Source organism: Podarcis melisellensis (assembly GCF_964234715.1).
Source record: "Podarcis melisellensis genome assembly, chromosome: W".
NCBI classification, from domain to species: Eukaryota; Metazoa; Chordata; class Lepidosauria; order Squamata; family Lacertidae; genus Podarcis; species Podarcis melisellensis.
The window spans coordinates 21,433,146-21,577,324 of record NC_138535.1 but is presented as its reverse complement, the minus strand read 5'-3'; positions in this window follow the sequence as shown (position 1 = coordinate 21,577,324).

Here is a 144,179-nt window from a genome sequence, read left to right as displayed (position 1 = left end):
CCAAGCTAGATCTCCGGGGGGCCTACAATTTAATTCGGATCCGAGCCGGGGATGAGTGGAAGACAGCATTCGGGACCCGGTACAGGCAGTTCGAATACCTGGTTATGCCCTTTGGATTGTGCAACGCGCCCACTGTGTTCCAACGGTACACAACCACATGTTCCAGGACTTGCTAGACAAGTACGTGGTGGTGTCCTTGGATGACATTCTGGTTTTCTCCCGTGACCCGGCTCGCCATGAGGGTCAAGTCCGGACCGTGCTGCAGCGCTTGCGGGAGCACCGCCTGTATGCGAAGCTCAGCAAGTGCGAGTTCCATCAGCGGTCAGTGGACTTCCTTGCTCACCGACTCTCTCCAGATGGGGTGCAGATGGATCCTGGGAAGGTGGCAGCGGTTCAGGATTGGGCAGCACCTCGGAACCGCAAGGACCTACAGCGTTTCCTGGGGTTCGCCAACTATTACCGGACCTTCATTGCAGATTATGCTCATCGCACCACCCCGTTGACCTGGCTACTGCGCCCCAAGATGCCGTTTTCCTGGGACAAGGAGGCAGAGGAGGCGTTTCAGGGGTTGAAGGCCTGTTTCCAGAGAGCGCCGATCTTGCAACATCCTGATCCCTCTCGACCCTTTGTGGTAGAGACCAACGCCTCCAGTACAGCTCTCGGTGCCGTCTTGTCTCAGCAGTACGGACCTGATTCGCCACTCTTACCCTGTGCCTTCTATTCCCGCCAGCTCCTTCCAGCGGAGCGTAACTATACCGTGTGGGAGCGGGAACTACTGGCCATCAAGGTGGCCTTTGAGGTCTGGTGCCACCATCTTGAGGGGGCACGACACCCGGTGGAGGTGAGAACCGACCACCGGAACCTGGAGTACCTCCAGACCACCCGCAAGCTGAACCAAAGGCAGATCTGGTGGGCGTTCTTTTCCCGTTGCCAGTTCCGGATCCGCTACATCCCTAGCTCCCAAAACCAGAAGGCGGATGCCCTGTCCCGGAAACCTGAAGACAAAGCAGACACGGTACAGCAAGCAGTACCCACCACAATCCTACCACCGGCTGCATTCCTGGCCACCCAGGAGGCTGAGCCACTGCAGGCTCGGGTGCTGGAACAGCAGCGGGTCGACGCTTGGGCCCAGGAACGACTCCGGGAACTGTCCAAAGGGTCATGCCCTCAGTATCCAGGGCTGGTCTTGCATCAGGGCCTTCTGCTGCACCACGGTCGCCTGTACATCCCGCCAGGGCCACTGCGGGCTGAGGTTCTCCGGATGACCCATGATGCCCCAGCAACAGGACACTTTGGGTGGTATCAGACCACCCATCTGGTAAGCCGTGAGTTTTGGTGGCCCCGCCTGAAGGCTGACGTGGCTCGCTACATCGCTGGTTGTGATGTCTGCCGGCGGGCCAAGGGCCCTACCGGGCGACCCCCCGGCCTTCTTCAGCCATTGCCAGTTCCACCACGTCCTTGGCACACGGTTTCTCTGGACTTTGTAGTGGACTTACCCCCGTCTCGTGGCTGTACCTGCCTTCTAGTTTTTTCCGACTATTTCACTAAGATGGTGCACTGTGCCCCCTGCCCATCCGTACCCTCAGCTCAGGAAACCGCTCAGCTGTACCTTCAGCATGTCTTCCGCCTGCATGGCCTACCTGTGCGTGTGGTGTCCGACCGGGGCGTTTAGTTCACATCCCGGTTCTGGCGAGCTTTGCACCAGACCCTCGGGACAGAGGTCTGTCTCTCATCAGCCTACCACCCACAGACCGATGGCCAGACGGAACGGGCGAACGCGGTGCTGGAGCAGTACCTCCAGTGTTACTGCAGCTACCAGCAGGATGACTGGGTCGACCACCTAGCATTGGCGGAGTTCGCCTACAACAACGCGGTGAATGCGTCCACCCAGCAGACCCCATTCCAGGCCAGTTACGGTTATCATCCACAGCTGTTTCCGGATGTGCTGCCGGCATCCGCGGTCCCTGCTGTGACGGAGTGCCTTCAGGAGCTCCAGTCCCAGCAACAGCTATTGATGGAGCAACTGCGCCAGGCCAAGGAGGCGTACAAGGACCAGGCTGACCGCCACCGCCAGGTGGGGCCGGAACTCCACGTCAGTGTCCTGGTATGGCTCTCCACTCGCCACCTCCACCCCTCTCGACCTTCGCGGAAGCTGGACGCCCGTTTCACCGGCCCGTTTCCTATCGTGGACCAGGTCTCGCCTGTGGCATTCCGTCTCCGTTTGACCACTACCCCCCTTAATTTTCATATTAACATTGGAAGTTTTATGTAAACAAATTAGGGAAGAAAAAGAAATAAAAGGGATTATGCTAGGAAATAGAAGTTACAAAATGAGGGCATTTGCTGACGATTTAATTATAACTACGGAGCAACCAAAACAGAGTTTAAGAAAGGCGTTGGAAATAATATATGGCTACAGTAAAGTTGCGGGGTTCAAAATGAATTTAAACAAGACAAAACTATTAGTTAAAAATATGTCGCCAGATGAAAAAGCAGAATTAGAACAAATAATACGCATTAAAATCTACCCCCAAATCAAGTATTTAGGATTATGGATAACACCAAAGAATATTAACTTATATGAAGATAATTATACCAATTGTTGGAAAGATATCAAAAGACAGTTGGAGACATGGACAAGGTTAAATTTATCATTCCTGGGCCGTATTTCGGTAATTAAAATGATAGTTTTACCGAAGCTACTCTTTCTATTCCAAACGATTCCAATTACAGGAAAGACCAGCAGTATCAACAAGTGGCAAAAAGAAATTTCTAAATTTTTGTGGAAGGGTAAAAGACCAAGAGTAAAGCATAAGATATTAATAGATACTGTAGAAAGAGGTGGCTACGGGTTACCGGATTTGAAGCTATATTACGAAGCCTCATGTCTTCTCTGGTTGAAAGATTGGTATTTATTAAAAAATTGGGATATTTTAGATCTAGAAGGTCATGACACCCGTTTTGGGTGGCATGGCTATCTTAATTATGGGAAAATAAAGACGCATAGGAGTTTTTCAAATCATATAATAAGAAATGCTATATATAAGGTATGGGGAAAATACAAAAGATATTTGGAACAGAAAACCCCAAGATGGAACTCTCCACTAGAAGCAATCGCTGTTAAAAAAAGGAACAACATCAAAGAGAACTGGATAATCTATAACACAATATTAAGGGGGGAGGAGGAGGTGAATTACTTCCAGGTTGCTTCCAGGTGAATGAAGTGTTCAGACAGGATAAGCAGATAGGTTTTGAAAAGGAGCCTTCAAGATTTGATAGAGAACTACTGAATAGTAAAACCAAAATAATCGCAAAAATCTATAGACTTCTTTTAGACTACGAAGTAATGGATGAGGAGGTTAAGGCTTCAATGATAAAGTGGGCCCAAGATGTGGGCCGTCCAATTATGCTAAAAGATGGGGAAAACTGATGGAATGGAAATTTGAAATTTACAGCCAGCTATAATATAAGAGAGAACATGATGAAAATGGCTCGTAGGTGGTACCTCACTCCTTCCAGATGATCAAGAATGTATAAAAATTTGGCGAATGCTTGTTGGAGATGTGGAGGAAGTAACGGTGACATGAGTATTTTAGATAAAGAGATCCCAAAAAAATCTAAGAGAGGATTATTGTTTTGTGTACATTGCATTGTAAGAATGGAAACAGAGCCAGAGCCAGAGCCACAGCCTAAGTCTGAAACAGTCCTTGATAGAGTGCCAGAGCCAGAGCCAGAGCGAGACCCTGAATCAGGGCCAGAGCCAAGCCCTCATTCAGAACCAGAGCCTGAGAAAGAGCCAGAGCCAGAACCAGAGCAACAGCCACAGCCTGAAACAGCCCTTGATAGAGAGCAGTCTGAAACAGCCCTTGATAGAGAGCCAGAATCAAAGAATCAGAATCAGAGTCAGAACCAGATCTTCGGTAAAGACGTGGTCTGGTCTTAGCGCAACTGCTCCTCCCACCCGCGATAACAGATTTTGGGTGTTCCAGTACATACCCCCGTAGGGAACCTGCCCCAGCCATTCTGTTGGCTGAGGACCCCTCCCAGGCAGCCCTGACCCTTTCCCCTTGAAAAGCAAAATACAAACTATACAATAACCTAAAAAAATAGTAAAAGAAAAACAAACCAAGAAACAATTATGCTAAACCGCCCCAACTAAACATTTGTCCCACCCCAGAAAGAAACTAACAACAACAACAACAAACCACCGTTTTTGGCGCAACAGAGACACAGCCAGAGACAGAGTGAGACCCTGAATCAGTGCCATAACCAAGCCCTCATTCAGAAACAGAGCCTGAAAAAGAGCCACAGCCCGAACCAGAGCAACAGCCACAGCCTAGAGCCACAGCCTGAGTCTGCAACAGTACTTGATACAGTGCCGGAGCCTGAAACAGAGACACAGCCTCAAACAGAGCCTGAGCCTGAAAAAGAGGCAAAGCCACAGCCACAGCCTGAGTCTGAAACAGTCCTTGATAGAGTGCCAGAGCCAGAGAGAGACCCTGAATCAGAGCGAGACCCTGAATCAGAGCGAGACCCTGAATCAGAGCGAGACCCTGAATCAGAGCGAGACCCTGAATCAGAGCCAGAGCCAGAGCCAGAGCCAGAGCCAGAGCCAGAGCCAGAGCCAGAGCCAGAGCCAGAGCCAGAGCCAGAGCCAGAGCCAGAGCCAGAGCCAGAGCCAGAGGGGGGTCAACCTTGTGTCGGAACCAGTGACCTTCCCAATGCCCAGAAGTGATGACATTTTGAGCAGGGTAAGGAAGGGGAAGGTTTTTACCAAGCTGGACCTTCGGGGGGAGTACAATTTGATAAGGATGAGGGAGGGGGATGAATGGAAAACCACCATGTTCACCCCTCTGGGGGGCCTTTGAGTACTTAGTTATGCCCTTCGGATTACAATCAGGCTCGGCCTGCTTTCAAGCTTTCATGCACCACGTGTTGGGGTCCCTGCGGTACAAGAATTGCGTGGCTTTCCTAGATGACGTGTTAATCTACTCGGAGAACGAGAAGCAGCATATTAAGGACGTCAGGGAAGTGCTGAAAAGGCTGCAGGAGCACCAGCTGTTCCGGGCTCGCCCCTGAATATACAGCTTGGCTTGGGCGAGGAACATGGGAAAGCTGGCCGGGGCCCCATCAAATTTCTCGGGCAAAGCCACTGGGTACTTGCCAGGAGCCGGTGGGGCTTCCAAGCGCTGCTGAAGAGCCGTCACCGCGTCGCTGAGCTGCTGCATGGTGTGGATCAAGGCCTGGTTCTCCTGGGCCAAAGCCTCTAGCGCAGCCGCCTGGTCAGCCATGGCCTCTGGCTCTTCCCGAACGCACCCCAACGAAGGGGGAGTGCGGGTGTGGCGGGAGCAAACTGTGCTGGTCCCGGGGGTAGGTACCGTGGGTGTAAGCAGAGTCCACACAAAGAGGGGCGAGGTCCAAGGCGGAGAGCCGGGCGGGGAACAGGAACGCTGGAACAGGAGGCTGAGCAGGGAACAGGAGCACCGGATAGTCAGGAACAGGAGGCCGAGCAGGGATCAGGAACACCGGATAGTCAGGAACAGGTGGCCGAGCAGGGATCAGGAACACAGGAAGGTCCGAAGCCAACAACGACGTTGCTCCCGCAACCTGGGGCCAGGCTGACTGGGCTTTTATCCTCTTCTAAGGCCGGGGGCGGTCCCGGCCCCCAGAAGCCCCGCCTCCTCTGGCCTTAAGGCGAGCACTCCTCCTGGGGGCAACCAGTTCCCTTCGCCTCTCTGCCCTAAGCCTCTGCAGATCAGGAGAGGCCGAAGGATTACTGGGCCCTGGAGGAGGCTCACCTGTGGCCACTGAGTCGTCAAGCCCCTCTGGGGCCAGAAGGGCTTCACCTGGGGCCAGCTCCTGAAGCTCTGTCACAGGTGCAGGCTCTTCAGCATCTAGGCCTTGCCCCAGTTCAGCCGGCCCTGGAGGCGGGGACTCCAGTGCAGGCTGGGATTCCTCTGGTTCATCCTCTGAATCGGAATCCCAGGCCATCACACCATCCCCCCTCCCAGGCCCCCCCCTCAACCGAGGGTCCGGACGCGGCTTGCCGGGGTATGTCGCATGGAACTCTCGGAGGCAGGCAGGTGCGTGGACATTGGCCGCTGGTTACCAGGAACGGTCCTCCGGTCCGTACCCCTTCCAGTCAATGAGATACTGCAGCTTTCCCCTGCGGTATCGGGAGTCCAGGATGCGTTCCACCTCGTACTCAGGCTCTCCCTGAACCAATACTGGCTGCGGTTGGGGACGGTTCGGGTGGAACTCGTCGGGTGGGGCCACCGGACTCAGAAGGGACCTGTGGAAGACCGGGTGAACCTTCAGGGTTGCGGGTAACCGGAGGCGGAATGCCACAGGAGAGACTTGGTCCACGATAGGGAACGGGCCGGTGAAGCGGGCGTCCAACTTCCGCGAAGGTCGAGAGGGGTGGAGGTGGCGAGTGGAGAGCCCAACCAGGTCACCGACGCGAAGCTCCGGCCCCACCTGGCGGTGGCGGTCAGCCTGGGCTTTGTACGCTTCCTTGGCCTGGTGCAGTTGCTCCACCAAAAGCTGTTGCTGGGACTGGAGCTCTTGAAGCCACTCTGTCACCGCCGGGACCGCGGATGCCGGCAGCACATCTGGAAACAGCCGTGGATGGTAACCGTAACTGGCCTGGAACGGGGTCTGCTGGGTGGACGCATTCACCGCGTTGTTGTAGGCGAACTCCGCCAATGCCAGGTGGTCGACCCAGTCATCCTGCTGGTAGCTGCAGTAACACCGGAGGTACTGCTCCAGCACCGCGTTCGCCCGTTCCGTCTGGCCATCGGTCTGTGGGTGGTAGGCTGACGAGAGGCAGACCTCTGTCCCGAGGGTCTGGTGCAATGCTCGCCAGAACCGGGATGTGAACTGAACGCCCCGGTCGGACACCACGCGCTCAGGTAGGCCATGCAGGCGGAAGACATGCTGAAGGTACAGCTGAGCGGTTTCCTTGGCTGTGGGTACAGATGGGCACGGGGTGCAGTGCACCATCTTGGTGAAATGGTCGGAGAAAACTAGAAGGCAGGTACAGCCACGAGACGGGGGTAAGTCCACTACAAAGTCCAACGAAACCGTGTGCCAAGGGCGCGGTGGAACTGGCAATGGCTGAAGTAGGCCGGGGGGTCACCCGGTAGGGCCCTTGGCGCGCCGGCAGACTTCACAACCAGCAACGTAGCGAGCCACGTCAGCCTTCAGGCGGGGCCACCAAAACTCACGACTGACCAGATGGGTGGTCCGATACCGTCCAAAGTGCCCCGCTGCTGGGGCATCATGGGCCATCTGGAGAACCTCCAGCCGCAGTGGCCCTGGCGGGATGTACAGACGGCCGTGGTGCAGCAGAAGGCCCTGATGCTGGACCAACCCCGGATACTGTGGGCTGGACCCTTCAGCCAGCTCCCAGAGTCGTTCCTGGGCCCAAGCGTCGATCCGCTGCTGTTCCCGCACCCGAGCCTGCAGTGGCTCCGCCTCCTGGGTGGCCAGGAATGCAGCTGGAGGTAGGATCGTGGTGGGTTCTGCTTGCTGTACCGTGTCTGCGTTGTCTTCAGGTTTCCGGGACAGGGCATCCGCCTTCTGGTTCTGAGAGCTAGGAATGTAGCGTATCCGGAACTGGAACCGGGAAAAGAACAACGCCCACCGGATCTGTCTTTGGTTCAGCTTGCGGGTGGTCTGAAGGTACTCCAGGTTCCGGTGGTCGGTTCTCACCTCCACCGGATGTCGTGCCCCCTCAAGATGGTGGCGCCAGACCTCAAAGGCCACCTTGATGGCCAGTAGTTCCTGCTCCCACACAGTATAGTTACGCTCCGCTGGTAGGAGCTGGCGGGAATAGAAGGCACAGGGTAAGAGTGGCGCTTCAGGTCCATTCTGTTGAGACAAGACAGCACCGAGAGCCGTACTGGAGGCGTCAGTCTCCACCACAAAGGGTCGAGAGGGGTCAGGATGTTGTAAGATCGGCGCCCTCTGGAAACAGGCCTTCAACCCCTGAAACGCCTCCTCTGCCTCCTTGTCCCAGGAAAACGGCATCTTGGGGCGCAGTAGCCAGGTCAACGGGGTGGTGCGATGAGCATAATCTGCGATGAAGGTCCGGTAGTAGTTGGCGAGCCCCAGGAAACGCTGTAGGTCCTTGCGGTTCCGGGGTGCCGCCCATTCTCGAACCGCTGCCACCTTCCCAGGGTCCATCTGCACCCCATCTGGAGAGAGCCGGTGACCAAGGAAGTCCACAGTCCGCTGATGGAACTCGCACTTGCTGAGCTTTGCGTACAAACGGTGCTCACGCAAGCGCTGCAGCACGGTCCGAACATGTCCCTCATGGCGAGCCGGGTCACGGCAGTAAACCAGTATGTCGTCCAAGTACACCACCATGTACTTGTCTAACAAATCCTGGAACACGTGGTTGATGTAGCGTTGGAACACAGCAGGCGCGTTGCACAAACCGAAGGGCATAACCAAGTATTCGAACTGCCCGTACCGGGTCCCAAACGCTGTCTTCCACTCATCCCCGGCTCGGATCCGAATCAAGTTGTAGGCCCCCCGGAGGTCCAGCTTGGTGAACACCTGTGCCCCTTGCACCCGCTCCTGCAACTCCGAAATAAGGGGCAAGGGGTACCGGTCTGGGATGGTAATTTTGTTCAGGGCTCGGTAATCATGGCAAGGGCGGAGTTCCCCACATTTCTTCTTAACAAAGAGCACTGGTGCCGCGGTAGGCGAGGTGGAAGGCCTAATGAACCCACGCTCCAGGTTCTTGCGCAAGAAGTCCTGCAAAGCCTCGTGCTCTGGCTCTGTTAGAGAATATAAGCGACTCACTGGTAAAGGCGCTCCGGGTTGGAGGTCTATGCCGCAGTCAAAAGGCCGATGCGGCGGCAGCTGGTCCGCCCCCCGTTCCTCAAACACGTCCTGGTAGTCCTGGTACATGGCTGGGAGCGTGGGTGCTGCCTGCTCCGTGGGCGCGGCCGCCAGCGTCTCGGATTGAGCATGGGAACATGGGTCTGGGAAGTGCACAGTCCGTTTGACCCAGTCAATCTGAACGTTGTGAGCTTCCAACCAGTCCATCCCGAGCACGAGGGGGAACCGGGGCATAGAGGCAATGTCCAAAGTTCGCAACTCCCGGTGCTGCTGGAGACACAGGACCAGGGGCTGGGTCTCCTGAGTAACGGCTCCCGAACGTAGAAGCCGTCCGTCAATTGCTTCCACCTGGACCGGTTCTGGCTTGTTCCGAAGTGGCACCTGATGATGGGCAGCAAAAGCAGCGTCCATATAAGAACGGGTTGCTCCTGAATCCACCAAAGCATGGGTAAGAATCCAGGGCCCACCTGGAGGGTATAAACGTACCGGAACCATAAGATGTTGCAAGTCTATTGGTGCGGGCCCATTCTGCGCTGTTTGGGACCCCCGGTAGCTAGGGCCATCAGCTACTGGGGGTTGGAGGTTTCCCTGCAGCCGGCGTTTCTCAGGGCAGGACCGAGCGTAGTGTCCACTTCCGCCACAGTAGAGACATAGATTCCCCTCCCGACGCCGCTCCTTCTCTACGGGGGAAAGGCGTGGCCGCACTGCCCCGAGCCGCATAGGCTCCTCCGATAACTTAGTTGTGACCGAGGGGCTGCCGGAAGAAACTGGTGCCGAGAACTGGAGGTGTCGGCCACGGGCCTGGCGACGATCCTCCAGCCGGTCGTCTATCTGTAGACTCCGTTGAATGAGAGTGTCTAGCGTGGTGGGGCGTTCCATCGTGGCCAGCTGGTCCAGTATCTCGTCCAAAAGCCCTTCGGGATACTGGTCCCGCAGTGCCGAGTCGTTCCAGGTCAAATCCTGTGCCAACAGCCGAAACTCCGTGGTATATGCGGCTACCGTGGACTTGCCCTGTTCCAACCGCCGAATCGCCCGGTTGGCTTGACTCCCTTTCAGGGGGTTGCCGAACGCGGCCTCCAGGAGATTGCAAAACCCCGTATAGTCTGCCAGCAAGGGGGAGTCTTGCCTGAGTAGCGGCAACGCCCACTTGGCCGCCTGGTCCTTTAACAAACTAATCAAAAAGTGCACCTTGGTGCGGTCATCAGGGAAGTTCCGGGCTCGCCCCTGAATATACAGCTTGGCTTGGGCGAGGAACATGGGAAAGCTGGCCGGGGCCCCATCAAATTTCTCGGGCAAAGCAACTGGGTACTTGCCAGGAGCCGGTGGGGCTTCCAAGCGCTGCTGAAGAGCCGTCACCGCGTCGCTGAGCTGCTGCACGGTGTGGGTCAAGGCCTGGTTCTCCTGGGCCAAAGCCTCCAGCGCAGCCGCCTGGTCAGCCATGGCCTCTGGCTCTTCCCGAATGCACCCCAACGAAGGGGGAGTGCGGGTGTGGCGGGAGCAAACTGTGCTGGTCCCGGGGGTAGGTACCGTGGGTGTAAGCAGAGTCCACACAAAGAGGGGCGAGGTCCAAGGCGGAGAGCCGGGCGGGGAACAGGAACGCTGGAACAGGAGGCTGAGCAGGGAACAGGAGCACCGGATAGTCAGGAACAGGAGGCCGAGCAGGGATCAGGAACACCGGATAGTCAGGAACAGGTGGCCGAGCAGGGATCAGGAACACAGGAAGGTCCGAAGCCAACAACGACGTTGCTCCCGCAACCTGGGGCCAGGCTGACTGGGCTTTTATCCTCTTCTAAGGCCGGGGGCGGTCCCGGCCCCCAGGAGCCCCGCCTCCTCTGGCCTTAAGGCGAGCACTCCTCCTGGGGGCAACCAGTTCCCTTCGCCTCTCTGCCCTAAGCCTCTGCAGATCAGGAGAGGCCGAAGGGTTACTGGGCCCTGGAGGAGGCTCACCTGTGGCCACTGAGTCGTCAAGCCCCTCTGGGGCCAGAAGGGCTTCACCTGGGGCCAGCTCCTGAAGCTCTGTCACAGGTGCAGGCTCTTCAGCATCTAGGCCTTGCCCCAGTTCAGCCGGCCCTGGAGGCGGGGACTCCAGTGCAGGCTGGGATTCCTATGGTTCATCCTCTGAATCGGAATCCCAGGCCATCACACTTACACAGCCAAGAAAAAAGAAAAAAAGAAAAAAAAAGAAAAACGAAACATGTAATACATAAAAACATAGGCAACTCAACTTACATTGACAAACACTCATCGACTTCCCTTTATCTCGATTTCGGAATAAAGTTATCATATTTTTTATCTGCAGTGTCTCATTTTTCAAGCAATTTTTACGTAGTAAGCGTTATCTCATACCTACTGTGAATTTTTCAAATATATATTTGTTTTTTATCAACATTTTTATTTTCCTTTTATTTCTGTTTCCATATATAACTTAAATTTATCCCATTCATTATTAAATTTTGTACTTTTTTTATTTCTTATTTTCTGTGTCAATTTTGCCAGTTCTAAATAGTCAAATAGTTTAGATTGCCACTCTATTATCGTTGGGATTTTAGACGTCTTCCAATACTGTGCTATGAGGGTTCTGGCAGCCACTGCTGCATATTGAAAAAATGTTTTATCTTCCTTTTTAATTTCTTCGCCAATTATCCCCAGGAGGAAAGCTTCAGGTTTTTTGCTAAAGGTGTATTTGAGGACTTTTTAAAATTCATTATAGATAGATTCCCAAAATTTTTAAAGTGTCTCACATGACCACCACATATGTATAAAGTCGCCCTCCTTACTCTTGCATTTCCAACACATTTTATCACCTGTTTTATAAATTTTATCCAATTTTACCGGCGTCATGTACCATCTGTACATCATCTTATACATGTTCTCCTTGAGTGTTGTACATGCCGTGAAGTTCATACCTTTACACCATAAAGCCTTCCATTTGTCAAATTCTATATTATAACCCAAGTCCACTGCCCACTTCACCATCACCTCCTTCACTTCCTCATCTTTGGTGTCCCACTCAAGTAACTGGTTATACATTTTTGATAATAATTTTGTTCTTCCTTCTATTATTTCAATCTGAAATCTAGATTTCTTCGCATTTATCCCAATCTTTTTATCTTCCGTCCACATGGAGTTAATTTGGTGATATTGAATCCAGCCAGTCAACTTGTTTTTTATTTCTTCATATGGTCTGATTCTCCACCCGGATTCATTTCTAACTAATAGATCTTCATATGTCCATCTTTCCCCTTCAGTGTTTATTTTCTTTTTTGTCAGTATATCGATTGGTGATAACCACCAGGGGGTTTTCTGTTCCAATATTTTTTTATTCCTTTCCCACACTTCTAACAGTGGCCCTCTAATAATATGGTTAGAAAAATCTTTATGTTTCTTTCCATTATCCTGCCACAGATAGTCATGCCATCCAAATCTTAAGTTAAAACCCTCTAGATCTAACAAATCTTTATTTTTAATGACAATCCATTCTTTTACCCAACAAAGGCATGCTGCTTCATAATATAACTGTAAATTTGGGACAGCAAATCCCCCCCTGTCTTTTTGGTCTGTGAGCAATTTGAATTTAATCCTTGGTCTTTTTCCTTGCCAAATAAATTTAGAAAGTAGTCTCTGCCAATCTTTAAATAGTGAAACTCCCCTAATTATCGGTAAATTTTGGAATAAAAAGAGTAATTTTGGTAATAGATTCATTTTGATCGCAGCCATTCTCCCCAACCAAGAGAGGTGTATTCTGTTCCAAGTATCCAAGTCCTTTGTTATTTCTTTCCATGTGTTCTTGTAGTTATTTTCAATCAGATTTATGTTCTGCCTCTAGGTCCCAGCTCACAGAGGGCTGCCTCTAGGTCCCAGCTCACAGAGGACCAACGCTAGTCAGTAATAACGTACAAAAGTCTTTATTGACGATTAGTTTCCACTTCCAAACCGCAGCGTGCAGCTCTACGTCTAGAAGCTAGACCGGCGAAGCTCCATCTGAGTCTCCGCCCCCTGTACACCAGTTTAAGACTCTAGCCTTACTCCACCTCTTCCGTTGCTCTTTCCTCCTCTGGGTCCTTCTGCCCCCTGGGGTTTCCTCCTTTCTGGACTCTTCTGACGCTGACCCCCCTGATTCTTGCCCCTCCTTTCGGCGGGCTTTAGGACCTGGCTCCCTATCCGGGCTATCTGCTGTGCCGCTCGCCTGTACATTTGAACTTGGCGCGCGCGCCCAGCCGGCAACCTTCCTCTCGACCGTTTCCCCGCTCTCCGATGGAGGCGTGGTCAATCCTGACTCATCTCCTCTCGCTGGTGGTGGGAACACTGGTCCCGATGCCTGGGATTCCTCCCCCCCACTGCGCTCTGGTGGGGAAGCTGGTCCTGATTTCCAACTGCTGCTCTGGGAGTCCCCGCTGGCCCCTTCCTTCTGGGGTGTCCCCCTTGGCACCCCCCTTGCCCTGGCCATCGGCGCTCCCTTCTGCGAGTCTTCTGATTCGCTGGACAGACTCCAGGAATCCCTCGGGCCACTGTCACCCCCTACACTGCCCTCGGATTCCTCCCCCTCGCTCTCCATTTCCTCCCTCTCCTGTGCCTCTGCTCCTGAGCCCCTGACATCCATCCCCCCTCGAAGCCCCCCCTCCCCCCTCCCCCTCTTCAGGCGCGGGTTCTGGGTGCTCCAGTGTCGTGGGGGTGAGTGCAGGATAGAGTTCGTCCCCCGTGGCGTGCATCCAGCCGGATAAGTCCGGGTAGTCCTCCATGGTCTCGTCGACGGTGATTTCCTCTGCCTCCATCTCCTGGGCGGTGTGTTCGAAACCGGGATCTTCCCCCAACTCGCCCATGACCCCCTCTTCTCCTGTCTCCTGGGGTGACGCTGCGTGCAATGGCCCTCTCGGCATTTCTCTGCGCCACCCCACCTCAGGTTGATCCTCCCACCAATAGGAGCCCCCTGTGCCAAACCCCGAGAGTGATCCCTCTGGAGAGCTAGTCTCTAGCGTCGTGTCCTCAGCTGAAGAGAACCCCTGAAACGTGCTGTCAGAGAGTGTGGGTGTGAAAAGATATTCATCGAAATAATCTGCCGGCATGGGCCTGTGTGGGAAAAGTGCGTGGAACTCGTCCTTGAGGTAGTGCTCCTCCACCGCATAATACGGTACCCAGCTGTTGGCGCTGGCCGGGGTACCTTCCCTGGCGAGGAGATATTCAACCCCCTCTTCCCCCCATCTTGAGTCCAAAATCTCTGTGACCTCGTTGAGCGGCTCCGCCCTCGGCGACCCCCCTTTAGTGGGCGCGTCTCTGAGTGGGCATGGAGCCTTCCCTGGCGCCTGGAACCTGTGAGGTGCCTTGTAGGGCGTGAGCACCGATCTATGAAAGACCGGGTGCATTCTGGATCCCTCCGGGAGTGTCAACCGGAAGGCTACTGGGTTGATCTGTGCCTCGACTTGGTAAGGGCCTAGCTGCTTGTTTCCGAGCTTCTTCTTAGCTAACGATCTGGTTGGCACTGCCTGGGCCGCTAACCAGACCCAGTCCCCCACCTGGATGTCTTCCCTCACTCTTCTGTGTCTGTCTGCCTGCATTTTGTAAGCGTGTTTTGCTAGCTCTAACTGCCTTCGGAGTTGCTCGTGGACTTCCTGTAACTCCGCTGCTAAGGCCTCTGCTCCGTGTGGCTCCCCTTCCCCCGCTTTCTCTAATCCCGGGAAGGTTCTGGGATGCCGCCCATTGTTGGCGAAGAACGGTGTCACCCCCGTGGACACGTGCTTCGTGTTGTTGTAGGCAAACTCGGCCAGCGGTAGGTAGTCCACCCATGTCACAGGCTGCTGATTAGCGTAGCATCTCAGGTACTGCTGCATGATGGCATTGACCCTCTCCGCTTGTCCGTTGGTCTGCGGGTGTCTCGCCGACGCTAGGTTAATCTTGACGTTCAGGATGCCCATCAACTTCTGCCAGAAGTTCGAGATGAACTGGCGCCCCCGGTCGGACAGGATAGACCGCGGTAGACCGTGAACCTTGAACACGTGGTCTATGAACAGCTTGGCGGTCTGCTCCGCTGTGGCCACCTTCGCGCACGGAATGAAGTGGGCCATCTTGGTGAACATGTCCACTACCACGAGAACTGCTGTTTTGTCCCGCGAACTGGGCAGATCCGTGACAAAGTCCAGGGCCACCCTCTCCCACGGTTCGAGCGGGGTCTGTAGCGGTTCCAGCAGTCCTGCCGGCGGTCTGTGTATTGGCTTGGCCCTTTGGCATGTGTCGCACCTCGTGACGTAATCTGTGACTTCCCCCCTCATCTTGGGCCACCAAAAGACTCTGGCTACTAATTCTACAGTCTTCTCTTTGCCGAAGTGTCCAGCGCTGGGCGCGTCGTGCAACTGCTGCAGTACCTTCGCGCGGAGATCGTCTCCCGGCACGTAGAGGGCCCCTTTGCGGATGAGCAGTCCGTCGCGTATCTGGAACTCGTCGTCCTTCGCTGTGCCACTGCGCACCTTCTCCATCTTGGCTCGTGCGAAGGAGTCCGTCTGCAACGCGAGACGTACCGCATCAAGGTCCACCGTGGCTGAGGCGCATGCCCACGCTTGCGGTGCGAAAATGTGCTTGGCCGCCGCCGGTGCCTCTTCCTCGAGATACTGCGGCTTCCTGGATAGCGCATCCGCCATGATGTTGTTGTCCCCCGGGACGTATTCTATCCTGAAGTCGAAATCAGCAAAGAACTCCGCCCAGCAGATGTGTCTCTGGTTCAGGAACCTCGCCGTGCGCCAGTACTCCAGGTTCTTATGGTCCGTGCGGACCTGCACTGTGTGTTTGGCTCCGATGAGGAAGTGCCGCCACGCCTTGAAGACCGCATGAATGGCCAGCAACTCTCTGTCCCAGATGGTGTAGTTCTGCTCTGACTTGCTGAGTTTCCTGGAGTAGAAAGCGCACGGCCTCCAGTCCCCTTGCTGATCTTGCTGCAGTAGGACTGCCCCCACGGCTCTGTCGGAGGCATCCGTCTCAACCCTCATGGGTTTGCTGGGGTTCACATGTAGTAGTTGTTCTTCGGACGCGAAGAGGCGCTTGAGCTTCTGAAAGGACTGCTCCGCCTGTTCCGTCCAGATGAACTTCTTCTTCTTGGAGCTGAGGGTGTCGGTGATGGCCGCCGTCTGCATAGCGAAACCCTTGATAAACTTGCGATAAAAGTTGGCAAAGCCGACAAACTTCTGGACCTCCTTTCGATTGCGTGGGCTTTTCCAGTCCAGCACTGAGCGGACCTTGGCGCTGTCCATGGCGAGCCCCTTGTCGGACAGCTTGTAGCCCAGGAAATCCACCTCTGTCATGTCGAACTGGCACTTCTCCAGTTTGGCGTAAAGCCTGTGCTCCCGTAGCCTCTGCAGGACTTCCTTGACGTCCCTCTCGTGCGCCTCCTGCGATTCTGAAAAGATCAGGATGTCGTCCAGGAAACAGACGCACTTCTTGTAGAGGAGACCCGCTAAGACGTGGTGCATGAAGGCTTGAAAACAGTGGGAACCATTTTGTAATCCAAACGGCATAACTCTGTACTCATAGGTGCCTAGCGGCGTAAACATGGCCGTCTTCCACTCGTCGCCCTCCCGCACGCGTATGAGATTGTACGCTCCGCGTAGATCCAACTTGGTAAAGATGCGACCCTTCCTCACCGTCGCCAGCAGGTCATCGATCTTGGGCATGGGGAAGGCTGTGGGCTTGGTTTTCAAATTTAAAATTCTGTAATCAACTACAAGCCTCTTTTGGGGCGTGTCCCGCTTCTTCACAAAAAACACGGGACTGCCCCCCACTGCCTTGGACTCTCGGATGAATCCCCGCTTCAAGTTGTGATCTATGAACTCCCTGAGTTCCTTTATTTCATCCTCAGACATGGAATACAGCTTCCCCGTCGGCAGCGTCGCCCCCGGCAGGAGGTCAATCTTGCAGTCGTAGGGCCTGTGGGGAGGTAGCTTGTCCGCCTCCTTCTCGCAGAAGACCTCCAAAAACGCATTGTACTTGTCGGGTACCACTTGCAGCATGCCCAGTCGTAATTGTGGGTCATCCTCTTGCCCCTCATCTTCCTGGTTAGTCAGGATGCAGTGCTCTGCGCAGTAGGAGGAGCCGAAGGTCAATTGGCGCTGGTACCATGCTAATGTCGGGCTGTGCCTGTCGAGCCAACTCATGCCCAACACTATGGGGGGTGTCCGACAGTTGGGTGACGTTGAAGCTGATGACTTCGCGGTGATTTCCAATGCGCATCACCATTGGCGGCGTTTGCTGTACCACCTGCCCCCCCAGCAATTCTCTTCCATCGACTGTCACTACTTTCAGGGGCATCGTGGCCGGTAGGAGCGCTACGCCATGTTGATTGATGAAATCCACTCCTATGAAGTCTGCATTGCTACCTGAGTCAATGGTAATAGGGACTTCCATGGTGAGCCCATTGGGTAGCTGGAGGGATGCAGTGAGTTGCACCACTGGTTTGGGTGGGAGGGGGGTCTGTGGGCTGCAAAATTCCTGGGGACTGCTTCACTGACTTGTCTGGCTGGGCCCCAGTGCCTCTGCTTCCAGCCAGACCCTGTCGTTTCCCTGCTGTGGTTCTCTCTGCTGAGTTGCCTCTGTTACTGTTGCGGAGGCTGCAGTGTGCTTGTGGAGCCTCTGGGGACACTCTCTTGCCATGTGCTGAGCACTGTCGCAGATGTAACACTTCCTGTTCCCTCTAGGAGGCTTCGCTTTGACTGCTCCCGGCGTTAGGGCTCTGGCTGCTGACTGAGCCTTAGCACCACCTAACTCCATCGGCTCCTCTCCCCCTCCCAGTGGAGGCGTGGATTGAGCGCGCGCTGTGTCCCTGGGAAAGAAAGAAGGTGCTCTCTCTGGTGTGAATCCCCAACGCGTTCGTCTTTGCTCCAAGGACGTTCCTCCAGCCGCACCCCAATCGTCAGCGCCCTCTGGACCACTTCTTGAGTGTTTTGGGGTCGTTCCCCCCTTGCAATTTCGTCTTTCACAGCCCCATTCAACCCCTCCCAGAACAGGTCTCTGACGGCAGCTGAATCTTTCTCCCATCCCAGCGCGTTGACCAATGCAAAAAAGCGGGAGTGATATTGTCTTACAGTGGCTTTGCCTTGTTTTAATCCATGTATCTGTCTTCTGGCGATATCTACATCTATTTCTGATAAAAAGCACGCATCCATCGCTTTAAGGAAGGCATCCGCACTTTGGAGGGCTGGATCTTTATCTCTCCAGAGATTGCGCAACCACACTTTAGCTTCTCCATGGAGATGACTTATTATAAAGCCCACTCTCTCCTGCTCGTCTCTAAAGTCCTTCTCCAGCAGCTTCAGCGCAAAAACCACGTCTGCTCTGAAGTTAGGGTATTGCTGCAGATTCCCATCGAAATGAGACACAAGGCTACCTCCTCTCTTTCCCAGCCCAATCCCTTCTGGTCTGGCTCCCGGTAGCCCCTGTTTAGTCAGCATGTCTAACCTGGTTCGCAGATCCTGGGAGACAGCGGCTGCGTCTGCTTCCCTCTTCCTGGATGCTAGTATTTCCGAGTTGAGTTGTGTCACTGCTTCTTGCAGGGCAGCTATTTGTTCTTCTGTAGTCATCTTGTTCCGCTTGTGTGAGCTCGCGAAGCACCAATCTTCGCCCCTCGCGGCGTCCACTCACGTTGCGAGGTTTTATTTTTTTAGAGATGGAGCTTACTGTCAGGGCTGCCTCTAGGTCCCAGCTCACAGAGGACCAACGCTAGTCAGTAATAACGTACAAAAGTCTTTATTGACGATTAGTTTCCATTTCCAAACCGCAGCGTGCAGCTCTACGTCTAGAAGCTAGACCGGCGAAGCTCCATCTGAGTCTCCGCCCCCTGTACACCAGTTTAAGACTCTAGCCTTACTCCACCTCTTCCGTTGCTCTTTCCTCCTCTGGGTCCTTCTGCCCCCTGGGGTTTCCTCCTTTCTGGACTCTTCTGACGCTGACCCCCCTGATTCTTGCCCCTCCTTTCGGCGGGCTTTAGGACCTGGCTCCCTATCCGGGCTATCTGCTGTGCCGCTCGCCTGTACATTTGAACTTGGCGCGCGCGCCCAGCCGGCAACCTTCCTCTCGACCGTTTCCCCGCTCTCCGATGGAGGCGTGGTCAATCCTGACTCATCTCCTCTCGCTGGTGGTGGGAACACTGGTCCCGATGCCTGGGATTCCTCCCCCCCACTGCGCTCTGGTGGGGAAGCTGGTCCTGATTTCCAACTGCTGCTCTGGGAGTCCCCGCTGGCCCCTTCCTTCTGGGGTGTCCCCCTTGGCACCCCCCTTGCCCTGGCCATCGACGCTCCCTTCTGCGAGTCTTCTGATTCGCTGGACAGACTCCAGGAATCCCTCGGGCCACTGTCACCCCCTACACTGCCCTCGGATTCCTCCCCCTCGCTCTCCATTTCCTCCCTCTCCTGTGCCTCTGCTCCTGAGCCCCTGACAACCAGATTCCGAGATATTTTACTTTTTTGGCAATTTTAATCCCTGTTTGAGTTTCAAGATCATTTTTTGTCTTTTCTTCCAGATTTTTGGTCATTATTTTGGTTTTTGCTCTGTTCAATTTAAAACCGGATAGTTTTCCAAATTCCTCTAGTAGTTCCACTACTTTACCAACACTCTTTTTTGGGTCTTCCAGCGACAACATAAGATCATCAGCATATGATTTCAATTTGTGTTCTTTCACTCCTATTTTTATACCCCGAATATCTTGAGTTTTCCTTATCTTATTTGTAATTATCTCTAGCACCATAATGAACAGTAACAGGGACAGAGGGCACCCCTGTCGGGTACCTTTCACTATCTTTAACGGATCTGTCAAATTGTTATTTATGATTAGTCTAGCACTTTGTTGTGTATAAATCGCTTTAATTCCTTCCAGGAATGTGCCCTCTATCCCCGACCTTTCCAAACATTTTATCATGAAAACCCAAGACACATTATCAAATGCCTTTTCGGCGTCAACGAACATTAAAACTGCTGGAATTTCATTATGACATTCTAGATATTCAATGATGTCTATTGTATGTCTTATGTTGTCTTTAATTTGTCTATTGGGTAGAAAACCGGCCTGGTCAGTATGGATGAGATTACTCAGACACTTTTTAAGTCGGTGTGCCATTATATCGGCAAAGATCTTATAATCATTATTCAATAATGAGATCGGTCTGTAGTTCTTGATGTTAAGTTTGTCTGAATCTGGTTTCGGAATCAACGTTGTCAGGGGTTCAGGGAGAGAAGAGCAGATGAGGCAGGAGACAGAGAGCGAGGGGGAAGAATCCCAGAGCGACAAGGAAGAGGATGACAATGACCAAAGGTCGTCCATGAGTCTGTCCAGTGAGTCGGAGGATTCCCAAAAGGAAGCCCCCCTGGTCAGGCCAAGGGGAGCCAAAGGGGGAAGCAGTCAGGAGCAGGGGAGCGAAGGGAGAACCCCCAGTGGGAGTTGGAGATCGGGGCCGGCTTCTCCGCTGGAACGGAGTGAAGGGGGTGGAGTTACCAGTGTGTCAGAGGGAGCAGAACAGGAAGCAGAGAGGGGAAGGAGATCGGGGCAAAACGTCCTGCCGGAAGGGGCGGAGAGTAGTACCGGGAGCAGTGTAGCGGTCGAGAGGAAGGTCAGAAGCAACGTACGTGCGCCAAGTTCAAATGTGGAGGCGCGCGGAAGTGAGGGAAGCCCTGGGGAGGAGCCTGGTCCCAAAGCGCGAAGGAGGGGGGAACAGGCGTCAGAGGATTCAGCCTCTGGGGAGTCCCGGCGGGAGGGAACCCAGGGGGGCAGAAAGACCCTGCGGAAAAGGAAGGAGAGGAAGAGGTGGTCCAGCACAAGCCTCTTAAACTGGTGCAGGGGCGGTACTGATTCAGAGGGTACTTCAGCGGTCTAAGCGTAACAGACGTAGAGCCACGGAGCTCGGATGTAAAGCCAACAATGTTCTTCAATAAAGACTTTTGTATATAAACTGGATTGGACTTGGGTCTCTCGTGAGCTGGGACCTCGGGTGGCTCTGACAGTAAGTACCCTCACAAAGAACGCAAATTTTTTTTTTGCAAAGCTCACGAACGGTAGCAGCCATGAGTGCGGAGGAACAGCTGACGGCGCTGCGGAACCAGGTTACCGAACTCACCGCTGCAGTCATTGCATCTCAAAAGAAGAATGACGAAATGGAGAAGCGCTGCCAGGACCTGCAAACAAGGTGGGAGCGTGCAAGCAGGGAAGGGTTCCCAGGGTCCAGATCGGAGGGAATTGGACTTGGAAGGCGGGGGGGCAGTCTAGTCACCCACTTCGATGGGAACCTGAAGCACTACCCTAGTTTCAGAGCAGACGTCTTGTATGCACTGCATTTACTTCGCAATGACTTTAGAGATGAAGAAGAGAAGGTGGGATTTATTGTGTCACATTTGCATGGGGAAGCTAGAGCGTGGTTGCGCAATTTGTGGCGCGAAGATGGCCCTGCCCGCCGCCATTCTGATGAATTTATTAAAGCGATGGATGCTTGTTTCCAGTCAACTGTGGATCTTGATATTGCGCGCAGGGAGATGCATGGACTGCGGCAAGGCAAAGCCACGGTACGTCAGTATCATTCCAGATTCTTCGCATTATTGACTGTGTTAGGCTGGGAAAAGGACTGCAAACCAGTGAGAGATTTGTTCTGGGAAGGTCTCAGCGGCCCCATAAAAGATGAGCTTGCCAGGGGAGACAGACCCCAGACCCTAGAAGACGTGGTGCAGAGGGCTCTTGCGATAGGAGTAAGGCACGAGGGACGCCCTTGGCACGATGAGGAAGGACGCCAGGCGCGTGCTCCAGCAAGGACCCCCCCTTTTATCCCCAGGGACTTCGGCCAGGCACACCCCTCGCCTTTGGTGAGGCAGGGAGAAGAGCCGATGGAAATTGGTGGTGCCAGGGCTCAAACACCAGCCAGAGCCCCTGTTTCCGGTGCAGTAAAGGCGAAGCCTCCTAGAGGAACCAGGAAGTGTTACATCTGTGACAGTGCACAGCATATGGCGAAAGAGTGCCCCCAGAGGCTCCAGAAACATACTGCAGCTTTAGCAACAGTGGCAGCAGAAGTGATGCAAGAAGAGCAACCTCAGGGAAACGACAGTGCCTGGCTGGAAGCAGAACTGCTGGGGCTCAGCCAGGCGAATCTGTAGAGCAGTCCCCAGCGCTTTTGCAACGCACAGACCCTTTACCACCCAAGCCAGCGGTGCAGCTCACTGCAACACTCCAGTTGCCGAATGGAACCACCCTGGAAGTCCCCATCACAATCGACTCTGGCAGCAACGCGGACTTTGTGGGGGTGCAATTCGTCAAGCAGCATCGCATAGCGCTTCTGCCCGCGACAACGCCCCTGAACGTAGTCACGGTTGATGGCAGGAAATTGCTAGGAGGGCAAGTTGTGCAACAGACGCCTCCCATGGTGATGCGGATTGGTGATCATCAAGAAGTCATTAGCTTCAATGTCACCCACCTGTCAGACACTCCTATAGTATTAGGCATGAGTTGGCTGGAGAGGCACAGTCCTGCTGTAGCGTGGTACCAACGGCAGATCTCCTTTTGCTCATCGTACTGTGCTCAACATTGCATCCAGTCCAGCCAGGAGGAGGGGGCTGAGCAGCTGCAACTCGGCATGGTGCAGGCAGTACCTCGCAAGTATGAAGGATTCTTGGAGGTTTTCTGCGAGAAGGAAGCTGACCAGTTGCCACCCCACAGGCCTTACGACTGTGCGATCGACCTGTTGCCGGGGGCGCAGCTGCCGACTGCAAAGCTGTATTCCATGTCTGAAGACGAGATGCAAGAACTCAGAGAGTTCATAGAGCATAATTTGAAGCGCGGATTCATCCGGGAATCCAAAGCAGTGGGGGGCAGTCCTGTGTTTTTTGTGAAGAAGAAGGACACGCCCCAGAAAAGGCTCATTGTGGACTATAGGGCCATAAACAGAATGACTAAGCCCAAGGCCTTTCCCATGCCCAAGATTGACGACCTCCTAGCGACCGTGAGGAAGGGGAAGATCTTCACCAAGTTGGATCTGCGTGGAGCGTACAACCTCATACGTATCCGGGAGGGCGATGAGTGGAAGACGGCCATGTTCACGCCTCTGGGCACGTATGAATACAGAGTTATGCCGTTTGGTCTCCAAAATGGATCTCACGTCTTCCAAGCCTTTATGCATCACGTGCTGGCGGGACTCCTCTACAAGAAGTGTGTGTGTTTTCTCGACGACATCCTGATCTTCTCGGAATCGCCGGAAGCTCATGAGAGAGACGTAAAGGAGGTCCTGCAGAGACTACGGGAACACAGGCTCTACGCCAAGTTGGAGAAGTGCCAGTTTGATGTGACGGAGGTGGATTTCCTCGGCTACAAGCTGTCCGACAAGGGGCTGGCCATGGACAGCGTCAAGGTCCGCGCGGTGTTGGACTGGAAGAGCCCACGCAATCGGAAGGAAGTCCAGAGATTCGTCGGGTTCGCCAATTTCTACCGCAAGTTCATCAGAGGTTTCGCAAAGGAGACGGCAGCAATCATGGACACTCTCAGTTCCAAGAAGAAGAAGTTCGCTTGGACGGAACAGGCAGAGAGCTCTTTTCGGAAGCTTAAAAGCCTCTTCGCTTCCGAGGAGCAGCTGCTGCACGTGAATCCCGGCAGGCCCCTGCGAGTCGAAACTGACGCGTCAGACAGAGCGGTTGGAGCCGTCCTTCTGCAAGAAGATCCGCAAGGGAATTGGAGACCCGGTGCCTTTTACTCCCGGAAGCTCAGCAAGGCGGAGCAAAACTACACTATATGGGACAGGGAGCTGTTGGCCATTCACGCAGCTTTCAAAGCGTGGCGACACTTCCTCATAGGAGCCAAGCACACCGTGCAGGTCCGCACGGACCACAAAAACTTAGAGTATTGGCGCACGGCGAAGCTCCAGAGCCAGAGGCACATGCGCTGGGCGGAATTCTTCGCGGATTTCGACTTCAGGATAGAATACATCCCGGGGGATTCCTACGTTATAGCCGATGCGCTCTCCAGGAAACCGCAATATCTCGAGGAAGCGGCACCAGTAGCAGCCAAGCACATTTTCGCACCGCAGGCGTGGGCGTGCGCTGCCATCGCAGTCGACCTGGACGCGGTGCGACGCGCGTTGCAAATGGATCAGTTTGCACAATCCAAGATGGAGGAGCTGCGCAGGGGTTCACAGAGAGACGATGAGTTCCAGTTACGCGACGGGCTGTTAACTCGCAAGGGTGCCCTCTACGTACCAAGCGACGAGCTCCGCGCAAGGGTTCTGCAGCAGTTGCACGACGCCCCCAGTGCGGGCCACTTCGGCAAGGAGAAGACAATGGAGCTGGTGGCCAGGGACTTTTGGTGGCCCCAGATGCGGGGAGAGGTAGCGGATTACGTCGCCAGGTGTGACACCTGTCAGAGGTCCAAGCCAGTACACCAGAAGCCAGCGGGGCTACTGGAACCGCTGGAGACGCCACAGCAACCGTGGGAGAGGGTAGCACTGGACTTTGTTACTGATCTGCCCAGCTCCAGAGGCAAGACGGCGGTACTGGTGGTTGTGGACCTGTTCACCAAGATGGCGCACTTCATTCCTTGCGCGAAGGTGGCGACAGCGGAACAGACCGCTAAACTCTTCGTCGACCACGTGTTCAGAGTGCATGGGCTGCCGCAGTCCATCCTGTCCGACAGGGGGCGCCAGTTTGTTTCCAATTTTTGGCAGAAGCTTCTAGGTATCCTGCACGTCAAGATCAACCTAGCGTCGGCGAGACATCCACAGACCAACGGCCAAGCAGAGAGGGTCAACGCGATCATGCAGCAGTACCTGAGATGTTACGCCAATCAGCGACCTGCGGCTTGGGTGGACTACCTGCCGATGGCTGAGTTTGCCTACAACAACACGAAGCACGCGTCGACGGGGGTGACGCCGTTCTTCGCGAACAACGGCCGTCATCCCAGAACCTTCCCGGGGTTCGTAGCAACGGGAGAGGGGGTGCCGCAAGAGGCCGACCAGTTCGCAGCAGAACTGCAAGAGGTGCACGAGGAGCTGCGGAGACATTTGGAGCTAGCCAAACAAGCCTATAAGGTGCAGGCGGACAAACACAGGAGGGCGGGAGAAGACATCCAGGTGGGGGACTGGGTATGGTTAGCGGCCCAAGCGATGCCAGCCAAGTCGTTAGCTAAGAAGAAGCTAGGACACAGGCAGTTAGGGCCATACCAAGTTGAGGCTAGGATCAATCCTGTAGCGTTTCGACTGGCCCTCCCCGAAGGCTCCAGAGTGCACCCGGTCTTTCATAGGTCGGTGCTCACTCCCTACAAGGCCCCGCACAGGTTTCAGGAGTCAGAAACAGTACCAGACCCACGCAAAGAGTCACCCGAGAGGGGGGGGTCACCTAGGGCCGAACCACTCAACGAGGTCACAGAGATCCTGGACTCGAGATGGGGGGCAGAGGGAGTTGAATACTTTCTCGCCAGAGAGGGTACCCCAGCCAGTGCCAATAGTTGGGTGCCGGGCTACGCTTTAGACGAAGCTCTTTTGAAAGACGAGTTCCATGCACTTTTCCCACATAGACCCATGCCAGCCGAGTACTTTGATGACTGGCTCTTTACGCCCACATTTTCAGATAGCACTTTCCGGGGCTTTTCTTCCACCGAGGAAGGAACGGCAGAATCGAGCCCGCCCAGAGGATCGTGCTCGGGGGTGGACACACTACCCTCGGATTGGTGGGAGGAGCAACCAGAGGAGGACTGGCGTAAGAGGTGGATGATGGGGCCTTGGCAGGCAGCACCAGACGAAGTAGCAATGGAAGAGGAAACTGAGAACACTTTGGGTGAAGAACCTGAGTTCGAACACACATACACCGAACTGCCAGCAGAGGACATTGAAGTAGACGACCTGTATCCCGAATCTACCTCCGAAGAGCCGCAGCTCCCACAACCTGCACCCGACGGGCGGGAGGGGGGAAGGGGGGGCTTCGAGGGGGGGATGGATGTCAGGGGTTCAGGGAGAGAAGAGCAGATGAGGGAGGAGACAGAGAGCGAGGGGGAAGAATCCCAGAGCGACAAGGAAGAGGATGACAATGACCAAAGGTCGTCCATGAGTCTGTCCAGTGAGTCGGAGGATTCCCAAAAGGAAGCCCCCCTGGTCAGGCCAAGGGGAGCCAAAGGGGGAAGCAGTCAGGAGCAGGGGAGCGAAGGGAGAACCCCCAGTGGGAGTTGGAGATCGGGGCCGGCTTCTCCGCCGGAACGGAGTGAAGGGGGTGGAGTTACCAGTGTGTCAGAGGGAGCAGAACAGGAAGCAGAGAGGGGAAGGAGATCGGGGCAAAACGTCCTGCCGGAAGGGGCGGAGAGTAGTACCGGGAGCAGTGTAGCGGTCGAGAGGAAGGTCAGAAGCAACGTACGCGCGCCAAGTTCAAATGTGGAGGCGCGCGGAAGTGAGGGAAGCCCTGGGGAGGAGCCTGGTCCCAAAGCGCGAAGGAGGGGGGAACAGGCGTCAGAGGATTCAGCCTCTGGGGAGTCCCGGCGGGAGGGAACCCAGGGGGGCAGAAAGACCCTGCGGAAAAGGAAGGAGAGGAAGAGGTGGTCCAGCACAAGCCTCTTAAACTGGTGCAGGGGCGGTACTGATTCAGAGGGTACTTCAGCGGTCTAAGCGTAACAGACGTAGAGCCACGGAGCTCGGATGTAAAGCCAACAATGTTCTTCAATAAAGACTTTTGTATATAAACTGGATTGGACTTGGGTCTCTCGTGAGCTGGGACCTCGGGTGGCTCTGACAAACGTGATGTATGCTTCTTTCCAAGATATTGGTGTTTTTCCTCCTCTTAAAATCTCATTCATTACATCACATAATACCGGTGTTATATATTCTTCTAGGGTCTTGTAATACTTAGCAGATAACCCGTCTGGGCCTGGGGCTTTCCCCAGTTTCATCCTCTTAATTGCCTCTCTAATTTCCTCTACTTTTATAGGTTTATTTAATCGTTTCTTTCCTCTTCCGATATGTTATTTGGGCTGTTTTCTTCTAAATATTTTTCTATACTTGTTAAGTCTTCTTCCTCTATTTTATATAACTTTTCATAGAATTTAAGGAAGTTCTTTTTTATTTCGTTGGGGTCCTCTAGCACTTGCTCTTCCACCTTTATTTTGTTGATAAGACTGAGTTTTCTCCTTTTTCTCAATTGCCACGCCAGGAACTTTCCAGTTTTGTTTGCAGATTCAAAAAACTTTTGTTTCATTAACTTGATTCCCCATTCCACTTCTTGATTCATTAATATTGAGTATTGTGTTTGGAGCATCTTATATTCTTGTTTATAACCATTGTTGTTCGAATTTTTTATCATGTTTTTCTCACATATTCTCATTTTATTAATTACTTCTTCTTTTTTCTGTTCTTTGGCCTTTTTTCTTTGAATATTTTGCTGTATCAGGAGGCCTCTTAACACTGCCTTGCTAGCGTCCCACACTACATCTATGTCTGTCCCTTTATTCATATTTAGGTCAAAATAGTCTTTTATAGTAGTTTTTGCTTTTTCAATCACTTCTTCTGTTTCAAATAAGTAGTCATTCATTCTCCATCTGTATAGCCCCTGGGTGTTCCACTTTAGTTGTAGTGTTATTGGGTTATGGTCCGACAGAGTTCTGGGTTGGATCTCACAATTCACCACTCTTGTTGTTAATTCTCTTGAGATCCAGATCTGATCCAACCTACTCCAGCTCTGGTGTGGTTCAGAGAAGTGGGTGAATTGTTTTGTCGTAGGGTTTTTGTATCTCCATATATCTATTAGATCTAAATTTTCCTCAAGGTCATTGAAGGATTTTGGTAATTTCCCTTGGTTTAACTTCTTTTTTCTTACACTTCTATCTAGTTCTGGTGTCGGTACTCCATTTAAATCTCCAAGTAAGACCAATTTGTTGTTATCTAAGTCTAATAAGATTTGCTCCAATTTTTTAAAAAACTCCAGTCTATTTGAGTTTGGGGCATAAACTGTAACCACATTTATTTTTTCTCCCTGGTATTTAATTTGTACTCCTAGGATTCTTCCTTCCTCATCCTTACATATTTGCTTGGGTTCTAATTTTTCTTTCACATAAATTGCTACCCCTCTTTTCTTTTTTGAGTCTGAGTTGATAAATTCTATTCCGAGCTTCTTATTTATTAAAATATGCTTGTGTTTTTTGGCAACATGAGTTTCTTGGCAACAAATGACATCAATATTTTTTTTCTTTATAATTTTTTCAAATTTATTCCTCTTGGACTTATTGTTAAAGCCATTCACATTCCACAATATAAACTTAATGGTCATTTCAAGTTATGACTAAGTACACTTTATCCTACTTTCTGATTTAAAGTCTGGCGCTTCCCTTTCTGTTGAACTCTCTGTCTTCTCCCTCCTCCTCTTCCTCCGATCTAAAATCCTCCGTTTCCTCCTCTGACTCCCCCCCTCCTCGACTCCACCCCCTCCACTCCCCCCTGTGACCAAGTCGCCTCCTCGCTGTCCTACTTCTTCTTTACCCAGGTCTTTCTCGTATCTTCTCACGAACTTTTCTGCTTCATGAATATCTGTCAGCTTGAATTTTTTATTTTTATGATAGAAGGAAACCCCCTCTGGGAATTCCCATTTGTATTGTATTGCGTTCCTCTTCCAAACACTTGTTAACTGTCTGTATCCTTCCCTTTTGCGCAGGATCCTAATTGGAATTTCTTTAAAGATGGTGATTGGACGGTCTCCAATCATCAACTTTCTTTTAAAACTATTTCTTAATATTATATTTTTCATTTCAATGGAGTTGAATATTACTAAACAGTCTCCGGGGATTCTTTTGGACTTAAATTGTTGTGGTTTTCCTCTTATTCTAAACGCGTTCTCTATTGTATATGCTATTTGTTCTTCTTTCATCTCCAACCATTTTGCAAGTTCCTGAACTATTTTTCCTCTTATGTTTTCATTTGCTTCTTTGGCGATCCCTTTAAATTTTAAATTAAGATTTTTTTGACGCATTTCTGTCATAGCTAAATTGTCCAATAATTGGTCTTGTGTTTTATTTAATTTTTTTATTTCTTCCTTCAGCTTTTCTGTTTCCTTCTTTTGGTCCCTCAAATCTTTTTGTGTTTTTTTTATTGGAGTTTTCAATTATTTTTGATTTAACTGTCAAATCTTGTATCTTTTTCGAGAGTTCGCCTACAGCACTTTCTATTTTCCTATCAATTTGCTCCTGTATTTCTCCTAGTTTGTTTTCCATGTGTGTTTCCCTTTGCTTAAATTCCTCTTTAATCTTAAACCACAAAAAGTCTAAGTCTTTAATTTCCTCTTGTCGAGATGCTTTTCTTTCTCCCGGGGTCCCTCCAGCTTTTTTACCATTTTTCCCCGACATCCTGTGGTTTATATTTCTCTCCCCTAGAGGGCTCACAATCTGTTTTTCCCCCTTTTTTATGTTTTCCAAACCATAAACACCTTAAACTGTATTAGTTTAAAACTCTTGCCCTCCTGACCTCCTATCCTCTTTTGTTTTCTTAATATCAAGGGGGCTTCCAATACCTTATTTCAGTTTACTTACATCAATTATTCACACAATATTAACCAGTCCCACTTATATTTCCAGAAACTTTTTGTTGTTAAATATTTGCTTTGTATTAGTATATTAGTATAATTGTTTCAGAGACAGAGGGGGGATGAGCAAAAAATAAGAAAGCGTAAACAAAAATCGGTGTCTTTCTGTTATATTCCAGGGGGAAAAAAGAAGAAGTTGTATAGTCTCTATATATTCAGTAGTTTCAGCCACTTGTATAATCCTGTAATTTTCAGCCACTTATTTATTTAGTCCAGTTCGCGGGGGCTGTGCAAAGTTTTATTGCACTCTGGGGGCTGTGCGAAGTTTTATTGCACTCTGGAATTTCCAGTTCCAAATTCCAATGCGTCTCTTTGTTCGGTCTTGGTGAGGTGTAGTTATATCCAGGAAACCACACTGGGTGCCTCAGATGTTAGCTGTTATTCCATTGATTGTGTTTTCAGGAGATAAGGGATCATCCTAAATTAAATGTTATGATTCCGATGATTTAGAGTTCCTCCAAAAATTGGTGAGTAGAAAATAGGTTGGATAAGTTGTTAGTTATGTTATTAAAATAAAGAGGAAAGAGAAACAGACAGTAAAACAGAGTTGGAGGGGAGGGAGGAGGGAGAGAGGGGACAGGAGAGGGGAAGGAAAAAAATATAGAGTAACCAATTTATTTTTTGACTTAACGCAAAAATGTAAATGTCATAAATGGTATAACAGAACGTGGGATAGAAGGGGGGGACCAGGGGAGGGGAAAAGAATGATAATCACGAACTTATGAGCATGGTATATGTACAGTTTTGACAGAGGTAGGCTGGAGGAATATATTTTAGCTTCGTATGGTTTTTAGTTTCAGTCGTAGAGGCCTTGAGCAAACCTCCAGCGTGTCCACGAGAGCCAACAAGTTAGGGAGAGTTCTTTTTATTAATATTTCCGACGGTTTTCTCGAGCCGTTTTTTCTGTGCCCTTCTACATAGAGTTCCATAGGCAGCTCTTCTCTCCTGATCTGCAAAGCTCCATTTCAAACTGCTCTGCAGCCTTCCGTTATTTACTCTCTCTTTTTAGATTTTAGATTTAAGCCGCTCCTCTCCAAAGAGGCTGGCTGTCCAGGGTTGTGGAATGTTTCAAATTTTTACGTTCGTTACATTAGAAGTCCAAGACAGTTACTTAGTAACTCACACAGTCGGGCGGAAAGAAAAAAAACTTCCTGTCGACGCTGGAGACATTTTCTAATAGGCGCACAACACAAGATCCAGGTGTGCACGGACCATAAAAACCTGGAATATTGGAGGACTGCACGAGTCCTCAACCAAAGACAGGTGCGATGGGCACAGGAGTTTTCCAAGTTCTTTTTTTGAAATTCGCTACGTGCCGGGGAAGGAAAACGTCAGAGCAGACGCCCTCTCCCGGAAACCGGAGTACTTGGAAGGAGAGGGAGCGCCGGAACTACCACATGTGATACCGGAGGACCGATGAGTAGTGGTAGAGTGACGAGAACTAGCCGGGTTGACAAGGAATGACGAGTACGCCCAAACAAAAATCAGGGAGATCAGAGACGCAGAAGAAAATCAGGGGGGTTTTGAGGAAAAGGAAGGGGCACTGTACTATAGGGGAGCATTGTACATACCAGAAGGGGACTTGAGGAGAAGAGTACTCAAACAACTACATGACAACCCCACGGCGGGGCATTTTGGTCAACACAAAACCATGTTGCTTGTCACCAGGCAGTTCTGGTGGCCAAGGGTGAGGGAAGATGTGCGGGAATACGTACGGGGGTGCGAACGCTGCCAGCGGGCAAAAGGGGAGAAGGCAGCACCCGCAGGGTTACTGGAACCCTTACCCACCCCGGAAAGACCATGGGAGGTGGTATCCATAGATTTTATGACCGATTTACCCAAGTCCAGGGGGAAAACAGCAGTCATGGTGGTAGTTGACTTGTTGACCAAAATGTGCCATTTCATTGCTTGCTCGCATGCAGTGACGGCAGAGGAAACAGCTAGGCTGTTTGTAGATCACATCTTCAGGTTGCATGGCGCCCCCTTGAGGGTTTTGTCCGACAGAGGAAGGCAATTTACTTCCAGATTCTGGAGGAAGCTCGTGAGCCTGCTGGACGTCGAGGTGAGCTGCTCGACGGCCAGACACCCGGAGACCAACGGACAAGCAGAAAGAGCTAATAGCATACTCCAACAGTACCTACGCTGCTACGTCAACAAAAGGGAGAACGATTGGGTGGAAAAACTAGCGCTGGCCGAATTTGCATACAATAACGCTGAACATGTGTCCACGGGGATGAGTCCGTTCATGGCCAATTACGCGTGTCACCCCAGGGCCTTCCCAGGGGAGGGGGAGGGGAGGGGGAGTGTGCCGGCGGCCGAGCAGTTTGTGGAAGAAATGGAGGCTTTACACCAACAACTTAAGGTTAACCTGGAGAGGGCGAAGGAAGCGTACAAGAGGCAGGCAGACAAGCACCGCAGAGAAGGGGAGACAATAAGGGTTGGGGACCGGGTGTGGTTGTCAACCCAAGGGCTACCGTTCAAAGGGGGTTGTAAGAAATTACGGCCAAGGCGACTGGAACCTTTCGAGGTAACACAACAGGTGAATCCTGTGGCCTTTAGACTCAACTTGCCCACCAACATGAAACTGCACCCGGTGTTCCACAGGTCATTACTCTCACCGTACCGGGAAGGGAGGGAATTTCTGGGGCGAGAAAGAGAAATCCCCATGCACCCACAGGTGGAGGAAAGGGAACTCAGTAGTCAAGCCGCGGAAATTCTCGATTCAAGGTGGAGAGGGAGACGGGTGGAATATTTGGTGTCTTGGGAGGGGGAGCCCGAGTCGGAAAACACCTGCAGAAGAGATCAAGGATGAGTATCTGCAGGAGGAGTTTCATCGCAGGTTCCCAAGGAAGCCGAAACCACTAGGGAGGTTCTGGGAGGAGCAATTTGGCACCACGGATGATGAAGAAGAGTTTATGGGATTTCCAGCCTCCGAAGAGGAGGAAGGGGGGGTATCCGAGGGAGAGGAATCCGACTGGGGAGATTGGGCAGCGGAAAGAGACAGCAGCAGGTGGAGAGCGGTGTTTGAATCATCTGAGGAAGGGGATAGTTCCTTCCAGGGATTCCCCGCATCACCGTCCAAGGAACGGACGGGGGGAGAGGAGGGCCCTGGGGGGGAGGTGGATGTCAGGGAACTGCCATCGGAGCCAAGAGGAGAGGTAAGGCTCCCCAATGATGCCGGAGAGGGAACTAGCAAGGAGAGAGGGAGAGCTTCCGCTGGGGAAGGAAATCAAGGTGACACCAGGAAGAAAGGGGAGGCTGAGAGTACTTCGGAGGGAAGGCTCCGAGACTCTTCCAGTGAGATCAGCGGGGAGAGCACAGTGTTGGAATTCTGCCTGGGTCAGAGGAATGTGCCACAGCGTAGGCACCGGCAGATATTCCTTGTCGACCTCCCCGCTGCGCCACTCTGCTGATAAGCAGGCGAGGTCTCGGCGATTCATCTCAGATGTGTGAGAGGAACACACCGTTCTTCCTCTCTCCCCTTTGATGTCTCCCAGGGAGGGGAAAGATTCAGACAGAAATCTATTTACATCCTTTATTTCTGTCTCTTTACATCAGTACAGAGAAACATGTCTGCACTCCACAGCAGTAAGAATAAACTCCACCCATGCACTTCCAGTACGGGTCATCTGACACACACACTGAGCTAACATCCGGTGCTCAGTACAGAATGGACTGCCCCTTTGTTCCCATGGCAACAGTCACAAACATCCTGTTTGGCTTTCCAGCCACAAGCAGCTGACTGAGCGGCTAGAGCCTTTGCTTGCTGCAGCTTTGGTGCTTTATGGTAACACACAGGACCTCCGCTTGGCACGCCTACGCTGCGCAGAAAGCTTCCGCGCAGAGACTAGGCGGACTTGGAGTCAAGGAATTTTTATGTTGGAAGAAATTCAGGAAACGCCCACTAACGGATTCTGCCAGTGACTGAGACAGTCGCGTTGTAAGGGCTGTCAAGCCAGGGAAAGGTTTAGCCATACAACCAGCTTGGAGCAGTTTGTGGCTTACGCACAAGCAACCCCGATTCCCATTACAATAAGGTATGGGGAAAATACAAAAGATATTTGGAACAGAAAACCCCAAGATGGAACTCTCCACTAGAAGCAATCGCTGTTAAAAAAAGGAACAACATCAAAGAGAACTGGATAACGTATAACACAATATTAAGGGGGGAGGAGGAGGGTCAACTAATATTGATAAGTTATGAGAAAATATAAGATCACTTCTCTAGTTGGCTAGATTACGTCCAGGTGAATGAAGTGTTCAGACAGGATAAGCAGATAGGTTTTGAAAAGGAGCCTTCAAGATTTGATAGAGAACTACTGAATAGTAAAACCAAAATAATCGCAAAAATCTATAGACTTCTTTTAGACTACGAAGTAATGGATGAGGAGGTTAAGGCTTCAATGATAAAGTGGGCCCAAGATGTGGGCCGTCCAATTATGCTAAAAGATGGGGAAAACTGATGGAATGTAAATTTCAAATTTACAGCCAGCTATAATATAAGAGAGAACATGATGAAAATGGCTCCTTCCAGATAGAGAGCCAGAATCAGAGAATTAGAATCAGAGTCAGAACCAGATCTTCGGTAAAGATGTGGTCTGGTCTTAGCGCAACTGCTCCTCCCACCCGCGATAACAGAGATTGGGTGTTCCAATACATCCCCCCGTAGGGAACCTGCCCCAGCCATTCTGTTGGCTGAGGCCCCCTCCCAGGCAGCCCTGACCCTTTCCCCTTAAAAAGCAAAATACAAACTATACAATATCCTAAAAAAATAGTAAAAGAAAAACAAAGCAAGAAACAATTATGCTAAACTTAAAATAATCCCCGCCCCAACTAAACATTTGTCCCACCCCAGAAAGAAAATAACAACAACAACAACAAACCACCGTTTGTGGTGCAACAGAGACACAGCCAGAGACAGAGCGAGACCCTGAATCAGTGCCATAACCAAGCCCTCATTCAGAACCAGAGCCTGAAAAAGAGCCACAGCCTGAACCAGAGCAACAGCCACAGCCACAGCCTAGAGCCACAGCCTGAGTCTACAACAGTACTTGATACAGTGCCGGAGCTGGAGCCAGAGCCAGAGACACAGCCAGAGCCAGAGCAAAACCCTAATTCAGAACCAGAGCCTGAAAAAGAGCCAGTCCCTGAAATATAGCTGGGTCAGAGGCAGAGGAAGAGCCATCATGAGACCCTGAATCCGAGTCAGAACCAGATCTTCATTCAGAACCAGACCCTGAAAGAGAGCCAGAGCCACAGCCAGAGCCACAGTCTGAGTCTGAAATAGTGCTTGATAGAGTGCTGGATCCTGAAACAGAGACACTGTCTGAAACTGAGCCTGACGCTTAAACGTAGCCAGGGGCAGAGGTTCAGCAACTTCTACCGGAAGTTCATCAGGAACTTTGCCCACTTGACAGCGCCTATCACAGATTGTCTCAGTAGCAAAAAGAAGTTCGTCTGGACAGAAAGTGCCCAGCAATCCTTCGAAAGGCTGAAGAAGGCGTTCGCTTCGGAAGAGCAGCTCCTGCACGTGGATCTGCAGAAGCCAATGAGGCTGGAGACCGACGCGTCAGACCGGGCCATCGGAGCGGTACTGTTGCAGCCGGGGCCCCAGCAGAGCTGGAGGCCGTGCGCCTTTTTCTCGAGGAAGCTGAGCAAGTCGGAGCAAAACTACACGGTGTATGACCGCGAACTGCTTGCAATTTATGCAGCATTTCGACGATGGAGACATCTGCTAATAGGGGCGCAGCACGAGATCCAGGTGTGTACGGATCACAAGAACTTGGAATACTGGAGGACTGCGCGAGTACTCAACCAGAGACAGATTTGATGGGCACAGGAGTTCTCCAAGTTTTTCTTCGAGATCCGGTACGTGCCGGGGGAGGAGAACGTAAGAGCAGATGCTCTCTCCCGGAAGCCGGAGTACATGGAAGGAGAGAGACCGCCGGAAGTCAGACACGTGTTCCCCGAGAACCGATGGGTGTGGGGGGGGGGAGTGTTGGTTGGGAAACGAGAACTAGCCGGGCTTACTAGAAACGACGAATTCGCTCAAACAAAAATCAGGGAACTCCGGAACGGAAGGGAAAACCAGGGAGGGTTTGAGGAAAAGGAAGGGGTACTGTACTACAAGGGAGCGCTGTACGTACCGGGGGAGACCTTGAGGGGAAGGGTACTCAAACAACTCCACGACAACCCAACAGCGGGACATTTTGGTCAACACAAAACCATGTTGCTTGTCACCAGGCAGTTCTGGTGGCCAAGGGTAAGGGAAGATGTACGGGAATATGTACGGGGGTGCGACCGCTGCCAGAGGGCAAAGGGGGAGAGGGCTGCACCCGCAGGGTTACTGGAACCCTTACCCACGCCGGGAAGACCCTGGGAGGTGGTATCCATAGATTTTATGACAGATTTGCCCAAATCAAGGGGGAAGACAGCAGTCATGGTAGTAGTCGATCTGCTAACAAAAATGTGCCATTTCATAGCTTGCTCGCATGCGGTAACGGCAGAGGAAACAGCCAGGTTGTTTGTAGATCACATCTTCAGGCTGCATGGGGCTCCCTCGAGGGTCATCTCGGATCGCGGGAAACAATTTACTTCCTGGTTCTGGAGGAAGCTCATGGGCTTGCTACAGGTCGAGGTGGGCTTCCACGGGAATGAGCCTGTTCATGGCCAATTATGGGTGTCACCCCAGGGCCTTCCCGGGGAGGGGGGAGGAAGGGGGGAGCGTACCTGCGGCAGAGCAGTTTGTGGAAGAAATGGAGGCCTTGCACCAGCAACTTAAGATGAACTTGGAACGGGCCAAGGAAATTTACAAGAGGCAGGCAGACAAGCACCGTCGGGAAGGGGAGACCATAAGGGTGGGAGACTGGGTGTGGTTGTCAACCCAAGGGTTACCCTTGTAGGGGGGGTGTAAGAAGTTGCAGCCAAGGCGGCTGGGACGTTTTGAGGTAACACAGCAGGTGAACCCCGTGGCATTCAAGCTCAAGTTGCCTGACAGCATGAAAATACACCCGGTGTTCCATAGGTCCCTACTCTCACCGTACAGGGACGGGCGGGAATTCCCGGGGCGAGAGGGAGAAGTCACCACACACCCGCAGGTAGAGGAGAGGGAACACCACAACCAAGCCACGGAAATACTCGATTCAAGATGGTGAGGGCGCCAGGTGGAGTACTTGGTAGCTTGGGAGGGAGAACCCGAGTCAGAAAACACGTGGGTTCCAGCGGAGGCTATCAATGATGGGTATCTTGCGGAGGAGTTCCACAGCCTGTTCCCAGATAAACCTAAACCACTAGCGAGATTCTGGGAGGAGCAATTTGGAACCACAGATGATGAAGAGGATTTTGTGGGTTTTCCTGCCTCCGAAGAGGAGGGAGGAGAGGCGTCAGAGGAATCGGACTGGGAGGGCCACCCGGCGGGAAGAGATCAGAGCGGGTGGGAAGCGGAGTTTGAATCATCAGGGGATGGCGACAGCTCCTTCCGGGGATTCCCCGCAACGTCGGCTGAGGAAAAGGACGTAGTTGGGTCAAAAGGTCCTGCCGGGGGTAGAGGGAGTCCTGGGGAGGGTGGATGTCAGTGAACTGACATCGGAGCCAGAAGTGGAGGCAGGGCTCCCAAGCGCAACCCCATATAACCATTAAACACAATATTAAGGGGGGAGGAGGAGGGTCAACTAATATTGATAAGTTATGAGAAAATAAAAGATAACTTTTCTAGTAGGCTAGATTACTTCCAGGTGAATGAAGTGTTCAGACAGGATAAGCAGATAGGTTTTGAAAAGGAGCCTTCAAGATTTGAAAGAGAACTACTGAATAGTAAAACCAAAATAATCGCAAGAATGTATAGACTTCTTTTAGACTACGAAGTAATCTAAGAGCAGAGTCAGAGTGAGACCATGAGCCTGAGCCAGAGCCAGAGCCAGAGCCAGAGCCAGAGCCAGAGCCAGAAATAGGGCTTGATACAGAATCAGAATCAGAATCAGGGCCAGGGCCAGATACAGGGCTTGATACAGGGCCAGGGCCAGATACAGGGCTTGATACAGGGCCGGAGCGCAAAACATAGCTGCAGCCACAGCCTAGAGCCACAGCCTGAGTCTGCAACAGTACTTGATACAGTGCCGGAGCTGGAGCTGGAGCCAGAGCCAGAGACACAGCCAGAGCCAGAACAAAACCCTAATTCAGAACCAGAGCCTGAAAGAGAGCCAGACCCTGAAACAGTGCTTGATAGAGTGCCAGAGCCTGAAACAGAGGCAGAGGCAGATACAGGGCTTGAAACAGCGTCGGAGACTGAGACAAAGCCTAATAAAGAGCAGAAGCCTGAGCCTGAGCCTGAAACAGTGCTTGATACAGTGCCAGAGCCTGAAACAGAACCAGAGCCACAGCTACAGCCATAGCGCCACAGCCTGAGTCTGCAACAGTGGTTGATACAGCGCCAGAGCCTGAAACAGAGACACAGCCTGAAACAGAACCTGAGCCTGGTTATTAGCATGGCAATTAAAGAAGAGAGAGGCAGAAAGGCTTATAAATAGAGTTAAGTGCGAAGGCAAAATAATAAACAACCCTAAAGAAATAGAGAAACGATTTCTCGAATTCTTTAGAGAAGAAGGAAAGAAATGAAACAACAGAAGAAGTTAAACAACATTTAGAACAGAACTGTCTTCCGAAACTTACTAAAGAACAAAAAGAACTGTTGAATGCCCCTATTCAGTGGCGTAGCGTGGGGGTGCAGGGGGGGCCGGCCGCACCGGGCACAACACCTGGGGGTTAGGGTCAGGGGGCGCAAATCCACGGGTTAGGGGGCGCAAATTACTTGCCTTGCCCCGGGTGCTGACAACTCACGCTACGCCACTGCCCCTATTACATTGTACGAAATTTGAAACCACAGATGATGAAGAGGATTTTGTGGGTTTTCCTGCCTCCGAAGAGGAGGGAGGAGAGGCGTCAGAGGAATCGGACTGGGAGGGCCACCCCGCGGGAAGAGATCAGAGCGGGTGGGAAGCGGAGTTTGATTCCTCAGGGGACGGCGACAGCTCCTTCCGGGGATTCCCCGCATCGTCGGCTGAGGAAAAGGACGTAGTTGGGTCAAAAGGTCGGGCCGGGGGTGGAGGGGGTCCTGGGGGGGTGGATGTCAGTGAACTGACATCGGAGCCAGAAGTGGAGGCAGGGCTCCCAAGCGATGCCGGAGAAGGGACAAGCAGGGAGAGAGGGGACTCAGCAGCTGGGGAAGGAAATCAGTGTAACACCAGGGATAAAGGGGGGCGGATGGGGGAATCGGAGAGAGGGCTCCAGGACTCTTCGCTGGAGACCAGCGGGGAGAGCACAGGTGTAGGAATGAAAATCACGGGAGACGAGTAGCAGGTGTCATGTGAGAGGCGTCTGCCGGGAAGTCCCGGGAACTCTCTTTTATTGAATATCACAAAACATTGCCACAGGTGTACTTGTGGTTGATTGGTTGATACAAACACAAAGAAACTCATTGCCTATTGGTTAATGCAAATGCAAGGTGGGAATTACATGTGGGGGTGGGAATTACATGTGAACATTAATCACTGGTAGATTAAAGGCTGGGAAACAAGGTTGGGACTAGACAAGCATGAAACCTCCTAATTAATTATAACTAAAGATTAATATAGCATAAAACAATTACTAATGATTGATCATAACATATAACAATCGAGTTCCGTAGATGTGGTCAGCTATGCACTGAGAACAGGTCATCATGATCTTAAGATGAACTGGGCAAGGAGGGAATGTCTTGGTGTTTGGAACAGGTTCGTACAGTGTGTGCAGAAACAGAGAAAAGCTTATGAGTGAGACTTCCCAGAATGCAAGAGAAAAGAAGCAATGCTTCCCATAGCAAGACTTCCCATAAGGCCACAGTTATGTATCCCTATAATGCAACAGTTATGTGCAGAGGGAATGATCTTATGTGCAGAAGGAAAACTTCCCATTATCTCCCCCTTTCTTTTTCTTATATGCGAGGCGTTCTGGGTAAATAAGGCAAAAATATTTCGGGATTAGTGGTGTGCCAGCGAATGCCCAAAATAAATTCGCCAGGGAGGATGGGACAAAAAATACTACAAGATACGTGGTTTGCCAACGCATGCTCGAAATAAATCTGCCCATATCTCCCCTTTGGTTTACTGTTGGTGTTGCCATTTCGCAAAATAAGCAGCAAGGATTTTATTGGGTGGCTGAGGGGGAGAGAGAAATCGAGAGAAAAGACTTATGAGGCCAGGAATGCATTGGAGGAAGCAGCATAGTAGAATCAATATACAAATTATGACAATAGCATATTGAAAGAGATTACGAAGCCAAGTAAGGTTTGGCAGCCAAGCAGTAAGCCACTGGGTGAAAGAATCCCAGAAAGCAGGAAAACCAACATCCTGTTTGATGTGATGTGTGAGATTTTGCAAATGAGAGATTTGTTTTTGAATAGCCTTAGAATTGTCAGTGATATTAAAGCAGCACATGTTTTCCACTTGTTCGCATCCGTAATGATGGAGCATCAATAGATAATCGATAGCAGCGCGGTTCTGCAGGACGCCATGCTGGAGTTCACTCTGCTCTTTATTCAAAAGATGAAGGGCTTGTGATGTAAAGTTCAGAGCCTTTGCTGCGGAGCAAGCTAAAGAGTTAATGTTCCTGCTATTCCGGACAGCCAGTCCAGGGACTCCTAGAAGAGATACAGCTAGAGAAATATATTCAGATCTGCTAGGGAGAGAGACAGAATCATCGCAATTATTATTCAATTCTATAGCGCGTCGATATCGAGAGCGGGATAAATGATGCTTCTTGGGTAAAATAATAGACATACGGCTTAAGCAGCAGGGCGTGCCATGACTGATGTTTGCAGGAATGTAATTAAATGTGAAGCCTGGACACGACCAAAACCAGCCGTCAGGCAGCTCTGTGTATTTATATATATATGAAATATTTACATAATCAGAGCAATTGAAATTAGCCTCGCCCATTTTTACACTGTTGGTTTTTGTGCAGTTCACCATACGGGCACAAATAACATTAAAGGAAGCCACGTATGGGGTCATGGAATTGGCTGCGTGGAGAAATGATGCAAAACTTTAACAGCAGCTGCCAGCTCAGAATGCTGGGCAAACTTCTGTGGAAGAATGTAGAGGCTGTGCCATTTATCATTTTGTAGCCATGCAATGACCCCCCTGGAGGGGGCTCCATTAGTAAACACAGTAAGGGCATCCAACGGGACAGAGCTACTGCGCTATGCTTAAATTCACTTTGGTTGGCTGCCAAATTTGGATTGGCTCCGGCAAGCAAGGACATGGCATGGCTCAGATCGTACTTAGGACGGTTAATGATTGACTGCAAAGCCTTCTTACAGTCAGTGTTTGCATTTTCAAAAGCCAATTTTTTCATCAGTTCATTCTGGGCTGTAGTATTATCAACCTGCCTGGTGACTGCTTCTTTCAATCTATCTATAAATTGATGGTAGGGCTCTGAATGTTGTCGTTTAATATTAACAAAAGAGCTAATAGGGAAAGCAGAAGGCAATTCCCCAGCCCACACAGATTCCTCCTCTAAGGACAGAATTCCTTTCTGCCTAGCCAGGGAAAGTGAGGTGCGCACAGCTCCTGTAGGAGAGCACGAAGGGGTTGTGGCAGGCAAAGCAGGCAAAGGAGGAAGGGCAGGGGTGGATGGGTTTGTGGGCTGAGGTGTAGGGAGGGGTTGGCAAGGCTGCAATGGAGGCAAAAGCTTAGGATAAGGGGGGGGGGGATTGTCTGCAACAGCCAGAAGGGCAGGAGCCGAAGGAGACGCCTGGGGTCCTAATTTAGCAACGGCAGCTGCACATTTCTGCCAGGTGAGCAAACAATGAATTGGAGCCCTCGGTTCTGCAAAGAGGGTCTTCCCGATCTTTTGCCAAGCCTCTACCTCCAAGGACCCACTTTCAGGGTAGGAGGGGCATTGGCAAGCAATCTCCAAAAGCAATTGTTCAATTTCTTTTAAAGAAATTTGAACACCCACCACCCGCTGTCTAACTAAAGAAAGCAATTCTCTAGCATGCATTTTCTGGAATTTAGTCAATTCCCCCCCCATACTCACGAAGTAGCGCGCTGAGACTTTTCCAGTCGAGTGAAGTACAGGTGCTAGGCTGCGTAAGGGATCTGGCACGTCGGGGTCACCAGATGTAGGAATGAAAATCACGGGAGACGAGTAGCAGGTGTCATGTGAGAGGCGTCTGCCGGGAAGTCCCGGGAACTCTCTTTTATTGAATATCACAAAACATTGCCACAGGTGTACTTGTGGTTGATTGGTTGATACAAACACAAAGAAACTCATTGCCTATTGGTTAATGCAAATGCAAGGCGGGAATTACATGTGGGGGTGGGAATTACATGTGAACATTAATCACTGGTAGATTAAAGGCTGGGAAACAAGGTTGGGACTAGACAAGCATGAAACCTCCTAATTAATTATAACTAAAGATTAATATAGCATAAAACAATTACTAATGATTGATCATAACATATAACAATCGAGTTCCGTAGATGTGGTCAGCTATGCACTGAGAACAGGTCATCATGATCTTAAGATGAACTGGGCAAGGAGGGAATGTCTTGGTGTTTGGAACAGGTTCGTACAGTGTGTGCAGAAACAGAGAAAAGCTTATGAATGAGACTTCCCAGAATGCAAGAGAAAAGAAGCAATGCTTCCCATAGCAAGACTTCCCATAAGGCCACAGTTATGTATCCCTATAATGCAACAGTTATGTGCAGAGGGAATGATCTTATGTGCAGAAGGAAAACTTCCCTTTACACAGGTCCTCCGCTATCCACACCCACCCTGCGCAGAAGACTTCCGCGCAGGGAAAGTAGGTGGAGACTTGGCGTCAAAGAACTTCTTTGCTGGAAGAAGTTCAAGAAACGCCCACTGACGGATTCTGCTAGCGACTGAACAGCCACGAAGTGAAGGGCTGTACAGCCAGGAAAGGTTTAACCAGGCTACCTAGCCAGGAGTGGTGGCATCTTACGCACGAGCAACCCCATATAACCATTACACACAATATTAAGGGGGGAGGAGGAGGGTCAACTAATATTGATAAGTACATCCCCCCGTAGGGAACCTGCCCCAGCCATTCTGTTGGCTGCGGACCCCTCCCAGGCAGCCCTGACCCTTTCCCCTTAAAAAGCAAAATACAAACTATACAATAACCTAAAGAAATAGTAAAAGAAAAACAAACCAAGAAACAATTATGCTAAACTTAAAATAATCCCCGCCCCAACTAAACATTTGTCCCACCCCAGAAAGAAAATAGCAACAACAACAACAACAACAACAACAAACCACCGTTTGAGGTGCAACTGAGACACAGCCAAAGACAGAGCGAGACCCTGAATCAGTGCCATAACCAAGCCCTCATTCACAACCAGAGCCTGAAAAAGAGCCACAGCCCGAACCAGAGCAACAGCCACAGCCTAGAGCCACAGCCTGAGTCTGCAACAGTACTTGATACAGTGCCAGAGCTGGAGCTGGAGCTGGAGCCAGAGCCAGAGACACAGCCAGAGCCAGAACAAAACCCAAATTCAGAACCAGAGCCTGAAAGAGAGCCAGAGGCAGAAACAGTGCTTGATAGAGTGCCAGAGCCTGAAACAGAGGCAGATACAGGGCTTGACACAGCGTCAGAGCCTGAAACAGAGAAACAGCGTGAAACAGAGACAAAGGCTGAGACACAGGCCGAGCCTGAAATAGAGCTAGAATAAGTGCTAGAGTCAAAGACTGAGACAAAGCCTAATAAAGAGCAGAAGCTTGAGGCTGAGCCTGAGCCTGAAACAGTGTTTGATACAGTGCCAGAGCCTGAAACAGAACCAGAGCCACACCTACAGCCATAGCGCCACAGCCTGAGTCTGCAACAGTGGTTGATACAGCGCCGGAGCCTGAAACAGAGACACAGCCTGAAACAGAACCTGAGCCTGGTTATTAGCATGGCAATTAAAGAAGAGAGAGGCAGAAAGGCTTATAAATAGAGTTAAGTGTGAAGGCAAAATAATAAACAACCCTAGAGAAATAGAGAACTGTCTTCCGAAACTTACTAAAGAACAAAAAGAACTGTTGAATGCCCCTATCACATCGTACGAAATTCAAAGAGCAATTAAGGAAGCAAAGATAGGAAAGCCACCAGGGCCAGACGGCCTACCGGCAATATATTGTAAAAAATTGAGGACTTACTGTCTGACCCATTAAGAAGTATCTTAGAAGACGGAACCATGCCGGATTCTTGGAAAGACAGCCTTATTGCATTAATTCCAAAACAGGGAACGGACAATCTACTTATTAACAACTATAGGCCTATTCTAAATAACGATTATAAATTATATGCTAATATTTTAGCCGAAAGATCAAAAAAAGTCTTCCAGATGATGATACACAATGACCAAGCTGGCTTTTTGCCTGGGAGGCACATTTATAGCTGTGATGGCCTGGGAATCCGATTTAGAGGCTCAACCGGAGGAATCCCAGCCTGCACAGGAGTCCCCGCCTCCAGGGCCGGCTGAACTGGGGCAGGGCCTTGGATCTGAAGAGCCTGCACCTGTGCCGGATCCTCAGGAGCAGGCACCAGGTGATTCCACTCTAGCTCCAGAGGTGATTAAGGACACAGTGCCTACAGGTGCGCCTCTCCCGGCCCTGCCAGAGGAAGGAGAGTCTCCCCCTGGGTCCAGTAACTCCCCAGCCTCTCCTGAACTGCAGAGGCTTAGGGCAGAGAGGCGGAGGGAACTGGTTTCTCCCAGGAGGTGTGCTCGCCTTAAGGCCAAGAGAGGCGGGTCTCCTGGGGGCCGGGGCCGCCCCTGGCCTCAGAGAAGATAAAGGCCAGTCAGCCCGGTCCCAGGTTGTGGGAGCAACGTCGTTGAGTACCTGCTCCTGCCCGGACCCAGACCTGACCCTCCAGTGTTCCTGTCCCCGCCCGGCTTCCTGCTTCGGACTTGCTCCTTGTGAACTGTTTCCAGGCTAGTCACCCAGGACCGGACTTTGACTACGCCAACGGTAACCTTCCCCCGGGACCAGCACAAAAGCAACACTAGAAACATTATAAACCTATTAGCGCATTTAGACTTAAGAATAGAAAAGAAGGCAGTCTTAATGGCTATAGATGCAGAAAAAGCTTTCGACAGGGTATCCTGGAAATTTATGAAAGGTCTATTACACCATATGGATTTTGGTGTACAGTATATAAAAGGGACTGAAGCAATATAATCAAAACAAAAAGCTAAAATCATAATGGAAATTTATCACAGGAGTGTGAAATCAGTAAAGGGGTCAGACAAGGTTGCCCACTATCCCCCTTAATTTTCATATTAACATTGGAAGTTTTAGGTAAACAAATTAGGGAAGAAAAAGAAATAAAAGGGATTATGCTGGGAAATAGAAGTTACAAAATGAGGGCATTTGCTGACGATTTAATTATAACTACGGAGCAACCAAAACAGAGTTTAAGAAAGGCGTTGGAAAGAATATATGGCTACGGTAAAGTTGCGGGGTTCAAAATGAATTTAAACAAGACAAAACTATTAGTTAAAAATATGTTGCTAGATGAAAAAGCAGAATTAGAACAAATAATACGCATTAAAATCTACCCCCAAATCAAGTATTTAGGATTATGGATAACACCAAAGAATATTAACTTATATGAAGATAATTATACCAATTGTTGGAAAGATATCAAAAGACAGTTGGAGACATGGACAAGGTTAAATTTATCATTCCTGGGCCGTATTTCGGTAATTAAAATGATAGTTTTACCGAAGCTACTCTTTCTATTCCAAACGATTCCAATTACAGGAAAGACCAGCAGTATCAACAAGTGGCAAAAAGAAATTTCTAAATTTTTGTGGAAGGGTAAAAGACCAAGAGTAAAGCATAAGATATTAATAGATACTGTAGAAAGAGGTGGCTACGGGTTACCGGATTTGAAGCTATATTACGAAGCCTCATGTCTTCTCTGGTTGAAAGATTGGTATTTATTAAAAAATTGGGATATTTTAGATCTAGAAGGTCATGACACCCGTTTTGGGTGGCATGGCTATCTTAATTATGGGAAAATAAAGACGCATAGGAGTTTTTCAAATCATATAATAAGAAATGCTATATATAAGGTATGGGGGAAAATACAAAAGATATTTGGAACAGAAAACCCCAAGATGGAACTCTCCACTAGAAGCAATCGCTGTTAAAAAAAGGAACAACATCAAAGAGAACTGGATAACGTATAACACAATATTAAGGGGGGAGGAGGAGGGTCAACTAATATTGATAAGTTATGAGAAAATAAAAGATCACTTTTCTAGTTGGCTAGATTACTTCCAGGTGAATGAAGTGTTCAGACACGATAAGCAGATAGGTTTTGAAAAGGAGCCTTCAAGATTTGAAAGGGAACTACTGAATAGTAAAACCAAATTAATTGCAAAAATCTATAGACTTCTTTTAGACTACGAAGTAATGGATGAGGAGGTTAAGGCTTCAATGATAAAGTGGGCCCAAGATGTGGGCCGTCCAATTATGCTAAAAGATGGGGAAAACTGATGGAATGTAAATTTGAAATTTACAGCCAGCTATAATATAAGAGAGAACATGATGAAAATGGCTCATAGGTGGTACCTCACTCCTTCAAGAATGTATAAAAATTTAGCGTATGCTTGTTGGAGATGTGGAGGAAATAACGGTGACATGAGCCACATGTGGTGGACGTGTGAAAAGATTAAGATTTGGGGGGGGGGAATATACGATGAATTAAAAAAGATGTTGGGGATAACATTTACGAAAAAAACGGAGGCATTTCTATGAAGTATATTCCATTGTGTACATTCCATTGTAGGAATGGAAACAGAGCCAGAGCCACAGCCACAGCCGAAGTCTGAAACAGTCCTGGATAGAGTGCCAGAGCCAGAGCCAGAGCCAGAGCCAGAGCGAGACCCTGAATCAGGGCCAGAACCAAGCCCTCATTCAGAACCAGAGCCTGAGAAAGAGCCAGAGCCAGAGCCAGAGCCAGAGCCAGAGCCAGAGCAACAGCCACAGCCACAGCCTGAGTCTGAAACAGCCCTTGATAGAGAGCCAGAATCAGAGAATCAGAATCAGAGTCAGAACCAGATCTTCGGTAAAGACGTGGTCTGGTCTTAGCGCAACTGCTCCTCCCACCCGCAATAACAGAGATTGGGTGTTCCAATACATCCCCCCGTAGGGAACCTACCCCAGCCATTCTGTTGGCTGAGGCCCCCTCCCAGGAAGCCCTGACCCTTTCCCCTTAAAAAGCAAAATACAAACTATACAATAACCTAAAAAAATAGTAAAAGAAAAACAAAGCCAGAAACAGTTATGCTAAACTTAAAATAATCCCCGCCCCAACTAAACATTTGTCTCACCCCAGAAAGAAAATAACAAGAACAACAACCCACCGTTTGTGGTGCAACAGAGACACAGCCAGAGACAGAGCGAGACCCTGAATCAGTGCCATAACCAAGCCCTCATTCAGAACCAGACCCTGAAAAAGAGCCACAGCCCAAACCAGAGCAACAGCCACAGCCTGAGTCTGCAACAGTACTTGATACAGTGCCGGAGCCTGAAACAGAGACACAGCCTCAAACAGAGCCTGAGCCTGAAACAGAGGCAGAGCCACAGCCAGAGACTGAGTCTGAAACAGTCCTTGATAGAGTGCCAGAGCCAGAGCCAGAGAGAGACCCTGAATCAGAGTCAGAGTGAGACCAAGAGCCAGAGCCAGAGCCAGAGCCAGAGCCAGAGCCAGAGCCAGAGCCAGAGCCAGAGCCAGAGCCAGAAATAGGGCTTGATACAGGGCCGGAGCGCAAAACATAGCTGCAGCCACAGCCTAGAGCCACAGCCTGAGTCTGCAACAGTACTTGATACAGTTCCGGAGCTGGAGCCGGAGCCAGAGCCAGAGACACAGCCAGAGCCAGAACAAAACCCTAATTCAGAACCAGAGCCTGAAAGAGAGCCAGACCCTGAAATATAGCTGGGTCAGAGGCAGAGGAGGAGCCATCATGAGACCCTGAATCAGAGTCAGAACCAGATCTTCATTCAGAACCACACCCTGAAAGAGAGCCAGAGCCACAGACGGAGCCTAGAGCCACAGCCTTGATAGAAGACTCCTATGGCTTATAAGTCAGCTCCACGAAGGTAACCTTGCTAGAGTGAGACTTACTCCTGCGGGCGACCTCACTAATCCGATACCAATAAACAAGGGAGTGCGCCAAGGATGTATATTGGCTCCCTGTCTATTCAACCTATTCATCAGTGACATGCGAGCATCCCTAGTTAACTCATCTCCAAGTACACACGCGCCTAGACTTGCGGACTACCGCTGCCCTCTCCTTTTATATGCGGACGACGCGGTAATTCTATCTTATACACGTGTTGGACTAACCAGAGCTTTGAAGATCTTTGCCACGTATTGTCAACTCAACCAATTAACCATCAACCATGCTAAATCCAAGATTCTGATTTTCTCCAGAAGCCGGAGATTATACAAATGGAAGCTTGGCGGAGCAAAAATTGAGCAAGTCCTAAAATTTCAATACCTAGGAGTTATTTTTCAACACAATTTGGGGTGGAAAGCTCAAATTCAACACCTACTTAACAAGGCCAAAACTCTGTCATATGCGCTCCTCCGATTCTTTTTTTCGGATGGAGCTTTGCATGTTCCCTCGGCCCTAAAGGTGTTCAAGGCAAAAGTGGTTGCCGTGCTTGCCTATGCTGCCCCGCTTTGGGCCGTGATGACAGACCCTGCTCCTCTTGAGACACTGCAAAATCAATTCCTGCGTCGGCTCCTAATGCTCCCCCTGTGCGTAAGCAACGCAGCCATGCGACTAGAACTGAAGATCGCATCCTTAGAAACTTGCCTGTGGAAGCAAGTCTTCAATTATTGGTTATCATTGTGGCATAGATTACCAAACCACTACCTTGTCCAATGCTTATGGCGAGATGAATTCTCTAGCCTTTGGACTAGTAGAATTCATGCCAAACTCCTGAGTTACGGAATCTCTCCTTCAGATTCCCTAAAACTAGACCAAATTACTGCTCAAAGACTGATCTGCCAAAGACTGGATGACATCGATCTACAGCGAAACTATATGCTGGGGGGAGGTGTTTGTTCGCCCCAGAACATTGGTATCACTTTAACTTACTGCGTTCCATCATACCTCTCCTCCCTTTCGACTGTTGCCCATAGACTGGCCTTCACCAAAGCGAGGTTCAACGTTTTTCCCTCCAACGTCCTGAGACATAGATTCTCAAAGGGCCAAGCCCCCGCCACGTGCGAATGTGATAAGGAGACGCCGGAGTCACTCCAGCACATCATGTTCACTTGCCCCCTGCTCAATGTGCCACGGGCAAATTTGTTGGGATCAATCATACAGAAACTAGAGGGTACCCCACCAAAATTCCACCTTGCCCAAATCTTGCAGGATAAGGATACTCATACGACCCTGAAAGTGGCAAGGTTCCTGGTCGCTGTCCTTACCCAAAAGCGACGCCAAGGAGCACTACAAGCTAACTAAGGCGTAGTATGCCATTCTATTTTATAGTATTTTAGTGTTATTGTGGTGTTTTAGCGGCTGTTGTTTTTTTTTCTTCCCACGTACACAAGCTGTTATTTATGTGTTGTTTTTACTTGTATGGGCCTATGGCCATAATAAATATTGTTGTTGTTGTTGTTGTTGTTGTTGAGCCACAGCCGAGATCCACAGCCTGAGTCTGAAATAGTGCTTGATAGAGTGCTGGATCCTGAAACAGAGACACTGTCTGAAACTGAGCCTGACGCTTAAACGTAGCCAGCGGCAGAGGGAGAGGCAGAGCCTGATACAGTGCTTGATACAGCGTAGGAGCCTGAAGCAGAGACACAGCCAGATCCAGAGACACAGCCAGAGCCAGAACAAAACCCTAATTCAGAACCAGAGCCTGAAAGAGAGCCAGAGCCAGAAACAGAGGCAGAGGCAGATACAGGGCTTGAAACAACCCCCAAGAAGTGCTTCCTCTGCCAACGGCCAGGACATTTTGCCAGGGTCTGCCCTCAAAGAAAGGCATGGTAAGGGATGGTGGGAGCCGCTGGCTGTGAGGAGGAGGGGGAAAATCCCTCGAGGGTCATCTCGGATCGCGGGAAACAATTTACTTCCCGGTTCTGGAGGAAGCTCATGGGCTTGCTACAGGTCGAGGTGGGCTTCCACGGGAATGAGCCCGTTCATGGCCAATTATGGGTGTCACCCCCATATAGTTTGCAAAATACAAACTATACAATAACCTAAAGAAATAGTAAAAGAAAAACAAAGCAAGAAACAATTATGCTAAACTTAAAATAATCCTGGCCCCAACTAAACATTTGTCCAACCCCAGAAAGAAAATAGCAACAACAACAACAACAACAAACCACCGTTTGAGGTGCAACTGAGACACAGCCAAAGACAGAGCGAGACCCTGAATCAGTGCCATAACCAAGCCCTCATAATAATAATAATAATAATAATAATAATAATAATAATAATAATAATAAATTTTATTTATATCCCGCCCTCCCCAGCCGGAGCTGGGCTCAGGGCGGCTAACAATCAAATAATCCGACATTCTAAAAACATTCAGAGCCTGAAAAAGAGCCACAGCCCAAACCAGAGCAACAGCCACAGCCACAGCCACAGCCTAGAGCCACAGCCTGAGTCTACAACAGTACTTGATACAGTGCCGGAGCTGGAGCTGGAGCCAGAGCCAGAGACACAGCCAGAGCCAGAACAAAACCCTAATTCAGAACCAGAGCCTGAAAGAGAGCCAGACCCTGAAATATAGCTGGGTCAGAGGCAGAGGAAGAGCCATCATGAGACCCTGAATCAGAGTCAGAACCAGATCTTCATTCAGAACCAGATCCTGAAAGAGAGCCAGATCCACAGAGAGAGCCACAGAAGGAGCCTAGAGCCACAGCCGAGATCCACAGCCACAGCCGAGATCCACAGCCTGAGTCTGCAACAGTACTTGATACATTGCCAGAGCCTGAAACAGAGACACAGCCTCAAACAGAGCCTGAGCCTGAAACAGAGGCAGAGCCACAGCCAGAGCCTGAGTCTGAAACAGTCCTTGATAGAGTGCCAGAGCCAGAGCCAGAGAGAGACCCTGAATCAGAGTCAGAGTGAGACCATGAGCCAGAGCCAGAGCCAGAGCCAGAGCCACAGCCTGAGTCTACAACAGTACTTGATACAGTGCCGGAGCTGGAGCTGGAGCCAGAGCCAGAGACACAGCCAGAGCCAGAACAAAACCCTAATTCAGAACCAGAGCCTGAAAGAGAGCCAGACCCTGAAACATAGCTGGGTCAGAGGAAGAGCCATCATGAGACCCTGAATCAGAGTCAGAACCAGATCTTCATTCAGAACTAGACCCTGAAAGAGAGCCAGAGCCACAGCCAGAGCCACAGATGGAGCCTAGAGCCACAGCCGAGATCCACAGCCTGAGTCTGAAATAGTGCTTGATAGAGTGTTGGATCCTGAAACACAGACACTGTCTGAAATTGAGCCTGATGCTTAAACGTAGCCAGGGGCAGAGGGAGAGGCAGAGCCTGATACAGTGCTTGATACAGCCTAGGAGCCTGAAGCAGAGACACAGCCAGAGCCAGAACAAAACCCTAATTCAGAACCAGAGCCTGAAAGAGAGCTAGAGCCAGAGCCAGAGCCAGAAACAGTGCTTGATAGAGTGCCAGAGCCTGAAACAGAGGCAGAGGCAGATACAGGGCTTGATACAGCGTCAGAGCCCGAAACAGAGAAACAGCGTGAAACAGAGACAAAGGCTGAGACACAGGCCGAGCCTGAAATAGAGCCTGAATAAGTGCTAGAGCCAAAGACTGAGACAAAGCCTAATAAAGAGCAGAAGCTTGAGCCTGAGCCTGAGCCTGAAACAGTGCTTGATACAGTGCCAGAGCCTGAAACAGAACCAGAGCCACAGCTACAGCCATAGCGCCACAGCCCGAGTCTGCAACAGTGGTTGATACAGCGGCGGAGCCTGAAACAGTGACACAGCCTGAAACAGAACCTGAGCCTGGTTATTAGCATGGCAATTAAAGAAGAGAGAGGCAGAATGGCTTATTAATAGAGTTAAGTGCGAAGGCAAAATAATAAACAACCCTAAAGAAATAGAGAAACGATTTCTCGAATTCTTTAGAGAAGAAGGAAGGAAATGAAACAACAGAAGAAGTTAACATTTAGAACAGAACTGTCTTCCGAAACTTACTAAAGAACAAAAAGAACTGTTGAATGCCCCTGTCACATCGTACGAAATTCAAAGAGCAGTTAACGAAGCAAAGATAGGAAAGCCACCAGGGCCAGACGGCCTACCGGCAATATATTATAAAAAATTGAGGACTTACTGTCTGGCCCATTAAGAACTATCTTAAAAGGACTTCCTGGCGTGGTGCGCTCAGCGTCGGGTCAGGGAAAGCGCTCTGCTGCAGTAAGAACACTCCCAATCACGGCTACGGGATAAAAAGGCGGGGAAGCGAGGGCGACGCAAACCCTGAAGAGGTCTGAGAGGAGGTCCCAGACTGAATTCAGAATTCAGTTAGAATTCAAGCTCAGTCAGAGGTATGTGCCTATCTGTTCAGGCACCGGCTGAATTCCTTAGACCTCCCTCCGGCGACTCCCGGCTGGATAAAACATACGAGGTCCGTTCCGGCGATTTTCCTCAGGCTGTGAGGAAAACACACCAACTGCTTCTCCTCCTTCTCCTCCTCCCTGCATATCCCCAGGGAGGGGAATCAGACACAGACAGAAACGTATCTACATGTCTTTATTTGTGTCTTTTAGCAGTCATACAGTAAAGATGTCTGCTCTCTTCAACAAACAGAGAGAAACTCAAACCTCAAAACTCCACCCATGTACATCCTGTACAGGTCATATGACAAACCCACTGAGCTAACATCCGGTGCTCAGTACAGAATGGACTGCCCCTTTGTTCCCATGGCAACAGTCACAAACTTCCTGTTTGGCTTTCCAGCCACAAGCAGCAGACTTGGCTGCTATAGCCTTTGCTTGCTGCAGCATTGGTGCTTTAGAATAACATACTCCCCCTAAAGTATCAATGCGTGCTGCGAGCATAGCGTCATCCAGAGAAGAAAACAAACAGTTGTTATACTTATAACATTCCCCTGTTGTTTCAGTTCCACCCTTGGAACTACCCGCCACTGGTTTTACCAATGTACCTCTCTGGTTGTGTGACTTCCAAGGAATGAGTGCAACTGCATTACCTTGGTTAGCAACTCTCTGTTGTGCCTTTGTCTCTGACTCAGACACAGCTTCAATCTGACCTTGGTCGTTTACAACAGCAACAGCTATGTTAGCAAACTCTTGTGAATACCTCTTGGGTGGTACACCCTTCGTTGCTCTCTCAGACCTACGTAAGAGGTGCTGCTCTTCTCTACTTTCTGGTTCAGCCTTTGGACTCTCTGGAGATCCAGTACTAAGCTTAATCAGTGGTTCATCCTCCTCTTCTGAGGATCTAGTCATTATCTGAGATTTCCTCTCAATGACTGTGACAACTGAGCTGTCTGAGCTATCGCTGTCATCTTCAGTAGTACTGAACTCAATAAGATCAAACTCATCATCATCATCATCAGAATCATCATCACCTGTGGGAAATGTGTGAACAATCACTCTCTCCTGTTCAGGAGCACTCTCTAGAAATTTTGTGAGAATCACCTTTCCAGATTCAGACAAAATTACTCTGTAGAGACCCTTTTCATAACCCACAAAAATGCCTCTGGCATTCTTTACTCCACCTGGAGCTTCTGTTCTCACATGAGACCCAAAAACCTTGAAATGGGCAACAGAAGGTTTTCTGTGGAACAGTTTCTCAAAAGGAGAACATCCCAACCCCTTTGAAAACTTTCTCAACCACGTGTAACAATATGACATTAGCGACTCAGCCCAGTACTCATGTGGCAGATGTGAACTAAGCAATTGCGCTTCCATTCCCTTTTGCAATTCTTTGTTCACCCTAACACAAACACATCTGTTCCAAGCTTCTTCGGAACTAGCAATTTTGTGTCTTATCCCTTTCTTCTTCAGGAACCTCTGGAAAACCTGTAAAAGAAAAATTGGCTTCTCATCTGTGCAAAGACAATCTATGTCAGCATCATGCATATTTTTAACTTTGTCACAAAACTCTTTAAACCTTTCTAAGGCTTCTTTCGGTCTCTCCAAAAGATAAATCCAGACAAAACCTGTAAAAGAATCAACACATATTAGGTAATACTTTGCATTGCCTCTAGATGGTGCTAAAGGACCAATCACATCAGCATACACCCGCTGAAATGCCCTGTTGACCCTCGAGGTCACCTGCTTGGCGTTTTTCTTGGCTACACCTGCAAAAGAAATCATGTTAGAATCACAAGAATTACATTCCATGTAATCACTTTGATCAAAAGTCAACAAATACAGTCCATCTTTCTCTTTGGCAGAAAGATACAACTCTCCATCTTTGTAGATCTCGCAGTTCTCATCATTATAGGACAGTTTTAGTCCCTTCTTGGCAATCTGCGAAACGCTGAGCAGATTATACTTTAACTCTGGAACCAAATAAACATTGTTTATAGTCAAGTTCAGACTTTTAAGATGCACAGTCCCAATTCCGGTGGCTTCCAGCTCTTGACCGTTGGCTAGTTGCACAGCGAAGCTTTGCTTCTTAAACGTAGAAAATAGTCCTCTGTGTCCTGTCATGTGAACTGTGGCTCCCGTGTCCAGGACAAAGAAATTCCCCGCTTCTGGTGTGGCTTTTAGCGACATCAAAGCCTTTGCAGTCTTTGCCTTTGGGATGGTATGACCTTTGTCTGACGCCTCAGACTTTGCGGAGCTCGCCTTGGCTCCTCTGTTCTGACGTGGCTTCTTGCAGTACCGCTGAAGATGCCCAGTCTGGTCATAATTGTAACATCGGACAACGTTCAAAGCTTCGGCGCTTTCTCCAGTAGCAACAGCAGTAGGGGCGTTAGAACTCCGTTCTTGGCTCCCCCTGTCCTTGACTTCCAGGGCGGCAAGTCTGTCATGTTCACAAAGAACCACGGCAAAGACCCTGTCCGACGTTAGATCCGCTGCTGGGAGAGACCCCAGCTGACTGGCAACCGTTTTGTAAGTCCGATTCAGGCTGTTGATTACCATGAAGCAAAACACTTCCTCCTGCAGACGGAAATTGTGTTCCACCATCTGTTGACGCAGAAATTTCATTTCTGTCAGGTGCGCTTGAACATCTCCATCAGGCGCAAGCCTCAGGTTGGTCAGCTTCTCAAAATACAGCAACGCTGAAGAACCTGCATCTCTCTGATGTGTCCTTCTCAGCGTGTCCCAAACATCTTTCGCGTGGTCTAAATCTTGTATGTGGATCAGCTGCGAATCTGACACGCACAGAATTATAGCAGTTCTGGCCTTCACATCCTGTGACTCCCAAGCACGCGTTGGTGCTGCTGGGATGGGGTTCTCAATCACTTCAAACAGTCTCTGATTCTGCAGCAGGGCCTTCATCTTAATAGTCCAAGATGCATAATTGTCACTGGTCAGAAGGGGCAGAGAAGGCAAACTGCCCTTCTTTGCATCCATCTTGAGTCCTTGCATTGACTCTCAAACACAAGCCTCTAAAATCCAATAGCTGGCTTGTTTACACTCTGTGCCACCTGGCAGCTCTGAACGCTAGCTGCTTTGGAAAGTCCCTTTCCAACAGTTCGTTTTGGGCCTAAGTCATAACAAAACCTTGTTTTTGCCTCTCCGAGGCAAAAGCCTGACTTGTCCAGCCCTCTCGTGAAACTGGCCTTCGTTGCTAAGCAACAGCATTCCTTTTCCTTGAACAGGAAACCACAGGAATGTTTGGAATGCAGAGCTATTGTCTCTCGGAGCTGTTTTTCCCAAACGTTTCTCCCTCAAAGCAGAGAATGAATCAATCTGCATTCACACTTCTAAGCCCGAAAATCTCATACCTGGGCTCCGTTGCTTGGCTTTCAGATTCTTCTGGTCAGCGTCTGGCTGCAGAGAATCAGCCTTCTCACCTCAGGCTTCCATGGAGGCCATTTCTTCTGCAGAGGTCGATGAAAACAGCAACCATCCTCTGCTACCACTGTTAGAATTCAAGCCCAGTCAGAGGTATGTGCCTATCTGTTCAGGCACCGGCTGAATTCCTTAGACCTCCCTCCGGCGACTCCCGGCTGGATAAAACATACGAGGTCCGTTCCGGCGATTTTCCTCAGGCTGTGAGGAAAACACACCAACTGCTTCTCCTCCTTCTCCTCCTCCCTGCATATCCCCAGGGAGGGGAATCAGACACAGACAGAAACGTATCTACATGTCTTTATTTGTGTCTTTTAGCAGTCATACAGTAAAGATGTCTGCTCTCTTCAACAAACAGAGAGAAACTCAAACCTCAAAACTCCACCCATGTACATCCTGTACAGGTCATATGACAAACCCACTGAGCTAACATCCGGTGCTCAGTACAGAATGGACTGCCCCTTTGTTCCCATGGCAACAGTCACAAACTTCCTGTTTGGCTTTCCAGCCACAAGCAGCAGACTTGGCTGCTATAGCCTTTGCTTGCTGCAGCATTGGTGCTTTAGAATAACAGAAAACAGATCCAAGCAGCGCATAAAGGGGTTTTCTGCCGTCCCAGCACAAAAAGTGCAGGGAGGTGGAAGAACTTCAGCGCAGAAAAGATCGCACACCCGACCGTGAGACGCCCCTGAGACCCGAATGAGAAAGCACCAGGCTGCTCCAAACTAAAACTGCAAAATCAAGAGTACTCCTGAAGGAACAAGGTAATAATGCTGGCTTAAATTAAAATAAAAGGAGTACGGACTAACTTAATATTATAAAGGACAGTAAAGCTAATGGAGAGAGGAGCTTCAGCGTTCTGAGACTTATCAAGTTGTGGAAAATAAGCCTTGTAAAGAGGCAGAAAATAAAAACTGAGACATACTGAGTACCTGCTTCTACAGGGGGACGCTCTGTTGAGAGAGACAAGGAGCTGAAATAGCAAGCAGCAGCAGCAGCAGCGGTGACAACAAAGCAGCGGCCATTAAGAAGGAGATCAGCGTAAAACAAAGGGGTGAGTGGAAAAGAAAAAGGAGGGGGAGAAACGTGGAGGATACAGTGGAAAAAGAGAAGGAATAGAAAAGATTTGAAGACCAGGCAGCGGTGGGAAGATAAAGATTAAGATAAAGAAGTGAAAGGGAAGAGGAAGAGGAAGAGATATACAAAGGGAGAGAAAGAAGGAGGAAAAGACTGGAATAGGGAAGAAAGCAGCTGGCGAAAATGGCGCTGGGAGGGGAAGAGTGAGTCATCGCCCTCAGAAGGGAAAAAGCCGGAAGAAGAATAGTGGCGGAAACCGTCACTGCAACAAAGAGAGGCTAGAGAAACAAAACAAGAAGGACCACCTCACAAGTAAATTGGAAAATTGCGCCACCTAGTGGCGGAAAATAAAATTACTCCCATAATTTAAAAAACGCTGCTAAGACACAGGCTTGAAGTACAACCATAAAGAAAACTAGCTATACACGAAAGGACATTTGAAATACCAAGTTCAGCTTCTGGAAAATAAGTTCTTAAGACGGATGTTAAGTACTTCGAAGGATTTTTTCTCTGATCATTGCCAAAGTAATTTAAAATTGCCAAAGTAATTAAAAAGACTTAACTATTTTTTTAAAAAAACTTGGACTTTTTTTTTTTTAATTAAATATTTGAGATGAACTGATAACAACATAGGGTAAAACCACCGGAATCTTAACTGACTTTCAATCCCATCAGGCAAAAGGACCAAATTATAGACTATAAACAGAGCATTTTCAAAGTTTAGGAATATATATATTCTTGGTTTGAAATAAAGACATCTAGATCAGAACCAAAAGGAAGAATGACAAATATGGGTTCTAAAAAATACCAAACTACACTGACATCTGGGTCAGGTCTACAAGTGAGAAGACAATCAACAGCTGAAACAGACCCCAATGCTGACATAAAAGACCCTATAATGGGGATGGAAAAGAGCCTAAATGATAAGTTGGACATACTAACTGGCAACATCCAACAAAACTCAAAGCTAATAATAGACCTAACAACACAAATAAGTGACCTCTCACTTAAAAACAAAGAACTGGATAAATCTGTACAAGAACTTAAGAGTAAATCTACCAAACAAGAGGAAATGACGAAGAAATTGCAGATGGAAAATAAGGACATTAAAAAATCACAAGACTCAACGAAGGAAGAAATAAACGACCTAAAGAGAGCCCATGAAGAGCTGCTAGATGATATATCATTGATGGAGATGCGTCAGAAGGAGATGGTCCTTCGCTTCCGAGGCGTCCCACAAACTCATGATGAACAAATTCAAGAGAAACTATCACAGGAGATTGCAAACTGGTTGGGAGTAGAGGTAGAAGAGATGCTATTGGATATTGATAAAATTTTCAGGATCAAATCAGAAAGATCGGACACTTATAAAGGGCCAGGAGATTGCTTAATTTTTTTCAACTCAAGACTTTTAAAGGACAAAATATTACATCAAAAAGGACAAGTGAAGTTAGTAATAGATGATAGGCCTATCAAAATATTTAAGGAAATTCCAAAAAGAATTCTGAAGAAAAGGCAGAATTATAAGACAGTAACAGAAGCACTCAAGAAGAATTCGATTAGATTCCGGTGGGAATTTCCCGAGGGTATCACCTTCACATATAAGGACAGAAGAAAAACTTTTAAATCAGTAGATGAGCTGGGAAAATTCTGGAGGAAGTACAAAAAAGAATTAACTGGAGAGCCAACATTGGAGCGAGAGGAAACAACGCAGACAACCACAAGAAGCATAGAGAGACAAGCGCGTATTAAGGGGGGGGGAGTGGAAGAAGCAGATTATCAAAATCCTAAAATTTCTGAGTTTTTTCTCTTTTTTTCTTTTCTTTTTTTTACTTACCCAACGAAACTACTGTAGATAATAAATAAAAATTAATGAATCTAAAAATTATATCTTGGAATGTTAACGGTCTAAATGATAAGAGGAAGAGAAATAAAATAGAACATGTATTGAGGAAAGAACAATGGGATATTATATGCTTGCAGGAGACCCATGTGACTAGAAACCATAGAAGGGTTTTAGAAAATAAGAGATTGGGTCAAGAATTTATATCCTCAGATGTAAAAACGAAAAGGGGAATTGTGATCTATGTGAACCCTAAACTAGACGCAAAAAAAATCTTCAAGGATGATGAGGGTAGAATACTAGGGGTAAAAATAACAAAAGGTAAACAACATTTAATTATAGTAGGAGTTTATGCACCGAATGGTAACAAAACAGAATTTTTCAGAAAAGTAGAAGCTAATTTACTGGAATTTATAGAAGAGGGAATGATTTTGACGGGAGACCTAAATGGTGTCACATCAATAGAATTGTCACATCAATAGACAGAGAGAGAAAGAAAATCCAAAAAAGGCAGACTCCCAGACACCTTCTTTCAGATGGTAGAAAACTTAAATTTGATTGATACATGGAGATATAAAAACCCAGGAGAAAGACAGTATACACATTTCTCGGAAGTTAAAAAATCAGCCGGCAGAATTGACAGCATATGGGTATCAAATAACTTAACAACTAAAATTAAAAAAGCAGAAATACAGACCAAAATTATTACAGATCACAACCCAGTCACATTAGAATTAAAGGAACACAAGAAAACTAATACAAGATGGAGACTTGATGAAAGATTATTAAATGACGAAAAGATTGTGAAAAAAGCGCAAGAACTATTGAAAGAATTTTTTGAATTAAATAAAGAACAGGATACAGACTTCAGGACAATATGGGATGCAAGTAAAGCTTTCATAAGAGGCTTTTACATACAACAAAGTGCAATAAGGAAAAGAAACAGAGAGCAAAAACTGGAACAAATAAGGAAGGAAATAGGAATAAATGAAAAATTATTAGCAAAACAACCAAAAAATGAATTAATAAACCAAAAACTAAAAATATTACAAACTCAGGCTTCAGCAATATTAAATAGTGAAATTGAGGACAATATTAAATGGATGAAACAAAGGTCGTTCGAATTTGCAAATAAACCCGGAAAGAGGCTAGCCTGGCAACTGAAAAAGAGACAAAAGGAAAAACTGATTGATAAAATAGTGGAAGAGGGGAGAACTTTAGATAACCCTGAGGAAATTAAAAAGTGTTTTACAAAATATTATAACAAGCTATATGAAGCAGGAAATGAGACAGAGGTTGAAATAAGAGAGTATTTATGTGGAAAGGATATACCTAAAATTAAGAAAGAAAAGATTCAAGAGCTAAACTCCCCAATAACCACGACAGAGCTTCATCAAGCGATAATTAAGATGAAACTGGGAAAATCCCCAGGCCCAGATGGTCTTACCGCAATACATTACAAAAAATTAGAGGAACCATTATTATCACCTATGAAGACACTCTTAAATAAAATATTAGAAGACGGGAAGATTCCCAACACCTGGAAACAGGCGCACATAGTAGTAATCCCAAAACAAGGACGAAATAAAGAGTTTATAACCAATTATAGACCAATATCATTACTAAATAATGATTACAAGATCTATGCACAAATATTGGCAACAAGATTAAAGACAGTTTTGCAGGATTGTATAAATAAAGAGCAGGCAGGGTTCTTGCCGGGCAGGAAAATGAGTGACAATATAAGAACAGTGATTGATATGATCAAGTATTTAGACATGAAACCAAGTAAGAAGGTAGCCTTTGTTTTTGTGGACGCGGAAAAGGCGTTTGACAAAGTATCATGGAAATTTCTAAAAATATTATTAGACCAGATGGACATGGGAGACCAAATCACAAGAGGGTTAAAAGCAATTTATGAACAACAAGAAGCAAATATAATAATAAATAATGACACGACTGATTATTTTAAAATACAGAAGGGCACCAGGCAAGGGTGCCCACTTTCACCTTTGTTATTCATTTTGGTTTTGGAAATATTAAATCAAGAAATCAGATTGGATCAAGAAATAAATGGAATATCCCTAGGAGAGAAAATATACAAAATAAGGGCATTTGCAGATGATTTAGTTTTAATGGTGGAAAATCCAAAGGAAAGCATAGCAAAGGCTCTAGAAAAAATGGAAAACTTTGGATGGGTATCAGGTTTTGCCTTGAATAAAGAAAAAACGAAACTAATGGTAAAAAACATGGGAGATCAAGAGAAAAAGGAACTGGTAGAAAAATTTGGATTACAAATTGTAAAAAAAGTGAAATATTCAGGTATACAAATAACAATGAAAAATATAAATTTGTTTGAAGATAATTATAAAAAAATTGGGAAGTAACAAAAAGAGAAATGGAAACTTGGACAATATTGAAATTAACACTCTGGGGTAGAATTTCGGCTATTAAAATGAATATCTTACCAAAACTTCTGTTCCTTTTTCAAATGATTCCCATAATAGGTAAAGATGATTGTTTTAAAAAATGGAAAATGGACCTAACAAAGTTTATATGGCAAGGCAAAAAGCCACGGATCAAACATGGAACTGTTGGAATCAAGCCTTGTCAGAGGAATGTGCCACTCTTCAGGCACCCGGCTGATTTCCTTGTTGACCTCCCCGTCTGCGACTCCCGGCAGGAAACAGGCGAGGTCTCTAATCGGCGATCCTTCTCAAACGTGAGAAGAACACACCACTCCTTCACTCTCCTCCCTGCTATCCCCAGGGAGGGGAAAGAGACAGACAGAAATGTATTTACATGCCTTTATTTCTGTCTTTTGCAGCAGTACAGAGAAACATGTCTGCGCTCTCTTAACATCAACAGCAGAGAGAGATTAGACTCCACCCATGTACTTCCAGTACAGGTCAGATGACACACTGAGCTAACATCCGGTGCTCAGTACAGTGAATGGACTGCCCCTGTCTTCCCATGGTAACAGTCACAAACATCAACATCCTGTTTGGCTTTCCAGCCAGCTGCTGAAGCTGCTGCTCGCTGCTGCATTGCTCCTTTTTGGTAACAGGAACAACAGATATGGTTGGCATGCCTATCTAATTTATAACAAAGTGGCAGTCCATAAAGAATTTCTAAGCCACGTAATTAGAAATGCATTATACAAGGTCTGGGTGAGACATAGAAGGTTGTTAGAACCAAAAACCCCATGGTGGGTCTCACCGCTAGAAGTAATATCGGTTAAAAAGAAAAATACTATAGGAAGAATGGCAACTTACCAGCAGCTCCTAAAGGAAGAACAGGGCCAATTAAAACTGAGACCATACGATGAGGTGACCCAATACTGTACCACATGGTTACAATATCACCAAATTGCACAAATATTCAACCAGGATAAAGTAATAGGATTTGAAAAAGAAGAATCAAAATTACAAAAAGTATTATTACAAAACTCAAAAAAATATATATCCAAAATGTATAATTTATTATTAGAATGGGAATTAAAGGATGAAGAAGTAAAAGAAGTTATGATCAAATGGGCATGTGATATAGGATATGTAATTCGGCTGGACCAATGGGAGAAATTATGGAAATATGACATTAAATTCACGGCATGTTATACAATAAGAGAAAATTTTATGAAAATGGTGTACCAATGGTACTTAACTCCAGTAAAATTGGCTAAAATTCACAAATTAAAATCGAATACCTGTTGGAGATGTAAAAAAGAAATAGGAACAATGTTTCACATGTGGTGGGAATGCCGACCTATTAAACAATTCTGGAATGAAATCTATGAAGAACTCAAAAAGATGTTTAAAATATCTTTTAGTAAAAAACCGGAGGCATTCCTTTTAGGTTTAATTACAAATGATATCCCCGAAAATCAAAGGAAAGTATTCCTTTATGCAACAACAGCTGCCAGGATGCTTATAGCTAAAAACTGGAAAGGCAGAAAAATTCCATCAGTGAAAGATCCGCAAATTAAATTTTGTGAATACATAAATCTGACAAGACTCACAGCTTACATAAGGGGACAATTGGACCAGAAATTATTAAAAGAATGGGGTTGTGCTAAAGAGTATATGAAAAAACATTGTTCTGGAGTTAGTATATTGGTATGTAATGAATGATGCTTTACAGGGTTAAAGAATAAGAAAACCTTCCCCCCGGGACCAGCACAATAGCAACACTAGAAACATTATAAACCTATTAGCGTATTTAGACTTAAGAATAGAAAAGAAGGCAGTCTTAATGGCTATAGATGCAGAAAAAGCTTTCGACAGGGTATCCTGGAAATTTATGAAAGGTCTATTACACCATATGGATTTTGGTGTACAGTATATAAAAGGGACTGAAGCAATATAATCAAAACAAAAAGCTAAAATCATAATGGAAATTTATCACAGGAGTGTGAAATCAGTAAAGGGGTCAGACAAGGTTGCCCACTATCCCCCTTAATTTTCATATTAACATTGGAAGTTTTAGGTAAACAAATTAGGGAAGAAAAAGAAATAAAAGGGATTATGCTGGGAAATAGAAGTTACAAAATGAGGGCATTTGCTGACGATTTAATTATAACTACGGAGCAACCAAAACAGAGTTTAAGAAAGACGTTGGAAAGAATATATGGCTACGGTAAAGTTGCGGGGTTCAAAATGAATTTAAACAAGACAAAACTATTAGTTAAAAATATGTTGCCAGATGAAAAAGCAGAATTAGAACAAATAATACGCATTAAAATCTACCCCCAAATCAAGTATTTAGGATTATGGATAACACCAAAGAATATTAACTTATATGAAGATAATTATACCAATTGTTGGAAAGATTATCAAAAGACAGTTGGAGACATGGACAAGGTTAAATTTATCATTCCTGGGCCGTATTTCGGTAATTAAAATGATAGTTTTACCGAAGCTACTCTTTCTATTCCAAACGATTCCAATTACAGGAAAGACCAGCAGTATCAACAAGTGGCAAAAAGAAATTTCTAAATTTTTGTGGAAGGGTAAAAGACCAAGAGTAAAGCATAAGATATTAATAGATACTGTAGAAAGAGGTGGCTACGGGTTACCGGATTTGAAGCTATATTACGAAGCCTCATGTCTTCTCTGGTTGAAAGATTGGTATTTATTAAAAAATTGGGATATTTTAGATCTAGAAGGTCATGACACCCGTTTTGGGTGGCATGGCTATCTTAATTATGGGAAAATAAAGACGCATAGGAGTTTTTCAAATCATATAATAAGAAATGCTATATATAAGGTATAGGGAAAATACAAAAGATATTTGGAACAGAAAACCCCAAGATGGAACTCTCCACTAGAAGCAATCGCTGTTAAAAAAAGGAACAACATCAAAGAGAACTGGATAACGTATAACACAATATTAAGGGGGGAGGAGGAGGGTCAACTAATATTGATAAGTTATGAGAAAATAAAAGATCACTTTTCTAGTTGGCTAGATTACTTCCAGGTGAATGAAGTGTTTAGACAGGATAAGCAGATAGGTTTTGAAAAGGAGCCTTCAAGATTTGATAGAGAACTGCTGAATAGTAAAACCAAAATAATCGCAAAAATCTATAGACTTCTTTTAGACTACGAAGTAATGGATGAGGAGGTTAAGGCTTCAATGATAAAGTGGGCCCAAGATGTGGGCCGTCCAATTATGCTAAAAGATGGGGAAAACTGATGGAATGGAAATTTGAAATTTACAGCCAGTTATAATATAAGAGAGAACATGATGAAAATGGCTCGTAGGTGGTACCTCACTCCTTCCAGATGATCAAGAATGTATAAAAATTTGGCGAATGCTTGTTGGAGATGTGGAGGAAATGACGGTGACATGAGCCACATGTTGTGGACATGTGAAAAGATTAAGATTTGGGGGGGGAATATACGATGAATTAAAAAAGATGATGGGGATAACTTTTACGAAAAAAACGGAGGCATTTCTATAAAGTATTTTAGATAAAGAGATCCCAAAAAATCTAAGAGAGGATTATTGTTTTGTGTACATTCCATTGTAAGAATGGAAACAGAGCCAGAGCCACAGCCACAGCCTAAGTCTGAAACAGTCCTTGATAGAGTGCCAGAGCCAGAGCCAGAGCGAGACCCTGATTCAGAACCAGAGCAACAGCCATAGCCACAGCCTGAGTCTGAAACAGCCCTTGATAGAGAGCCAGAATCAGAGAATCAGAATCAGAGTCAGAACCAGGTCTTCGGTAAAGACATGGTCTGGTCTTAGCGCAACTGCTCCTCCCACCCGCGATAACAGAGATTGGGTGTTCCAATACATCCCCCCGTAGGGAACCTGCCCCAGCCATTCTGTTGGCTGAGGCCCCCTCCCAGGCAGCCCTGACCCTTTCCCCTTAAAAAGCAAAATACAAATTATACAATAACCTAAAAAAAAATAGTAAAAGAAAAAGAAAGCAAGAAACAATTATGCTAAACTTAAAATAATCCCCGCCCCAACTAAACATTTGTCCCTGTGGAGTTTGGAACAGACAGGGTTAAAACTCCGTGGTGTCCTGTATCTGGGAGGAGCTTGACGAAGAGAAGTGCGTCACAGTCTGTGAGCAGACTTGCTTTTGCTTCTGCCTGAGAGACACAGCTCAGCTCCGAGGCTGCAGGCTGTGTGTGCTTTTGGCACAGAGAAATGCCGGAAAGCTCTGATGGAAAGAGACTGATTTATGGCTTGTAAATAAACGCTACTAGAGATAAGAACCGAACTGTCTCTGGACTTGATTTATCCCTTTTTCTCACACGGACGCAGGACCGCTGCTACTCTGCTATCCTGCTAGGCCAGCTTCGGAGACACAGAGGCTGCGCAGGGAAGCCTGGCTGGACGCAGGATTTATATTCACACGAACAGGTTATGGAAGTTCCGTGTTTCCTGACAAGTGTGAGAAGGGAGGAAGACTGCCAGCTTTGAGTTGCTGTGATCTCCTGCCAGGAAGGGCAGTGGGAGATGCTGGTGATCGGAGCCAAGAGCCAAGAGAGACGGCTGCTTCGGAGGTCCAGCTTGCTGGCAGAGTTAGTACGCTTTAAGCCCTGGTGGGTGGAAGATGGCTGCTCAGGCACAGCAGGGCCATGAGAGTTTCAATATCCCCCTCGAAAGATTAAATGGGGCCAATTGGGAGGCCTGGTCAAGAAGAGCCAGGGGGTGGTTTGTGGCCACAGGGCTCTGGAGTCCAGTCCAGAAGGAGCCGGCCCCACCCACGCTAGCTACTGCTCTGCTGAAGGAGAGAGAGCAGAGGCAGCTTTGCATGTTGCAAGCATCTCTGGACGCTTTGCTGTTGCCTCATCTGGAGTGCATTAAATTGGCCCAGGCTGCCTGGCAGGCGCTGAGGAGTCTGTGTGAAAGCTCAGCGGGAGCCAGACCAGAAGGGGATGGAAGCCCAGGAGGGGCTGAAGGATGTCCAGAAAGCCCAGTGGGGGCTGGCACTATGTTGGGAAGCTGTTGCAATGCTTCAACACGTCTGTGTGATGGACTGTGTACAGGAGAAAGGCTGAGAGCTGAAAAGAGGAAAGCAGTGGCAAGCTGTTCCTCAGGCAACAGTGCACCCAAGAGTGGGGGTGCAGGCCGATCCAAGAGCTCTGAGAAAGCGAAAGTCTCCGAAAGTTGTTTGTGCTTTGCTGCGACCTCCAACAGCGCTGGGAAGCATCCACTTGAAGCCCAGGCTGCCAAGGACACCAGCTGGAGTGGAATGTCAACAAAGCAGTTTCCCAAGGCCAGTTCTCAGCAGCGACGTGGGAAAGCGGCAGGCCAGGAGAAAAACAAAGACAAGGCATCTTATCACCTCACAGCTGCGACGGCGTCTCTGGGAAAAGGCAAAAGCCTTGGTCGGGGGGAGGCTGTGTCCATGGCAACCGGTGGGGGTGCGAGCAACGCCATGGCAGCTTTGGAAAACAGCCAGAGAGACACTTTATCTCTTATTATCGACTCTGGAGCTTCTCACAGTCTAGTGCCATCTAGAGAGTTCCTGAGGAACTGCAAGACAGTTAAAACTGAACGCTATGTCAAATTAGCAGATGGGTCTCAGAGACCATTGACTGAATCTGGGTTTTTATATTGTTCTTTCTTGGATCATTGGGTGCAGGCATTTGTGGTCCCAGAGCTTGCACACTCTCTTTTAAGTGTGCCAGCACTAAATGATGATGGGTTCGATGTTCTGTTCTCTAACAATTTGTGCTCCTTTTACAGGGATGGGAAGAAGGTCTACAGTGTTGAGCGAAAAGACAGGCTCTTTCTGGTGCAAATGCCTGTTGAAAATGGGACTGGTGGAAAAATGGGGCTGGTGGAAAATGGGGCTAGTGGAGAGTCCATTGAAGATGCCCATGTGCAGTGTGCAAACGTCCCACCACACAATTATTGTATACACATGTGGCACCGAAATTTTGGGCACGCTGGGTGGTCGCTTGTGCGAAAAGCTGCAGAAAACACCATTGGTTGTAGGTTCAAGGCTTGTGACAAATACCTAGATTGTCAAGCCTGTAAGCAGTCGAAGGTCACAACATGCACATATCCCAGGTCAGAGAGGAGAACCAGCAAACACTTTAAACTTGTGCGTGCAGATTTGTCAGGTCCCATGCCAACACCTTCTTTAGCTGGGTCAAAATGGATTCTGGTTCTGATTGACGATTTTTCAAAATTTTCTTGGGTTTTTGCGCTTAAATGTAAGTCAGAAGCAGCTGCGCTGATCAGGGATTGGATCACAGCGATAGAGCTGCAGTTCACTACCAGGGTGATTTCCTTTCAATCTGATCGGGGGGGGGGGGGAGTTCACAGGTTCTGCGCTGCAATCGTTTTTCAGGCAGAAGGGCATCAGTCATCGACTGACGACCCCCCACTCTCCGCAAAAGAATGGGGTTGCAGAGAGAAAGTTTCTCACACTACAGGAATCTGCAAACGCTATGCTGGCAGACTCGGGTTTACCACAGCGCTTTTGGGCTGAGAGTTATAAGACAGTATGTTTTTTGCAAAACGGGGTGTACAATTCCAGTGTAGGCAACACACCGTATTTCTTGTTGCATCAGAAGAAGCCGAAAGTACACAACTTTCATGTCTTTGGTTCTCAGGCTTGGGTTCTCATTCCAAAGGCCATGCGCAGAAAGGGTGAGCCAAGGTCCAGGAAGATGATCTTTGTAGGCTATGAGCCGGGTTCAAAGGCGTGGCATTTTGCATACCCTACTGTCAACCAGTCTAAGCTGCTTATTAGTGGCAGTGCTGAGTTTTGTGAGCAGAGTGGGTGGAAACGTCTTCATGGGAACCCGGATGTTCTGTTAGACTCAGGTGAGGAAGAGGAGGAGGACGGGGCTGAACCTGTTGCTGAGATGCACGGTCCACAGCCACAGAGTCCAGAGCAGGGATCTCCAAGGGGGAGGCTCCGTATCGCTCCAAAAGGGAGTCCCAGGACCCCTCCACAGGTTTCTGTCAAGTCTGAGCTAAGGAGTGAACCATCCTCGCCAGCAGAACCAGCTGTACGCCCGAAACGGCGCAGCAAGTCAGAGGGGGATGTTTCAGACAAAGAGGATAGTAGGGCTGATCCAGGTGAATCAGGCGCAGTTCCAGAATTCACGCTGAGGAGGTCAGCAAGATCAACCAAGGGAAAGCCACCTGAAAGGTATGAAGCCACTAGAGTCTGGGTTGGTGTGGCTAGATGTGAACCTGAATCCTTTGAGGATGTTCAAAAGTTGCCTCAGGAAGAAGCCAGCAAATGGCGTGAGGCGATGCAGAAGGAGATGAACTCAATGGAGTCTCTTGGTGTGTTCTCACTCACTCAGCTGCCGGCTAACCAGAGAGCTGTTAGTTGCAGGTGGGTTTACCGTTTGAAACCCACAGAAGCGGGAGAACCACAGTATAAAGTGAGATTAGTGGCCCGAGGATTCACACAGAAAAAGGGTGTCCACTTCACGGAGGTGTATTCGCCAACGTCACGAGCGGAGACTCTAAGAACGCTTTTGGCGATAGCAGCACAGAGAGGTTGGAAGGTGAACCATTTTGATGTAGATGTCGCCTACCTGAACTCAGATCTCAAGGAGGAGTTGTACATGCTTCCTCCTCCAGGGTTTGAAGTCAGTGAGCCAGGCATCGTGTGGCGGTTGCACAAATCCATCTATGGATTACGCCAATCTGCCAGGAATTGGAATATGTGCCTACATGAAGCCTTAGAAGAGCTAGGTTTTAAGAGATCTCTTGCAGACAGTTGTCTTTACATTAGAGGTTCAGGCGTAAAACAGCAAGTGGTGCAGGTGTTTGTTGATGATATCTTAGTCATGACACAGACAGGTGAACAGGTGGAGAAGTTTGCTAAAGAGCTTGGAAAGCGGTTCAAGCTAAAGCAGCTTGGAGATGTCAAGTCCTATTTAGGCGTGCAGATCACAAAAGCAAGTGATGGAAGCTTCTTGCTTTGCCAGAAAGGTAAGATTGAACAGTTGCTTGAGAAGTTCAGAATGTCTGATTGTGCAGGTGCCAGATCACCCATGGAGACTGGATACGTGAAGGAGTGTCAGCAAGTAGAACGCGTGGTGTTCGAAAATACTGAACTCTTTCAGTCAGCTCTGGGTAGTCTGTTGTATCTGTCACAGTGGAGCAGGCCAGACATTGCATTTGCTGTCAATCTGCTCAGTAGAGAGGCTTCAAGTCCTAGTGTGCAGGTCTGGAACGGTATAAAGCGGGTGCTGCATTACCTGCAAGATACCAAAGATTTTTGTCTTAGGTTGCCAGCCCAAGGAGAAGTCAAACTGACTTGCTTTGTGGACGCAGATTAGGGTAACTCTGAGAACTGCAGATCAGTGTCAGGCCTAGTGGTGAAGTTTGGGGACTCAGTGATTGGGTGGAGGTCCCGGAAGCAAAATCTCATAGCGCTTTCGTCTACTGAAGCTGAGTTCAGTGCGCTATCAGATGCTTGCAGAGAGCTGGAGTTCTATGTGTGTTTGGTCGAGGAAATCTGTGGAGAGAATTGTCTGCCCGTTGTGGTGCATGAAGACAATCAACCGTGCCTTAAATTGGCTGAGACGGGGCAATTAAAGGTGAGGACCAAACATTTGGACATACGTTTTCAAAATGTGTGTCAGAGCGTTCGTGAGGGGCTAGTTGCTCTGAAATACTGTCCCTCAACAAAGAACCTCGCTGATGGTTTCACAAAACCATTAACCTTCCAGAAGGACGAGGAGTTCTGTGAGGGTCTGTGTATGGGGAAAGCATTGTTGGCTATTGTCCCCAGATGCAATACAAGAGGGGGTGTGGAGTTTGGAACAGACAGGGTTAAAACTCCGTGGTGTCCTGTATCTGGGAGGAGCTTGACGCAGAGAAGTGCGTCACAGTCTGTGAGCAGACTTGTTTTCGCTTCTGCCTGAGAGACACAGCTCAGCTCCAAGGCTGCAGGCTGTGTGTGCTTTTGGCACAGAGAAATGCCGGAAAGCTCTGATGGAAAGAGACTGATTTATGGCTTGTAAATAAACGCTACTAGAGATAAGAACCGAACTGTCTCTGGACTTGATTTATCCCTTTTTCTCACACGGACGCAGGACCGCTGCTACTCTGCTATCCTGCTAGGCCAGCTTCGGAGACACAGAGGCTGCGCAGGGAAGCCTGGCTGGATGCAGGATTTATATTCACACGAACAGTCCCACCCCAGAAAGAAAATAACAACAACAACAAACCACCGTTTGAGGTGCAACAGAGACACAGCCAGAGACAGAGCGAGACCCTGAATCAGTGCCATAACCAAGCCCTCATTCAGAACCAGAGCCTGAAAAAGAGCCACAGCCCGAACCAGAGCAACAGCCACAGCCTAGAGCCACAGCCTGAGTCTGCAACAGGACTTGATACAGTGCCGGAGCTGGAGAATCAACAGTCTCTGATTCTGCAACAGGGCCTTCATCTTAATAGACCAAGATGCATAATTGTCATTGGTCAGGAGGGGTGGAGAAGGCAAGCCTCCGCCCTTCTTAGCATCCATTTTTGAGTCCTTGCATTAACTCTCAAACACAAGCCTCTAAAATCCAAAAGCTTGTTTGTTTGCACTCTTGTGCACCTGGCAGCTCTTAACGCTAGCTGCTTTGGAAAGTCCCTTTCCAAAGGGACTTCATGAGAGCCTAGTCACAACAAACTTTGTTTTTGCCTCTCTGAGGCATAGCCTGACTGTCCAGCCCTCTCGAGTAACTTTCCACTTGACTGGTGGGCGTTGCTTAGCAATAGTGCATTTCTTCCCTTGTACAGGAAACCACAAGAATCTTCCCACTCGGAGCTGTTTTTCCCAAACGCTGCTCCCCGTGAAGCAGAGAATAACTCAATCTGCGTTCACTCTTTTAAGCCCGAAAATCTCATACCTTGGGCTCCGTGGCTTTGGCTGTCAGCTTCTTCTGGTCAGCTTCTGGCTGCAGAGGATCAGCTTTCTCACCTCAGGCTTCCATGGAGTGATGAAAACAGCAGCTCTGCTACTCTTTTTGCAGACTTCCATGGATCGAGGAAACCAGCAACCGGCATCTGCTACCACTGTTGGAATTCTGCCTGGGTCAGAGGAATGTGCCACAACGTAGGCACCGGCAGATATTCCTTGTCGACCTCCCCGCTGCGCCACTCTGCTGATAAGCAGGCGAGGTCTCGGCGATTCATCTCAGATGTGTGAGAGGAACACACCGTTCTTCCTCTCTCCCCTTTGGTGTCCCCCAGGGAGGGGAAAGATTCAGACAGAAATCTATTTACATCCTTTATTTCTGTCTCTTTACATCAGTACAGAGAAACATGTCTGCACTCCACAGCAGTAAGAATAAACTCCACCCATGTACTTCCAGTACGGGTCATCTGACACACACACTGAGCTAACATCCGGTGCTCAGTACAGAATGGACTGCCCCTTTGTTCCCATGGCAACAGTCACAAACATCCTGTTTGGCTTTCCAGCCACAAGCAGCTGACTGAGCGGCTAGAGCCTTTGCTTGCTGCAGCTTTGGTGCTTTATGGTAACACACAGGACCTCCGCTTGGCACGCCTACGCTGCGCAGAAAGCTTCCGCACAGAGACTAGGCGGACTTGGAGTCAAGGAATTTTTATGTTGGAAGAAATTCAGGAAACGCCCACTGACGGATTCTGCCAGTGACTGAGACAGTCGCGTTGTAAGGGCTGTCAAGCCAGGGAAAGGTTTAGCCATACAACCAGCTTGGAGCAGTTTGTGGCTTACGCACAAGCAACCCCGATTCCCATTACAATAAGGTATGGGGAAAATACAAAAGATATTTGGAACAGAAAACCCCAAGATGAAACTCTCCACTAGAAGCAATCGCTGTTAAAAAAAGGAACAACATCAAAGAGAACTGGATAACGTATAACACAATATTAAGGGGGGAGGAGGAGGGTCAACTAATATTGATAAGTTATGAGAAAATAAAAGATCACTTTTCTAGTTGGCTAGATTACGTCCAGGTGAATGAAGTGTTCAGACAGGATAAGCAGATAGGTTTTGAAAAGGAGCCTTCAAGATTTGATAGAGAACTACTGAATAGTAAAACCAAAATAATCGCAAAAATCTATAGACTTCTTTTAGACTACGAAGTAATGGATGAGGAGGTTAAGGCTTCAATGATAAAGTGGGCCCAAGATGTGGGCCGTCCAATTATGCTAAAAGATGGGGAAAACTGATGGAATGTAAATTTCAAATTTACAGCCAGCTATAATATAAGAGAGAACATGATGAAAATGCCTCCTTCCAGATAGAGAGCCAGAATCAGAGAATCAGAATCTGAGTCAGAACCAGATCTTCGGTAAAGATGTGGTCTGGTCTTAGCGCAACTGCTCCTCCCACCCGCGATAACAGAGATTGGGTGTTCCAATACATCCCCCCGTAGGGAACCTGCCCCAGCCATTCTGTTGGCTGAGGCCCCCTCCCAGGCAGCCCTGACCCTTTCCCCTTAAAAAGCAAAATACAAACTATACAATAACCTAAAAAAATAGTAAAAGAAAAACAAAGCAAGAAACAATTATGCTAAACTTAAAATAATCCCCGCCCCAACTAAACATTTGTCCCACCCCAGAAAGAAAATAACAACAACAACAAACCACCGTTTGTGGTGCAACAGAGACACAGCCAGAGACAGAGCGAGACCCTGAATCAGTGCCATAACCAAGCCCTCATTCAGAACCAGAGCCTGAAAAAGAGCCACAGCCCGAACCAGAGCAACAGCCACAGCCACAGCCTAGAGCCACAGCCTGAGTCTACAACAGTACTTGATACAGTGCCGGAGCTGGAGCCAGAGCCAGAGACACAGCCAGAGCCAGAGCAAAACCCTAATTCAGAACCAGAGCCTGAAAAAGAGCCAGACCCTGAAATATAGCTGGGTCAGAGGCAGAGGAAGAGCCATCATGAGACCCTGAATCAGAGTCAGAACCAGATCTTCATTCAGAACCAGACCCTGAAAGAGAGCCAGAGCCACAGCCAGAGCCACAGACGGAGCCTAGAGCCACAGCCGAGATCCACAGCCTGAGTCTGAAATAGTGCTTGATAGAGTGCTGGATCCTGAAACAGAGACACTGTCTGAAACTGAGCCTGACGCTTAAACGTAGCCAGGGGCAGAGGTTCAGCAACTTCTACCGGAAGTTCATCAGGAACTTCGCCCACTTGACAGCGCCTATCACAGATTGTCTCAGTAGCAAAAAGAAGTTCGTCTGGACAGAAAGTGCCCAGCAATCCTTCGAAAGGCTGAAGAAGGCGTTCGCTTCGTAAGAGCAGCTCCTGCACGTGGATCTGCAGAAGCCAATGAGGCTGGAGACCGACGCGTCAGACCGGGCCATCGGAGCGGTACTGTTGCAGCCGGGGCCCCAGCAGAGCTGGAGGCCGTGCGCCTTTTTCTCGAGGAAGCTGAGCAAGTCGGAGCAAAACTACACGGTGTATGACCGCAAACTGCTTGCAATTTATGCAGCATTTTGACGATGGAGACATCTGCTAATAGGGGCGCAGCACGAGATCCAGGTGTGTACGGATCACAAGAACTTGGAATACTGGAGGACTGCGCGAGTACTCAACCAGAGACAGATTCGATGGGCACAGGAGTTCTCCATGTTTTTCTTCGAGATCCGGTACGTGCCGGGGGAGGAGAACGTAAGAGCAGATGCTCTCTCCCGGAAGCCGGAGTACATGGAAGGAGAGGGACCGCCGCAAGTCAGACACGTGTTCCCCGAGAACCGATGGGTGTGTGTGGGGGAGTGTTGGTTGGGAAACGAGAACTAGCCGGGCTTACTAGAAACGACGAATTCGCTCAAACAAAAATCAGGGAACTCCGGAACGGAAGGGAAAACCAGGGAGGGTTTGAGGAAAAGGAAGGGGTACTGTACTACAAGGGAGCGCTGTACGTACCAGGGGAGACCTTGAGGGGAAGGGTACTCAAACAACTCCACGACAATCCAACAGCGGGACATTTTGGTCAACACAAATCCATGTTGCTTGTCACCAGGCAGTTCTGGTGGCCAAGGGTAAGGGAAGATGTACGGGAATATGTACGGGGGTGCGACCGCTGCCAGAGGGCAAAGGGGGAGAGGGCTGCACCCGCAGGGTTACTGGAACCCTTACCCACGCCGGGTATGACAGATTTGCCCAAATCAAGGGGGAAGACAGCAGTCATGGTAGTAGTCGATCTGCTAACAAAAATGTGCCATTTCATAGCTTGCTCGCATGCGGTAACGGCAGAGGAAACAGCCAGGTTGTTTGTAGATCACATCTTCAGGCTGCATGGGGCTCCCTTGAGGGTCATCTCGGATCGCGGGAAACAATTTACTTCCCGGTTCTGGAGGAAGCTCATGGGCTTGCTACAGGTCGAGGCGGGCTTCCACAGGAATGAGCCCGTTCATGGCCAATTATGGGTGTTACCCCAGGGCCTTCCCGGGGAGGGGGGAGGAAGGGGGGAGCGTACCTGCGGCAGAGCAGTTTGTGGAATAAATGGGGGCCTTGCACCAGGAACTTAAGATGAACTTGGGAACACCACAACCAAGCCACGAAAATACTCGATTCAAGATGGTGAGGGCGCCAGGTGGAGTACTTGGTAGCTTGGGAGGGAGAACCCGAGTCAGAAAACACGTGGGTTCCAGCGGAGGCTATCAATGATGGGTATCTTGCGGAGGAGTTCCACAGCCTGTTCCCAGATAAACCTAAACCACTAGCGAGATTCTGGGAGGAGCAATTTGGAACCACAGATGAATAATAATAATAATAATAATAATAATAATAAATTTTATTTATATCCCGCCCTCCCCAGCCAAAGCCGGGCTCGGGGCGGCTAACAACAATAAAACAGTACAAAAGTACAGCACAAACAACACTCTAAAATCATTCATTATAAAATTGGTTCAAATCAAGCCACTGGCAACCATTGTGCCAGAGCTCCATGAAGATTGCCGAGGGAGGGAGTCAGGCTGTGCCCTGGCCAAAGACCTGGTGGAACAGCTCTGTCTTGCAGGCCCTGCGGAAAGATGACAAGTCCCGCAGGGCCCTAGTCTCTAGTGACAGAGCGTTCCACAAGATCGGAGCCACAGCCGAAAAAGCCCTGGCTCTAGTTGAGGCCAGCCTAACTTCTCTGTGGCCTGGGACCTTCAAGATGTTTTTATTTGAAGACCGTAAGTTTCTCTGTGGGGCATACCAGGAGAGGCGGTCCCGTAGGTACGAGGGTCCTAGGCCATATAGGGCTTTAAAGGTTAAAACCAGCACCTTAAACCTGATCCTGTACTCCACCGGGAGCCAGTGCAGCTGGTATAGCACCGGGTGAATGTGGTCTCGCAGCGAAGACCCCGTAAGGAGTCTTGCTGCAGCATTCTGCACCTGCTGGAGTTTCTGGGTCAGTCTCAAGGGCAGCCCCACGTAGAGCGAGTTACAATAATCCAGGCTGGAGGTGACCGTCGCATGGATCACAGTGGCTAGGTCAGGGCGAGAGAGGTAAGGAGCCAACTGCTTAGCTTGGCGGAGATGAAAAAATGCTGCCTTTGTTATAGCTGCAGTCTGCACCTCCATGGAAAGGGAGGTGTCAAAGATTACACCCAAACTCTTAACGGATGGTGCTGGCACTAAGTGCACCCCCGCAAGACATGGGAGTTGACCCCCCCCCCCAATCCCATATCGTCCCGTCCCAGCCACAGGACCTCTGTCTTCGAAGGATTTAGCTTCAACCGGCTCCCTCGTAACCATCCAGCCACAGCTTCCAAACATCTGGTCAGTGTGTTTGGGGCCGAGTCAGGATGGCCATCCATCAACAGATAGAGTTGGGTGTCATCAGCATACTGATGGCAACCCAGCCCAAAACTCCGGACAAGCTGGGCGAGGGGGCGCATAAAGATGTTGAAAAGCATCGGGGAGAGTATTGCACCCTGAGGTACTCCACACACCAAGGAGTGGCGCGATGACAATTCCCCCCCAAGCGCCACCCTCTGTCCCCGACCAGAGAGAAACGAGCGCAGCCATTGAAGGACTGTGCCCTGAATCCCCACGTCGGCAAGGCGGTGGTCCAGGAGTTCGTGATCGACCATGTCGAAAGCTGCTGACAGATCTAGAAGAATCAGCAGCCCTGACCCGCCTCGATCCAGCTGTCTACGAAGATCATCTGTTAGGGCAACCAGAGCCGTCTCGGTCCCATGACCCGCGCGGAAGCCGGACTGGAATGGATCCAGAGCCGATGTTTCATCCAGAAACCTACCAAGCTGTTCGGCAACCGCTCTCTCAATCACCTTACCCAGGAACGGAAGATTTGAAACCGGGCGGTAATTGGATAGATCTAAAGGATCTAATGATGTTTTCTTTAAGAGCGGGCGCACCACTGCCTCCTTCAGTTCTGCAGGGAATGTCCCCGTGCCAAGGGACAAATTGATGATATCCCCCAGGAGGGCCCGCACCTCGTCTGGACACGCTCTAATCAGCCAAGACGGGCACGAGTCGAGAGGACAGGTGGTGGCCTTTCCAGCTCGGAGGAGTCTGTCCACATCGGCTGGGGATATCCGGTCGAAGTGGTCCAATACTGGACCCGAGGACAGTCGAGGGGCCTCCAGTTCCTTTATTGTATCCAAATTGGCAGGGAGGTCATGGCGGAGCACCAAGACCTTCTCCGCAAAAAAGCTCGCAAATGCCTCACAGCTATGTGCCAAATTATTATTTAAATTTGGCTGTCCCTCAAGGGACGTTAAAGACCTGATTATACTAAATAATTGTGCCGGGCGAGAGCTAGCGGATGCAATGGAGGCCGAGAAGTAAGACTTCTTAGCAGCCTTCACCGCCATCTCATAGGTTTTCATAAAAGCCCTATAAGATGTTCTTGAGGCTCCGTCACGGGCACCCCGGCATACTCGCTCTAGCCGTCTGAGGTCCCGCTTCATTTTCCGGAGCTCTTCGGTAAACCAGGGAGCCCGGTTTCTGCGGGGTCGCAGAGGGCGCTTAGGTGCGATCTCATCAATGGCTGCCAGGAGCTGGATATTCCAGCCCTCAACAAGCTCAGTCAATGAGTCGCCAGAGGGAGCAAGGTCCTGCAAGGCTTGACGGAATCTATCAGGGTCCATCAGCCTCTGCGGGCGAGCCCAAATTGGCTCGCCACCTAAGCAGGGTGGGGGTGGAAAGTCTATCCTGGCTTTCAGAGCGTAGTGATCAGGCCATGGCACTTTCATCGAAGGAGACATGATCACATCTATACCTACGCCAAAGATCAAATCCAGCGTGTGGCCTGCTTGATGTGTGGGGCCCGAAACAAACTGGGAGAACCCTAGTGTCGCCATGGAAGACACCAGGTCAAGAGCATGTGAGGAGGGAGTGGCATCAGCATGGATGTTGAAGTCCCCCAATACCAATAGGTTAGGGAACTCCAAGGCCCAGCCAGCCACCGCCTCCAATAGGCCTGACAGGGTGGCTGCTGGTGCGCTAGGTGGCCGGTACACCAGCCAAACAGCCAAGCTCTCCTCGGAGCCCCACACTAGGCCAACACATTCAATGCCGGGGATCGATGGCGATGGTAGAGCCCTGAAAGGACAATCTTGAAGAGGATTTTGTGGGTTTTCCTGCCTCCGAAGAGGAGGGAGGAGAGGCGTCAGAGGAAGAGGAATCGGACTGGGAGGGCCACCCCGCGGGAAGATATCGGAGCGGGTCACTTTTCTAGTTGACTAGATTACTTCCAGGTGAATGAAGTGTTCAGACAGGATAAGCAGATAGGTTTTGAAAAGGAGCCTTCAAGATTTGAAAGAGAACTACTGAATAGTAAAACCAAAATACAACAACAACAACAATATTTATTACGGCCATAGGCCCATACAAGTAAAAACAACACATAAATAACAGCTTGTGTACGTGGGAAGAAAAAAACAAAAAAACAAAACAAACAAACAAAAACAGCCGCTAGAACACCACAATAACAATAAAATACTATAAAATAGAATGGCATACTACGCCTTAGTTAGCTTGTAGTGCTCCTTGGCGTCGCTTTTGGGTAAGTACAGCGACCAGGAACCTTGCCACTTTCAGGGTCGTATGAGTATCCTTATCCTGCAAGATTTGGGCAAGGTGGAATTTTGGTGGGGTACCCTCTAGTTTCTGTATGATTGATCCCAACAAATTTGCCCGTGGCACATTGAACAGGGGGCAAGTGAACATGATGTGCTGGAGCGACTCCGGCGTCTCCTTATCACAAAACCAAAATAATCGCAAAAATGTATAGACTTCTTTTAGACTACGAAGTAATCTAAGAGCAGAGTCAGAGTGAGACCATGAGCCTGAGCCTGAGCCAGAGCCAGAGCCAGAGCCAGAGCCAGAGCCAGAAAAAGGGCTTGATACAAAGCCGGAGCACAAAACATAGCTGCAGCCACAGCCTAGAGCCACAGCCTGAGTCTGCAACAGTACTTGATACAGTGCCGGAGCTGGAGCTGGAGCCAGAGCCAGAGACACAGCCAGAGCCAGAACAAAACCCTAATTCAGAACCAGAGCCTGAAAGAGAGCCAGAGCCAGAAACAGTGCTTGATAGAGTGCCAGAGCCTGAAACAGAGGCAGAGGCAGATACAGGGCTTGAAACAGCGTCGGAGACTGAGACAAAGCCTAATAAAGAGCAGAAGCCTGAGCCTGAGCCTGAAACAGTGCTTGATACAGTGCCAGAGCCTGAAACAGAACCAGAGCCACAGCTACAGCCATAGCGCCACAGCCTGAGTCTGCAACAGTGGTTGATACAGCGCCGGAGCCTGAAACAGAGACACAGCCTGAAACAGAACCTGAGCCTGGTTATTAGCATGGCAATTAAAGAAGAGAGAGGCAGAAAGGCTTATAAATAGAGTTAAGTGCGAAGGCAAAATAATAAACAACCCTAAAGAAATAGAGAAACGATTTCTCAAATTCTTTAGAGAAGAAGGAAAGAAATGAAACAACATTTCATTTTGGCGCCAGCGCTTAATGGCGGCTCTCTCTCTGATCTCCGGAGAGAGGGCTGCTCCACGAGTTCGGGTCTGACCGCTACGGCAAAGCGGGGACCCCTAAAATCACAGGCGCAGAAGCCTGTGAACAAGGAGACTCGGTGGGCACCCTTTGTGCCCCCCCTTACTGCAAAAGAGCCTTTTTAAAGGCTCCGGAGGAGCATTGGGGGATCGCGCGGTGCTGAGAGTCGCTACCCAGCCCGTGGAGTGAAGCCGCGTCGCCACAAGCGGAGAGCGCTGACTTCTTCCTGAAATTTGGACTGAAATTCAACATCCGTAAGTAGGATTGAGAAACCTATTGGGACTATAAAATTTCTTTGAAATTCGGCTGAAAACGGGGACGGTAAATAAAGGAAGTCTGCCTCCCCCCCCCCCCCCCCGGCTGCATAATCTTTAAAGCAACGGAATTTAAAGCTGCAATTGAAGGAGAAGTAATTTTGAACTTTTTAAAGTGGTTTAACCCTGGCATTGAGTTTGAACCTCCCCCCCAGCAAGCAGGAGCGAGGGGGGGAAGAAAAGGGAACTTGATTTAACCTGCATGAAAGGAAGCAAAGGGAAAAACTTTCCGCTGTCTCTGACTCTGGGAGCGAGCTGCCTGGGTGAAACACTTGACAGGGACTGTCAGAAAGGATAGACTGTGACTTTATTTGATACAATCTTGGTTTTCGTGACTTTGGGATTTTGCTGAAAGATCAATTTGATAGCTTGTTGCAACTAGAAGACTCTGGTTAAAAATTTTCCTCTTTGGGGACTTTTGGCTTCTTTGTCTTTTCTCTGCCTTGTGGATACATTGAATTGCTCCCTCTAGAGGACCTAAGGACAATAGTTGCAACATAGACTGTAAAAAAAATAAAATAAAACAAGTCACTGGATTTTTCCATTCAAAGCTGCTCCTGTGGGAACGACCTTGGGACATGAGCGGCCCAGCAGAGGAGATAGCAACAAGGTCTAAAGCTAAAGCCGCACAAAAGAAAAGGGGCTCTACATCAGGTACATTGTCAACAGGCGCAGCAGGACAGGAAAGAGGGACAGATATATTGATGGATTCAGTGACGCAAGCTTTGCTTAAGATAAATGAATCTTTAGAAAATCTGACAAAGCAGAGTACGGAAAATACCAAACAGCTGACAGAACTTACTACAAAATTGGACTTGAACACCAAAAGTATAACATCCAACACAGCAACTATAAATAAATTAATTGAGGAAAATGCAACAACCCGAAAAATAGCGGAAGAAGCGAAATCCACTGCAGACAATACACAGGAAAAATTAGCACCAGTTTGTAAGAGGTTGGACGAACATGAGGCCGCTTTGTCTTTATGGGAGATGCAGAGGAAAGAGAGGAATTTAAGACTTAGATTGGTCCCAGAAAGTTAGGGGGACAACTTAGTGGACTTTCTCACCAAAGAACTTTCAGAATTCTGGCAGGTAAACACAGAGGAGGAAGATTTTAAGATAACGGCAGCCTTCAGATTGGGGAGAAGGCAGAATAGAAAGATTCCGAGGGATTGCCTGATAACTTTGAGATCAAAGGAGGAAAGAGATAAAATATTAGATCTACACTATCAAAGAACCCTTGAGATTGAGAAGGTTTTTGTGCAAATTTACAAGGACATCCCGAAATATATTCTGGAGGCTAGATCTCATTATAAGAACCTGGTTTACCTGCTGAAACAGAATAACATTCCTTTCAGGTGGGAGTTTCCACAGGGTTTGTCCTTTAGTTACAAAGGAAAGAAAGTCAAGATAAGAACAGTACAAGATAAAGAACAATTTCTGGACAGAAACGAAGAGGACCTACAGAAAGGAGTGGTAGAATTGACCTCTGAGACAGATCTTGGAAACCTGACATTTGGACTTAAATCACCAACGGAAGAAGAACAGCCGCAGGGAGCGGCTGGAGGTAACTAATTAATGATGTCTCTGCAATTTTTGACTTGGAACTGTAATGGACTGAACCTTCCCAGAAAAAGGCGCGAAGTTTTCCATATTCTGAAAAGAGAACAATTGGATTGGATTTGTTTACAAGAGACCCACATAACAAGGACACATAGAAAATTGCTTATAAACAAAAGGTTAGGACAGGAATTCATTTCGTCGGATAAAGTTAAGAAAAGAGGAGTGGTGATCTATGTAAAGGAGAAATTGGCCCCTAAATTGATCTTTAAAGATGAACAAGGAAGATTTTTGGCAATTGAAATACAAATCCAGGGAGAAAATTTTTTGACAGTTGGCATTTATGCACCTAGTGAAGGGAAGGCAGAATTCTTTAAGAAACTGCATGAGACATTAATGGACTATCTGGATTATAAGGTAATTTTATTAGGAGACATGAATGGTGTGGTTCCCACTAACATGGACAAAGCACAAAGACAGGTGGTCTCTAAGGATGGGAGATTACCCAAGACTTTTTTTTGAAATGACAGAGAATTTGGACTTGATAGATATTTGGAGAACTAGAAACCCTCTTGAGAGAGAGGGAACGTTCTTTTCCGAGGCACAAATGACATGGACAAGAATTGATCAAATTTGGATTACGAGTGGCATGGCTCCAAGGATAAAAAAAGTAGAAATCTGCCCAAAGACATGCTCCGACCATAACGCGGTGAAGATGGAAATGAAACTAACAACAGCTGGCTCCTTCAGATGGAGAATGAATGACACCCTATTTAGAGACGATGAGATCTACAAAAAGGCCCAAAAAACTTTGAAGGATTATTTCGAGATAAATTTGAGGACGGATGTTGAAAAAAGAGTGATTTGGGATGCAAGTAAAGCCGTGATGCGAGGTTTTTTAATACAACAGAACACTTTAAAGAGGAAAAAGCAAAATGAGAAGAAAGATAAGATTCTGGAAAAAATAAAAGAGGGAGAAAAGAGATTGAGGTCTAAACCAAAGTCTCATGAGATTCTGAGAGAAATTAAATTTTACCAGATGCAGTATATGGAACTGATGAATCAAGAGATAGAATGGAAAGTTAAGCAAATGAGACAAAGGACATTTGAATCAGCAGATAAATGTGGGAAACTACTCGCATGGCAATTGAAGAAGAGACAAAAACTGAATACAGTCACAAATTTGGAGGTGGATGGAAAGAACATCATCAAACCAAATGAGATTAGCAACTGTTTTCAGAGTTATTTCAGAAGATTATATGCACAAGGGCCGGAGAATGAACGAGATATAGAAGACTTTCTTAAGAAATATGGACTACAAAAAATTTCTCAACAAAGTATGTTGGTTTTAAATGAGAAAATAACAGATAAAGAAATAGAGGGTGCCATTCAGAATATGCAACTAGGTAAATCTCCAGGACCAGATGGATTAACCTCCAGATACTACAAAGCTTTGAAAGAATGGATAATACAGCCGTTGAAGGAGGTTTGTAATGAAATATTAGAGGGGGAAAAGGCTCCTGAATCGTGGAAAGAAGCTTTTATTACACTTATACCAAAGTCTGAAACTGAAAAAAATCAGATTAAGAACTACCGCCCTATATCATTACTTAATGTGGATTACAAAATATTTGCTGACATTTTAGCAAAAAGACTTAAGAAGGTGCTGGTGGAGGAGATTCATAAAGACCAGGCAGGCTTTCTCCCGGGAAGATACTTGTCGAACAATGTAAGGAATATAATTGATATTATGGAAATGTTGACAGTAAATATCAATACGAAGGCAGTTTTAATATTTGTGGACGCGGAGAAAGCCTTTGATAATATTTCTTGGAACTTTATGAAGAAGAATCTCCATGGGATGGGGGGTAGGCCAAAGGTTTGAAAATGGTATAGGTGCAATATATTTGGAACAAAAGGCAAAGTTAATTGTAAATAATGTGGTGACTGATGAACTTCCGATAGAAAAAGGGACACGGCAGGGGTGCCCAATATCCCCATTACTCTTTATATCAGTCCTGGAGGTTTTATTAAATATGATCAGGGGGGACCAGTTGGTAAAAGGAATTCGGGTCGGAGCCAGACAGTACAAATTAAAGGCATTTGCAGATGACCTGGTATTGACTTTACAAGAGCCAGACACTAGCACTAAAAGAGTTTTGGAACTAATTCAATTCTTTGGCCAGGTTGCAGGATTTAAACTGAATAAACAAAAAACTAAGGTCTTGGGAAAAAATTTAACAAATGGCGAAAGGGAGAAGTTTCAAAGTGAAACTGGGCTGATGGTGGCCAAGAAAGTGAAATATTTGGGGATTGACATGACATCTAAAAATGTGAATTTATTTAAGGACAATTATGACAAATGTTGGACGGAGGTAAAGAAAGATCTAGAAATATGGTCGAAATTGAAGCTTTCCTTGTTAGGCCGAATTGCGGTGATCAAAATGAATGTTTTGCCAAGAATGCTATTTTTGTTTCAGACATTACAGATTGTGGATAAACTAGATTGTTTCAAGAAGTGGCAGAAAGATATATCTAGATTTGTCTGGCAGGGCAAAAAGCCCAGAATAAAATTTAAGATATTAACTGATGCAAAAGATAGAGGGGGGTTTGCCCTGCCGGACTTAAGACTTTATTATGAAGCAGCAGCTTTCTGCTGGTTGAAGGATTGGCTACTTCTTGAGAATACTGATATTTTGGATCTGGAAGGGTTTGACAATAGGTTTGGTTGGCATGCTTACATATGGTATGACAAGGTTAAAGCTCATAAAGGTTTTAAAAATCATGTGGTTAGGAAAGCATTATATAATGTCTGGATTCGATATAAGGATTTGTTGGAAAATAAAACTCCTAGGTGGTTATCACCAATGGAGGCTAAAGAAGTGAAGAAACTTAATATGGAATCTAATTGGCCAAAATATTTTGAAATTTTAGAACAAGAAAGTGGTAAATTCAAACTAAAGAGATTTGAAGAAATAAAGTCTAAGGTAAGAGATTGGCTCCATTATTATCAAATAATGGAGACCTTTCAACAAGACAGGAAAATTGGCTTCCAGGTGGAGAAATCTAAATTAGAAACAGAACTGTTAGAACCCAATACTAAGAATTTATCAAGAATGTATAATCTGTTGCTGAAGTGGAATACAATAGATGAAACAGTCAAATCAGCTATGATTAAATGGGCACAGGACATCGGTCATGACATTATGTTTGCGGACTGGGAACGGTTATGGACCACCGGTATTAAATTTACGGCATGTAATGCCTTAAGAGAAAATATTATGAAAATGATTTATAGGTGGTACATGACTCCAGTCAAGCTTGCAAAGATCTATCATTTGCCCAATAATAAATGCTGGAAATGTAATGAAATTGAAGGTACTTTCTTCCACCTTTGGTGGACCTGCCCAAAGATTAAAGCCTTCTGGGAAATGATCTATAATGAAATCAAGAAGATACTTAAATGTACTTTTCATAAGAAACCAGAGGCATTTCTCTTGGGCATGGTTGACCAATTGGTGTCAAGAAAGGATAGGATTTTTTTTATGTACGCTACCACAGCAGCAAGGATACTTCTAGCAAAGTATTGGAAGACGCAAGAATTACCCACACTGGAAGAATGGCAGATGAAAGTGATCGACTTTATGGGATTGGCAGAAATGACCGGCAGAATCCGGGACCAAGAGAAAGAGACGGTGGAGGAAGATTGGAAGAAATTTAAAGTTTATCTTAAGAACAGTTGTAAAATTGTTGAGTGCTAAAAGGTCAAGGGGAAGGAAGATGCAGAATTGCAGCTGAAACTGTCTGATAAATTATGATGAAACTCAAAAAATAAGTTATTAATATAATGGGACCAAGGGGTTGCTGAAAAATTGTAAAATAAGGATGCAGAGAGGGGGAGGTATGGGGAAGTTCATGAAAGAAGGCTTATGAAAAGGAGGATATGAAAATATACATGTTTGTATGTGTTTGTTTGTCTTGCTTGTTTTAAAATGAAAAACCAATAAAAAAATTTATATATAAAAAAAGAAATGAAACAACAGAAGAAGTTAAAGAACATTTAGAACAGAACTGTCTTCCGAAACTTACTAAAGAACAAAAAGAACTGTTGAATGCCCCTATTCAGTGGCGTAGCGTGGGGGTGCAGGGGGGGGGCCGGCCGCACCGGGCACAACATCTGGGGGTTAGGGTTAGGGGGCGCAAATCCACGGGTTAGGGGGCGCAAATTACTTGCCTTGCCCCGGGTGCTGACAACCCACGCTACGCCACTGCCCCTATTACATCGTACGAAATTCAAAGAGCAATTAAGGAAGCAAAGATAGGAAAGATAGGAAAGCCACCAGGGCCAGACGGCCTACCGGTAATATATTATTAAAAAATTGAGGACTTACTGTCTAACCCATTAAGAAGTATCTTAAAAGATGGAACCATGCCGGATTCTTGGAAAGACAGCCTTATTGCATTAATTCCAAAACAGGGAACGGACAATCTACTTATTAACAACTATAGGCCTATCGCACTTCTAAATAACGATTATAAATTATATGCAAATATTTTAGCCGAAAGATAAAAAAAAGTCTTCCAGATATATAATCTATATAATCTATATAATAATATATAATTTATATAATATAACATATATAATATATAAAATAACCGCAAAAATCTATAGACTTCTTTTAGACTACGAAGTAATGGATGAGGAGGTTAAGGCTTCAATGATAAAGTGGGCCCAAGATGTGGGCCGTCCAATTATGCTAAAAGATGGGGAAAACTGATGGAATGTACATTTGAAATTTACAGCCAGCTATAATATAAGAGAGAACATGATGAAAGTGGCTCATAGGTGGTACCTCACTCCTTCCAGATGATCAAGAAAAGATTACCGTACAGGAATTGGTGGAGACGGCTCAATTGACTAGCAAACTCAGAGGAATCTCAAAGCAAAAATTTGCAGGAAAATGGGATGGTTATACAAGATATGTTCAGATAGATAATACTTTATTCGGCTATAAGCCCACAAGGTAAAACAAATCAATAGATAAAATAGCATTTTACAATCTAAAATATCAACTAAAATATTTCAACGCACATTACTTACAATCTCTAGATGTACCGTGTTATGGCCTTGAAGATAAAGATGGTGCATAGAGTTTACTGGATTTTTAATAGTCATGCAGCATTCCATGAAGTCTTTTATATGAAAGAACTGAAATCAGGAATCTAGCAACCTGTAATGTTCTATAAGAGTCAATGTCCTGGAGTAGATAGGCTAGATGTAATTCAGGTGGTTTAGCAGCAATTTCCAGAATGATTGAACTCAGGATCCTTGATCGGGGAACAATGTATAAGGGGCAATTAAACAAGATGTGATAGAGGGATTCTATTGATTTGTTGTCACATGCGCATAAAACAGAGGTTTTACCGTTAGAAAATCTATTGCTCAGCACATTTGAGGGGAACACATTAAATCTGGCTCTAACAAATGCGAGTCTATGCGACGCAGCCGATAAAGTACACAGATATCGAGGTATCTGGGACATAGATGTAATGCCCTGATTTATCGGGGAACATGTACCTCCACCTGTAGTAAGATTTTGTTGCAAATCTACCTCCTCCAATCTTTGTTTGATGACCTTTTTAGCAGTAATTAGATCTAAATTAAGTATATCGGAAGGAGAGATTCCATAAGACAACAGTTTGGAATGGATTTTTGTTGCCCATGGGCTGGTGAATTCATCTCTCCAAAGGCACTGAATAAGATGGTAGTTTGGCAATTTATGCCAAAGGGACAGCCAATAATTAAAGTCATGTCTCCACATCAGAATCTCTAGGGAGGGGATCTTAAGTTCTAGGCGAATTGCAGAGTTGCTTACACAGGAGGGTAGTTTCAAAAGGCGTCTTAGAAAAAGATTTTGCAATGTCACCAGAGGCAAGAGGTTTACAAAGGGTTTATAAAGGGACCGCATAGGCCATAGTTGCAACCACTTTCGCACTATAAACTTTTAAGGCAGATGGAACATGCACAGCCCCCTCCGTAAAGAAGAAGCGTAATAGAGCATAGATAAGGGCTTTAACCTTATTTTGTAAATATGTGATATGCGCTTTCCATCCCATATTATACTGGAAGTGAAGGGAGTGGGCAGGGGGGGTGCATTGACAGTTGGAAGGCAACGCCCGGAGAGCAGGAGGAGAAATGCATCTGGAGCAAATAAGATATGCAGGTTTGACTGATAAGCGAAAGGAGTGCACTGCCAAAATGCTCTGGCAACACCCAATGAGGCCATAAGGCAAAGGGGGGAATATGATATGATACGTTACTGGTGGTGGGGTGGTTGGGAGGTGCTGCTAGGGTATAAAAACTGCTTGCTTACGTGTTTTAGGGGCCCCCAGCCTTTGGAAATAATTCCGCTGGTGGTCTCTGCGCAGATCACAATAAACTTTTTCTCCGAAGGAACTGAATCCCTGGTGCTTCTTTGTCACCTCTGCGTCCTGGGTAAGCGGGCAAATGGATCCCAAGTAATTTAGGCTTCAGATTTGGGGGCTCGTCCGGGATTTGCCCAAACCCATTGGACCGGAGGCCAGGCTCGACCGCGGTGAACAGCTTGGGCTGGTGCTCGCAGCTCCAAGCGCGCACCCTGCCAGTTTGTAGGGGGAGCTAGCCACACCGTCCCAAAGTGGAGACACCCGGTCAAGGGAGAAAAACGACGGCCGAGGAAAGTGACCCACAACGGGAGAAAGGTGAGCTCTAAGGGAAAGGGGCTAGAGGCTTGATCAACCTCACCTGGCCGTGGCAGTAAAAGTGCCGCCAGGAGGGTAGGAGGGGAGGACAGAGGGGAGCCTGTGTTGTGTGTGGTGTGAAAGGATGAATGTATATGTGAGGCCGGGGCTTAGCGTCCCCATGGCCAAGCGTGTGTAGGATTGTGAGTTTCTTGGCAGCGCGAGCTCGCCAAGCCACAGTCTGTAGCAAAACCGGTGTGTTTGAAGAGAAGTCCCGTATAGGAGCAGAGTATTTTGTTAGACATGGGATCTGGAGGCAGTAAATGTACCCCTTTGCAGTGTTTACTGGATAACTGGAGAACAGCTACAAAACATGACTATTGGGGTTTTAAGTTGCTGAAAGAGAGACTTAGAACTTTATGTGAAGTACTGGCTGGCCATCAGAGGGCACTCTCGACCTGCAGTTAATAGACCCCCTGTGGCAAAATATAGTTAATGTTCACCCGGACCAGATTCCTTATATTTCCACCTGGAAAACTAATGTGGAAAAAAATCCCTCGTGGCTGGAATCCTGCCGCAGTAGAATAGACCAGGGCGCCCGCCTGTGTGCGGTCAGAACGAAGCCAAAACCCCAGGTCTTACAGGACCCGGAAGAAGAAGGTGTATTGAGACCTCCTCCCCCATATGCCCCACCAATGGCAGTGCCAGGGGAGGCCAAAGATGATGAATCAGATGAGGAAAAGGGAGAGGATGAGGAGTTTAGACAGACTATTGGAAAGTTGACAAAGGGTGGAAAGAGGTGGACTGAAGAACAAAGGAAAAGAGTTAGAGATTTTGTAAATGACTTTAAGGAAGAAATAGACGTTAGTGGGCACTTAGTGAGTGCCGCAGAGTGTAAAAGGGAGCAATGGAAGAAGAAACAGAGACATTGGGAACAGGCTTGGGATAGAGCTGCCCTGCATAAGGCAGCCAAGAAACAAAAGGAGAGAGCAGAGAAGATAGCCCCCCTGCGCCGGGTTTATGACCCACCGGGACCCCCAGGGGTGAACGGGGCGCCAGCGCCACGAACATATACGGTCCAACATGTGCCTTTCTCAAGTGCAGATGTATGTAATTGGCGCAATCAGAACCCCTTTTTTTTTTTTAGGAGAACCCAGCGAAAATTATAAAATTGTTTGAATGTATTGACTGGGATAAGGCGGGCCTCCCGGAAGCCTACTAATTTGATAATAATAATAATAATAAATTTTATTTGTATCCCGCCCTCCCCAGCCGAAGCCGGGCTCAGAGCGGCTAACAACAATCAAAACAATCAGATAATTGCACATTCTAAAAATATTTCATTATAAAAATCAATTGAAATCAAATTAATGGCAACTGATTAAGCAAGATTCTGTGCAGGTTGCCAGAGGAGGGAGTCAGGCTGTGCCCTGACCAAAGGCCTGGTGGAACAACTCTGTCTTGCAGGCCCTGCGGAAAGATGTCAGGTCCCGCAGGGCCCTAGTCTCTTGTGACAGAGCGTTCCACCAGATTGGAGCCGCAGCCGAGAAGGCCCTGGCTATAGTTGAGGCCAGCCTAACCTCTCTGAGGCCTGGGACCTTGAGGATGTTATTATTTGCAGACCGTAGGTGATGAGAGTTAGGGAAGTGATTCAGAATCATGAAAGCCACCAAGGACTTGTTAAACCACCTGGCCGAGGCTGGATACCGGGTATCCAAGAAGAAGGCGCAGATATGTCAACCAACTGTAAAATACCTTGGTTTTGACATCTCTCACCAACAGCGAACTCTAAGGGAGGAAAGAAAACAGGCTATTATCCAAATACCAGAGCCAAAAAACCGCAGGGAGCTCCGTGGTTTTCTGGGATCCGCAGGGTTCTGTAGGATATGGATACCTAACTACAGCAGCATTGCTCGGCCCCTGCATGAGTCAACTAGGGGAACAGAGAAGGATCCTTTTATATGGGGCAGGGAACAGCAGCAGGCTTTTCGGGATCTCAAAGTGGCATTACAACAAGCCCCAGCGCTTGGCATCCCAAACCCCGAGAAGCCTTTTACCCTGTTCATAGATGAAGACCAGGGGGTAGCCAAGGGAGTTTTATGCCAGAAACTGGGAAATTGGCAGCAACCCGTTGCATACTTGTCAGAGAGGCTAACCTCAACAGAACAAGGGTTGCCCCCCTGTATGAGAGCGGTTGTGGCAGTGGCCACCCTACTCACAAAGGCAGATAAATTCACGTTCGGACAAGACACCACTTGTGTGACTCCACACGCAGTCCCAGCCTTACTTGACATGAAAGGCACCTATTTCCTATCACAAGCAAAAATGAGGAAGTGCCAGATGCTGTTATTACATCCACGCCTGAAGTTTCAGGTTACCACAGCCCTTAACCCAGCTACCTTATTACCGGTAGGAGAAGGTGAGGGACCGACCCATGATTGTGTAGAGGTCATGGATGAAGTGTATTCCAGCAGGCCTGACCTTAAGGATGAGGCAAACCCACATTGGCCTTCATGGTTTGTGGATGGAAGCAGCTTTGTTGAGGCTGGACAGCGAAAGGCAGGATATGCAGTGGTAGCCCTTGAAAACAACGTGGTTGAGGCCAGTTCACTCCCACTGGGAACCTCAGCCCAACTGGCTGAAATAACGGCACTTACCAGGGCCCTGTGTCTAGCAAAAGGGGAAAAGATCAATATTTATACTGACTCAAAGTACGCTTTCCTCACCCTGCATGCCCACGGGGCACTGTGGAAGGAAAGAGGTCTGCTCACCTCCAGAGGGGGTCAAGTGGCGCACCCTCAGGCGCTCTTAGACCTTCTGGACGCTGTCTGGGAACCTGAAGCAGTGGCAGTGATACACTGTTATGGACACAAAACTGGACCTAGTGAAGAGGCCAGGGGAAACCGCCTGGCTGACCGGGTAGCAAAGGAAGCAGCCCGGGGTTCATCCCCAACACCTTTCATTGGGGCCCTGGTACCAGAAGAAATTCTGGATAGCACCTTGAAACCAAGGTACTCTGCCCATGAGGTGGCTACTGCAGATGCTGAGGATATGGATCCCAGGATCATTGTCCCGGCAAGTAATTCAGCGGTACCATGAGTCCACCCATGTGGGACCTGATGACATGACCAAGCAGCTGGAAAAGTGTTTTTATGTGGCCAACCTTTACCAACTGGCTGCCCAAGCTTCCAGGAAATGCATGTTGTGCCAAAGGAACAACCCTAGAACTGGACACTTGGCTCCACCAGGAGTTCAGCACAGTGGGACGGCACCCATGGAGGACCTTGTTGTGGACTTTACTGAATTACCTCGATGTGGATTGTATCATTATTTGCTTGTGGCAGTATGTACGTACACAGGCGCCCAGCGGACGACCGCTCTGCTGGTATCACTCCGGACCTCTAGGCACGGCTGGAGAAGTGGATGGGAGGAGCGCCCGCCGGCAGCGCTCCCAGCGTGCCTGCAGTTTGAGTAACACCACCTGATAATGTTTTAAATCCCGAAAGAACTCTAGTGTGTATTATTTGGTGTGAGGAAGAGCCCGTGGGTATTTTGACACCAAGTGCCACCTACTCTTGTGGGTGTGTGGTAATCTACCAACCTTGGGCTCCTTCCCCGTGGGGCTTGTGTTTGCTCTCCACCCACCAAGGATATAGTCACCCCGCAGGACTAGAAGGGATCTATTTGCATCCTATAGGATTTGATCCTTGGAGGTTTCCACGACCCCTTTTATCCTGATCGCCCTGAACGCCCAGGCAGGCCAAAACCTTCCCCAGACCCTTATCATGATTAAGGAATGGTGGGAGGAACCTTGGAACCATCGGGCATGGTGGATAGGGGTGACATGTACTGCTTTGATTATATGGATGCTGTTATATTTCTGTTGGCACGAACGCCATAGGTTTTCTGGAAGGAAGCGATCCCCCTCCATCCCCTTGATGATCCTTCTCCTATTTATGGTGGGAGAATCCACTCCCAAGGCCAAAAGCTTCCAGGCCTTAAATCGTAATAGCATTTTCCCCACACATGAAATGAGAAGACAGGGGGCTCAGAGTCTCTATAACAAGTGGCTTCAATTGGCAGAAAAAGTAGCCCATGTTCCTGTACAAACTTGGGAAGGAAGGATGGGATATGTCCTACTAGACAATTTTCTCCCAACAGGGTGGCTCCGGGGGCTCTTTGCTATGCTTATGGGACCTTTGCTAATTTTGCTTTTGCTCTGCTTCTGTATTCCCTGCTTTTGCAACAGGTGATGCAAAAAAAATGATGTCCCGAATGATGGGACCCCGTGTGATTGCCCTCATGCGAGAGTATAGGCCTATCCCTGCGAACGAACCTATGGATTAGGTTGTTCAGAAGAAGAGGAGGGAAATGAAGGGAGTGGGCAGGGGGGGTGCATTGACAGTTGGAAGGCAACGCCCGGAGAGCAGGAGGAGAAATGCATCTGGAGCAAATAAGATATGCAGGTTTGACTGATAAGCGAAAGGAGTGCACTGCCAAAATGCTCTGGCAACACCCAATGAGGCCATAAGGCAAAGGGGGGAATATGATATGATACGTTACTGGTGGTGGGGTGGTTGGGAGGTGCTGCTAGGGTATAAAAACTGCTTGCTTACGTGTTTTAGGGGCCCCCAGCCTTTGGAAATAATTCCGCTGGTGGTCTCTGCGCAGATCACAATAAACTTTTTCTCCGAAGGAACTGAATCCCTGGTGCTTCTTTGTCACCTCTGCGTCCTGGGTAAGCGGGCAAATGGATCCCAAGTAATTAAGGCTTCAGAAGTAAATTCCTAGATATTGAAATTTGTAAACTTGTTCAATTGGCTTCCCCTCGAGTTCCCATCTATACAGTTTACGACTCCTGGAAAAAATTAGGACTTTAGATTTGGAATGGTTAATAGTAAGTAAATTTGTTTGGCAGTATAACGCAAAAATCTTAAGGGCCCTCCTCAAACCGATTCGAGAATAAGAGAGGATCACCGCATCGTCAGCGTACAATAATAAGGGGCAGCGATAGTCTGCAAGCCTGGGTGCATGAATGGAGGTTTGGGCCTCAGCTAGGGGCGTTCTCATGTCACTAATATAGAGGTTAAAAAGATAGGGGGCAAGGATGCACCCTTGTCGTACCCCCTTATTTATTGGTACAGGGTTTGTGAGATCGCCCTCAGGTGTTAACCTCACCCTAGCGGGTGCCTGCTCCTCACCTTTTATAGACCCTTCAGGTCTATAAAAGCGGCACATAGAAGACCATGAGTAGGGGAAGAATACTTCCGCGCCAAATGATATAGAATTATAGCATGGTCAATAGAAGCGCGATTTGTTCTAAACCCGACCTGTTCATGACCTATCAGATTGGAATCTTCGGCCCATTGGGTTAGTCTGGTTAGCAGGAAGAGAGTATAGATTTTCCCGATGATTGATAATAAACTGATGTTACGATAGTTTCCTGGGTCCTCTGGTGGTCCTTTTATATATATAGGAATTATGATGGACTCCTTCCATGATCTAGGTATCTGGCCCGTGGCATTGATTGCATCAAAGATTTTTGCAAGAATTTTAGCCCACCATGTTGGGTGTTGTTTAATAGCTTCCGCCGGGATCAGATCGGGCCCTGGGGCTTTATCAGTTTTCAGTTTAGCAATTAAATCTACTATTTCCTCCGGGTCAGTATCTGGCCATATGGGCAAGTGACTTGAAAGAGTATCAGATTGAGTGTTAGAGATATCTGTCTGGGAGAAATATTTTCTTAGAAATTGTTCCCATGTCGGGGCTGGGATAACCGTCAATGGGTATTTCCTCGATCTTTTGTTGATTAAATTCCAAAAACCGCGAGAGCTGCGAGGCTTAGAGGCAGCAATCAGCGCTTGCCAACGTCTTAGCTGCCACTCGTGCTTGGCTGACTTCTGTGCCTGTTTGTAAGCAATTTTGGCCTGCAAGTACTCTGGGGGGAGAGTTTCAGCTCCAGAAGATTTATATCTGTTGTAGATACAACAGAGAGAGAGTCTAGCTTGCTTACATTTGGCATCAAACCAAGGTGCACCGAACCTGGGTTGATCTCGGTTAACCGAGTCTGCAACAGTGGTTGATACAGCGCCGGAGCCTGAAACAGAGACACAGCCTGAAACAGAACCTGAGCCTGGTTATTAACATGGCAATTAAAGAAGAGAGAGGCAGAAAGGCTTATAAATAGAGTTAAGTGCGAAGGCAAAATAATAAACAACCCTAGAGAAATAGAGAAATGATTTCTCGAATTCTTTAGAGAAATCTATAAGGAAGGAAATGAAACAATAGAAGAAATTAAAGAACATTTAGAACAGAACTGTCTTCCGAAACGTACTAAAGAACAAAAAGAACTGATGAATGACCCTATCACATCGTACGAAATTCAAAGAGCAATTAAGGAAGCAAAGATAGGAATGCCACCAGGGCCAGACGGCCTACCGGCAATATATTATAAAAAAATGAGGACTTACTGTCTGACCCATTAAGAAGTATCTTAGAAGACGGAACCATGCCGGATTCTTGGAAAGACAGCCTTATTGCATTAATTCCAAAACAGGGAACGGACAATCTACTTATTAACAACAATAGGCCTATTCTAAATAACGATTATAAATTATATGCTAATATTTTAGCCGAAAGATCAAAAAAAGTCTTCCAGATGATGATACACAATGACCAAGCTGGCTTTTTGCCTGGGAGGCACATTTATAGCTGTGATGGCCTGGGAATCCGATTTAGAGGCTCAACCGGAGGAATCCCAGCCTGCACAGGAGTCCCCGCCTCCAGGGCCGGCTGAACTGGGGCAGGGCCTTGGATCTGAAGAGCCTGCACCTGTGCCGGATCCTCAGGAGCAGGCACCAGGTGATTCCACTCTAGCTCCAGAGGTGATTAAGGACACAGTGCCTACAGGTGCGCCTCTCCCGGCCCTGCCAGAGGAAGGAGAGTCTCCCCCTGGGTCCAGTAACTCCCCAGCCTCTCCTGAACTGCAGAGGCTTAGGGCAGAGAGGCGGAGGGAACTGGTTTCTCCCAGGAGGTGTGCTCGCCTTAAGGCCAAGAGAGGCGGGTCTCCTGGGGGCCGGGGCCGCCCCTGGCCTCAGAGAAGATAAAGGCCAGTCAGCCCGGTCCCAGGTTGTGGGAGCAACGTCGTTGAGTACCTGCTCCTGCCCGGACCCAGACCTGACCCTCCAGTGTTCCTGTCCCCGCCCGGCTTCCTGCTTCGGACTTGCTCCTTGTGAACTGTTTCCAGGCTAGTCACCCAGGACCGGACTTTGACTACGCCAACGGTAACCTTCCCCCGGGACCAGCACAAAAGCAACACTAGAAACATTATAAACCTATTAGCGCATTTAGACTTAAGAATAGAAAAGAAGGCAGTCTTAATGGCTATAGATGCAGAAAAAGCTTTCGACAGGGTATCCTGGAAATTTATGAAAGGTCTATTACACCATATGGATTTTGGTGTACAGTATATAAAAGGGACTGAAGCAATATAATCAAAACAAAAAGCTAAAATCATAATGGAAATTTATCACAGGAGTGTGAAATCAGTAAAGGGGTCAGACAAGGTTGCCCACTATCCCCCTTAATTTTCATATTAACATTGGAAGTTTTATGTAAACAAATTAGGGAAGAAAAAGAAATAAAAGGGATTATGCTGGGAAATAGAAGTTACAAAATGAGGGCATTTGCTGACGATTTAATTATAACTACGGAGCAACCAAAACAGAGTTTAAGAAAGGCGTTGGAAAGAATATATGGCTACGGTAAAGTTGCGGGGTTCAAAATGAATTTAAACAAGACAAAACTATTAGTTAAAAATATGTTGCCAGATGAAAAAGCAGAATTAGAACAAATAATACGCATTAAAATCTACCCCCAAATCAAGTATTTAGGATTATGGATAACACCAAAGAATATTAACTTATATGAAGATAATTATACCAATTGTTGGAAAGATATCAAAAGACAGTTGGAGACATGGACAAGGTTAAATTTATCATTCCTGGGCCGTATTTCGGTAATTAAAATGATAGTTTTACCGAAGCTACTCTTTCTATTCCAAACGATTCCAATTACAGGAAAGACCAGCAGTATCAACAAGTGGCAAAAAGAAATTTCTAAATTTTTGTGGAAGGGTAAAAGACCAAGAGTAAAGCATAAGATATTAATAGATACTGTAGAAAGAGGTGGCTACGGGTTACCGGATTTGAAGCTATATTACGAAGCCTCATGTCTTCTCTGGTTGAAAGATTGGTATTTATTAAAAAATTGGGATATTTTAGATCTAGAAGGTCATGACACCCGTTTTGGGTGGCATGGCTATCTTAATTATGGGAAAATAAAGACGCATAGGAGTTTTTCAAATCATATAATAAGAAATGCTATATATAAGGTATGGGGGAAAATACAAAAGATATTTGGAACAGAAAACCCCAAGATGGAACTCTCCACTAGAAGCAATCGCTGTTAAAAAAAGGAACAACATCAAAGAGAACTGGATAACGTATAACACAATATTAAGGGGGGAGGAGGAGGGTCAACTAATATTGATAAGTTATGAGAAAATAAAAGATCACTTTTCTAGTTGGCTAGATTACTTCCAGGTGAATGAAGTGTTCAGACACGATAAGCAGATAGGTTTTGAAAAGGAGCCTTCAAGATTTGAAAGGGAACTACTGAATAGTAAAACCAAATTAATTGCAAAAATCTATAGACTTCTTTTAGACTACGAAGTAATGGATGAGGAGGTTAAGGCTTCAATGATAAAGTGGGCCCAAGATGTGGGCCGTCCAATTATGCTAAAAGATGGGGAAAACTGATGGAATGTAAATTTGAAATTTACAGCCAGCTATAATATAAGAGAGAACATGATGAAAATGGCTCATAGGTGGTACCTCACTCCTTCAAGAATGTATAAAAATTTAGCGTATGCTTGTTGGAGATGTGGAGGAAATAACGGTGACATGAGCCACATGTGGTGGACGTGTGAAAAGATTAAGATTTGGGGGGGGGGAATATACGATGAATTAAAAAAGATGTTGGGGATAACATTTACGAAAAAAACGGAGGCATTTCTATGAAGTATATTCCATTGTGTACATTCCATTGTAGGAATGGAAACAGAGCCAGAGCCACAGCCACAGCCTAAGTCTGAAACAGTCCTGGATAGAGTGCCAGAGCCAGAGCCAGAGCCAGAGCCAGAGCGAGACCCTGAATCAGGGCCAGAACCAAGCCCTCATTCAGAACCAGAGCCTGAGAAAGAGCCAGAGCCAGAGCCAGAGCCAGAGCCAGAGCAACAGCCACAGCCACAGCCTGAGTCTGAAACAGCCCTTGATAGAGAGCCAGAATCAGAGAATCAGAATCAGAGTCAGAACCAGATCTTCGGTAAAGACGTGGTCTGGTCTTAGCGCAACTGCTCCTCCCACCCGCAATAACAGAGATTGGGTGTTCCAATACATCCCCCCGTAGGGAACCTACCCCAGCCATTCTGTTGGCTGAGGCCCCCTCCCAGGAAGCCCTGACCCTTTCCCCTTAAAAAGCAAAATACAAACTATACAATAACCTAAAAAAATAGTAAAAGAAAAACAAAGCCAGAAACAGTTATGCTAAACTTAAAATAATCCCCGCCCCAACTAAACATTTGTCTCACCCCAGAAAGAAAATAACAAGAACAACAACCCACCGTTTGTGGTGCAACAGAGACACAGCCAGAGACAGAGCGAGACCCTGAATCAGTGCCATAACCAAGCCCTCATTCAGAACCAGACCCTGAAAAAGAGCCACAGCCCAAACCAGAGCAACAGCCACAGCCTGAGTCTGCAACAGTACTTGATACAGTGCCGGAGCCTGAAACAGAGACACAGCCTCAAACAGAGCCTGAGCCTGAAACAGAGGCAGAGCCACAGCCAGAGACTGAGTCTGAAACAGTCCTTGATAGAGTGCCAGAGCCAGAGAGAGACCCTGAATCAGAGTCAGAGTGAGACCAAGAGCCAGAGCCAGAGCCAGAGCCAGAGCCAGAGCCAGAGCCAGAGCCAGAGCCAGAGCCAGAGCCAGAAATAGGGCTTGATACAGGGCCGGAGCGCAAAACATAGCTGCAGCCACAGCCTAGAGCCACAGCCTGAGTCTGCAACAGTACTTGATACAGTTCCGGAGCTGGAGCCGGAGCCAGAGCCAGAGACACAGCCAGAGCCAGAACAAAACCCTAATTCAGAACCAGAGCCTGAAAGAGAGCCAGACCCTGAAATATAGCTGGGTCAGAGGCAGAGGAGGAGCCATCATGAGACCCTGAATCAGAGTCAGAACCAGATCTTCATTCAGAACCACACCCTGAAAGAGAGCCAGAGCCACAGACGGAGCCTAGAGCCACAGCCTTGATAGAAGACTCCTATGGCTTATAAGTCAGCTCCACGAAGGTAACCTTGCTAGAGTGAGACTTACTCCTGCGGGCGACCTCACTAATCCGATACCAATAAACAAGGGAGTGCGCCAAGGATGTATATTGGCTCCCTGTCTATTCAACCTATTCATCAGCGACATGCGAGCATCCCTAGTTAACTCATCTCCAAGTACACACGCGCCTAGACTTGCGGACTACCGCTGCCCTCTCCTTTTATATGCGGACGACGCGGTAATTCTATCTTATACACGTGTTGGACTAACCAGAGCTTTGAAGATCTTTGCCACGTATTGTCAACTCAACCAATTAACCATCAACCATGCTAAATCCAAGATTCTGATTTTCTCCAGAAGCCGGAGATTATACAAATGGAAGCTTGGCGGAGCAAAAATTGAGCAAGTCCTAAAATTTCAATACCTAGGAGTTATTTTTCAACACAATTTGGGGTGGAAAGCTCAAATTCAACACCTACTTAACAAGGCCAAAACTCTGTCATATGCGCTCCTCCGATTCTTTTTTTCGGATGGAGCTTTGCATGTTCCCTCGGCCCTAAAGGTGTTCAAGGCAAAAGTGGTTGCCGTGCTTGCCTATGCTGCCCCGCTTTGGGCCGTGATGACAGACCCTGCTCCTCTTGAGACACTGCAAAATCAATTCCTGCGTCGGCTCCTAATGCTCCCCCTGTGCGTAAGCAACGCAGCCATGCGACTAGAACTGAAGATCGCATCCTTAGAAACTTGCCTGTGGAAGCAAGTCTTCAATTATTGGTTATCATTGTGGCATAGATTACCAAACCACTACCTTGTCCAATGCTTATGGCGAGATGAATTCTCTAGCCTTTGGACTAGTAGAATTCATGCCAAACTCCTGAGTTACGGAATCTCTCCTTCAGATTCCCTAAAACTAGACCAAATTACTGCTCAAAGACTGATCTGCCAAAGACTGGATGACATCGATCTACAGCGAAACTATATGCTGGGGGGAGGTGTTTGTTCGCCCCAGAACATTGGTATCACTTTAACTTACTGCGTTCCATCATACCTCTCCTCCCTTTCGACTGTTGCCCATAGACTGGCCTTCACCAAAGCGAGGTTCAACGTTTTTCCCTCCAACGTCCTGAGACATAGATTCTCAAAGGGCCAAGCCCCCGCCACGTGCGAATGTGATAAGGAGACGCCGGAGTCACTCCAGCACATCATGTTCACTTGCCCCCTGCTCAATGTGCCACGGGCAAATTTGTTGGGATCAATCATACAGAAACTAGAGGGTACCCCACCAAAATTCCACCTTGCCCAAATCTTGCAGGATAAGGATACTCATACGACCCTGAAAGTGGCAAGGTTCCTGGTCGCTGTCCTTACCCAAAAGCGACGCCAAGGAGCACTACAAGCTAACTAAGGCGTAGTATGCCATTCTATTTTATAGTATTTTAGTGTTATTGTGGTGTTTTAGCGGCTGTTGTTTTTTTTTCTTCCCACGTACACAAGCTGTTATTTATGTGTTGTTTTTACTTGTATGGGCCTATGGCCATAATAAATATTGTTGTTGTTGTTGTTGTTGTTGTTGAGCCACAGCCGAGATCCACAGCCTGAGTCTGAAATAGTGCTTGATAGAGTGCTGGATCCTGAAACAGAGACACTGTCTGAAACTGAGCCTGACGCTTAAACGTAGCCAGCGGCAGAGGGAGAGGCAGAGCCTGATACAGTGCTTGATACAGCGTAGGAGCCTGAAGCAGAGACACAGCCAGATCCAGAGACACAGCCAGAGCCAGAACAAAACCCTAATTCAGAACCAGAGCCTGAAAGAGAGCCAGAGCCAGAAACAGAGGCAGAGGCAGATACAGGGCTTGAAACAACCCCCAAGAAGTGCTTCCTCTGCCAACGGCCAGGACATTTTGCCAGGGTCTGCCCTCAAAGAAAGGCATGGTAAGGGATGGTGGGAGCCGCTGGCTGTGAGGAGGAGGGGGAAAATCCCTCGAGGGTCATCTCGGATCGCGGGAAACAATTTACTTCCCGGTTCTGGAGGAAGCTCATGGGCTTGCTACAGGTCGAGGTGGGCTTCCACGGGAATGAGCCCGTTCATGGCCAATTATGGGTGTCACCCCCATATAGTTTGCAAAATACAAACTATACAATAACCTAAAGAAATAGTAAAAGAAAAACAAAGCAAGAAACAATTATGCTAAACTTAAAATAATCCTGGCCCCAACTAAACATTTGTCCAACCCCAGAAAGAAAATAGCAACAACAACAACAACAACAAACCACCGTTTGAGGTGCAACTGAGACACAGCCAAAGACAGAGCGAGACCCTGAATCAGTGCCATAACCAAGCCCTCATTATAATAATAATAATAATAATAATAATAATAATAATAATAATAATAATAAATTTTATTTATATCCCGCCCTCCCCAGCCGGAGCTGGGCTCAGGGCGGCTAACAATCAAATAATCCGACATTCTAAAAACATTCAGAGCCTGAAAAAGAGCCACAGCCCAAACCAGAGCAACAGCCACAGCCACAGCCACAGCCTAGAGCCACAGCCTGAGTCTACAACAGTACTTGATACAGTGCCGGAGCTGGAGCTGGAGCCAGAGCCAGAGACACAGCCAGAGCCAGAACAAAACCCTAATTCAGAACCAGAGCCTGAAAGAGAGCCAGACCCTGAAATATAGCTGGGTCAGAGGCAGAGGAAGAGCCATCATGAGACCCTGAATCAGAGTCAGAACCAGATCTTCATTCAGAACCAGATCCTGAAAGAGAGCCAGATCCACAGAGAGAGCCACAGAAGGAGCCTAGAGCCACAGCCGAGATCCACAGCCACAGCCGAGATCCACAGCCTGAGTCTGCAACAGTACTTGATACATTGCCAGAGCCTGAAACAGAGACACAGCCTCAAACAGAGCCTGAGCCTGAAACAGAGGCAGAGCCACAGCCAGAGCCTGAGTCTGAAACAGTCCTTGATAGAGTGCCAGAGCCAGAGCCAGAGAGAGACCCTGAATCAGAGTCAGAGTGAGACCATGAGCCAGAGCCAGAGCCAGAGCCAGAGCCACAGCCTGAGTCTACAACAGTACTTGATACAGTGCCGGAGCTGGAGCTGGAGCCAGAGCCAGAGACACAGCCAGAGCCAGAACAAAACCCTAATTCAGAACCAGAGCCTGAAAGAGAGCCAGACCCTGAAACATAGCTGGGTCAGAGGAAGAGCCATCATGAGACCCTGAATCAGAGTCAGAACCAGATCTTCATTCAGAACTAGACCCTGAAAGAGAGCCAGAGCCACAGCCAGAGCCACAGATGGAGCCTAGAGCCACAGCCGAGATCCACAGCCTGAGTCTGAAATAGTGCTTGATAGAGTGTTGGATCCTGAAACACAGACACTGTCTGAAATTGAGCCTGATGCTTAAACGTAGCCAGGGGCAGAGGGAGAGGCAGAGCCTGATACAGTGCTTGATACAGCCTAGGAGCCTGAAGCAGAGACACAGCCAGAGCCAGAACAAAACCCTAATTCAGAACCAGAGCCTGAAAGAGAGCTAGAGCCAGAGCCAGAGCCAGAAACAGTGCTTGATAGAGTGCCAGAGCCTGAAACAGAGGCAGAGGCAGATACAGGGCTTGATACAGCGTCAGAGCCCGAAACAGAGAAACAGCGTGAAACAGAGACAAAGGCTGAGACACAGGCCGAGCCTGAAATAGAGCCTGAATAAGTGCTAGAGCCAAAGACTGAGACAAAGCCTAATAAAGAGCAGAAGCTTGAGCCTGAGCCTGAGCCTGAAACAGTGCTTGATACAGTGCCAGAGCCTGAAACAGAACCAGAGCCACAGCTACAGCCATAGCGCCACAGCCCGAGTCTGCAACAGTGGTTGATACAGCGGCGGAGCCTGAAACAGTGACACAGCCTGAAACAGAACCTGAGCCTGGTTATTAGCATGGCAATTAAAGAAGAGAGAGGCAGAATGGCTTATTAATAGAGTTAAGTGCGAAGGCAAAATAATAAACAACCCTAAAGAAATAGAGAAACGATTTCTCGAATTCTTTAGAGAAGAAGGAAGGAAATGAAACAACAGAAGAAGTTAACATTTAGAACAGAACTGTCTTCCGAAACTTACTAAAGAACAAAAAGAACTGTTGAATGCCCCTGTCACATCGTACGAAATTCAAAGAGCAGTTAACGAAGCAAAGATAGGAAAGCCACCAGGGCCAGACGGCCTACCGGCAATATATTATAAAAAATTGAGGACTTACTGTCTGGCCCATTAAGAACTATCTTAAAAGGACTTCCTGGCGTGGTGCGCTCAGCGTCGGGTCAGGGAAAGCGCTCTGCTGCAGTAAGAACACTCCCAATCACGGCTACGGGATAAAAAGGCGGGGAAGCGAGGGCGACGCAAACCCTGAAGAGGTCTGAGAGGAGGTCCCAGACTGAATTCAGAATTCAGTTAGAATTCAAGCTCAGTCAGAGGTATGTGCCTATCTGTTCAGGCACCGGCTGAATTCCTTAGACCTCCCTCCGGCGACTCCCGGCTGGATAAAACATACGAGGTCCGTTCCGGCGATTTTCCTCAGGCTGTGAGGAAAACACACCAACTGCTTCTCCTCCTTCTCCTCCTCCCTGCATATCCCCAGGGAGGGGAATCAGACACAGACAGAAACGTATCTACATGTCTTTATTTGTGTCTTTTAGCAGTCATACAGTAAAGATGTCTGCTCTCTTCAACAAACAGAGAGAAACTCAAACCTCAAAACTCCACCCATGTACATCCTGTACAGGTCATATGACAAACCCACTGAGCTAACATCCGGTGCTCAGTACAGAATGGACTGCCCCTTTGTTCCCATGGCAACAGTCACAAACTTCCTGTTTGGCTTTCCAGCCACAAGCAGCAGACTTGGCTGCTATAGCCTTTGCTTGCTGCAGCATTGGTGCTTTAGAATAACATACTCCCCCTAAAGTATCAATGCGTGCTGCGAGCAAAGCGTCATCCAGAGAAGAAAACAAACAGTTGTTATACTTATAACATTCCCCTGTTGTTTCAGTTCCACCCTTGGAACTACCCGCCACTGGTTTTACCAATGTACCTCTCTGGTTGTGTGACTTCCAAGGAATGAGTGCAACTGCATTACCTTGGTTAGCAACTCTCTGTTGTGCCTTTGTCTCTGACTCAGACACAGCTTCAATCTGACCTTGGTCGTTTACAACAGCAACAGCTATGTTAGCAAACTCTTGTGAATACCTCTTGGGTGGTACACCCTTCGTTGCTCTCTCAGACCTACGTAAGAGGTGCTGCTCTTCTCTACTTTCTGGTTCAGCCTTTGGACTCTCTGGAGATCCAGTACTAAGCTTAATCAGTGGTTCATCCTCCTCTTCTGAGGATCTAGTCATTATCTGAGATTTCCTCTCAATGACTGTGACAACTGAGCTGTCTGAGCTATCGCTGTCATCTTCAGTAGTACTGAACTCAATAAGATCAAACTCATCATCATCATCATCAGAATCATCATCACCTGTGGGAAATGTGTGAACAATCACTCTCTCCTGTTCAGGAGCACTCTCTAGAAATTTTGTGAGAATCACCTTTCCAGATTCAGACAAAATTACTCTGTAGAGACCCTTTTCATAACCCACAAAAATGCCTCTGGCATTCTTTACTCCACCTGGAGCTTCTGTTCTCACATGAGACCCAAAAACCTTGAAATGGGCAACAGAAGGTTTTCTGTGGAACAGTTTCTCAAAAGGAGAACATCCCAACCCCTTTGAAAACTTTCTCAACCACGTGTAACAATATGACATTAGCGACTCAGCCCAGTACTCATGTGGCAGATGTGAACTAAGCAATTGCGCTTCCATTCCCTTTTGCAATTCTTTGTTCACCCTAACACAAACACATCTGTTCCAAGCTTCTTCGGAACTAGCAATTTTGTGTCTTATCCCTTTCTTCTTCAGGAACCTCTGGAAAACCTGTAAAAGAAAAATTGGCTTCTCATCTGTGCAAAGACAATCTATGTCAGCATCATGCATATTTTTAACTTTGTCACAAAACTCTTTAAACCTTTCTAAGGCTTCTTTCGGTCTCTCCAAAAGATAAATCCAGACAAAACCTGTAAAAGAATCAACACATATTAGGTAATACTTTGCATTGCCTCTAGATGGTGCTAAAGGACCAATCACATCAGCATACACCCGCTGAAATGCCCTGTTGACCCTCGAGGTCACCTGCTTGGCGTTTTTCTTGGCTACACCTGCAAAAGAAATCATGTTAGAATCACAAGAATTACATTCCATGTAATCACTTTGATCAAAAGTCAACAAATACAGTCCATCTTTCTCTTTGGCAGAAAGATACAACTCTCCATCTTTGTAGATCTCGCAGTTCTCATCATTATAGGACAGTTTTAGTCCCTTCTTGGCAATCTGCGAAACGCTGAGCAGATTATACTTTAACTCTGGAACCAAATAAACATTGTTTATAGTCAAGTTCAGACTTTTAAGATGCACAGTCCCAATTCCGGTGGCTTCCAGCTCTTGACCGTTGGCTAGTTGCACAGCGAAGCTTTGCTTCTTAAACGTAGAAAATAGTCCTCTGTGTCCTGTCATGTGAACTGTGGCTCCCGTGTCTAGGACAAAGAAATTCCCCGCTTCTGGTGTGGCTTTTAGCGACATCAAAGCCTTTGCAGTCTTTGCCTTTGGGATGGTATGACCTTTGTCTGACGCCTCAGACTTTGCGGAGCTCGCCTTGGCTCCTCTGTTCTGACGTGGCTTCTTGCAGTACCGCTGAAGATGCCCAGTCTGGTCACAATTGTAACATCGGACAACGTTCAAAGCTTCGGCGCTTTCTCCAGTAGCAACAGCAGTAGGGGCGTTAGAACTCCGTTCTTGGCTCCCCCTGTCCTTGACTTCCAGGGCGGCAAGTCTGTCATGTTCACAAAGAACCACGGCAAAGACCCTGTCCGACGTTAGATCCGCTGCTGGGAGAGACCCCAGCTGACTGGCAACCGTTTTGTAAGTCCGATTCAGGCTGTTGATTACCATGAAGCAAAACACTTCCTCCTGCAGACGGAAATTGCGTTCCACCATCTGTTGACGCAGAAATTTCATTTCCGTCAGGTGCGCTTGAACATCTCCATCAGGCGCAAGCCTCAGGTTGGTCAGCTTCTCAAAATACAGCAACGCTGAAGAACCTGCATCTCTCTGATGTGTCCTTCTCAGCGTGTCCCAAACATCTTTCGCGTGGTCTAAATCTTGTATGTGGATCAGCTGCGAATCTGACACGCACAGAATTATAGCAGTTCTGGCCTTCACATCCTGTGACTCCCAAGCACGCGTTGGTGCTGCTGGGATGGGGTTCTCAATCACTTCAAACAGTCTCTGATTCTGCAGCAGGGCCTTCATCTTAATAGTCCAAGATGCATAATTGTCACTGGTCAGAAGGGGCAGAGAAGGCAAACTGCCCTTCTTTGCATCCATCTTGAGTCCTTGCATTGACTCTCAAACACAAGCCTCTAAAATCCAATAGCTGGCTTGTTTACACTCTGTGCCACCTGGCAGCTCTGAACGCTAGCTGCTTTGGAAAGTCCCTTTCCAACAGTTCGTTTTGGGCCTAAGTCATAACAAAACCTTGTTTTTGCCTCTCCGAGGCAAAAGCCTGACTTGTCCAGCCCTCTCGTGAAACTGGCCTTCGTTGCTAAGCAACAGCATTCCTTTTCCTTGAACAGGAAACCACAGGAATGTTTGGAATGCAGAGCTATTGTCTCTCGGAGCTGTTTTTCCCAAACGTTTCTCCCTCAAAGCAGAGAATGAATCAATCTGCATTCACACTTCTAAGCCCGAAAATCTCATACCTGGGCTCCGTTGCTTGGCTTTCAGATTCTTCTGGTCAGCGTCTGGCTGCAGAGAATCAGCCTTCTCACCTCAGGCTTCCATGGAGGCCATTTCTTCTGCAGAGGTCGATGAAAACAGCAACCATCCTCTGCTACCACTGTTAGAATTCAAGCCCAGTCAGAGGTATGTGCCTATCTGTTCAGGCACCGGCTGAATTCCTTAGACCTCCCTCCGGCGACTCCCGGCTGGATAAAACATACGAGGTCCGTTCCGGCGATTTTCCTCAGGCTGTGAGGAAAACACACCAACTGCTTCTCCTCCTTCTCCTCCTCCCTGCATATCCCCAGGGAGGGGAATCAGACACAGACAGAAACGTATCTACATGTCTTTATTTGTGTCTTTTAGCAGTCATACAGTAAAGATGTCTGCTCTCTTCAACAAACAGAGAGAAACTCAAACCTCAAAACTCCACCCATGTACATCCTGTACAGGTCATATGACAAACCCACTGAGCTAACATCCGGTGCTCAGTACAGAATGGACTGCCCCTTTGTTCCCATGGCAACAGTCACAAACTTCCTGTTTGGCTTTCCAGCCACAAGCAGCAGACTTGGCTGCTATAGCCTTTGCTTGCTGCAGCATTGGTGCTTTAGAATAACAGAAAACAGATCCAAGCAGCGCATAAAGGGGTTTTCTGCCGTCCCAGCACAAAAAGTGCAGGGAGGTGGAAGAACTTCAGCGCAGAAAAGATCGCACACCCGACCGTGAGACGCCCCTGAGACCCGAATGAGAAAGCACCAGGCTGCTCCAAACTAAAACTGCAAAATCAAGAGTACTCCTGAAGGAACAAGGTAATAATGCTGGCTTAAATTAAAATAAAAGGAGTACGGACTAACTTAATATTATAAAGGACAGTAAAGCTAATGGAGAGAGGAGCTTCAGCGTTCTGAGACTTATCAAGTTGTGGAAAATAAGCCTTGTAAAGAGGCAGAAAATAAAAACTGAGACATACTGAGTACCTGCTTCTACAGGGGGACGCTCTGTTGAGAGAGACAAGGAGCTGAAATAGCAAGCAGCAGCAGCAGCAGCAGCAGCAGCGGTGACAACAAAGCAGCGGCCATTAAGAAGGAGATCAGCGTAAAACAAAGGGGTGAGTGGAAAAGAAAAAGGAGGGGGAGAAACGTGGAGGATACAGTGGAAAAAGAGAAGGAATAGAAAAGATTTGAAGACCAGGCAGCGGTGGGAAGATAAAGATTAAGATAAAGAAGTGAAAGGGAAGAGGAAGAGGAAGAGATATACAAAGGGAGAGAAAGAAGGAGGAAAAGACTGGAATAGGGAAGAAAGCAGCTGGCGAAAATGGCGCTGGGAGGGGAAGAGTGAGTCATCGCCCTCAGAAGGGAAAAAGCCGGAAGAAGAATAGTGGCGGAAACCGTCACTGCAACAAAGAGAGGCTAGAGAAACAAAACAAGAAGGACCACCTCACAAGTAAATTGGAAAATTGCGCCACCTAGTGGCGGAAAATAAAATTACTCCCATAATTTAAAAAACGCTGCTAAGACACAGGCTTGAAGTACAACCATAAAGAAAACTAGCTATACACGAAAGGACATTTGAAATACCAAGTTCAGCTTCTGGAAAATAAGTTCTTAAGACGGATGTTAAGTACTTCGAAGGATTTTTTCTCTGATCATTGCCAAAGTAATTTAAAATTGCCAAAGTAATTAAAAAGACTTAACTATTTTTTTAAAAAAACTTGGACTTTTTTTTTTTTAAATTAAATATTTGAGATGAACTGATAACAACATAGGGTAAAACCACCGGAATCTTAACTGACTTTCAATCCCATCAGGCAAAAGGACCAAATTATAGACTATAAACAGAGCATTTTCAAAGTTTAGGAATATATATATTCTTGGTTTGAAATAAAGACATCTAGATCAGAACCAAAAGGAAGAATGACAAATATGGGTTCTAAAAAATACCAAACTACACTGACATCTGGGTCAGGTCTACAAGTGAGAAGACAATCAACAGCTGAAACAGACCCCAATGCTGACATAAAAGACCCTATAATGGGGATGGAAAAGAGCCTAAATGATAAGTTGGACATACTAACTGGCAACATCCAACAAAACTCAAAGCTAATAATAGACCTAACAACACAAATAAGTGACCTCTCACTTAAAAACAAAGAACTGGATAAATCTGTACAAGAACTTAAGAGTAAATCTACCAAACAAGAGGAAATGACGAAGAAATTGCAGATGGAAAATAAGGACATTAAAAAATCACAAGACTCAACGAAGGAAGAAATAAACGACCTAAAGAGAGCCCATGAAGAGCTGCTAGATGATATATCATTGATGGAGATGCGTCAGAAGGAGATGGTCCTTCGCTTCCGAGGCGTCCCACAAACTCATGATGAACAAATTCAAGAGAAACTATCACAGGAGATTGCAAACTGGTTGGGAGTAGAGGTAGAAGAGATGCTATTGGATATTGATAAAATTTTCAGGATCAAATCAGAAAGATCGGACACTTATAAAGGGCCAGGAGATTGCTTAATTTTTTTCAACTCAAGACTTTTAAAGGACAAAATATTACATCAAAAAGGACAAGTGAAGTTAGTAATAGATGATAGGCCTATCAAAATATTTAAGGAAATTCCAAAAAGAATTCTGAAGAAAAGGCAGAATTATAAGACAGTAACAGAAGCACTCAAGAAGAATTCGATTAGATTCCGGTGGGAATTTCCCGAGGGTATCACCTTCACATATAAGGACAGAAGAAAAACTTTTAAATCAGTAGATGAGCTGGGAAAATTCTGGAGGAAGTACAAAAAAGAATTAACTGGAGAGCCAACATTGGAGCGAGAGGAAACAACGCAGACAACCACAAGAAGCATAGAGAGACAAGCGCGTATTAAGGGGGGGGGGAGTGGAAGAAGCAGATTATCAAAATCCTAAAATTTCTGAGTTTTTTCTCTTTTTTTCTTTTCTTTTTTTTACTTACCCAACGAAACTACTGTAGATAATAAATAAAAATTAATGAATCTAAAAATTATATCTTGGAATGTTAACGGTCTAAATGATAAGAGGAAGAGAAATAAAATAGAACATGTATTGAGGAAAGAACAATGGGATATTATATGCTTGCAGGAGACCCATGTGACTAGAAACCATAGAAGGGTTTTAGAAAATAAGAGATTGGGTCAAGAATTTATATCCTCAGATGTAAAAACGAAAAGGGGAATTGTGATCTATGTGAACCCTAAACTAGACGCAAAAAAAATCTTCAAGGATGATGAGGGTAGAATACTAGGGGTAAAAATAACAAAAGGTAAAGAACATTTAATTATAGTAGGAGTTTATGCACCGAATGGTAACAAAACAGAATTTTTCAGAAAAGTAGAAGCTAATTTACTGGAATTTATAGAAGAGGGAATGATTTTGACGGGAGACCTAAATGGTGTCACATCAATAGAATTGTCACATCAATAGACAGAGAGAGAAAGAAAATCCAAAAAAGGCAGACTCCCAGACACCTTCTTTCAGATGGTAGAAAACTTAAATTTGATTGATACATGGAGATATAAAAACCCAGGAGAAAGACAGTATACACATTTCTCGGAAGTTAAAAAATCAGCCGGCAGAATTGACAGCATATGGGTATCAAATAACTTAACAACTAAAATTAAAAAAGCAGAAATACAGACCAAAATTATTACAGATCACAACCCAGTCACATTAGAATTAAAGGAACACAAGAAAACTAATACAAGATGGAGACTTGATGAAAGATTATTAAATGACGAAAAGATTGTGAAAAAAGCGCAAGAACTATTGAAAGAATTTTTTGAATTAAATAAAGAACAGGATACAGACTTCAGGACAATATGGGATGCAAGTAAAGCTTTCATAAGAGGCTTTTACATACAACAAAGTGCAATAAGGAAAAGAAACAGAGCAAAAACTGGAACAAATAAGGAAGGAAATAGGAATAAATGAAAAATTATTAGCAAAACAACCAAAAAATGAATTAATAAACCAAAAACTAAAAATATTACAAACTCAGGCTTCAGCAATATTAAATAGTGAAATTGAGGACAATATTAAATGGATGAAACAAAGGTCGTTCGAATTTGCAAATAAACCCGGAAAGAGGCTAGCCTGGCAACTGAAAAAGAGACAAAAGGAAAAACTGATTGATAAAATAGTGGAAGAGGGGAGAACTTTAGATAACCCTGAGGAAATTAAAAAGTGTTTTACAAAATATTATAACAAGCTATATGAAGCAGGAAATGAGACAGAGGTTGAAATAAGAGAGTATTTATGTGGAAAGGATATACCTAAAATTAAGAAAGAAAAGATTCAAGAGCTAAACTCCCCAATAACCACGACAGAGCTTCATCAAGCGATAATTAAGATGAAACTGGGAAAATCCCCAGGCCCAGATAGTCTTACCGCAATACATTACAAAAAATTAGAGGAACCATTATTATCACCTATGAAGACACTCTTAAATAAAATATTAGAAGACGGGAAGATTCCCAACACCTGGAAACAGGCGCACATAGTAGTAATCCCAAAACAAGGACGAAATAAAGAGTTTATAACCAATTATAGACCAATATCATTACTAAATAATGATTACAAGATCTATGCACAAATATTGGCAACAAGATTAAAGACAGTTTTGCAGGATTGTATAAATAAAGAGCAGGCAGGGTTCTTGCCGGGCAGGAAAATGAGTGACAATATAAGAACAGTGATTGATATGATCAAGTATTTAGACATGAAACCAAGTAAGAAGGTAGCCTTTGTTTTTGTGGACGCGGAAAAGGCATTTGACAAAGTATCATGGAAATTTCTAAAAATATTATTAGACCAGATGGACATGGGAGACCAAATCACAAGAGGGTTAAAAGCAATTTATGAACAACAAGAAGCAAATATAATAATAATGACACGACTGATTATTTTAAAATACAGAAGGGCACCAGGCAAGGGTGCCCACTTTCACCTTTGTTATTCATTTTGGTTTTGGAAATATTAAATCAAGAAATCAGATTGGATCAAGAAATAAATGGAATATCCCTAGGAGAGAAAATATACAAAATAAGGGCATTTGCAGATGATTTAGTTTTAATGGTGGAAAATCCAAAGGAAAGCATAGCAAAGGCTCTAGAAAAAATGGAAAACTTTGGATGGGTATCAGGTTTTGCCTTGAATAAAGAAAAAACGAAACTAATGGTAAAAAACATGGGAGATCAAGAGAAAAAGGAACTGGTAGAAAAATTTGGATTACAAATTGTAAAAAAAGTGAAATATTCAGGTATACAAATAACAATGAAAAATATAAATTTGTTTGAAGATAATTATAAAAAAATTTGGGAAGTAACAAAAAGAGAAATGGAAACTTGGACAATATTGAAATTAACACTCTGGGGTAGAATTTCGGCTATTAAAATGAATATCTTACCAAAACTTCTTTTCTTTTTTCAAATGATTCCCATAATAGGTAAAGATGATTGGAAAATGGAAAATGGACCTAACAAAGTTTATATGGCAAGGCAAAAAGCCACGGATCAAACATGGAACTGTTGGAATCAAGCCTTGTCAGAGGAATGTGCCACTCTTCAGGCACCCGGCTGATTTCCTTGTTGACCTCCCCGTCTGCGACTCCCGGCAGGAAACAGGCGAGGTCTCTAATCGGCGATCCTTCTCAAACGTGAGAAGAACACACCACTCCTTCACTCTCCTCCCTGCTATCCCCAGGGAGGGGAAAGAGACAGACAGAAATGTATTTACATGCCTTTATTTCTGTCTTTTGCAGCAGTACAGAGAAACATGTCTGCGCTCTCTTAACATCAACAGCAGAGAGAGATTAGACTCCACCCATGTACTTCCAGTACAGGTCAGATGACACACTGAGCTAACATCCGGTGCTCAGTACAGTGAATGGACTGCCCCTGTCTTCCCATGGTAACAGTCACAAACATCAACATCCTGTTTGGCTTTCCAGCCAGCTGCTGAAGCTGCTGCTCGCTGCTGCATTGCTCCTTTTTGGTAACAGGAACAACAGATATGGTTGGCATGCCTATCTAATTTATAACAAAGTGGCAGTCCATAAAGAATTTCTAAGCCACGTAATTAGAAATGCATTATACAAGGTCTGGGTGAGACATAGAAGGTTGTTAGAACCAAAAACCCCATGGTGGGTCTCACCGCTAGAAGTAATATCGGTTAAAAAGAAAAATACTATAGGAAGAATGGCAACTTACCAGCAGCTCCTAAAGGAAGAACAGGGCCAATTAAAACTGAGACCATACGATGAGGTGACCCAATACTGTACCACATGGTTACAATATCACCAAATTGCACAAATATTCAACCAGGATAAAGTAATAGGATTTGAAAAAGAAGAATCAAAATTACAAAAAGTATTATTACAAAACTCAAAAAAATATATATCCAAAATGTATAATTTATTATTAGAATGGGAATTAAAGGATGAAGAAGTAAAAGAAGTTATGATCAAATGGGCATGTGATATAGGATATGTAATTCGGCTGGACCAATGGGAGAAATTATGGAAATATGACATTAAATTCACGGCATGTTATACAATAAGAGAAAATTTTATGAAAATGGTGTACCAATGGTACTTAACTCCAGTAAAATTGGCTAAAATTCACAAATTAAAATCGAATACCTGTTGGAGATGTAAAAAAGAAATAGGAACAATGTTTCACATGTGGTGGGAATGCCGACCTATTAAACAATTCTGGAATGAAATCTATGAAGAACTCAAAAAGATGTTTAAAATATCTTTTAGTAAAAAACCGGAGGCATTCCTTTTAGGTTTAATTACAAATGATATCCCCGAAAATCAAAGGAAAGTATTCCTTTATGCAACAACAGCTGCCAGGATGCTTATAGCTAAAAACTGGAAAGGCAGAAAAATTCCATCAGTGAAAGATCCGCAAATTAAATTTTGTGAATACATAAATCTGACAAGACTCACAGCTTACATAAGGGGACAATTGGACCAGAAATTATTAAAAGAATGGGGTTGTGCTAAAGAGTATATGAAAAAACATTGTTCTGGAGTTAGTATATTGGTATGTAATGAATGATGCTTTACAGGGTTAAAGAATAAGAAAACCTTCCCCCCGGGACCAGCACAATAGCAACACTAGAAACATTATAAACCTATTAGCGTATTTAGACTTAAGAATAGAAAAGAAGGCAGTCTTAATGGCTATAGATGCAGAAAAAGCTTTCGACAGGGTATCCTGGAAATTTATGAAAGGTCTATTACACCATATGGATTTTGGTGTACAGTATATAAAAGGGACTGAAGCAATATAATCAAAACAAAAAGCTAAAATCATAATGGAAATTTATCACAGGAGTGTGAAATCAGTAAAGGGGTCAGACAAGGTTGCCCACTATCCCCCTTAATTTTCATATTAACATTGGAAGTTTTAGGTAAACAAATTAGGGAAGAAAAAGAAATAAAAGGGATTATGCTGGGAAATAGAAGTTACAAAATGAGGGCATTTGCTGACGATTTAATTATAACTACGGAGCAACCAAAACAGAGTTTAAGAAAGACGTTGGAAAGAATATATGGCTACGGTAAAGTTGCGGGGTTCAAAATGAATTTAAACAAGACAAAACTATTAGTTAAAAATATGTTGCCAGATGAAAAAGCAGAATTAGAACAAATAATACGCATTAAAATCTACCCCCAAATCAAGTATTTAGGATTATGGATAACACCAAAGAATATTAACTTATATGAAGATAATTATACCAATTGTTGGAAAGATTATCAAAAGACAGTTGGAGACATGGACAAGGTTAAATTTATCATTCCTGGGCCGTATTTCGGTAATTAAAATGATAGTTTTACCGAAGCTACTCTTTCTATTCCAAACGATTCCAATTACAGGAAAGACCAGCAGTATCAACAAGTGGCAAAAAGAAATTTCTAAATTTTTGTGGAAGGGTAAAAGACCAAGAGTAAAGCATAAGATATTAATAGATACTGTAGAAAGAGGTGGCTACGGGTTACCGGATTTGAAGCTATATTACGAAGCCTCATGTCTTCTCTGGTTGAAAGATTGGTATTTATTAAAAAATTGGGATATTTTAGATCTAGAAGGTCATGACACCCGTTTTGGGTGGCATGGCTATCTTAATTATGGGAAAATAAAGACGCATAGGAGTTTTTCAAATCATATAATAAGAAATGCTATATATAAGGTATAGGGAAAATACAAAAGATATTTGGAACAGAAAACCCCAAGATGGAACTCTCCACTAGAAGCAATCGCTGTTAAAAAAAGGAACAACATCAAAGAGAACTGGATAACGTATAACACAATATTAAGGGGGGAGGAGGAGGGTCAACTAATATTGATAGGTTATGAGAAAATAAAAGATCACTTTTCTAGTTGGCTAGATTACTTCCAGGTGAATGAAGTGTTTAGACAGGATAAGCAGATAGGTTTTGAAAAGGAGCCTTCAAGATTTGATAGAGAACTGCTGAATAGTAAAACCAAAATAATCGCAAAAATCTATAGACTTCTTTTAGACTACGAAGTAATGGATGAGGAGGTTAAGGCTTCAATGATAAAGTGGGCCCAAGATGTGGGCCGTCCAATTATGCTAAAAGATGGGGAAAACTGATGGAATGGAAATTTGAAATTTACAGCCAGTTATAATATAAGAGAGAACATGATGAAAATGGCTCGTAGGTGGTACCTCACTCCTTCCAGATGATCAAGAATGTATAAAAATTTGGCGAATGCTTGTTGGAGATGTGGAGGAAATGACGGTGACATGAGCCACATGTTGTGGACATGTGAAAAGATTAAGATTTGGGGGGGGGGGGGGAATATACGATGAATTAAAAAAGATGATGGGGATAACTTTTACGAAAAAAACGGAGGCATTTCTATAAAGTATTTTAGATAAAGAGATCCCAAAAAATCTAAGAGAGGATTATTGTTTTGTGTACATTCCATTGTAAGAATGGAAACAGAGCCAGAGCCACAGCCACAGCCTAAGTCTGAAACAGTCCTTGATAGAGTGCCAGAGCCAGAGCCAGAGCGAGACCCTGATTCAGAACCAGAGCAACAGCCATAGCCACAGCCTGAGTCTGAAACAGCCCTTGATAGAGAGCCAGAATCAGAGAATCAGAATCAGAGTCAGAACCAGGTCTTCGGTAAAGACATGGTCTGGTCTTAGCGCAACTGCTCCTCCCACCCGCGATAACAGAGATTGGGTGTTCCAATACATCCCCCCGTAGGGAACCTGCCCCAGCCATTCTGTTGGCTGAGGCCCCCTCCCAGGCAGCCCTGACCCTTTCCCCTTAAAAAGCAAAATACAAATTATACAATAACCTAAAAAGAAATAGTAAAAGAAAAAGAAAGCAAGAAACAATTATGCTAAACTTAAAATAATCCCCGCCCCAACTAAACATTTGTCCCTGTGGAGTTTGGAACAGACAGGGTTAAAACTCCGTGGTGTCCTGTATCTGGGAGGAGCTTGACGAAGAGAAGTGCGTCACAGTCTGTGAGCAGACTTGCTTTTGCTTCTGCCTGAGAGACACAGCTCAGCTCCGAGGCTGCAGGCTGTGTGTGCTTTTGGCACAGAGAAATGCCGGAAAGCTCTGATGGAAAGAGACTGATTTATGGCTTGTAAATAAACGCTACTAGAGATAAGAACCGAACTGTCTCTGGACTTGATTTATCCCTTTTTCTCACACGGACGCAGGACCGCTGCTACTCTGCTATCCTGCTAGGCCAGCTTCGGAGACACAGAGGCTGCGCAGGGAAGCCTGGCTGGACGCAGGATTTATATTCACACGAACAGGTTATGGAAGTTCCGTGTTTCCTGACAAGTGTGAGAAGGGAGGAAGACTGCCAGCTTTGAGTTGCTGTGATCTCCTGCCAGGAAGGGCAGTGGGAGATGCTGGTGATCGGAGCCAAGAGCCAAGAGAGACGGCTGCTTCGGAGGTCCAGCTTGCTGGCAGAGTTAGTACGCTTTAAGCCCTGGTGGGTGGAAGATGGCTGCTCAGGCACAGCAGGGCCATGAGAGTTTCAATATCCCCCTCGAAAGATTAAATGGGGCCAATTGGGAGGCCTGGTCAAGAAGAGCCAGGGGGTGGTTTGTGGCCACAGGGCTCTGGAGTCCAGTCCAGAAGGAGCCGGCCCCACCCACGCTAGCTACTGCTCTGCTGAAGGAGAGAGAGCAGAGGCAGCTTTGCATGTTGCAAGCATCTCTGGACGCTTTGCTGTTGCCTCATCTGGAGTGCATTAAATTGGCCCAGGCTGCCTGGCAGGCGCTGAGGAGTCTGTGTGAAAGCTCAGCGGGAGCCAGACCAGAAGGGGATGGAAGCCCAGGAGGGGCTGAAGGATGCCCAGAAAGCCCAGTGGGGGCTGGCACTATGTTGGGAAGCTGTTGCAATGCTTCAACACGTCTGTGTGATGGACTGTGTACAGGAGAAAGGCTGAGAGCTGAAAAGAGGAAAGCAGTGGCAAGCTGTTCCTCAGGCAACAGTGCACCCAAGAGTGGGGGTGCAGGCCGATCCAAGAGCTCTGAGAAAGCGAAAGTCTCCGAAAGTTGTTTGTGCTTTGCTGCGACCTCCAACAGCGCTGGGAAGCATCCACTTGAAGCCCAGGCTGCCAAGGACACCAGCTGGAGTGGAATGTCAACAAAGCAGTTTCCCAAGGCCAGTTCTCAGCAGCGACGTGGGAAAGCGGCAGGCCAGGAGAAAAACAAAGACAAGGCATCTTATCACCTCACAGCTGCGACGGCGTCTCTGGGAAAAGGCAAAAGCCTTGGTCGGGGGGAGGCTGTGTCCATGGCAACCGGTGGGGGTGCGAGCAACGCCATGGCAGCTTTGGAAAACAGCCAGAGAGACACTTTATCTCTTATTATCGACTCTGGAGCTTCTCACAGTCTAGTGCCATCTAGAGAGTTCCTGAGGAACTGCAAGACAGTTAAAACTGAACGCTATGTCAAATTAGCAGATGGGTCTCAGAGACCATTGACTGAATCTGGGTTTTTATATTGTTCTTTCTTGGATCATTGGGTGCAGGCTTTTGTGGTCCCAGAGCTTGCACACTCTCTTTTAAGTGTGCCAGCACTAAATGATGATGGGTTCGATGTTCTGTTCTCTAACAATTTGTGCTCCTTTTACAGGGATGGGAAGAAGGTCTACAGTGTTGAGCGAAAAGACAGGCTCTTTCTGGTGCAAATGCCTGTTGAAAATGGGACTGGTGGAAAAATGGGGCTGGTGGAAAATGGGGCTAGTGGAGAGTCCATTGAAGATGCCCATGTGCAGTGTGCAAACGTCCCACCACACAATTATTGTATACACATGTGGCACCGAAATTTTGGGCACGCTGGGTGGTCGCTTGTGCGAAAAGCTGCAGAAAACACCATTGGTTGTAGGTTCAAGGCTTGTGACAAATACCTAGATTGTCAAGCCTGTAAGCAGTCGAAGGTCACAACATGCACATATCCCAGGTCAGAGAGGAGAACCAGCAAACACTTTAAACTTGTGCGTGCAGATTTGTCAGGTCCCATGCCAACACCTTCTTTAGCTGGGTCAAAATGGATTCTGGTTCTGATTGACGATTTTTCAAAATTTTCTTGGGTTTTTGCGCTTAAATGTAAGTCAGAAGCAGCTGCGCTGATCAGGGATTGGATCACAGCGATAGAGCTGCAGTTCACTACCAGGGTGATTTCCTTTCAATCTGATCGGGGGGGGGGGGAGTTCACAGGTTCTGCGCTGCAATCGTTTTTCAGGCAGAAGGGCATCAGTCATCGACTGACGACCCCCCACTCTCCGCAAAAGAATGGGGTTGCAGAGAGAAAGTTTCTCACACTACAGGAATCTGCAAACGCTATGCTGGCAGACTCGGGTTTACCACAGCGCTTTTGGGCTGAGAGTTATAAGACAGTATGTTTTTTGCAAAACGGGGTGTACAATTCCAGTGTAGGCAACACACCGTATTTCTTGTTGCATCAGAAGAAGCCGAAAGTACACAACTTTCATGTCTTTGGTTCTCAGGCTTGGGTTCTCATTCCAAAGGCCATGCGCAGAAAGGGTGAGCCAAGGTCCAGGAAGATGATCTTTGTAGGCTATGAGCCGGGTTCAAAGGCGTGGCATTTTGCATACCCTACTGGCAACCAGTCTAAGCTGCTTATTAGTGGCAGTGCTGAGTTTTGTGAGCAGAGTGGGTGGAAACGTCTTCATGGGAACCCGGATGTTCTGTTAGACTCAGGTGAGGAAGAGGAGGAGGACGGGGCTGAACCTGTTGCTGAGATGCACGGTCCACAGCCACAGAGTCCAGAGCAGGGATCTCCAAGGGGGAGGCTCCGTATCGCTCCAAAAGGGAGTCCCAGGACCCCTCCACAGGTTTCTGTCAAGTCTGAGCTAAGGAGTGAACCATCCTCGCCAGCAGAACCAGCTGTACGCCCGAAACGGCGCAGCAAGTCAGAGGGGGATGTTTCAGACAAAGAGGATAGTAGGGCTGATCCAGGTGAATCAGGCGCAGTTCCAGAATTCACGCTGAGGAGGTCAGCAAGATCAACCAAGGGAAAGCCACCTGAAAGGTATGAAGCCACTAGAGTCTGGGTTGGTGTGGCTAGATGTGAACCTGAATCCTTTGAGGATGTTCAAAAGTTGCCTCAGGAAGAAGCCAGCAAATGGCGTGAGGCGATGCAGAAGGAGATGAACTCAATGGAGTCTCTTGGTGTGTTCTCACTCACTCAGCTGCCGGCTAACCAGAGAGCTGTTAGTTGCAGGTGGGTTTACCGTTTGAAACCCACAGAAGCGGGAGAACCACAGTATAAAGTGAGATTAGTGGCCCGAGGATTCACACAGAAAAAGGGTGTCCACTTCACGGAGGTGTATTCGCCAACGTCACGAGCGGAGACTCTAAGAACGCTTTTGGCGATAGCAGCACAGAGAGGTTGGAAGGTGAACCATTTTGATGTAGATGTCGCCTACCTGAACTCAGATCTCAAGGAGGAGTTGTACATGCTTACTCCTCCAGGGTTTGAAGTCAGTGAGCCAGGCATCGTGTGGCGGTTGCACAAATCCATCTATGGATTACGCCAATCTGCCAGGAATTGGAATATGTGCCTACATGAAGCCTTAGAAGAGCTAGGTTTTAAGAGATCTCTTGCAGACAGTTGTCTTTACATTAGAGGTTCAGGCGTAAAACAGCAAGTGGTGCAGGTGTTTGTTGATGATATCTTAGTCATGACACAGACAGGTGAACAGGTGGAGAAGTTTGCTAAAGAGCTTGGAAAGCGGTTCAAGCTAAAGCAGCTTGGAGATGTCAAGTCCTATTTAGGCGTGCAGATCACAAAAGCAAGTGATGGAAGCTTCTTGCTTTGCCAGAAAGGTAAGATTGAACAGTTGCTTGAGAAGTTCAGAATGTCTGATTGTGCAGGTGCCAGATCACCCATGGAGACTGGATACGTGAAGGAGTGTCAGCAAGTAGAACGCGTGGTGTTCGAAAATACTGAACTCTTTCAGTCAGCTCTGGGTAGTCTGTTGTATCTGTCACAGTGGAGCAGGCCAGACATTGCATTTGCTGTCAATCTGCTCAGTAGAGAGGCTTCAAGTCCTAGTGTGCAGGTCTGGAACGGTATAAAGCGGGTGCTGCATTACCTGCAAGATACCAAAGATTTTTGTCTTAGGTTGCCAGCCCAAGGAGAAGTCAAACTGACTTGCTTTGTGGACGCAGATTAGGGTAACTCTGAGAACTGCAGATCAGTGTCAGGCCTAGTGGTGAAGTTTGGGGACTCAGTGATTGGGTGGAGGTCCCGGAAGCAAAATCTCATAGCGCTTTCGTCTACTGAAGCTGAGTTCAGTGCGCTATCAGATGCTTGCAGAGAGCTGGAGTTCTATGTGTGTTTGGTCGAGGAAATCTGTGGAGAGAATTGTCTGCCCGTTGTGGTGCATGAAGACAATCAACCGTGCCTTAAATTGGCTGAGACGGGGCAATTAAAGGTGAGGACCAAACATTTGGACATACGTTTTCAAAATGTGTGTCAGAGCGTTCGTGAGGGGCTAGTTGCTCTGAAATACTGTCCCTCAACAAAGAACCTCGCTGATGGTTTCACAAAACCATTAACCTTCCAGAAGCACGAGGAGTTCTGTGAGGGTCTGTGTATGGGGAAAGCATTGTTGGCTATTGTCCCCAGATGCAATACAAGAGGGGGTGTGGAGTTTGGAACAGACAGGGTTAAAACTCCGTGGTGTCCTGTATCTGGGAGGAGCTTGACGCAGAGAAGTGCGTCACAGTCTGTGAGCAGACTTGTTTTCGCTTCTGCCTGAGAGACACAGCTCAGCTCCAAGGCTGCAGGCTGTGTGTGCTTTTGGCACAGAGAAATGCCGGAAAGCTCTGATGGAAAGAGACTGATTTATGGCTTGTAAATAAACGCTACTAGAGATAAGAACCGAACTGTCTCTGGACTTGATTTATCCCTTTTTCTCACACGGACGCAGGACCGCTGCTACTCTGCTATCCTGCTAGGCCAGCTTCGGAGACACAGAGGCTGCGCAGGGAAGCCTGGCTGGATGCAGGATTTATATTCACTGTACTTGATACAGTGCCGGAGCTGGAGAATCAACAGTCTCTGATTCTGCAACAGGGCCTTCATCTTAATAGACCAAGATTCATAATTGTCATTGGTCAGGAGGGGTGGAGAAGGCAAGCCTCCGCCCTTCTTAGCATCCATTTTTGAGTCCTTGCATTAACTCTCAAACACAAGCCTCTAAAATCCAAAAGCTTGTTTGTTTGCACTCTTGTGCACCTGGCAGCTCTTAACGCTAGCTGCTTTGGAAAGTCCCTTTCCAAAGGGACTTCATGAGAGCCTAGTCACAACAAACTTTGTTTTTGCCTCTCTGAGGCATAGCCTGACTGTCCAGCCCTCTCGAGTAACTTTCCACTTGACTGGCGGGCGTTGCTTAGCAACAGTGCATTCCTTCCCTTGTACAGGAAACCACAAGAATCTCTGGAATGCAAGCCTCTTCCCACTCGGAGCTGTTTTTCCCAAACGCTGCTCCCCGTGAAGCAGAGAATAACTCAATCTGCGTTCACTCTTTTAAGCCCGAAAATCTCATACCTTGGGCTCCGTGGCTTTGGCTGTCAGCTTCTTCTGGTCAGCTTCTGGCTGCAGAGGATCAGCTTTCTCACCTCAGGCTTCCATGGAGGGATGAAAACAGCAGCTCTGCTACTCTTTTTGCAGACTTCCATGGATCGAGGAAACCAGCAACCGGCATCTGCTACCACTGTTGGAATTCTGCCTGGGTCAGAGGAATGTGCCACAACGTAGGCACCGGCAGATATTCCTTGTCGACCTCCCCGCTGCGCCACTCTGCTGATAAGCAGGCGAGGTCTCGGCGATTCATCTCAGATGTGTGAGAGGAACACACCGTTCTTCCTCTCTCCCCTTTGGTGTCCCCCAGGGAGGGGAAAGATTCAGACAGAAATCTATTTACATCCTTTATTTCTGTCTCTTTACATCAGTACAGAGAAACATGTCTGCACTCCACAGCAGTAAGAATAAACTCCACCCATGCACTTCCAGTACGGGTCATCTGACACACACACTGAGCTAACATCCGGTGCTCAGTACAGAATGGACTGCCCCTTTGTTCCCATGGCAACAGTCACAAACATCCTGTTTGGCTTTCCAGCCACAAGCAGCTGACTGAGCTGCTAGAGCCTTTGCTTGCTGCAGCTTTGGTGCTTTATGGTAACACACAGGACCTCCGCTTGGCACGCCTATGCTGCGCAGAAAGCTTCCGCGCAGAGACTAGGCGGACTTGGAGTCAAGGAATTTTTATGTTGGAAGAAATTCAGGAAACGCCCACTGACGGATTCTGCCAGTGACTGAGACAGTCGCATTGTAAGGGCTGTCAAGCCAGGGAAAGGTTTAGCCATACAACCAGCTTGGAGCAGTTTGTGGCTTACGCACAAGCAACCCCAATTCCCATTACAATAAGGTATGGGGAAAATACAAAAGATATTTGGAACAGAAAACCCCAAGATGGAACTCTCCACTAGAAGCAATCGCTGTTAAAAAAAGGAACAACATCAAAGAGAACTGGATAAGGTATAACACAATATTAAGGGGGGAGGAGGAGGGTCAACTAATATTGATAAGTTATGAGAAAATAAAAGATCACTTTTCTAGTTGGCTAGATTACGTCCAGGTGAATGAAGTTGTCAGGGGCTCAGGAGCAGAGGCATAGGAGAGGGAGGAAATGGAGAGCGAAGGGGAGGAATCCGAAGGGAACGTAAGCGATGACAGTGGTCCGAGGTCTCTGAGTCTTTCCAGCGAATCGGAAGACTCACAGAAAGGGGCTCCCATGGTCAGAGCAAGGGGGTTGCCTAGGGGAACACCCCAGGAAGAAGGGACCAGAGGGGACTCAGAGAGCAGCAGTTGGAAATCAGGACCAGCTTCCCCACCAGACAGCAGTAGGGGGGAGGAGTCCCAGGTATCGGGATCAGGCTGCTCACCGCCAGCGGGAGGAGATGAGTCAGGATTGGACACGCCTTCATCCGAGAGAGAGGAAACGGTTGAGAGGAAGGTTGGAAACTGGGCGCGCGCGCCAAGTTCAAATGTACAGGCGAGCGGCACAGTGGGTAGCCCGGGTAGGGAGCCAGGTCCTAAAGCCCGCCAAAAGGAGGGACAGGAGTCCGGGGGATCAGCGTCAGAAGAGTCCAGGAAGGAGGAGACACAGGGGGGCAGAAGGACCCAGAGGAGAAAGGAGAGACGGAAAAGGTGGAGTAAAGCGAGAGTCTTAAACTGGTGTACAGGGGGTGGAGACTCAGACGGGGCTTCGCCAGCGTCTAATGGCGGTCCTTGCCTTGAGCTCCGAGGCAGGACTGCTCCGTAAGTTCGGGTCTGACCCGCTACGGCGAGCGGGGGACCCCTAAAATCACAGGCGCTGAAGCCTGTGAACAAGGAGATTCGGTGGGCACCTTTGCGCCCCCCGGTATCGCGAAGGAGCCTTTTTAAAGGCTTCGGAACGGCACCGGGTGTGAGCGCGGTGCTGAGGATCGCAACCCAGCTTACGGAGTGAAGCCGCGTCGCCATTGACGGAGAGCGCCGATTCCTTCCTGAAACAACTGATTGGCAACAATACCCGTGAGTAAGATCTACAAAGTAAAGTGAACGGGACTTTTAAAGTTTTCTAAGAAAATTCGGCTGAAAACGGAGAGGCAAAATTAAGGAAGTCAGCCCTCCGGAACTGCATGATTGTTCAAGCAAGGGGAAAACCAAGCTATTCTTAAAGGAAATATCTCTTTTAAAACTCAATCGAACTTTTGACATTGAAGATTTCTCCCCCCCCCCATAGGCAGGAAAAGGGGGGGGGAGAGGAAAGAAAAATAACTTAATCTGCCAGAGGGAAAGGGACTAGAATTGAAGCTCTCCGCTGCCGAAACCTCTGCTCAGGCTGCCGGAGAGATTAGCGCCTGGAAGTGAACTGTCAGAAAAGTTGCTGGATATAAAGGTTAGACTTAATGGATACAATTTAACGGACTTTGGGTGGAATTTACAGTATTTTGGATTGTAACAAACCGGGCTTTGGCTGGACTTTGATCTATGGAACTTTGCATTGGTTACTTTTTCCCTGTTTTTTGGATGGTTACTGCTGTTGCCAATGTTTGGATACAATTTCACCCTCTAGAGGACTAAAAGAGAGAGACAGTTGCATTGTGCTAGAAACAGAGAAGTGGGATTTTCCACTTGCAATTCTCCTGTGTGAACGACCTTGAGTTATGAGTACTCCACTGGAGGAAATAGCAACAAGAAGCAAAACAAAACAGGCTCAAAAGCAGACTCAAAGAAGAGGCTCCACAGGAGCTGCAGCTGCACAGGAAAAAGGAACAACAGCATCAATGGATTCTATGACACAAGCACTGCTCAGAATAAATAAATCTTTAGAAGCATTAACTAAGCAGTCCACAGAGAACTCCAAGAAATTGACAGATAACTCTAAGAAGTTGACAGAGTTAACAACAAGACTAGACCTGAACACAACAGCAATAGCAAGTAACACAGATTCTATAAATCGCCTTGTGCAAGAAAGCACAGAAACGAGGAAAATAGCCGAGAGCGCAAGGTGCACGGCTGAGGACACTAAGGGAAAATTTGTACCCATTGCAAAGAAAGTCCACGAACATGACGCAGCTTTGGCCTTTATGGAACTAGAGAGGAAAAATAAAAATCTGAAACTGAGATCTGTACCAGAGGAGGAAGAAGGCAACCTGGGAGAATTTCTTACAGACAAGTTTCAAGAATTTTGGACTGATGAATTAGAAGGGGAAGAAGACGAATTTGTAATCACTTCGGCCTTCAGGATTGGCAGAAAACAAGGCAAGAAACCAAGGGACTGTTTAATTAGTTTAAGATCCAAGGAAGAAAGGGATAAAATACTGAATCTACATTACCAGAAGGCTTTGATTGTAAAGAATTCCCAGATACAGATCTTCAAGGATGTTCCTAAGTACTTTCTAGAGGTGAGGTCCCAATTTAAGACTCTAACGGATTTGCTGAAAAAACACGAGATCCCATTTAGGTGGGAATACCCTCAAGGATTGTCTTTCAACTTTAAAGGGAAAAAAATCAAGATCAAAACAACCCAAGAAAAAGATCAGTTTTTGGAGAGAAATTTTGAGGACTTCGAAAAAGGAACTGCAAGTGAGAGAGAAATAACGGATGTAGCAAATCTTCCATTTGGATTACCCCCAGTACCTACAGACGAGGAACAAGAACTTGGAGCAGTCGGTGGGAAAGCAGCCCAATAACAAAAATGTCTCTGCAACTTGTGAGCTGGAACTGTAATGGTTTGAACCACCCTCGAAAAAGAAGACAGGTGTTTCATATTTTAAAAAAAGAAAATTTGGATATAATATGTCTGCAAGAAACCCACATTGCCAGGATAAACAGGAAACTTTTGATAAATAAAAGATTAGGATCGGAATTCATCTCTTCAGACAAAGTGAAGAAAAGAGGTGTGGTGATCTATGTTAAAGAAAAATTGGAACCTAAACTGATTTTCAAAGATGAACAAGGAAGATTCCTGGCAGTGGAAATTCAAATGTATGGAGAAAGAATTTTGATTGTAGGAGTTTATGCATCTAATGAGGGGAAGGCCGAGTTTTTTAAGAAGTTGCATGAGACTTTAATGGACTTCATGGACTTAAAAATAATATTGATGGGCGACTTGAATGGAGTAGTCTCCACAAATATGGATAAAGCACAAAGGCAAACAATATCAAACAATGGGAGACTGCCGAAGACCTTTTTTGAACTGACCGACACCATGGACTTGATTGATATCTGGAGAACAAGGAACCCTCTGGAAAGAGAGGGGACCTTCTTCTCTGAAGCAAATATGACATGGACTAGGATTGACCAAATATGGATCTCTAGCAATCTGGCACCAAGGGTTAAGAAAATAGAAATCTGCCCGAAAACCTGTTCAGATCACAATGCAGTAAAGATGGAAATGAAACTGACCACTGCTGGAACCTTCAGATGGAGAATGAATGACACCCTGTTTAAAGATGAAATAATTTATAAAAAGGCCCAAAAGACATTGAAAGACTATTTCGAGATAAATTTAAGATCAGATGTCGAAAGAAGAACAATATGGGACGCAAGCAAGGCCGTGATGCGAGGCTTCCTGATTCAGCAAAACTCCATAAAGAGGAAACAACAGAATGCGAAGAAAGAGAAAATTTGGAAACAAATAAAGGAAGGAGAAAAGAAACTGAGGTCTAAACCTAAATCCCAAGAGATTCTAAGGGAAATAAAGTATTACCAGACTCAATATATGGAATTGGTGAATGAAGAGATAGAATGGAAAATAAAACAAATGAGGCAAAAAACTTTTGAATCAGCAGATAAATGTGGGAAGCTCCTGTCATGGCAATTGAAAAAGAGACAAAAGCTGAACACGGTGACATCACTTGAAGTAGAAGGTAAATTTATAAATAAGCCAAATGAGATTAGTAATTGTTTTCAAAGCTTTTTCAAGAAGTTATATGCTCAAGGGCCAAAGAAGGAACAAGAAATTGAAGATTTTATTAAAAAATATGGTCTATCAAAGATCTCGGAAAAGAACAGGAGGATCTTAAATGAGAGAATTACAGACCAAGAATTAGTGGGTGCCATTCAAAACATGCAATTGGGGAAATCACCAGGACCAGACGGGCTGACTGCAAGATATTATAAAGCATTGAAGGAATGGCTGATACAACCACTGAAAGAAGTTTGCAACCAAATCTTGGAGGGGAAAAAGGCTCCCGAGTCGTGGAAAGAAGCATTCATCTCACTTATACCGAAGACAGAAACTGAGAAACATCAAGTTAAGAACTACCGCCCTATATCACTTTTAAATGTGGATTATAAAATTTTTGCAGACATTTTAGCAAAAAGATTCAAAAAAGTGTTGCAAGAGGAGATTCACAGAGATCAAACAGGCTTTCTCCCAGGGAGACATATGTCAGATAACGTGAGGAACATTATAGACATTTTGGAATTGTTGGAGACTGACATAAACAGAAAAGCAGTCTTGATTTTTGTGGATGCGGAGAAAGCCTTTGACAATATTTGTTGGAGTTTTATGAAGAGGAATCTCCAAGGGATGGGGGTAGGCCAAAACTTTGAAAACGGTATAGGTGCTATATATTCTGAACAAAAAGCTAAATTAATTGTGAATGGTATGGTTATGGACGAAATTCCAATAGAAAAAGGGACACGACAGGGATGCCCAATGTCCCCTCTATTGTTTATATCAGCCCTGGAGGTACTGTTGAACATGGTAAGAAGGGACCAGCAGGTAGAAGGAATACGATTGGGAACTAAGCACTATAAGCTGAGGGCATTTGCAGACGATTTAGTCTTGACTTTGCAAAGACCCGAAGCCAGCACAAAAAGAGTTTTAGAACTTATTGAAGAATTTGGTCAAGTGGCAGGTTTTAAATTGAATAAGCAAAAAACAAAGGTGCTGGGGAAAAATCTGACGTTGGGGGAAAAAGAGAACTTTCAAAGGGAAACTGGTTTGGAAATAACAAAAAAAGTTAAATACCTGGGGGTGAATTTAACATCTAAAAATGTGAATTTATTTAAAGATAATTATGAGAAATGTTGGTTGGAAGTGAAGAAAGATCTTGACATATGGACTAGGTTGAGACTTTCCTTGTTAGGCCGAATGGCTGTTATTAAGATGAATGTGTTGCCGAGACTGTTGTTTTTGTTTCAGACATTGCAAATTTTGGATAAGATGGACTGTTTCAAGAAGTGGCAGAAAGACATATCTAATTTCGTCTGGCAGGGCAAAAAGCCCAGAATTAAGTTTAAAATTTTAACTGATGCAAAGGAAAGAGGGGACTTCGCCCTGCCGGACTTAAGACTTTACTATGAAGCAGCAGCTTTTTGCTGGCTGAAACAGTGGCTACTTCTTGAGAATACAGACATCTTAGATTTAGAAGGGTATGATAACAACTTCGGCTGGCATGCATATTTATGGTATGACAAGGTAAAGGTGCATAGAGGTTTTAAAAACCATATCGTTAGGAAAGCACTGTTCAACGTATGGAATCGTTATAAAGACTTGTTGGAGAATAAAACCCCCATGTGGTTGTCACCCCTGGAAGCCAAGGCGGTAAAAAAACTTAATATGGATTCAGATTGGCCAAAATATGGTGAAATTATAGAATATGATGGTGAAAAGATTAAATTACAGAGTATGGAGAAATTAAAACCCAAGGTTCGAGACTGGTTACATTACCAGCAGATCAATGAAACGTTCAAGCAAGACAGGAAAGTAGGATTTCAGAAGGAGAGGTCAAAGTTAGAAACAGAATTATTGGAACCCAATACTAAGAATCTGTCTAGAATGTATAGTTTGCTGCTGAAATGGAATACACAGGATGAAACAGTAAAATCAGCAATGATTAAATGGGCACAAGACATTGGTCATGACATCATGTTTGCAGACTGGGAATGGTTATGGACCACAGGTATTAAATTCACGGCGTGTAGTGCCTTAAAGGAGAACATAATGAAAATGATCTATAGGTGGTACATGACCCCAACCAGACTAGCAAAGATTTATCATTTGCCCAATAATAATTGCTGGAAATGCAATGAATGTGAAGGAACTTTTTATCACCTTTGGTGGACCTGCCCGAAGATTAAGGCCTACTGGGAGATGATCTATAATGAAATTAAGAAAATTCTTAAGCGGACATTTGCTAAGAAACCGGAGGCTTTTCTCTTGGGCATGGTCGGCCAAACGATATTAAGGGAAGATAGAACATTCTTCATGTATGCAACCACGGCGGCAAGAATTCCATTGGCAAAGTATTGGAAGACTCAAGAAATACCTACTCTGGAAGAATGGCAAACCAAGGTGACAGAATTTATGGGATTGGCAGAGATGACCGGCAGAATCCGTGACCAGAGGAGAGAGACGGTGGAAGAGGACTGGAGAAAGTTTAAAATATATCTTAAGAACAACTGTAAAATTTTGGAATGTTAAAATGTCAAAGGGTATGAAATACAGAATTATAGCTGCTAAATTTGAAATATGAGAAAATCTAAGGGAAAATAGCTTTGAATCTGAATGAAGGATTGTTAAAAAATGATATTTTAAAACTAAGGATGCAGTGAAGGGGAGGTTTGGGGAAGTCACATTATGTGTTAGTTTGTCTTGTTTAGTTGTTTTTGTCTTGTGTGTTTTGTTATGTTTGTGAAAACTAATAAAAAATATTTTTTTAAAAAAAAACAATTCCCATTACAATAAGGTATGGGGAAAATACAAAAGATATTTGGAACAGAAAACCCCAAGATGGAACTCTCCACTAGAAGCAATCGCTGTTAAAAAAAGGAACAACATCAAAGAGAACTGGATAACGTATAACACAATATTAAGGGGGGAGGAGGAGGGTCAACTAATATTGATAAGTTATGAGAAAATAAAAGATCACTTTTCTAGTTGGCTAGATTACGTCCAGGTGAATGAAGTTGTCAGGGGCTCAGGAGCAGAGGCATAGGAGAGGGAGGAAATGGAGAGCGAAGGGGAGGAATCCGAAGGGAACGTAAGCGATGACAGTGGTCCGAGGTCTCTGAGTCTTTCCAGCGAATCGGAAGACTCACAGAAAGGGGCTCCCATGGTCAGAGCAAGGGGGTTGCCTAGGGGAACACCCCAGGAAGAAGGGACCAGAGGGGACTCAGAGAGCAGCAGTTGGAAATCAGGACCAGCTTCCCCACCAGAGAGCAGTAGGGGGGAGGAGTCCCAGGTATCGGGATCAGGCTGCTCACCGCCAGCGGGAGGAGATGAGTCAGGATTGGACACGCCTTCATCCGAGAGAGAGGAAACGGTTGAGAGGAAGGTTGGAAACTGGGCGCGCGCGCCAAGTTCAAATGTACAGGCGAGCGGCACAGTGGGTAGCCCGGGTAGGGAGCCAGGTCCTAAAGCCCGCCAAAAGGAGGGACAGGAGTCCGGGGGATCAGCGTCAGAAGAGTCCAGGAAGGAGGAGACACAGGGGGGCAGAAGGACCCAGAGGAGAAAGGAGAGACGGAAAAGGTGGAGTAAAGCGAGAGTCTTAAACTGGTGTACAGGGGGTGGAGACTCAGACGGGGCTTCGCCGATCTAGCGTCTAGACGTAGGGCTGCACGCTGCGGCTTGTAAATGGAAACTGAATCTCAATAAAGACTTTTGTACATTACTACCGGCTAGCGTTGGTCCTCTGTGAGCTGGGACCTGGAGGCAGCTCTGACAGTAAGCCCCGTCTCTGGTTGTCACCAAGAACCTCGCAAGTGAGTGGACGCAGCGAGGGGCGAAGATTGGTGCTTTGCGAGCTCACAAAAGCAAGGAAAGATGACTACCGAACAGCAAATGGCTGACCTGCAAAATGCAGTGACGCGACTCAACCAGGAGATTCTCGCATCTAGGAAGAGAGAAGACGAAGCAGCTGCTGCCTGCAGAGATCTACAAGCCAGGTTGGACGCTGTCAGAGCCACCCGTCTGGTCCCAGCTCACAAGAGACCCAACTCCAATCCGGTTTATTTACAGAAAGTCTTTATTGAAGATCATGGTTCCGTTTACATTCCATCTTTGTGACTCTACGTCTGTAACGTTAGACCGCTGAAGTCCCCTCTGAATCCGTACCGCCTCGGCACCAATTTAAGAGGCTTGTGCTGGACCACCTCTTCCTCTCCTTCCTTTTCCGCAGGGTCTTTCTGCCCCCCTGGGTTCCCCCTCGCCGGGACTCGCCCGAGGCTGAATCCTCTGATGCCTCTGCCCCCCTCCTTCTCGCTTTGGGGCCGGGCTCCTCCCCAGGGCTCTCCTCACTTCCGCGCGCCTCTACATTTGAACTTGGCGCGCGTACGTTGCTTCTGACCTTTCTCTCGACCGCTACACTGCTCCCGGTGCTACTCTCCACCCCCTCCGGCTGAGCGTCCTGCTCCGATCTCCTTCCCCTGTCTCCTTCTTGCTCTGCTCCCTCTGACACACTGGTAACTCCACCCCCTTCACTCCGTTCCGGCTGAGAAGCCGGCTCCGGTGTCCAACTCCCACTGGGGCTTCTCCCTTCGCTCCCCTGCTCCTCACTGCCTCCCCCTTGGCCTCCCTTTGGTCTGACCAGGGGGGCTCCCTTTTGGGAGTCCTCTGACTCACTGGACAGACTCATGGACGACCTTTGGTCATCGTCATCCTCCTCCTCATCTCTCTGGGATTCTTCCCCCTCGCTCTCTGTCTCCTCCCCCATCTGCTCTTCTCTCCCTGAAACCCTGACATCCATCCCCCCCTCGAAGCCCCCCCTTCCCCCCTCCCGCTCGGCGGGTGCCGGTTGTGGAAACTGCGGCTCTTCGGGGGTAGGCTCAGGATACAGGTCGTGTACGTCAATGTTCTCTGCTGGCAGTTCTGTATATGTGTGTTCGAACTCGGGTTCTTCACCCAAAGCCATCTCAGTCTCTTCTTCCATTGCTACTTCCTCTGGTGCTGCCCGCCAAGGACCCATCATCCACCTCTTACGCCATTCCTCCTCTGGTTGCTCCTCCCACCAATAAGGGGTTTCCGTGTCCACCCCCGAGCACGATCCCCTGGGCGGGCTTGATTCTGGTGTTCTTTCCTCGGAGGAAGAGAAACCCCTGAACGTGCTATCTGACAATGTGGGTGTGAAAAGCCAGTCATCAAAGTACTCAGCTGGCATGGGTCTATGTGGGAAAAGTGCATGGAACTCTTCCTTCAAAAGGGGTTCGTCTAACGCGTAGCCCGGCACCCAACTATTGGCAGTGGCTGGGGTGCCCTCTCTGGCGAGAAAGTATTCAACCCCCTCTTCCCCCCATCTCGAGTCCAGTATCTCTGTGACCTCGTTGAGGGGTTCGGCCCTAGGCGACCCCCCCCTCTTGGGTGACCCTTTGCGTGGGTCTGGTACTGTTTCTGACTCTTGAAACCTGTGCGGGGCCTTGTAGGGAGTGAGCACCGACCTATGAAAGACCGGGTGCACTCTGGAGCCTTCTGGAAGGGCCAGGCGAAATGCTACAGGATTGATCCTAGCCTCAACTTGGTATGGTCCTAGCTGCCTGTGTCCTAGCTTCTTCTTGGCTAACGATCTGGCTGGCATCGCTTGGGCCGCTAACCATACCCAGTCCCCCACCTGGATGTCCTCTCCCGCCCTTCTGTGTTTGTCCGCCTGCACCTTATAGGCTTGTTTGGCCAGCTCCAAATGTCTCCGCAGCTCCTCGTGCACCTCTTGCAACTCTGCTGCGAACTGGTCGGCCTCTTGAGGCACCCCCTCTCCTGGTGCTATAAGCCTCGGAAAGGTTCTGGGATGACGGCCATTGTTCGCGAAGAACGGCGTCACCCCGGTCGATGCGTGCTTTGTGTTGTTGTAGGCAAACTCAGCCATCGGCAGGTAGTCCACCCACGCTGCGGGTTGCTGATTGGCGTAACACCTCAGGTACTGCTGCATGATCGCGTTGACCCTCTCTGCTTGGCCGTTGGTCTGTGGATGTCTCGCCGACGCTAGGTCGATCTTGACGTGCAGGATACCCAGAAGCTTCTGCCAGAAGTTGGAAACAAATTGGCGCACCCTGTCGGACAGGACGGACTGCGGTAGTCCATGCACTCTGAACACGTGGTCGATGAAGAGTTTGGCGGTCTGTTCTGCCGTCGCCACCTTGGCACAAGGAATGAAGTGCGCCATCTTGGTGAACAAGTCCACAACCACCAGCACCGCCGTCTTGCCCCTGGAGCTGGGCAGGTCAGTAACAAAATCCAGGGCTACCCTCTACACGGCTGCTGCGGCGTTTCCAGCGGTTCCAGCAATCCCGCCGGCTTTTGGTGTACTGGTTTGGACCTCTGACAGGTGTCACACCTGGCGACGTAATCCGCCACCTCTCCCCGCATCTGGGGCCACCAAAAGTCCCTGGCCACTAATTCTATTGTCTTCTCCTTGCCGAAGTGGCCCGCACTGGGGGCGTCGTGCAATTGCTGCAGAACCTTTGCGCGAAGTTCGTCGTTTGGCACGTAGATGGCACCCTTGCGAGTTAAGAGCCCGTCCCGCAACTGGAACTCATCGTCTCTTTGCGACCCGCTGCGCAGCTCCTCCATCTTGGACTGTGCAAATTGATCCGCTTGCAACGCGCGTCGCACCGCGTCCAGGTCGACTGCGATGGCAGCGCACGCCCACGCCTGCGGTGCGAAAATGTGCTTCGCTGCAATTGGTGTCGGCTCCTCAAGGTATTGCGGTTTCCTGGAGAGTGCGTCTGCTATAACATTGGAGTCCCCCGGGATGTATTCTATTTTGAAGTCGAAATCCGCAAAGAATTCTGCCCAGCGCATGTGTCTTTGGGTCTGCAGCTTTGCCGTTCGCCAATACTCTAAGTTCTTGTGATCCGTGCGGACCTGCACTGTGTGCTTGGCTCCTATGAGGAAGTGTCGCCACGCTTTGAAAGCTGCATGAATGGCCAACAGCTCCCTGTCCCATATGGCGTAGTTCCGCTCCGTCTTGCTGAGCTTCCGGGAGTAGAAGGCGCCCGGCCTCCAATTGCCTTGCGGATCCTCCTGCAGAAGGACGGCTCCAACCGCTCTGTCTGACGCGTCGGTTTCCACCCGCATGGGCCTGCCGGGATTCACGTGCAGTAGCTGCTCCTCGGAGGCGAAGAGGCTTTTAAGCTTCCGAAAAGAGCGCTCTGCCTGTTCCGTCCAAGCGAACTTCTTCTTCTTGGAACTGAGGGTGTCCGTGATTGCTGCCGTCTCATTTGCAAAACCTTTGATGAATTTGCGATAAAAATTGGCAAATCCGATGAATCTCTGGACTTCCTTCCGATTGCGTGGGCTCTTCCAGTCCAACACCGCTTGGACCTTGACTCTGTCCATGGCCAGCCCCTCGTCGGACAGCTTGTAGCCAAGGAAATCCACCTCCGTCACATCAAACTGGCACTTCTCCAACTTGGCGTACAGCCTGTGCTCCCGCAACCTCTGTAGGACCTCCTTTACATCCTTCTCGTGAGCTTCCGGCGATTCCGAGAAAATCAGGATGTCGTCGAGAAAACATACACACTTCTTGTAGAGGAGTCCCGCCAACACGTGATGCATAAATGCTTGGAAAACGTGGCTGCCATTTTGGAGACCAAACGGCATAACTCTGTATTCATACGTGCCTAGAGGCGTGAACATGGCAGTCTTCCACTCATCGCCCTTCCGGATGCGGATGAGGTTGTACGCTCCACGCAAATCCAACTTGGTGAAGATCTTACCCTTCCTAACGGTCGCTAGGAGGTCGTCAATCTTGGGCATGGGAAAGGCCTTGGGCTTAGTCAGTCTGTTTATGAATCTATAGTCCACAATGAGTCTTTTTTGGGGCGTGTCTTTCTTCTTCACAAAGAAAACAGGACTGCCTCCCACTGCTTTGGATTCCCGGATGAACCCGCGCTTCAGATTATGCTCTATGAACTCTCTGAGCTCTTGCATCTCGTCCTCAGACATGGAATACAGCTTTGCAGTTGGCAGCTGCGCCCCTGGCACCAGGTCGATCGCACAGTCGTAAGGCCTGTGAGGCGGCAACTTGTCAGCTTCTTTCTCGCAGAAAACCTCCAAGAATCCCTCGTACTTGTGAGGCACTGCCTGCACCATGCCCAGGTGCAGTTGCTGCTCAGCTCCTTCCTCCTGATTGGTTTGGATGCAATGCTGAGCACAATACGATGAGCAGAAGGTGATTTGCTGCTGGTACCACGCTACAGCGGGACTATGCCTCTCCAGCCAACTCATGCCTAACACAATGGGCGTGTCTGACAGGTGGGTGACATTGAAGCTAATGACTTCTCGATGCTTTCCAATCTGCATCACCATGGGAGGCGTCTGCTGCACCACTTGCCCTCCCAGCAATTTCCTGCCGTCCACTGTGACCACGTTCAGAGGCGTCGTTGCAGGCAGGAGCGCTATGCTATGCTGCTTGACAAATTGTATTCCCACAAAATCCGCATTGCTCCCTGAATCAATCGTGATGGGAACTTCCAGGGAGTGTCCATTTGGCAGCTGAAGGGTCGCAGTGAGTTGCACTGCTGGTTTGGGTGGTAAAGGGTCTGTGCGTTGCAAGGGTGCTGGGGACTGTTCTACAGATCCGCCTGGCTGAGCCCCAGTAGCTCCGCTTCCAGCCAGGCACTGTCGTTTCCCTGAGGCTGCTCTCTTTGCACCACTTCCACTGCCACTGTTGCTAGAGCTGCAGTGTGTTTTTGGAGCCTCTGGGGGCACTCTTTCGCCATATGCTGTGCACTGTCACAGATGTAACATTTCCTGGTCCCTCTAGGAGGCTTCGCCTTCACTGCACCGGAAACAGGGGCTCTGGATGGTGTCTGAGCCCTAGCACCACCAATTTCCATCGGCTCTTCTCCTTGCCTCCCCAAGGGCGAGGGGTGCGTCTGGCTGAAGTCCCTGGGGACAAAAGGGGGGGTTCTCGCTGGTGCACGCGCCTGGGGTTCCTCCCCCTCGTGCCACGGGCGTCCCTCATGTCGTATTCCGATAGCCAAAGCCCGTTGCACTACATCTTCTAGGGTCTGGGGTCTATCTCCTCTGGCGATCTCATCCTTGACGGGGGGGCTAAGACCTTCCCAGAAAAGATCTCTGACGGGTTTACTATCCTTCTCCCAGCCCAACGCAGTTAGTAATGCAAAGAATTTGGAATGATATTGACGTACAGTGGCTTTGCCTTGCCGCAGTCCGTGCATCTGCCTACGAGCAATATCCACATCCACAGAGGACTGGAAACAAGCATCCATCGCTTTAATAAATTCATCAGAATTGCGGCGGGCAGGGCCGTCTTCGCGCCACAAATTGCGCAACCAAGCTCTGGCCTCCCCATGCAGATGCGAAATTATGAACCCCACTCTCTCCTCCTCATCTTTAAAATCATGACGGAGCAAATGCAGTGCATACACGACGTCTGCCCTGAAGTTAGGGTAGTCTTGCAGGTTGCCATTAAAGTGCGTAACTAGGGCGCCCCCCCGCCGTCCAAGTGCAACTCCCTCCGATCTGGAACCCGGGACCCCTGCCCTGCTTGCCTGCTCCCACCTTGTTCGCAGGTCCTGGCAAGCCTTGTCCAGTTCGTCATTCTTCTTCTGCGATGCAATGACTGCAGCTGTGAGTTCGGTAACCTGATTCCTCAGCGTAAGCAGCTGTTCCTCCGCGCTCATGGCTGCTCCCGTTGGTGAGCTTTGCAAAAAAAAAATTTTTGCGTTCTGGAGAGGGGACTTACTGTCAGAGCCACCCGTCTGGTCCCAGCTCACAAGAGACCCAACTCCAATCCGGTTTATTTACAGAAAGTCTTTATTGAAGATCATGGTTCCGTTTACATTCCATCTTTGTGACTCTACGTCTGTAACGTTAGACCGCTGAAGTCCCCTCTGAATCCGTACCGCCTCGGCACCAATTTAAGAGGCTTGTGCTGGACCACCTCTTCCTCTCCTTCCTTTTCCGCAGGGTCTTTCTGCCCCCCTGGGTTCCCCCTCGCCGGGACTCGCCCGAGGCTGAATCCTCTGATGCCTCTGCCCCCCTCCTTCTCGCTTTGGGGCCGGGCTCCTCCCCAGGGCTCTCCTCACTTCCGCGCGCCTCTACATTTGAACTTGGCGCGCGTACGTTGCTTCTGACCTTTCTCTCGACCGCTACACTGCTCCCGGTGCTACTCTCCACCCCCTCCGGCTGAGCGTCCTGCTCCGATCTCCTTCCCCTGTCTCCTTCTTGCTCTGCTCCCTCTGACACACTGGTAACTCCACCCCCTTCACTCCGTTCCGGCTGAGAAGCCGGCTCCGGTGTCCAACTCCCACTGGGGCTTCTCCCTTCGCTCCCCTGCTCCTCACTGCCTCCCCCTTGGCCTCCCTTTGGTCTGACCAGGGGGGCTCCCTTTTGGGAGTCCTCTGACTCACTGGACAGACTCATGGACGACCTTTGGTCATCGTCATCCTCCTCCTCATCTCTCTGGGATTCTTCCCCCTCGCTCTCTGTCTCCTCCCCCATCTGCTCTTCTCTCCCTGAAACCCTGACAGACGCGTTTACTAAGCAGGAGCACCCCCCCCCCAAAACCGGAGGGGATTGGGTTGGGGAGGAGAGGAGCCAGCCTTGTGTCTCATTTTGATGGGAATTTGCAGCAGTACCCTAACTTCCGAGCAGACGTGATGTTTGCGCTGCAATTGCTGGATAAAGACTTTAGAGATGAGCAGGAGAGAGTGGGATTTATATTATCTCATTTGCATGGAGAAGCTAAAGCGTGGCTGCGCAACCTGTGGAGAGATAAGGATCCGGCGCTCCGAAGTGCGAATGCCTTCATTAAAGCGATGGATTCGTGTTTTTTATCAACAATAGACATTGATATCGCCAGAAAAGAGATTCATGGACTGAAACAAGGGAGAGCCACTGTGAGGCAGTATCATTCCCGCTTTTTTGCATTGGTGAATGCTCTGGGATGGGAGAAAGATTCAGATGCAGTCAGAGAACTTTTCTGGGAAGGGCTGAATGGAGCTGTGAAAGACGAAATCGCAAGGGGGGAGAGACCACAAAGCACTCAGGAAGTTGTGCAGAGGGCACTGACGATTGGGGTGAGGCTGGAAGAGCGTTCCTTGGGGCAAAGAAGAAGGATGTTGGGGATGCGCGCCAGCGAGAGCACCTCCCCTCTTTCCCAGGGATGCAGCGCGTACGCAATCCGCACCTCCGCAGGGAGGGGGAGAAGAACCAATGGAGATTGGAGGCGCCAGGGCTCAGTCAGCAGCCAGAGCCCTAACACCGGGAGCAGTCAAAGCGAAGCCTCCTAGAGGGAACAGGAAGTGCTACATCTGCGACAGTGCTCAGCACATGGTGAAAGAGTGTCCCCAGAGGCTCCACAAGCACACTGCAGCCTCAGCAACAGTAACAGAAGCAGCTCAGCAAAGAGAACCACAGCAGGGAAACAACCAAGTCTGGCTGGAATCAGAGGCACTGGGGCCCAGCCAGACAAGTCAGTGAAGCAGTCCCCAGAGATTTTGCAGCCCACAGACCCTCTCCCGCCCAAACCAGTGGTGCAACTCACTGCATCGCTCCAGTTACCCAATGGACTCACAATGGAAGTACCCATTACCATTGACTCTGGTAGTAACGCTGACTTTATAGGACTGGATTTCATTAAGCAACACAGCATAGCGCTCCTGCCTGCCACGCTGCCCCTGAAGGTTGTCACGGTGGATGGCAGGGAATTGCTGGGGGGGGGGGGCAGGTGGTGAAGCAAACGCCGCCGATGGTGATGCAGATTGGCAATCACCGGGAAGTCATCAGCTTCAATGTCACCCAACTGTCGGACACGCCTGTAGTATTGGGCATGAGTTGGCTGCACAGGCACAGCCCAGCGTTGGCATGGTACCAGCGCCAACTGACTTTCGGCTCCTCCTACTGTGCAGAACACTGCATTCTGCCTAGCCCGGAAGGGGAAGAGGATGACCCGCAGCTACAATTAGGCACGCTGCAAGCAGTGCCCCACAAGTACACAGCTTTTTTGGAGGTTTTCTGCGAGAAGGAAGCGGACAAGCTACCTCCCCACAGGTCCTATGACTGCAAGATTGACCTCCTGCCGGGGGCGACGCTACCGACCGGGAAACTATATTCCATGTCTGAAGACGAACTACAGGAACTCAGGGAGTTCATAGATCACAACTTGAAGCACGGTTTCATCAGGGAGTCCAAGGCAGTGGGGGGCAGCCCCGTATTCTTCGTGAAGAAGAAAGACACGCCCCAAAAGAGGCTTGTAGTTGATTACCGGGTCATAAACTCGAGGACGAAGCCCACGGCATTCCCCATGCCCAAGATCGACGACCTACTCGCGACGGTGAGGAAGGGACGCATCTTCACCAAGCTGGATCTTCGAGGGGCGTACAACCTCATACGTGTGCGGGAGGGCGATGAGTGGAAGACAGCCATGTTCACGCCCCTGGGCACCTATGAATACAGAGTTATGCCGTTTGGATTACAAAATGGCTCCCACTGTTTTCAAGCCTTCATGCATCACGTGTTAGCGGGACTCCTCTACAAAAAATGCGTCTGCTTCCTGGACGACATCCTGATATTCTCAGACTCGCAGGAGGCGCACGAGAGGGACGTCAAGGAAGTTCTGCAGAGACTGCAGGAGCACAGACTGTACGCCAAGCTGGAGAAGTGCCAATCGGACAAGGGTCTCGCCATGGACAGCGCCAAAGTTTGTTCACTGTTGGACTGGAAAAGCCCGCGCACTCGGAAGGAGGTCCAGCGGTTTGTCGGCTTTGCAAACTTTTATCGCAAGTTCATCAAGGGGTTCGCTATGCAGACGGCGGCCATCACCGACACGCTCAGCTCCAAGAAGAAGAAGTTTGTCTGGACGGAGCAGGCGGAGCAGTCCTTTCAGAAACTCAAGCGTCTCTTCGCGTCCGAAGAGCAGCTACTGCATGTGAACCCCAGTAAAGGGAAGTTTTCCTTCTGCACATATGCTTTCCCTCTACACATAACTGTGGCCTTATGGGAAGTCTTGCTATGGGAAGCATTGCTTCTTTTCTTTTGCATTCTGGGAACTCTCGCTCATGATCTTTTCTCTGTTTCTGCACACACTGTACGAACCTGCTCCAAACACCAAGACATTCCCTCATCGCTCAGTTCACCTCAAGTTCATGGTGACTTGTACTCCATGCATAGCTGACCACATCTATAGAACTTGATTATTATATTCTTTCATGTTATGATCAATCATTAGTAATCGTCTGTGTTATATTAATCTTTAGTTATAATTAATTAGGAGGTTTCATGCTTGTCTAGTCCCAACCTCGTTTCCCAGCCTTTAATCTACCAGTGATAAATGTTCACATGTAATTCCCACCCCTCACACGTAATTCCCGCCTTGCATTTGCATTAACCAATAGGCAATGAGTTTCTTTGTGTTTGTAACAACCAATCAGCCACAAGGACACCTGTGGCAATGCTTTGTGATATTCAATAAAAGAGAGTTCCCGGGACTTCCCGGCAGACGCCTCTCACATGACACCTACTACTCGTCTCCCGTGATTTTCATTCCTACATCTGGTGACCCCCGACGTGCCAGATCCCTTACGCAGCCTAGCACCTGTACTTCACTCGACTGGAAAAGTCTCAGCGCGCTTACTTCGTGAGTATGGGGGGCGATTTGACAAAATTGCAGAAAGAACATGCCAGGGAATTGTTTTCTCTAGTTAGACAGCGAGTTGTGGGTGTTAATGTTTCCTTAAAAGAAATTGAACAGCTTCTCGGCGAGATCAATTGCCAATTTCCCTCCTACCCCGAAAGGGGGTCCCTTGAGGTGGGGACTTGGCAAAAGATCGGGAAGACCCTTTTTGCTGAACCGAGGGCTTCAATTCATTGTCTGCTCACCTGGCAGAAATGTGCAGCTGCCGTTGCTAAATTAGGACCCCAGGCGTCTCCTTCGGCCCCTGCCCTTCGGGCTGTTGCAGACAATCCCCCCCTCCTTATCCTAAGCTTTTGCCTCCATTGCAGCCTTGCCAACCCCTCCCTACACCTCAGCCCACAAACCCATCCACCCCTCCCCTTCCTCCTTTGCCTGCTTTGCCTGCCACAACCCCTGCGTGCTCTCCTACAGGAGCTGTGCGCACCTCACTTTCCCTGGCTAGGCAGAAAGGAATTCTGTCCTTAGAGGAGGAATCTGTGTGGGCTGGGGAATTGCCTTCTGCTTTCCCTATTAGCTCTTTTGTTAATATTAAACAACAACATTCAGAGCCCTACCATCAATTTATAGATAGATTGAAAGAAGCAGTCACCAGGCAGGTTGATAATACTACAGCCCAGAATGAACTGATGGAAAAATTGCCTTTTGAAAATGCAAACACCTACTGTAAGAAGGCTTTGCAGTCAATCATTAACCGTCCTAAATACGATCCGGCTCAGAGGATTCAATCCTGTGCGGAATTTGGCAGCCAGAGCCATGCCATGTCCTTGCTTGCCAGAGCCAATCCAAATTTGGCAGCCAACCAAATGCTTTTAAATGCTGCTCAATATGTAGTTTTTGAAAGTGAATTTAAGCATAGCGCAGTAGCCCTGTCCTGTTGGATGCCCTTACTGTGTTTACTAATGGAGCCCCCTCCAGGGGGGTCGTTGCATGGCTACAAAATGATAAATGGCACAGCCTCTACATTCTTCCACAGAAGTTTGCCCAGCATTCTGAGCTGGCAGCTGCTGTTAAAGTTTTGCATCATTTCTCCACGCAGCCAATTCCATGACCCCATACGTGGCTTCCTTTAATGTTACTTGTGCCCGTATGGTGAACTGCACAAAAACCAACAGTGTAAAAATGGGCAAGGATAACTTCAATTGTTCTGATTATGTAAATATTTCATATATATATGCCTGAAGGCTGGCTCTGGTCGTGTCCAGGCTTCACGTTTAATTATATTCCTGCAAACATTAGCCATGGCACGCCCTGCTGCTTAAGCCGTATGTCTATTATTTTACCAAAAAAGCATCATTTGTCCCGCTCTCGATATTGACGCCCTGTGCAATTGACTAATGATTATAACGATTCTGTCTCTCTCCCTAGCAGATCTGAATATATTTCTCTAGCTGTATCTCTTCTAGGAGTCCCTGGACTGGCTGTCCGGAATAGCAGGAATATTAACTCTTTAGCTTGCTCCGCAGCAAAGGCTCTGAACTTTACATCGCAAGCCCTTCATCTTTTGAATAAAGAGCAGAGTGAACTCCAGCATGGCGTCCTGCAGAACCGCGCTGCTATCGATTATCTATTGATGCTCCATCATTACGGATGCGAACAAGTGGAAAACATGTGCTGCTTTAATATCACTGACAATTCTAAGGCTATTCAAAAACAAATCTTTCATTTGCAAAATCTCACACATCATATCAAACAGGATGTTGGTTTTCCTGCTTTCTGGGATTCTTTCACCCAGTGGCTTACTGCTTGGCTGCCAAACCTTACTTGGCTTCGTAATCTCTTTCAATATGCTATTGTCATAATTTGTATATTGATTCTACTATGCTGCTTCCTCCAATGCATTCCTGGCCTCATAAGTCTTTTCTCTCGACTTCTCTCTCCCCCTCAGCCACCCAATAAAATCCTTGCTGCTTATTTTGCGAAATGGCAACACCAACAGTAAACCAAAGGGGAGATATGGGCAGATTTATTTCGAGCATGCGTTGGCAAACCACGTATCTCGTAGTATTTTTTGTCCCATCCTCCCTGGCGAACTTATTTTGGGCATTTGCTGGCACACCACTAATCCCGAAATATTTTTGCCTTATTTACCCAGTACGCCTCGCAAAAAAGAAAAGAAAGGGGGAGATAAAGGGAAGTTTTCCTTCTGCACATATGCTTTCCCTCTACACATAACTGTGGCCTTATGGGAAGTCTTGCTATGGGAAGCATTGCTTCTTTTCTTTTGCATTCTGGGAACTCTCGCTCATGATCTTTTCTCTGTTTCTGCACACACTGTACGAACCTGCTCCAAACACCAAGACATTCCCTCATCGCTCAGTTCACCTCAAGTTCATGGTGACTTGTACTCCATGCATAGCTGACCACATCTATAGAACTTGATTATTATATTCTTTCATGTTATGATCAATCATTAGTAATCGTCTGTGTTATATTAATCTTTAGTTATAATTAATTAGGAGGTTTCATGCTTGTCTAGTCCCAACCTCGTTTCCCAGCCTTTAATCTACCAGTGATAAATGTTCACATGTAATTCCCACCCCTCACACGTAATTCCCGCCTTGCATTTGCATTAACCAATAGGCAATGAGTTTCTTTGTGTTTGTAACAACCAATCAGCCACAAGGACACCTGTGGCAATGCTTTGTGATATTCAATAAAAGAGAGTTCCCGGGACTTCCCGGCAGACGCCTCTCACATGACACCTACTACTCGTCTCCCGTGATTTTCATTCCTACACCCCAGCAGACCGATGAGGGTGGAAACGGACGCCTCAGACAGGGCCGTGGGTGCAGTCCTGTTGCAGCAAGACCCGCATGGGGACTGGAGGCCGTGCGCCTTCTACTCCAGGAAGCTCAGCAAGTCGGAGCAGAACTACACCATCTGGGACAGGGAGTTGCTGGCCATTCATGCAGCATTCAAGGCGTGGCGGCACTTCCTCATCGGAGCCAAGCACACAGTGCAGGTCCGCACTGACCATAAGAACCTGGAGTACTGGCGCACGGCGAGGTTCCTGAACCAGAGAAACATACGCTGGGCGGAGTTCTTTGCGGATTTCGACTTCAAGATAGAGTACATCCCAGGCGACAACAACGTCATGGCAGATGCACTATCCAGGAAGCCGCAATACCTCAAGGAGGCGGCTCCAGCGGCGGCAAAGCACATTTTCGCACCGAAGGCGTGGGCATGCGCTTCGGCAACCGTGGACCTGGATGCTGTACGTCGCGCGCTGCAGGAGGACCCCTTCGCACAAGCCAAGATGGAGGAGGTGCACAGTGGCAAGGCGAAGGACGACGAGTTCCAGATACGCGCCGGATTGCTCATCCGCAAAGGGGCCCTCTACGTACCGGGGGACGACCTCCGCGCGAAGGTACTGCAGCAGCTGCACGACGCACCCACCGCCGGGCACTTTGGCAAAGAGAAGACTGTAGAATTGCTAGCCAGAGACTTTTGGTGGCCCAGGATGCGGGGGGAAGTAGCGGACTACGTCTCGAGGTGCGACACCTGCCAGAGGGCCAAGCCAGTGCACAAACCGCCGGCGGGACTGCTGGAACCGCTGCAGACTCTGCTCGAACCGTGGGAGAGGGTGGCATTGGACTTTGTCACGGATCTACCCAGCTCGCGGGGCAAGACAGCAGTTCTAGTAGTGGTGGACATGTTCACCAAAATGGCCCATTTCATTCCGTGCGCGAAGGTGGCCACAGCGGAACAGACCGCCAAGCTGTTCATAGACCACGTGTTCAAGGTTCACGGTCTACCACGATCTATCCTGTCCGACCGGGGGCGACAGTTCATCTCGAATTTCTGGCAAAAGCTGATGGGCATCCTGAACGTCAAGATCAACCTAGCGTCGGCGAGACACCCGCAGACCAACGGGCAAGCGGAGCGGGTCAACGCCATCATGCAGCAGTACCTAAGATGCTACGCGAATCAGCAACCTGCGACATGGGTGGACTACCTGCCGCTCGCCGAGTTTGCATACAACAACACGAAGCACGTGTCCACGGGGGTGACACCGTTCTTCGCCAACAATGGGAGACATCCCAGAACCTTCCCGGGATTAGAGAGAGTGGGGGAGGGGGAGCCACAGGCAGCGGACGCCTTCGCGTCAGAGTTGCAGGAGATCCACGAACAGCTCCGAAGGCAGTTAGAACTAGCAAAGCATGCATACAAACTACAGGCTGACAAACACAGAAGGGCCGGGGAAAACATACAGGTGGGAGACTGGGTTTGGTTAGCAGCCCAGGCAGTGCCGGCCAGATCGTTAGCGAAGAAGAAGCTCGGACATAAGCAGCTAGGGCCGTACCAAGTTGAGGCACAGGTCAATCCAGTGGCCTTTCGGTTAACACTTCCGGAAGGTTCCAGAATGCACCCGGTCTTTCATAGATCAGTGCTCACGCCCTACAAGGCACCTCACAGATTTCAGGAGCCAAGAAAGGCACCAGAACCACTCAGGGAAACGCCCACAGACAGGGGGTCGCCAAGGGGGGAACCCATCAACGAGGTAACAGAGATTTTAGACTCGAGATGGGGGAAAGAGGGGGTTGAGTATCTCCTCGCCAGGGAAGGTACCCCGGCAAGTGCCAACAGCTGGGTGCCGTACTATGAGGTGGAGGAGCACTACCTCAAGGACGAGTTCCACGCACTCTTCCCACACAGACCTATGCCGGCAGATTATTTCGACGAATATCTTTTCACACCCACACTTTCAGCCAGCACGTTCCAGGGGTTCTCCTCGGACGAGGAACCGGCAATGGACACACGTTCCCCGGAGGGATCGCCCTCGGGGTTTGCCTCAGACCGCTCTTATTGGTGGGACGATCGACCG